General features: G+C 67.9%; 7 protein-coding genes and 1 non-coding gene across 12 annotated transcripts; 4 read left to right on the top strand and 4 right to left on the bottom strand.

The window, feature by feature from the left end:
- Positions 1–2651: 2651 nt before the first annotated feature.
- On the bottom strand, positions 2652–6188 carry ZNF511 (zinc finger protein 511). Its single transcript, XM_028512667.2, has 6 exons — positions 5999–6188; positions 5736–5809; positions 5249–5450; positions 4974–5098; positions 3676–3825; positions 2652–2993 (listed from the first exon to the last, which is right to left on the bottom strand). Exons 1-6 carry the CDS (start codon positions 6149–6151, stop codon positions 2915–2917), a joined length of 783 nt encoding a protein of 260 aa, XP_028368468.1. The 5' UTR covers positions 6152–6188; the 3' UTR covers positions 2652–2914.
- A 24-nt stretch (positions 6189–6212) lies between these two features.
- TUBGCP2 (tubulin gamma complex associated protein 2) lies at positions 6213–23717 on the top strand. Of its 4 annotated transcripts, none has more exons than XM_028512980.2 (18): positions 6213–6302; positions 8217–8399; positions 9422–9550; positions 10248–10424; positions 11430–11589; positions 12840–13047; positions 13263–13462; positions 13753–13942; positions 14099–14244; positions 15515–15695; positions 16085–16265; positions 19623–19795; positions 20023–20151; positions 20535–20655; positions 21259–21402; positions 21892–21999; positions 22635–22798; positions 23311–23717. In XM_028512980.2, exons 2-18 carry the CDS (start codon positions 8250–8252, stop codon positions 23444–23446), a joined length of 2697 nt encoding a protein of 898 aa, XP_028368781.1. In that variant the 5' UTR covers positions 6213–6302; positions 8217–8249; the 3' UTR covers positions 23447–23717. The 4 variants fall into 4 exon arrangements, with proteins under 4 accessions (XP_028368781.1, XP_035883363.1, XP_035883364.1 ...); XM_036027470.1 differs by having other exon boundaries at positions 8214–8399; XM_036027472.1 differs by having other exon boundaries at positions 6222–6302; positions 8197–8399.
- Positions 6882–7044, top strand: LOC114498340. The gene has a single exon (XR_003684764.1). It is a non-coding gene; the product is annotated as a U1 spliceosomal RNA (small nuclear RNA).
- A 2098-nt stretch (positions 23718–25815) lies between the features above and the next one.
- On the top strand, positions 25816–36765 carry ADAM8 (ADAM metallopeptidase domain 8). 2 transcript variants are annotated; one of them, XM_028513465.2, is made up of 24 exons: positions 25816–25977; positions 26719–26822; positions 27768–27844; positions 27958–28036; positions 28123–28199; positions 28495–28678; positions 28953–29015; positions 29099–29167; positions 29423–29592; positions 29716–29797; positions 30049–30197; positions 30314–30491; positions 30727–30816; positions 30963–31152; positions 31237–31318; positions 31562–31712; positions 32081–32158; positions 32626–32710; positions 33023–33137; positions 33593–33785; positions 34188–34253; positions 34442–34492; positions 35627–35704; positions 36064–36765. In XM_028513465.2, the coding sequence occupies exons 1-24, from the start codon at positions 25893–25895 to the stop codon at positions 36112–36114; spliced, it is 2547 nt and encodes an 848-aa protein (XP_028369266.2). In that variant the 5' UTR covers positions 25816–25892; the 3' UTR covers positions 36115–36765. The 2 variants fall into 2 exon arrangements, with proteins under 2 accessions (XP_028369266.2, XP_035883362.1); XM_036027469.1 differs by having other exon boundaries at positions 33590–33785.
- Positions 36429–39985, top strand: LOC114497011. Its single transcript, XM_036027538.1, is given in 8 exon segments — positions 36429–36500; positions 36829–37116; positions 37118–37164; positions 37166–37230; positions 37629–37751; positions 38709–38860; positions 39499–39607; positions 39711–39985. Coding segments are annotated over 8 exon segments (1131 nt in total).
- A 19733-nt stretch (positions 39986–59718) lies between these two features.
- Positions 59719–60848, bottom strand: UTF1 (undifferentiated embryonic cell transcription factor 1). The gene is made up of 2 exons (XM_028512669.1): positions 60302–60848; positions 59719–60197 (listed from the first exon to the last, which is right to left on the bottom strand). The coding sequence occupies exons 1-2, from the start codon at positions 60846–60848 to the stop codon at positions 59719–59721; spliced, it is 1026 nt and encodes a 341-aa protein (XP_028368470.1).
- Positions 60849–65865: 5017 nt separating this feature from the next.
- On the bottom strand, positions 65866–108583 carry KNDC1 (kinase non-catalytic C-lobe domain containing 1). The gene is made up of 31 exons (XM_036027537.1): positions 108132–108583; positions 102809–103007; positions 102415–102473; positions 98353–98493; positions 97859–97976; positions 96233–96876; positions 95327–95441; positions 94501–94572; positions 94344–94405; positions 88898–89056; positions 87770–87847; positions 87172–87265; positions 86513–86561; positions 85831–86441; positions 85432–85576; positions 84487–84587; positions 83691–84082; positions 77898–77927; positions 75315–75408; positions 75127–75224; positions 74697–74917; positions 73553–73666; positions 73208–73355; positions 72953–73132; positions 72121–72333; positions 71596–71678; positions 71263–71413; positions 68715–68837; positions 68569–68628; positions 67735–67892; positions 65866–66309 (listed from the first exon to the last, which is right to left on the bottom strand). The coding sequence occupies exons 1-31, from the start codon at positions 108231–108233 to the stop codon at positions 66078–66080; spliced, it is 5046 nt and encodes a 1681-aa protein (XP_035883430.1). The 5' UTR covers positions 108234–108583; the 3' UTR covers positions 65866–66077.
- A 5793-nt stretch (positions 108584–114376) lies between these two features.
- On the bottom strand, positions 114377–130035 carry ADGRA1 (adhesion G protein-coupled receptor A1). The gene is made up of 7 exons (XM_036027468.1): positions 129556–130035; positions 128724–128921; positions 123312–123439; positions 122089–122212; positions 119397–119542; positions 117103–117201; positions 114377–116058 (listed from the first exon to the last, which is right to left on the bottom strand). The coding sequence occupies exons 2-7, from the start codon at positions 128724–128726 to the stop codon at positions 114834–114836; spliced, it is 1725 nt and encodes a 574-aa protein (XP_035883361.1). The 5' UTR covers positions 128727–128921; positions 129556–130035; the 3' UTR covers positions 114377–114833.
- Between the last annotated feature and the right edge of the window lie 2248 nt (positions 130036–132283).

Raw genomic sequence — 132283 nt, 5'->3', positions numbered from 1 at the left:
TCAGAGGCTGGTCCTTGCTTGTGCCCTGGCCGGGGTCCGACCCGCAACCTGTGCACATCAGGATGCTCTGACCAGCGGAGCCACCTGGCCGGGGCCTGAAGCATGTTTTTAAAAACCACAGCAAAATGCTACACCCTTCCCTTAAACACTCAAGGGGCGATTTTCCCCCAGGCTGCACTTTGAAATCTCTCGTCCTGCCCCCCCGTGAGCCCGGTTTTCCCGCCTGGGTGGAGAGTGTGCAGCCCGAGGCCAGGGCTGGGCTGGCGCTGGGAGGCCCGCTGAGGCTGCTCTGTGGGGTCTGTTAAGCAGAGCTGAACCAGAGCACAGCACACAGCCCCTTGCCTGAGGCTGGTCTGGCTGGGCCGGCGGGGCATGGATGACACGCCCGAATCAGCCGGGAGGGACGTCGGGGGGCTGAGAAGTGGGTCTGAGGAGCTCATCTCGAGCGTGGCACAGCGGAGGAGGACGGGGAAGACACCAGGGCCATCAAGAAACACGGAGGACAGAGTGACGGCTGTCGCACACACTCGGTTGGAAGCTGGGGAGGAGAAGGGACCGGAGGGGGCAGGGGCAACGTTCGAAGAGAGAAAACCCTGGGTTCGAACAAACCCAGCACAGAGCGGCCGGACAGACGGGCGTCTCCACGCTCACACGCGCGCCGGGCGCCGAGGATGGAGACGGCGGCAGCCGGGCCGACACCTGCAATCTCGGCAGCGAGGGCGCGCGCCAGCCGTGGGGCGCGTCCACGTGCTGCGGGGAAACCGCCGGGCCCTGCGTGCCCGGCAGCAGCGTCCCCAGGAACAGGCACGTCGGAGCTTTCCCAGGCAGATGCCACTGAGAACCTCGTTACCACTGCTGTCGCTCAAGGAAGTTCCGACGACAGGTGTTGGGCAGAGGTGAGAGCTCCCGCGTGGGGGTCCGAGCAGCGGTGACCGTGGGGGCTCACACACACACACACGGACCACCAGACCCACAGCCCCGACGCCGCGCGGGTCGGACAGGCCAGAGGGCCGCGGACGACCCCGGCAGCGTGCAGGGCGGCGGAGGGGGGCGCCCGGCGTCCACAGTCCTTGCCCTGCTGGGGGGAGGGGAAAGACAGAGGTTAGCCTTAGACCTGAACGAGGGAAGTAACGTTTTAATGTTAGTGACGCTAACATTTTTGGGGAAAACTCCTCAAGTAATAACCAGAGTGTCTAGCTTCCCCAAGAAACAGCGAGAAAAGCTCATCTCACGGAACAAGGCATGAAAAGGGAGGGAAGGGAAGAGGCGGGACGAGGGCAGGGCGTCCGCCCACGGCCCTGCAGGGGGGGGCACCCAGACCTGCTGCCGGAGCCGCACCGTATGCCGGCGCCCACCGGCGTGACCTCACACGGCAGGTAGGGAGTGCAGCCGCCCAGACGTGAGACGCTGGGTGTTTCAGGTAAAACCGAGCATGGCTGCCACGCTTCCCACCAGGAGCAGCTCCTCAGAACCCGTCACGCTGGCGGCTCTCCCATTCGTCAGCAACACCCGCACACGGAGTTTCACGTTCCGTGTAAAACTGAGACTAGAACAAGCTGCCTTCTAGGCAGGGTGCCGCTGGGGTGAGCACGTAGGACCGACAGCCCCCAGAGACCGTCACACACAGGCCTTGTGGTGGCGCACAGGGACGTGAGGGTTGGCAGGACGCGCTGCTGCAGGAAGGCCGGCGTGCTGGCCTAGCCGCAGACCCCAGGGCTGGGGGCAGGGTGGGGCAGGGTCTGTTAGCCCCTTCTCTAGGGTGGGACCCTCACGAAGGCAGCCACCGTCCATCAGGAAAAGCATTTGTGGGCTCTCTCCCACCACTAGCAGCTGCACTTGAGGCTTCGCCCTTTCTCTCAGCACCTGGCAGCCCGGCAGGGGTTTCCAGTGTGTGGTGTCGCCCTGTGACGCGACACTGTCCGAGACCCCCCCCCCCCCCCCGTCAGGTGTCCCAGGGCTTCGGGGGTGGCTGTCAGAGCTGGGCAGCTGCCCGTGGCTGAACCCAGAGCCAGGACGAGAGTGAGTGGAGGTGAGCGGGGAGGGGGCACCCTCTGCTGCTGGCCCAGCCCGAGTCCGGGGGCACAGCCAGCATGGAAGCACCCCAGGTGCATACCTGCTGGGGACGAGGCATCTGGGGGAGGCCCTGCCGGAGCCCCACCCTGCCAGGCCAAGCCGACAGTCCGTATGTGATCGAAACAGCGCTGACCATTGTCTCTGTCCACACGCTGGAGTCCACATGGGGGCCTGGGCTCCGCGGCTGCCTCCTTGGCTGCCCGCTGACCATCGGCAAGGGGACTGCAGCCTCTGGGCTCCGCTCCTGCCAGGAAGATGCTGGCCGCTGACTCCCACCTGGCGCTGCCCCTCCTCGGGGAGGTCGCCCCGGCTGGCGCTCCTCCTGCAGCACGGGCCACCCGCCCCAGGCCGCCCCAGAGCGGGGTCCGCTCACACTGCGGGGCAGGCTGACCGGGGACCTGCCGGGCAGCAGGTGCTGCACCTGCTCCGCCCACCAGAGATGCCAAGACTTCACGGTACGTCTTCGTGATGACCGAACGCGGGGAACCAAGTGCTCGCGTGTGATCGCTGCCCGTTCCCAGTCGAGTCCCACAGCACGGAAGGGACGGCTGGGGACCGTCCTGGGACACCGCGTGCTTCAGAAGGGCCTCTGGGGGGTGGCCCCCAGAGGGAGGTGGGCTGGAGCACAGGTCAGGGCCAGCCCCGGAACTGCGGTCTCTCACTGCTGACGCTGGCTGCTGCTGCCACCTGGCCACTCACTCAGGGGCCAAGACACGGAGGTGGCAGAGGTCTGGTGCTCGGGTGGCCACACGAGTAGGCGAGAGACAAAGCTCCCTGCTGACTCCAGGTCCATTGGGGGTGCCAGTCCCGCCCCCCGCCAGTGCCCCCTCGGCCTCGGTCGTCACTGGTGCTTGTTTCTTTTCTTGCTGCTTTTAAACCCACGTGATGCGCCATGACCAAAACAGATGGTAGGAGGTATTCTGAAAGGGAAAAACAATCTCCATGCCAGAGTCGCACCCTCTGCCCACAAACGGCCCCGTCCCTAAGAGCAGCCATGCATGCATGTTCTTGCTCCAGAATGCTCTCTCCCTCTCGTTCTCCTCACGGATCCTGCTCCGGGGCCCCGGGGCAGCTCCCTCTGCCTCTGGCCAGCCTCTGCCCTGCTTCCTGTGGGCGCTGGCTCCCGCCCAACGCCCCGGGCGACTCCTGTTGCCCGCCCCGTGCTGAAACCCCATCTGCCCACTGGCATCTGGACTCACTGGCTGGCCAGAGCAGGAGCAGCTGCGTGAAGGGAGCTGAGGAATACGTGTCCTTCTTTCTGTCACTTTGGATTCATTGGCGAGTTTTTCATTTGTCCAACATTTTCCCCAAGATTCGATCTGAACTCGAGTTTAACCCAATAAAAGCCACTAATACTAGAAACAGACTCACACAATTGCAACTTCAGCAATTGCAACCAAGTGGCTCTCTGTCCAGAAGGGGCAGTGCTCTGCATTCCTGCACCGCAGGGCTTCCGGAAGCCCAGTGAGCGAGAGGCACTGAGCTGTTCTCAGGAACTGCTAAGAGCCGGCTTCCAACTCCCACTGAAGCCCACACTAGCTTCTCCCAGGGCCAAACCCACCATTCTCCACGTCCAGAATCTCAGAGCTGTCAGCTACTGACCTGCGGCTGCAGGCCCGCCTCTCACCCGTGGGCTCCGTGGGGGGCAGCGTGTGTTCGGAGCAGACTTCCATGGCGTCCCCTTCCGACTGCTTCCCGTTGTCCCCGGGGGCTCCCGCCGACACTTGCAGGGAGGCTGTGGGTGTGGCTGGGCTGCGGGAGGCAGGGGGCTGAGCGGGGCCCCACAGTGGTGGGCGCAGCCCCATCCGCCCCAGAAGTGAACTGGCCAGGAAGAGACTGTTTCTGCAAAGGCGTTTTATGACAACTTTGGCATCACGTAACGGTCAGGCTACCCGGATAAGGAGGAGGATTCCTACAAGCTCGAATGTGCACGTGGACACGATAAACACGACGTCTTATAACTTAGGTACAACACTTACACTTTGCCTTCACAAGTGTGTTTTTATGGTGCCGTGTGATAAATACCAATGAACAGCGACGGAAGTCTTTTTACACCAGTGAGAAATTCTCTACAGTTAACTATATGATATTGAGAGTCTCTTCCCTAACACTGATGTCTCCACCCGACATACAGGGTTTTTGTCCTAAAATGATCTCTCGCTAAGAAGGGAGTTCCCTCACACTCAAGGACTTAAAAAACCTCCCATACTACAGTGGGTTCTTGCAGTTATTTTAAACAGCAAAATCCTGTTTGCAAGAAAAAATACGTCTGAAGAGACAACTTTCAATATGACCTTCAGATGGACACGAAGGTCTACCTGAAAGAATCAGTTTCAAAAAAGACAAAGAAACATCGTGCAAACTTCAGAACCATTCGCAGGGGCGTCTCCCCACAGGGCACCCTAAACAGCCGTGTGTAATACGGGATGTGGTCAAGTTCGTCAACACACCGGCAGGACAAATGAAAAGCCAGGGGGCCCCACGTGGGGCTCACGGGGCTGGGACGATTCCCAGAGGCCCACGGGGCAGGTGACGTGCGAGCGGAGCTGCTGTGCCGGGCGCAGGTCAGCTACAACCTCACGAGACGTGAGTGCAGACAGACACAGTGACGTCCTAAGCGCCCCAAGGGAGACGCCGCGACGGCACTCCAGTGATTCCCTGCGGAGCCGGGAAGCCAGACTATCTGTCCCTTTCAGCCCTCCCTCCAGCAGGGTGGCTGCACACAGGACAGGCCCCTGCCTGCTTAACACCTATGGTCAGTAGCTCCAACCTGTCAGGGTTTCTGTTAACCGCAGCCAAACGTGACAGTATGGGACACGGTATCTCCGAACCCAAAGGCTTCCCTGACGGCAAGGGGTGGCCGCATCCTGCAGCGTGAGCGTGCACACCACCACACGTACCCTCTGCCTTCCTTCGGTCTGTCAAACCGGAAGTCCGCAGGGTAGAGGTGACGTCGCACCAGGTGATCCTTCCTGTCTTTGCTGGTCTTGAACTTCTCCGTGCAGCCTTCCACCAAGCACTGATACTGAAACAGAAATGGAGTTCCCTCCATCCATAGGGCTGGGGCCAGGGGTGGGGAGGTGCCCCCTGGTCTTGCCTGGACCCCAGAGCTGGGAGCCCTGCTCCGTAGGCAGACGGCTCCAGTCCAAGGCCCCCAGGGTGCTGCGTCACCCACCATGTCCTGCCTCTGGGACAGGATCTGGAAGAGGGAGTCGTGCCACTCCAGGATGTGGATGTCCAGCAGGTGTCCCGAGGGGAAGGCCCGCTTGCAAAAGGAGCACGTGTTTCTGTGCTGGGTGTGGTAGTGGTGCTCGTAGTCCTCCAGGGTGTCAAAGACCTGGCAGCAGCCCGCCACCTGACAGGCGAACTCGGGCACCCTGGCAGAGGAAACCGCTGCTAAGAACGTTAGGTTGTCGACAACTTCCCTTTAAGTGGCCTGATAAAGCTTCGGATGTTTTTCTGCAATTCGAAATAACGCTTTTTTTAAGAGTGAAGTTTTTTACAAGCCACCCAGATGAAGGCGAGGCCAACAAAGCGGGGCTTGGAGGGTGATCCAGGCGGAGGGCGCGCGACGGGTCACCAGGGAGGGGCAGGCCTGGGGACCCGGGAAGGGGGCGAGGTGGGGAGCGACCAGGGGTGGCGCGGGGCGCAGAGCAGCTCACCTGGGCCTCTCCGGCGCCTCGGCCACCTGTGTGAGCACGTCCTGGAGGTACAGGTGCCGCTGCACGTCCCCATCCTGCAAGACGCACGCAGTGGGCGCAAAACTAGAGGTTCCACCCACCCGGGCTGCAGCCCGCTCCCGCCTTAGCCCCGCCCCAGCATTCAACGGCCCCGGCAGGGAGCCGGAGGCCCCGCCCATGCCCCGCTCCGCCCCGCGGCCCTGGGGCCGGCCTTTCAACTGCTACCCTTTCCCTCGACTCCGTACCTCGAAGAACTCGTGCTCCCGCGGGAAGCGCACCAAGCGCGCCGCGAAGCGGAAGGGTGCGGCCCCGGCGGCAGGGTCCCGCTCCACGGGCAGCGGCTCCGCGCTCCCGGGGCCCGCCACCAGGCGGGCGTGCAGCGCGGGCGGCAGCTGCATGGTCCTGCGATAAATGGCCTGTCACGCCCGTCGGCCACCGTCCCCGAGCGGGCCGGGGCGGGGCCGGACGTGACGTCGGGAACCACTTCCGCTTCCGGCGCGGGCTGCGCGACGGGTTTCGGCGGGCTCCAGAGGTGGCGCGGCGCCGGCGGTGAGTGCGGCCCGTGCAGCAGGAGCGGCGGGGGCATTTCCCAAGCCCCGTGGTGCGGAGTCTCGCGCCCGTCCCCCGGGCCGCTCCCGGCCCTCGGAAAGCGGGGGTTTTATCGGGAGCCTCTGCTTAAAGCCCTTCGGTGGCCCCCCATTCCCTGAGTTCTGGGCCCGCGTCCCGGCGGTCGGTCCCTGCGCTCCGCCTGCCTTCCCGTCTCCTCCGGCCGCTCAGCGCCCGAGCCGCTCAGGGCGCCGTGCCCGGTGCCCATGGCGCAAGAATCGGGTGCGGTCAAGCATTTCCCAGGCTGAAATGTGATAGGCGACACGTGCGGGCCCCCGGGGCGCTCGAGACTTAATGTGGCGGGTGGGCCCGGCGCTCCCAGGCGCCCGCGGCTGCGGGTTCCTGCCTGCGCCTCCCGGTTGCAGCCGCCGCTGTGCTGGCGACCTGGGCACCAGCCTGTGCCTCCTCTGCCCTCCCGCTGGGGACCAGTGTTGGATGTGTGTGCCCCGTGAACATCAGTTGCATCCAGAGAACTTGTTTCCCATCCCCGGGATCACAGTTACGATTACGATTCGGGGTGAGATACTTACTGGCAGGGGAGACACCGTGATCTCCAAGGTGGTTTTCCCGGGGCGAGGCTTATCCGTTGCACTCCGGATGTGCTGACCCCTGCGATTTCCCCAAATGTGGGCAACTCGACTGCACAATTTGTGGTGGTGGCGGAGTGCGTTCGCGCTCTCCCCTAAAAAAAAAAAAAGATTCCTGAGTGATTGATTAGCTGTGGCTCCTGTGCCAGTGGTCTCTGCCGCTGGCAGCAGGGCGGTCCCGAACCTCTTTTGGGTCTCAGAGCCTTTGAGCATCTGTTGAAAGACCATCTCGGGAAGTTCACGGACAGGAATGACTCTGCCCTGATCCCAGCAGGTGTTCTGTTGTTCGTGGACCTGAGTTGGGAACCTGTGTAGGTAGATCGACACATGTATGGGGAGGGTGTGAAGTTTGTTCCTCTGTTTTTCCAGCCTGCAGCCGACTGCCCGTGAGTGTCTGTTCACACCCTCCCATCAGCACTGCTGATGGCGACGGCCAACAGGGCCTGTCATCAGTGGGAGCAGAGCCTGGTGCAGGCCACTGCCGGTCCCTTGGGCACGTCTCAGTTTCAGCCTTGAGGCCGGGGGTTCTGTATCTAATGGGGAGACCCCGGGACATCTGGTCGGCAGGGCCAACTGAGCAGAAGTGGAACCCCAGCCACCTCAGATGCACAGGGAACGGGCAGCACTTTTAGGAAGAGCACCTGCACGTGTAGCCAAGCTTGGGCGAGAGAGGGGAAGGTCCCGGGTATCAGAGTGCAGAGAGGATGCACACCTGAGCAGCACAGGGTTCGGGAACCAGGCGTGGGCCTCGTGGGCTGGAGCTGGGGTTTGTGCTGGGACAAGGGTCAGTGGCTCCGGCCTGTGCAGAGCTCCCTGCACAGACCCAGGCCCCCCACCAGGGCCACTGAGTCTGCCCGCCACTGGCCCAGGGCCTGGTGTTGTGGCCGCCTGGGGTGAAGGCGGGCCCAGCCTGAGGGTTCACAGCCTGTGCCCACAGGCTCCCGAGCTGAGGCGTGGGCCTGGAAGCTGGCTGGGAGGGTGGATCCCCAGAGGCTGCGTGCACACTGGAGACAGTGCCCAGGGAGAAATGACAAAGACCAGCCACAGCAGGGGCGCCACCCGCAGGAAGGGGAGGACTCACCGCACAAACAAGCCCTAGCAGGTCCACGGTCCACAGGGGGTGGCTGTGGTGATGGCCCAGCGGGGCATCGTGTGGCACACAGATGATGTGGTTTCTCAAAGGCGTGACGTGGGCCAGGTTTGACTGCTTTAAAATATTTAGGTCAATAGGGTTTTGTTTTTATAAATAGCTTTCCTCTCACTTCAGGAGAACACTCTGGGATGCTGTCTTGGAGCCAGAGCTATGAGTGAATTTCGGATACACCACGATGTCAACGAGCTGCTCAGCCTGCTGCGTGTGCACGGGGGGGAGGGGGCCGAGGTGTACATCGACCTGCTGCAGAAGAACCGGACCCCGTACGTGACGACCACCGTGTCGGCGCACAGCGCCAAGGTGAGTGCCCGCCCCGCACCGCGCAGAGTTCACCTTCCCCACCGGGCGCCCTGGCGGTTCCGGCAATGGGGCTGGAGAACCTTGGCCAGTTTTCCCGTGGACCCCACAGCGGTTCTGCCCCTCAGCCCAGACAGAAGGGTGGATGGAAGCTCAGGGAGCCCAGGCCCTTCACCATGCACCCCCCCATGACGGGGGCACGCAGCCGTGTCTCCAGTGTGTGGCCACATTGTGGCACAGACGTTTCCCCGACGGAAAGGGGAGCTCCTGGGAGTGACCACCTGGAAATCCCTTTCAAGTGAAGTACTTTTACTTGTTCAAAAAATATGCAATTCTCTCTTCTTGGTAGCACGGTTGTGAGAGTGTCTTCCTAATATGCCAAGGTTATGGGTTTGATCCCTGGGCAGGGCACATACAGGAATGGAAGTGTCAGCAAGTGGAAAACAGATGAGTGTTTCTGTCTCTCTCCCTCCCCCGCCGCCTTCTCTTCCACTGAAATCAATAACTAGCTCCGACTAGTGTGGCTCAGTGGACTGAGTGCCATCCTGCAAACCAAAGGGTCGCCAGTTCACTTCCCAGTCAGGGCACAGGCCTGGGTTGCGGGTCGGGAGTCCTGGCTGGGGACGTGTGAGAGGCAGCCACACGTGGACGTTTCCCTCGCACCTCAGTGTGCCTGCCCCCCTCTCCCCCCAGCCCTTCTCCTCTCCCTGGAGAGGAGCACAGTCAGTGAGGAAGTAGAGCCCCTGAGCCTGTGCGTGGCGAGCGTCTCGGGGAGCCTAGTGGAGGGAGCTCCCAGGGGAGAGGCCGTGGCTGCCTGGGGGGTTGGGGGTGGCGCGAGAGAACGCCTGGAGGAGGACGCGGTTTCACGGAACGCGTGATGCGTCGTCTCGGTTTGCTCTCAGTGACAGGTGGTCGTTTAGCCTGACTGACTTCACTGTACCTGGGTGGCTGTGTTCAGCTTCCTGGAAGATGTTTTCACGGTTCTCCGTTACTGTCGCTAACTCACTCGTGTTTGTGCTTTCGAGGTTAAAATAGCGGAATTCTCTCGTACTCCAGAAGACTTCCTAAAGAAATACGATGAACTGAAATCTAAAAACACGCGGAACCTCGACCCCCTGGTGTACCTGTTGTCAAAGCTCACGGAGGACAAAGAGGTAGCTGCTGTCGTGCCGGGGGTCCGGCGTGTGTCCGGGGGGCGTGCGCTGTGGGTGGTGCCAGGGAGTGTTTTAAGCCCACGGGCTTGCGCAGTGGAAATGGCACCTTGTGAGTCCGCTGTCCCCGAGCTCCTCCCGCCACGCGGCCTGGCTGTGGCAGCAGAGTGGAAGGAGCTCCCGACGGCAGACCCGGGAGGTGCCGGGGGCTGCTACCTCCGGGGGCTGGGTTTTGGCGGCTGTCTCGTGCCTCTGTGTGTCGGCTTACGTCATGTGCGTGATGCGTGTGACACCACGGAGAACACGTGCGAGCACCCAGGGGCTTGTTGGGTCCTTCCTCCTGCTGCCCAGGGCCCGGGGCCTGTTTGGGGGTGGAGGCGCAGCCGGACACCTGGTGACCTCTAGTGCTGGGAGCGGGGTGGGGGGCACTTGAGTGTAGAGAAGGGGCAGTGCTCTGGGCACAGAGGTCGGGGACTGGCTGCTAGAGCCACTGCAGGGTGTTCTTCCGTGCGGGAGCGCACGCGGCACCGTGTGTCAGGAAGCTGTGAGAGGCCAGACACCAGGGCTCGAGGGCTGGCAGGAGGCCGGCTCTCGCCCTCCTTGGGGTCGCTGGGGCTGGGAAAGAAGGGGCTGGGGTGGCCGTGCCGGGCGGAGTGCACGCACGTGCGGCCCCGTCTCAGGCGGGGCTCCGTGTGTGCAGACGCTGCAGTACTTACAGCAGAATGCGAGGGAGAGAGCCGAGCTCGCTGCCGCGGCCGCAGCCAGCAGCAGCACCAGCCTCAGCGCCCCTGCCCCGGCCGCCAGGATCTCCCTGCAGGAGCTCGAGGAGCTGAGGAAGCAGCTTGGCAGCGTGGCTGCGGGCTCCACGTGGCAGCAGGTACTGCAGCCCCTGCCCCCGCCCTCCCGCAGGCCCACACTTGTTGCCGCAGGGCGGGGGTGCACGGCTCACTGCCGTCTGTGAGAGGCGGATCTGCATGTGGAGGCCGACCACGACCAGCCGTGTGTGGACGAGGGTCCTGGACAAACTGGGGCCGGGGGTGTCCCACCCGGGCAGTTGGCCGCCTGCCAACGCAAACTGCAGTTCCCCGTCTCCCGCTGCTAGTCTGGGACGGCTCGTCTGTTTACGTGATGCTCCGCAGACAGTTTTCTCTGCACGGTGCCCTCTCCCCTGGACTTACTGCTTCTCTCGGTTTTGAGTTTACGTCCTGCCCTGTTCTCTCGACGCACACCCGCCTGCTCACAGCGTTGCCTCTGGCCTGCGAGCCCCGCAGACCGGTGTCCCTGGGAGGGCCCGAGCTGAGCTTGTTGAGCGCAGCCGCTGTGACCGGGACGACGGCCAGCACGGGTGGGACGTGTCCCGTGTCCACCAGCTCGCAAAGCCCTCACGCCAGTGGCCCGTGTGACAGATGAGGAAACCGAGTTTGCACGTGCCCTTGCCACACCTCAGCCGGCGCTTCACAGAGCCAGGCCCCCCGGGGGGGCCACTGCCCTGTGCGAGTGCCTGCGGCCAGCCTCCCCTGGGCGGCGCTCCCGCCTGTCCCCTGTCCCCGAGGGGCTTGGGCACCTCGTCTCCACCGTCTGTCTCTGGGGCCACATCTTCGCCCAGCAGGTCGCATCCAGCCACCAGAGAAGGTGTAGGTCTCCCCGAGGGTCGGCCTGCCCTGGCGAGGTGCCCTCGCTGCCGGTGCTGCGGGCAGGTCTGTGGGCCCTGCCCCGACCGACACCGGGCGAGAGCCTGGGTCCCCGCCCCTTGCGTTGGTAGACACACATTCCGAACCTTCCCGTGCTCAGGACCCGGCTTTCTCGGTGCCGTTGGTGTCAGTTTGAACTGTTTGCCCTGAAAGTGTGTCTTTGTTTTTGTTTTTAAAAACGTTCCCACCAGTCTCTAGAACTTACAAGAAAGATGCTCCGAGACAAGCAGAACAAAAAAAATTCGGGCCAGCGCCTCCCTGTCTTCCCCGCGTGGGTGTATGAGAGGCCCACGCTGGTCGGGGACTTCCTGACCGGCTCAGGCTTGAGCACGGACACAGCTGTGCCAATAGGTGCGTGGAGCGTGTGCTTTCGGCAGTCTGCGTGGGGGGCCCGGGGGCGGGTGGCTGCTGTGCTCAGAGCCCACGCTGTGCCCCGGGCAGGTGACCAGGTGTGATGCTGTGCCGTCTGCTGGTGGGCCTCGGGCTCAGTTGCCCTGGGGCAGCCTGAGAGTGGGCAGCTGGGGCAGTTCTCAGAGACACCCTTCTCCTGGTGCTGCCTCCAGCCCCCCACGTGCGGCTATCAGTCCAGGTATAAGGGAGGATTCCGAGGGTTTTCTGGGGCTGGGAGCTTGGGGGCCAGGAGGCACTGGGTGTGGCAGTCCCACTCGGTTTCCTGGGACTGTCCTCAAGTCTGCCGGGCTGTCCTAAGGGAGCCACCTCACGCTGTGTGTTTATGGCGGGACTTGTCAGCACAGGAAGCCTCCCTGTGACCCGAGAGCAGCGTGTGGACGCTGTGCACACACACGGCTCCGCTGGAAACGCTTCCCAGGCCCCTGCCTGCTCCCGGGTGGGCACAGGCCTAGGGGAGGGGTTGCTTTTGCTGTTGCTTTTCTTTTTTCTTTTCTTCTTCTTTTTTTTTTAAGGTTTTACTGCTCTGGCTGGTGTAGCTCAGTGGATTGAATGTGGGCTGTGAACCAAAGGGTTGCCGGTTCAATTCCCAGTCGTGGCATGTACCTGGGTTGTGGACTAGGTCCCCAGTAGGGGGTGCAAGGGGCAGCCACACATTGGTGTTCCTCTTTTTCCATCTGTTCCCCTTTCTCTAAAAGTAAATAAATAAATTTTTTTTTTTTTCGAAAGTGAAGGTTTTATTTATTTAGAGGAGAATGAAAGAAGAGAGAAACGGAGAAAAACAGTTCAGTTGCTTCTCTCAGGCCCCCAGCTGAGGACCTGGGCCACAACCCAAGCATGTGCCCTGACTGGGAATCGAACTGGCGATCTTTCAGTTCACAGCCGGCACTCAATCCACTGAGCCACGCCAGGCATGGCCTGAGTGTAGGGATTTCTACCTGCTTAGTGCTTTTAGGCTCTGATGGGCTGGCCCGGGCTCCCTGGCCTGCCTGGGCTAGCGACTTCCGTTCTGGTGGCTTTGAAATTGCAGCCTTTGGTGCCCCGGTGGGGTCAGTCAAAGCGAAATGAGCAGCTGCCTCTTACCTCTGTAGTTACTTGAGGAAAACGGGTGAGAGCATGACTTTTGGTGGGCAGGTTGCGGGAGCAGGGGCTCCGGCCATGCGCGCGGCCCCAGCAGTGTCTGTGGCCCACAGGCTCACTGCCCCTGGCCTCCCAGGAGGCGGCCGTCGTGGAAGACCTGCTCTACGTGCTGGCGGGTGTGGACGGCAGGTACATCACCGCCCAGCCGCTCACCGGGAGACAGAGCCGGACCTTCCTGGTGGACCCCAACCTGGACCTGTCCATCAGGGAGCTGGTGAACAGGATCCTCCCAGTGGCCTCCAGCTACTCCACCGTGACCAGGTAGGCGCGGGACACCGGCCTCCCCGGACACATCTGGCTGCGAGCACACGTCGCCCCAGCGTCACTCGTGGCCAGACATTGAGGGCTGAGGGCGGGTGCGGGGGGCCCCGTCTGCGCGTGAGAGTGGGGCGCTGGCGCCAGACGCAGAGTGCCCGGCCCCGCCTGGAAACGCAGCTGTAGCTTCTCAGAGGCGGCAGCACCTCCTCTCCCCCTAGGTTCATCGAGGAGAAGTCGTCCTTCGAGTACGGGCAGGTGAACCAGGCGCTGGCGGCCGCCATGCGGACCCTGGTGAAGGAGCACCTGATCCTGGTCTCGCAGCTGGAGCAGCTGCAGAGGCAGGGCCTGCTGTCGCTGCCGAAGCTCTGGTTCTACGTGCAGCCGGCCCTGCGCACCGTGGACATCCTGGCCTCCCTCGGTGCGGCTCCGGGGGGACGCGGGGCGGGGCGGGCCCTGCAGTGGTGCGGCCGCTGCTGGCATGAGGATGGGGTGGGTTTTGTCCTCAGGGCTGTGAGGCCAAAGCGGTGTTGCTTCGTGTGTGACTAATTCGTGGGAGAGAACTGGAGGCTTTGTGGGTAGACTGTGCAATCAGCTACGGCTTTGCAGTTTGGGTGCATCCCCTAAGGAGGCACCGGTCCCGTGGGGAGCTAGAGGCCGGGCTCCACACGGCTCCTGCTTCCTCGGCACCGAGCGCAGCCTCCCTCACAGCCACCTCCGTGGATAAAGGCGAGTGTGTCGGGGGGGCCACCCTGAGCCTGCTGCACGACCGGAGCTTCAACTACACGGGGGACAGCCAGGCGCAGGAGCTCTGCCTCTACCTGACCAAGGCCGCCAGCGTGCCCTACTTCGAGATCCTGGAGAAGTGGATCTACAGGGGCATCATCAACGACCCGTACAGGTGGGCCGGAGGGGGCTCTTCGACTCCTGCCTCTGTGGGGCGGGTGGACGGTGGTGCCGGGTCCGCTCAGAGGCCACAGCGGCAGCCTTGCCCCGGCTTTGGGCGAGGCTGGGCCCGGCCCCCGCGGTCGTGACCGGTACGCCTGCCTGCTTCCAGCGAGTTCATGGTGGAGGAGCACGAGCTGCGGAAGGAGAAGATCCAGGAGGACTACAACGACCGCTACTGGGACCAGCGGTACACCGTGGTGCAGCGGCAGATCCCCTCCTTCCTGCAGAAGATGGCGGGCAAGGTGCTCAGCACAGGTGCGGCCCGGGGGCCCCGCCCACCCGGACACCTGCACGTCCTCTGCGGCTGTGTCCCCGGGGCGGGCGCAGGTGCCGGGCTGCGAGGGCCGCGCTCTGGCTCTGGGCTCTGGGTGACCATCTTGTTCCCTGACCCCAGGAGGCTGTCCCAACAGGCGCCTCGCCTCCCTCCTCACCGAGAACTTTCTAGAGCTCTGTTGCTACTTAAGGGAAACCTTGCTTTTGCTCACGACTCCGACAGCACGTGTGTGGGTTTGCACACCAGCCCCCAGGCCCCCGGTTCTCTCGGGACACCGGCCGGTGTCCTGCAGTCCCACGTAGCCCCAATGCCGATGCCCAGACGCCCCCGCGGGCCCCACTTCACACGCCGGCTGTGAGTGTCGGGGTCCCTGGGCCACCGGCACTTCTGTCCGAGGCGATGACAAATCGGGGCTCCCCATGACCCCTCCCTGGATTTTGTTTCTTGGTAACTTGCCAGAGCAGCTCAAAGAACTCGGGGGCCCCCTGCTTCCCAGGTGACTGGTGGATCGTAAAGGGCACCAGGTGACCAGGTGGCTGAAGAGGTCAGGGAGGGTCCCCGAGCACAGACGCTTCTGTCCCCGTGGTTTTGGGGTGCACCACCCCCTGGCAGGTGGATGTGTTCACCAGTTACCCGGAAGCTCGTCACAGCCCTCTTCAGGGTTTTGTGGAGGCCCCGTCCTGTGGGCCCAGCAGGGCACGGTGGTGGCCTGGAGACCGCCTCTGTCTCGGCACCAGCCCCTCCCCCGACGCTGGGCGGGGCCGAGAGTTCCAGCCGCCTGGCCACCTCCCCTGGCCAGTTCCTCGGACTACCAGCCGCACCCTGAAGCTCTAGGGGGGCAGCCGGGAGCCCCCTCAGCAGCATAAGCTGTGGTGTGTGTCTCGTCTCTCCGTGTCACACGCCTTCTGGGGAAAGCCATCAAGGACACAGCCCACCGGCCAGCTGTGGTCCCGTCCCCTCACTGGGCCCAGAAGGCACGTGTGGGCGCTGCTTGGAGCCCGTCTGGCGGCCGTCTGGGGCAGGGCCTGGAGGCGGCTGCTGGAGCCCGTTTCCGTGGTGTGATCAGAGAGTCGGATGTGAGCAGTCCCCGAAAACCAGCGCGGTGACTGCTCCCCACTGCGGTTGGTGGCAGAGTCTCCACGGAGGCTAGAGCGGGTCGCCGGAGCCCCCGCCCGGTCCGCCCCGTGACCTGCCCTGCCCTCTGGCTGGTGCGTGTGACGGGGTGTTTAATCCGCCCCCGCCTCCTTGCAGGAAAGTACCTGAACGTGGTCAGGGAGTGTGGTCGCGATGTCACCTGCCCGGTGGCCAAAGAGGTCGTCTACACCTTGAAGGAGCGGGCGTACGTGGAGCAGATCGAGAAGGCCTTCGGCTACGCGAGCACGGTGCTGCTGGACTTCCTGATGGAGGAGCAGGAGCTCGTGGCCCACCTGAGGTGCGCCAGCCCCCCCCCAGCGCGGCGAGTGACCTGTGCAGGCGGGCCAAGACCCGGGGCTGCTGGCGGTCCGCCTGTTGTTCCGCAGACGGGCGGGCGCAGGCCGACTCGCGTCCAGCCTCCCTGCCGGGCGCCCGTGGACCCTCCTCCGCAGCCTCGCTCCCCGCCGGGCACCACCCTGGCCCTGTCTGGGCCCCCACAGCCGCACGCCCTGCAGGCCCGGGCCCGGCGGTCCTGCCCGAGAGAGCCGGCCACGGTCGCGGTCACGTGGCCTGTGGCGGCCGAGCTCTCTGCGCGCACGGCTGTTTCTCGGTCACTGGCAGCGTCGCTCCCGAGTGCGGCTGGTCTCGGGAGCAGCCGCCCTGAGGTCTGCCCCCGCCCCCGCCCAGGTCCATCAAGCGCTACTTCCTGATGGACCAGGGGGACTTCTTCGTGCACTTCATGGACCTGACGGAGGAGGAGCTGAAGAAGCCGGTGGACGACATCACGCCCACACGCCTGGAGGCGCTGCTGGAGCTGGCCCTGCGCATGAGCACCGCCAACACGGACCCCTTCAAGGACGACCTGAAGGTGCGCCGGCTCCTGCCCGGCCAGACGGTCGGCGGGCTCCCTCCCTCCCTGTGCGCCGAGTTGGCTCCCAGTGTTGGGCCGTCCTGGCGTCTCGGGAATGCGCCCCACTTGGCCGTGGGGGATGCTCCTTTCTCGTGTGGCTGCATGCGGCTCCCCGGTGGTGTTCAGGACTTTCGCGTCCCTGCTCTCCGGGGACACGGCCTGCACTGTCCCGTGTGTCTCCGGCGTGGTTGCCAGGAGCCCTGGCCGCCTACATGGAGCCGGGAAGTGTCAGGAGCGGGGGCTGGTTCTTTCCACGGAGTGGGGGGTTGCCTCGGTCCTCCTTCGGCCCCAGGTCTGCGCACACTCTTCCTGCCCGCGTCCGTTTTGGTTGCTGGTGTCCCCAGACGGGCAGCTGGGATTGACTCCCACGGCCCTGCTGGCTTCCGTGGGGTTGACTGCGATGCCCCTGCGTTCACATCTGGTCTCTCGTTAGCGTTTTCTTCCTGCCCCCCTCTAGCTACTGTGAGTTTGGCAAGTTTGTTGGCCTTTCTTTTTCTTTTTCTTTCTGTAAAGATTTTATTTATTTATATTCAGAGAGAAGGGAAGGAAGGAAGAAAGAAAGAGAAACATCAATGTGTGGCGGTCTCTTGTGCGCCCCCTACTGGGGACCTGGCCTGCAACCCAGGCATGTGCCCCGACTGGGAATCAAACCAGCAACCCTTTGGTTCACAGGCCAGTGCTCAATCCACTGAGGTACACTGGCCAAGGCCTTTTTTCTGCTGTTTTCTACGTGCTCTCATTTTTTTAAGCTTTTCCTCTCAAACTCTCTGTTTGCGTGTGTGAGAGGCAGGGTGACAGCACAGGTCAGCGACGAGACAAACGGCGAGATTGAGCACCGTCGTGTCAGGCCCGGGGACGGGGCCGGCACCACAATGAGCCGCCTCCTCCTTTCGGCCCTTACAGCCTGGCCACAGACACCATCAGACCATAGCACTTCCCGAGCTTTCTGGGGCTCTCCAGTGACCCCAGGGCCAGGGAGCTGGTGGCACGGGGCCTGCTGCTGAGTAAGTGCTGGAGAGCGAGCACCGCGCGCCCTGCTTCTGCGTGTGCAGTGTCACCCTGCGTGTCGTCACTGCGTCGCTCCTTCCCGCTGCTCCCGTCGGCTCCCCGCGGAGCACCGCCGGCCTGGCGGCAGAGTGGCACCAGGACTCAGGCGGCTGGGGGGTCAGGCCTGCCCTCTGTGCCGCAGCTTCGGCACTCGAGCCCTGGCCGAGAGACCTCGGAGCTGAGGTCCGAACAGGCTGAGAGACGCTTTGTTTGGAGAGGCGCGGGGGGGGGGGGGGGGGGGCTCAGGGAGCGAGTTCCGAGGCCCAGGAAGTGCCCTGGGGGGGCGGGGTTGTGTCTCTGCCCTCTGCCCTGCTCCCGGCCCTTCCCCTCTCTGCGGCCCTGGGTGCGGTTGGTTCTCTCCCTAGTCTCTTGGGTGTGAACCAGGTTGCCGACTCATGCCCTCATGTCTGTGGAGGTGCCCCCACCGCGGCCACCTCTGCGGGCGGCTCTCCACGCCCCGTGTGGGGCGGCTCACCGTGCTGTCTGATCTCTGCTGCGGTCTTCCCAACCCCTCGTGGTGGTGGTTCACCTTCACGTTTCTGCCTTTCTCGGTGTTCCCCCCATTCCCGCCGGCCCGCTCTCCGCTGGCGTGTCCAGGCAGACAGTGGGGAACCGGGTCTCCACCGCGGTCTCGCGGCTGTTTCTCCTTTCAGTCTTCAGCCTGCACTCTGGGTGTCCGGGGTCGCTGCTCACGTGCGAGACTGCGTGTGTGGGGCAGATTCCTGGAAGCGGACTTACCGGACTGAAACATATGCCCTCGCTCGCCCCCTGGCTGCTCCGGGGGCTGGGCGTCGTCCCGCAAAGTGGAAGGCCGCTGGCTCCATTCCTGGTCAGGGCGCACGCCCGGGTTGCGGGGTCAGTGCCCAGTCAGGGGCGTGGGAGAGGCAGCCGGTGGTTTCCCTCGCTCGAGAGGCACCTGTGCCGAGCTCCCCGCCCCCTCTCAGGCGAGGGCGCCCTCACGCTGTCCCGGCGGGCGGTCGGCACTCGATAAGCTTTTGAAGACACCGACGTCGGGCATGGCACCGCCTGGAAGGGCCGTTCTGCCTGCCCAGACCTGCCCTCTCTGGCCTGGGCCTGGGGCGCGTGGGAGGGGGTCCCTCGGGAGGGGTTCAGGTCTGCCGGGTGCACCCTGTGGACCCTCGTTCCCACACAGCCCCTCGTAGCTCTCTTTCTCACTTCAGTGGGAAGTGGTCGTGTCTCTGCAGTGTTTCTGGAGCGGCTGGGCCTCTGAGCCAGTCCCAGGTTGCTCTCCTGTCTGGTCAGCACAGGTGGGGCCGGGGTCGCAGCCTGATGCTTTTTCACGGTGAGTTGCACAAAAGTAAAACATGTTTTTAATGACAGCTGTCGTGCAGCATTCCACTACCTTCAGGTGAGAGCACGGGGACGAGACGTGTGCTGGGCTGGCCAGAAAGTTCATTTGCTTCTCCCGCAGGTCAGCCCCAGTAGCACTCGGCCGGCTCTGGCATCGTCGTTGGAAACAGTCTTGTTGGATTGTATCGTGACAGCTGTCATTTCAGCGTGCACTTTTTTTTTTAAGAGGCGTTGAAAGCTTCTTAGTTTTTTTGGTTTTTGTTTTTAATTTTTTTAAAGATTTTGTTTACTTATTTTTAGAGAGAAGGGAAGGGAGAGAGAGAGGCAGAGAAACATCAATTCATGGTGGCCTCTCACATGCCCCCTGCTGGAGAACTGGCCTGCAACCCAGGCATGCGCCCTGCCTGGAATCAAACCGGTGACCCTTTGGTTCGCAGGCCCAAGCTCAGTCCACTGAGCTACACTGGCCAGGTCTCAGTGTGTGTTTTTAAAAACTCACCGAAGTTGGTGAGTTTTTGTGCAACCATTTTAATATTAAAGACAGAAGGAACTACGCGTTTTTGGCATGTCATGCTTTGTTATCTCACGAGGTGAAAACACCTGAAAGGTGAAAAAGATGTGTGCGGTGCGTGGAGAAGGTGCTGTGACTGTCTGGGTGTCGGGAGTGGCTTTTGAAGCTCCACATCCGGTCTCTCGCTGGATGAGCTCCACGTCAGGTTGGCCAGCCGAAGGTGGCGTGGTCGAACGGAGACACCGGAGACACCGGTTGAGGACGCCGCACGATGCCAGGCAGGAGACGGTGACGCGCCCACAGCATCCACGTCGGTCACGTTGTCGGGGGGAAATGACAGACGCGTCCCTCATTTCGCAGAAAAGCACTTCGTGAAGCGGACCCTGAGACCGCCCACTGGAAACTGGGGAGGGCTCGCACCCGACGCTCCTGCTTCTCCCCCCCAGATCGACCTGATGCCCCACGACCTCATCACTCAGCTTCTGCGGGTGCTGGCCATCGAGACCAAGCAGGAGAAGGCGATGGTGCAGGCCGACCCCACGGAGCTCTCGCTGAGCGGCCTGGAGGCTTTCTCTTTCGACTACGTGGTGAAGTGGCCCCTGTCTCTGATCATCAACAGGTGAGCGGGGTCCCTCGGGCACCAGCGGCGGGGCAGTCTCCAGGCGAGGTCAGCGGGGGCAGGGGGAGGGGCCAGGCATGCCACCCCTCGGCTTGTTCTCCTCCGAGCGTGCTGGGCGGGGGATGTTCGCCCCGTTGGGGTGGCCGCACCGCCCGGCCGTGGTCCCCGCCGGAGCCCCGTCCCAGCCCGGGTGTCGGGGCCCTGCGCCCTCTCCCCTCCCTCGGCAGGAAGGCCCTGACGCGCTACCAGATGCTGTTCCGGCACATGTTCTACTGCAAGCACGTGGAGCGGCAGCTCTGCAGCGTCTGGGTCAGCAACAAGGCCGCCAAGCAGCACGCGCTGCACTCCGCCAAGTGGTGCGTGCTGCGTCCGCTCGGGGCGCCGACCCCAGGTGCACCCCCAGGGTGTTCGTGGCGGTTGCCGACCTCGAGCGGCACCGGCTCTGTGCCCCCCACCGCCTGCACGAACCGAAGGGCCAGCTGCTTCTCTGGGTGGGACCCCTGGGGACCTCAGTTCCTCTCGGGGCAGGAGCCTCGTGGTGGCGGCGCCCTGCCCGTTAGAGCCCGGGCACTCCGCCCGCCGGTCTGTGGCCCCTGTGTGGTCTGGGTCCCAGGCGGCTCGGCGTGTCCACGTGCCGCTGAGGGCAGGCGCACCCGCGTCCCCAGCCCGCGTGGGCCTGGGGTGGGCGGGGAGCAGGAGGCCCGGTGCAGGCGCCAGCTCCCGCGACCTCTGCCCCCAGGTTCGCCAGCGCCTTCACGCTGCGGCAGCGGATGCTGAACTTCGTCCAGAACATCCAATACTACATGATGTTCGAGGTCATGGAGCCGACCTGGCACGTCCTCGAGCGGAACCTGAAATCCGTGAGTCTGGACCGGACGGGCTGACGAGCTTCCATGGCCTGGGGCAGTCAGCAGCCCCGCCCCCACAGCGCATGGTCTGCAGCAGGGAGGGTGCTGGGTCGGGTCAGGGTGGCGGGTGCCGTCAGCGGGGCTGCACCCAGAGCCCCGTGAGGAGAAGCCGCACCTGTGCACATGCTGTCCTTCCTCGGACCCCATGAGTAGGGGGGGCGGGGGGGGGTGTCTGTTCCCCGGGCGGAGCCCCGGGGTCGAGCTGGTGGAGCAGCACGGGCGCCTGCCCTTGCGGGAGCCCTAGAGCCTCAAGTGGGGGTGGCCCACGCACCCCCTGCAGGTGCTGCGCCCTCTGGGGCTTCTCCACCAGAAGGCCCCTTGCCCTGCACCAAGTCCCGGAAGCAGGAGGTGGCCAGCAGCCGTGCCTGCCCCTTCCTGTCTTCAGGGATCAAAACCTTAGGCTTTGGGGCACGTTCAGTGTTACTTCCGTTCAGCGGTGTGAAGTTTCCCCCCAAAGACCACCGGCCCATTTAGAACGTGGAGACAGGGCAAGCGTGCGGTGCCCGTGCTGAAGCCGGGGCACACGTGTGGGCAGCGTGGGCGTGCTCCCCGCAGGCCTCCAACATCGACGACGTGCTGGGCCACCACACGAGCTTCCTGGACACCTGCCTGAAGGACTGCATGCTCACCAACCCCGAGCTGCTCAAGGTCTTCTCCAAGCTCATGTCCGTGTGCGTCATGTTCACCAACTGCATGCAGGTGCGGCCCCGCCCCGTCCTGCCCGTCCAGGGCCCGCGGTCCTCCCCGGGCCGCACCCAGGTGTCCTGAACACCCTGCCCCCTGTCAGAGCGCGGCTCTCCTGACGCGGTGTGGGGCAGGCACCCGTCACAAGCAGGGGGACAGAAAACGAGTGTTGGGGGTGGACGGGGTGACATGGGGTGCTGGCGGGCACAGGGGCGTCTGAGCTGGTGGGGCTGTGGGAGGGCGTGGAGGCGGTGGCCAGTGACAGCGGACAGGAGCACGGCGATCGGTTCTCATTTAGGAGCCCCGTGGGGTTGCAAACCGGAAAACAAGTGTTTTCCGAGAAATTGGTCCCTAGGCCCCTGACAGGCAGCCTGGGGTGGTGTGGGTTCCCCCGCAGCCTCCAGGGGGGACCCGCTGTCCCCGAGCCCGCCTGTGTCCCGGGCGCACGGGGCTCGTGCTGCCGCAGCACACTGGTTGTGACAAGCGGTTTCCCTGGCCCCCAAGAGGTTCGCGCAGAGCATGAGCCTGGACGACGAGCTGGGCCGCCGGGCCCTGGAGCACGTGCTGGGGCCGCCCTCGGAGGCCGAGCGGGCGGGGGAGCGCACCCGCAAGGTGGGTGGCCGCGCCGGTCGGTCCTCCTGAGGGAGCCGGCAGTGTCCGGGTCCCGCCCCCAGAGAGCCGAGCTGCTCCCAGCCTTTCGTTTCTGTCTTCCCCTTGATTGAGAGGCAGCCGTCTACTTTTCTAAGAAATTTGATTGATTGATTGATTGATTTTTAGAGAGAGGGGAAAGGAGGGAGAAAGAGAAACGCCAGTGTGTGGTTGCCTCTCACACGCCCCCTTCTGGGGGCCTGGCCCACAACCGAGTACAAGCCACAGAAATCTCCACTGCCCGCTCCCCAAAACCCCCTCACCCCCAGCGTGGCTTGCTCCAGGCGAGGCCCTCAGAGTGGGGACAGTTCGGGCCGAGCTCGGTGCCCCGAGTGGCCTGGTGCACGGCAGCCCCCGGGAGAGCCTGTCCTCCACTGCCCCTCAGGCCGCTAGCCCCCGTGTTCCCGTGCCGTCCCCTCGGAGGGGTGGCCATGGCAAAACCCAGCGGGCGTTGCGGGCCAGACGGCCCGGAGCAACTCCGTTCCCTGTGCAGCTGCGCCCCAGCCAACCCTCGAGTCCCCGGAACACGCCCTGACACTCACCCTTCTGCTGGAAACGCGCGGAAGGAGGGGGAGGCAAGCCGGGCCCCTGTCTTCCAGCACCTGGCGGAGCACGCGGACGCGCCGCCGCTGGCCTCCAGCTTCGAGGCCACCGTCAGCAAGTTCGACAAGAACTTCTCGGCCCACCTGCTTGACCTGCTGGCCCGCCTGAGCCTCTACAGCACCAGCGACTGCGAGCACAGCATGGCCAGTGTCATCTCCAGGTGCGCATGGGGCCCTGGCTTCCCTCACTGGCCCCTGCCACCCTTGGGTCCCCAGAAGACATGAGGGTGTCAGCCCTTCGGCAGCTGCTGGTCCTGTGTCGCCCCCTGACGTGGCAGCGGTTACCTGTTCCCTGGGGCATGCATTCCCCAGGGTGTGCCGGGCCGTGCCCGCGGGCCAGCCCTGCTCACTGTTGTGCTCCCTGGGCCCTGGCCCGGGCCACTGGATGGGCCCCCCACAACCCCTGCCCTGCGTGTCCAGTGGCAGCGTCCCCCCCCCCCGCCAGCTCCCGATGAGCAGGGAGGAGGTGGCCAGGGGAGGGCGCTGTGTGGAAGCTGAGGCTGGTGTGCATGTGCACGTGTGACGTCCACTCGTGTGTGAGCATGCATGTCTGTGAGCGTGCCGGTGGCAGCCTTCACCCGTGGTGAGGAAAAGGGGTCTCACGCGGCCCCCGCAGGGTGGGACCCCGCCCGGGCATCTGCTGGGCCCACCCAAGCCCCGCCCTCACCCCCAGGCTGGACTTCAACGGCTTCTACACGGAGCGCCTGGAGCGCCTGTCTGCAGAGAGGAGCCAGAGGGCGGCGCCCCCGGTGCCCGTTCCACGGGGGCCCCCGGCCGCCGCGCCCAGAGTCGCCATCCCCGCGCAGTGAGGCCCTCAGTGCCTTGCACCCACCGCAGCCGGAGGGGGGAGGCGGCGGGCAGTGGGTGCTGCTGCGCGAGTGCGTGCCGGGTTCTGGTCGGAAGCCCCAGAGTGCGTGGGCCGCCGTGTTGTGGGGTGCGGTCTGGACGTCACCTGCGCCCGCCCAGCTCTCGGCGGGTGCGTACCTGTGAGCCCGCTGAGGTGGAGCAGGGGCACCTCGGGGGGGGGGGGGGGGTGTTTTGACTTCGAATAAAGACAAAGTGCATTTCAGCAACATCAAGGTAATTGCCAAGATGCCTTGTGGCGGTGGGAGGGGGCTGGGCTCCCCAGAGTCGCCCAACCCCTCCCGCCTTGGCCATCGTGTGCTCCCGACACCAGGGGGCAGCAGCCCCTCGTCCTGGGGTGAGTCAGGAGGCCCCCAAGGGCTCAGGCCGAGGCCTCTGTCCTCTTCGTCTGCAGTAGGTAGGCGTGTGGCCGCTCCGCTCCACAGACCCACGCCCCTCCCAGCCCTGCAGTGGGTGGCACCACGAGCACCTCTGGGTGCTCTGCTGGGTCTTGTGTAATTTTTTTTTTTTAAGATTTTATTTATTTATTTTTAGAGAAGGAAGGGAGGGAGAGAGAAAGAGAAACGTCAATGTGCGGTTGCTGGGGGCTGTGGCCTGCAACCCAGGTGCCCTGACTGGGAATCGAACCTGCAACGCTTTGGTTCACAGCCCGAGGTCAATCCACTGGGCTACGCCAGCCATGTCTTGTGTTATCTTTGAAATCCAGTTCAAACCACCTGCTGCAGGCAGCCTTCTTGGCAGAGGAGGACCAAGACCCCGAGGAGCCCCGGGGGCCTAGACAAGGGCCCCTTGGGGCGTGCGCATGTGTGGCTGTGCTCGGGCCTCTGCCTTGCAGGGCCGGGCAAGCCCGAGCTGCTTCCCCTTCTGCAGGTTGTGCAGGTGTGACCTGTGAGCACACAGGCTCACCTGCCAGCCCAGGTGGCCAGGGACAGGGTCGTAAAGCATGCAGACTGGGCGGAGGAGCCGCTGGCTCCATGTGGGCTGTCCCTGCCCGGGGCTGCAGCTCCAGTGACGCACCCAGCAGCACCTGCCACTGCTGGGAGGGAGCCAGTTGTGTGTGGCCTGGGGGCTGGGCAGGAGCCCCGGGCCCACGGGGGTCCTGGCTGCTGACGGGAAGCACCTGTGGGGAGCCGTGCGCAGGGTGGCTGGCTCGCTGGGGGGCCACGTCCCGCGATGCTGCACAGGACACGAGGCTGGGGAACAAGTGAAGTCGAGGGAGGACTTGGGGTTCACGTGGGAAGTGAGCTCGGGGGCCTGCCCTGGGGGCAACAGCAGCCTCCCTGGAGCCCCGCCCACGCTGCTGCCGCAGCCAGAGCCTGTCTCCCCTGCCTGAGACGCCCGAGTCTGCCAGCCCTCCCCCCTCTCCATGCCATTCCCTTTGGGGGAAGTAGTGGTCCGCTGAACTGTGACCTCTGGTCTGGGGACACCACAGCCTGTCACCTCAGCGTCCCGAGGAGCATGTCCGGAATGTGGAGCGAACCCACCGGGCTCCGCTGCAGGCCAGGTCTCCAGGGGAGGAACCCCTGGACCCCCCTCAATGGCAGGCCGGCATGGGTGGCCCCACCTGGCAGGACAGAGAGGGCAGGCTACCCCAGGTGCTGTGTGGGGATCCCCCGAGCCCAGCGGGGACCACCCCACTGGGAGGGGCCTCTCTGCAGAGTGGAGTCTGCAAAGGTGGTGTGGGCTGGATCCCCAGGTGCCCCCTCCCCAGGGAGGCCTCCCGGGCCCAGGAGAGCAGGGCCATGGCCTGGCTGGGCTCACAGGTGCTGCAGGAGCCTTCTGCCTGGAAAGCTGGGGTACCCCCACTTCTGACACCCCTTCCTCCAGACAGTCTTTCACGGTCACTTTCCCACCGAGGCCCAGCCTTGCCAGAACAGCCCAGTCACCGAACTCGGTCCACCTTTGTGAAGGCGCTCTGCGTGCTGGGCAGCGGACGCGGGGCTTGGGCCCCAGGGGACCCGAGGAGCCACGGGGCGGGAAGGACAGGAAGGGGGGCTGGGCTCCCTCCCGGAGGTGCCGAGGCCCCGCCCCTGGCGGTCTGTAGTGGGTGAGGGCTGGTGCTGGGGCAGGGCGGGGTGGGGCGGGGCTGGGAAGTGCCTAAAAGCCCGGGGCTGACACCGGTCGCCTCCGAGAGCAGAGCCTCACTCATCCAGAGCCGCACTCTTTGGCCCCTGGGCCCCTGGATCCCGTTCTCGCCACTTGGTCCCTGGGTTCCTGTCTGCGCCCTCGGACCCCGAGCCCTGAACCCCTGTCTCCCCATCCTCATTCCCCAGCCACTGGATCATCATCCGTGCTCCAGAACCCCAGACCCCACCCCTCCCTATCTCCAGATCCCCCTCCTGGGACCCCAAGCCCCCAGAACCCCAGACCCCAAGTCCCAGACCCCCATCCATGCCCCCCGTCCCCCGGGTCCCGGCTCTCACCCGGGCCATGTGCCGCCGCGGGCTGTGGCTGCTCGGAGCGCTGTGGCTGCAGGGTGAGTGTGGGGCCGGCCAGGTCGGGGGGTGAGGGAGCCCCTGTGCCAGGAGGGCCGGCCACCCGGCCTCGGCGGAGCTGTGCTCTGGGCCGGCCCTGGGTGGTCACTCAGCAGGGAACCTCTGGGAGGTGGACAGACTGACCTCCGAGAGGGAACTGGGGAGACCAGTGCCGGGGCCGGGACCGAACACGTCCTCCGTGGGTCTTGGGGTGGGTGCCCGCTGCTCCCGGGGCCCCAGTCCTGCCGGGAGGGGGACTGAGGAGGAGCCCTGGAGCTGAGGGGGGCTGTCTGGGTCCTGCCCCGGCCTGGGGCAGCTTCCAGAACCTCCTGGGCTGGGGTCCGGAGATGTCCCAGCCCCACGCCCCACGCCAGAGGCAGCCAGGAGAGCAGCTGGGGCCGCGGGGCTGGGCGCCCCCGGGGCCTCGCATTCCTGAGGCTGACGAGGTAGTGGCCCCAGAGACACGCCCGTCTGTGAGGAGGAAGGACAGGGTCTTCGGGCGGCTGCGGCCTGCCCTGCTGTCTGTTGGTGCCGGGGAGGTGGGCCGTTGGCCAGGTAACTGGGGCGGGGAGCGCAGGGCAGGCAGGCCTCCGGCCCAGGGGCTGTGCGCTCCTGCCGGGGCTGGCTAGGGGCAGGGTTCCCCGGACCTGGCCAGGGTGGGCGTCCTGCTGCCTTTGATGCCGGACCCCGTGCTGTCTCCTCTGGGAAGGGGCACCCCGCAGGCTGACCCCTTTCTCCCGCAGTGGTCGCCCCCAGCGCCCCGCTGCCCCACGTGGAGCAGTACGAGGTGGTGTGGCCCCAGCGCCTGCCGGGGTCCCGGACCCGCCGAGCACCGCCCTCCGGCTTGGTGAGTCTCGGCCGGAAAGTGGCCTGGAGTGGGGTGGGGGTTCCCTCCTGACCCCGCAGGCCCGACTGTTACAGGGTTGCGAGGGGCCACCCTTGAGCCTGAGAGCCAGGTGGGCTTCTGGGCTTTGGAGCAGACCTCTCTGGAGGGGGCTTCCCCCCCCCCCCCAGGCCTCCCCTTCCCAGCCCTGCCTCTCCCTGTGGGCTGCTCTGCCCAGCCCCTGCAGCACCGCCTCTCCCAGGAGCCCCGAGGCCCAGGCCACTCCCCCCCAGTCTCACCCGCTGTGATAAGCCAAGTTCCTCCTCAGGCTGGAGGGGCGGGTTGGGCCGCTCCCTGGGAGCCTGTGCACCAGGTGCCTGCGACACACCTTTCCTGGGGCCTTTGGGGCTGGGCTGGGATTCCCCAGGACTGGCCCAGGTGACTCCTGGAGCTGGGGGGTGGGGAGTGTGTGTGAGACAGGCTGTGCGTGCCCGAGGTGGGGGACAGCCCTGTCCTGACCTCGCTGTCTAGGAAGAGACCTGAGCCCCTGGACCCTCACCCCACTCTGAAGGCGAGGTGCACAGTGTCCCTGGTGAGGGGCAGGGAAAGGCAGGACCTCTTAGGGGAGGACGCCTGGGCCACAGGGGCTCCCCCCTCCCGCCCCATGCAACCTGTTGGGTTGCGTCCCCCATCCCCTCCCTTCCTGAGGAAGGGGCGTCATCGTCGTCCTTGTGCGGACAGGTGGGGAAACTGAGGCCTGCTCAGGACCCCTGCATGCATCCCGGCCCGGCCCAGCCCAGCATCCTTCACCACCCTGATGCTGAGTGACCCCCAGGGCCCCCGAAGGGCTTCCAGGCTGGGAGCCTGGGCCAGGCTGCAGTCCCATCTGCTGAGCCCCACCCTAGCCTTGAGGGGGCCCAGCCCGGGGCGGGGCCCTCACCCTGGACCCCTTCTGTTTTCCTGCCCCAGGGCCTGCACCCAGAGAGCGTGAGTTACGTCCTCAGGACCCGGGGGCGCAACGTCACCCTGCACCTGCAGAAGAACAGGTGAGCAGGGCTGGGCCTGCCCACAGCACCCTGTGTCCTGGGCCCCCAGCTCCCTGGAGGACCCCCCTTGGGGTGGCAGGCAGGGCCCGGGCCCCATGGTGGCTCTTTTCTAGGGACCTGGTGGCCTCGAGCTACACGGAGACCTACACAGCTGCCAATGGCTCCCAGGTGACCCAGCCGCTGCAGGGGCAGGTACGGCCCGGGCGGCCCTCCCGGGGTGGCCGACGGGGCTCGGGGGCGAGGCCAGCAGAGCCCTCACACTCGCCCACCCTCGGCAGGACCACTGCTTCTACCAGGGCCACGTGGAGGGGCAGCCACACTCCGCTGCCAGCCTCAGCACCTGTGACGGCCTCAGGTGAGAGCTGCCGGCCCGGGCACGGGCTCAGGAAGTCAGGGCCCCGGCACTGCCCCTGGCCGTCCAGGGCAGCAAACTGAGCCCAGGGAGAGGGGCCAGACTGAGGGACGCCTTTCTGTCCCTGGGCGTCCGGGCTTCTCTCACAAGTCACAGGCTCCTGGCGCTCGAGGCTCCCAAGGGCCCTGGACACTGTCCCAGCATGTCCCAGAGCAGAGCAGGGGCCTCCTGTCCCTCCCTGGGCAGTGTGCAGGGGGCGGGGCACTGACTTGGGGCCCCCTGCCCCCTCCGCCCACAGGGGCTTTTTCAGGGTGGGCTCAGACGTCCACCTGATCGAGCCGCTGCCGGGAGGCGGGGAGGAGGGGCAGCACGCACTCTACGAGCCCCAGCACCTGCGGCAGGAGGCCGGGACCTGTGGGGTCAGCAACACCAGCCTGGACAGCCTCCTGAGCCTGCGGACCTCCGCCGCCTTCAGGCCCCGGGTAAGGTCCCCGCCCAGCTGCCTCCCTGTCCAGGTGGCCGCGCCCGCCCCAGGCTCCCTGTGCACGCAGCGAAGGGAGCGTGCTGCCCACCCACTGCCCCCCGGCCCGCGGGCCTGGCTCTGCCCAGCAGCTGCAGAGAGGGCTGGTGCCTTGCAGACAGGCCCCCCACCCCGAGCGAGCGGGGGTCCTGAGAGATGGTCAGCGTGGAGGCTGGGCTGAGGTCAGGAGGGCTGTGGCTGGGGCCGCTGACCGGCTTCTCATTGCCACTTCACAGAACGGACCACGGTCCCAAGAAATCCGCTACGTGGAGCTGTATATGGTCACAGACAGCGCAGAGGTGCCCTGGGCGGGGGGGTGGGGGGGGGCGGGCGGCACCGGTGCCCCCTGTCGGCTGTCGGCTGAGGGTCCGCTGTCCTGCAGTTCCGGCGACTGGGGAGCACAGCGGCCGTGCGCAGGCGGGTGCTGGAGGTGGTGAACCACGTGGACAAGGTGGGGACTGGCTTTACCCTGAGGGTGCCCCAGGTGCTCCTCCACCGCAGGGGCTGCCAGGCTCCCAGCAACACAGACCTGTTCTGGGCCTGGAGTCACCCACCCTGACGGAGACCCTGGTGGTTGGGGGGCGGGGGGGCGGGTGGGGACAGGCAGCCAAACCGCCATGGCTCTGCCGCCCGGGCCCTGCCCCTCTCTCCAGCTGGGGGCCTGGCCTCGTCTGGGGGCCCGACCCACGTGCCCGTCTTCCCGCAGCTGTATCAGGGGCTTGGCTTCCGGGTGGTCCTGGTGGGCCTGGAGATGTGGACTGGCAAGGACGAGATCGAGGTCAGCTCCAACGCCGAAACCACGCTGGACAACTTCCTGGCCTGGCGGACGCAGCGCCTGGTGGGGCGGCACGCCCACGACAACGCTCAGCTCATCACGTGAGTGGCGTTGCGCGACCCACGGCTGGAAGGGCCGCCGCCAGGGAGGGCGGCGGAGTGCTGGGGCCTCAGGAGTGTGGCCACCCCGGGGTGTCCGCCTGCAGACACTGCTCTTGTTTCCAGCGGGATCGACTTCAACGGCAACACTGTGGGGCTGGCCAAGGTGTCCACCATGTGCTCCCGGCACTCAGGGGCTGTGAACCAGGTGCGGAGGGCCCGGCCCGTGTGGGGAGCCCCACTCGGAGCTGGAGGTGGGACGCATGCTGGGGAGACGCCACGGCTCCGGCCCGCCTGCTGGTCCCCAGGTTGTGCCCGCGCCCGGCCTCTTCGGGGGGGTGCTTCACTTTAAGAACCGTTGACGGGCGGGAAGGGGCACCAGCCTCGCTCGGGCGGCCGGGCCGGCAGCGGGGGGCCTGGGCCGAGCAGGAGGCACCGGTCAGCACCGTCTCCCGGCAGGACCACACCAAGGACCCCATCGGCGTGGCGTGCACCATGGCCCACGAGATGGGCCACAACCTGGGCATGAACCACGACGAGAAGGTCCCGGGCTGCTACTGCCCCTCGCCCCCCCGCGACGGCAAGTGCGTCATGGCGGCCAGCATCGGGTGAGGCCTGGCCCCTTCCTGCCGGAGGGCGGGAGGTGCCCACAGAGCGGGGGTCCTGGGGCACGGCCGGCCTGCCCGCCGCCCACCCTGCCCCTGAGAGACACCCCTCCCCCCAGGTTCCCGTACCCCAAGGTGTTCAGCCAGTGCAGCCGGGCCGACCTGCAGACGTTCATGGAAAACCTCCCGAAAACCTGCCTGGCCAACCAGCCCGACCTCGACCGCCTGGTGGGCGGGCCCGTGTGCGGGAACGGGTTCGTGGAGCGCGGGGAGCAGTGCGACTGCGGCCAGCCCCAGGTACGGCCGGCGCCGCCCCCACCTGCACCAGCCTGGGTCTCGGTCCCACAGGTTAGGACATCCGGGCCTGACCCGCTGGGCGCCTGGAGGGCCCACGGCCACCGTTGGAGCAGGCTCTGGCCCTCTGACGCCCACAGTGACCAGGAGGGGACCGTAGGAAGGCCCCGCCCCCCCGAGGGCGGGTCGTGGGGGGAGGCCCAGTGCTCAGCCCCTCAGCAGGGCCCCCGCCCCACAGGACTGTCAGAACCGCTGCTGCAACGCCACCACCTGCCGGCTGGTCCACGGGGCCGAGTGTGCCCACGGCGCCTGCTGCCACGAGTGCAAGGTGAGCCCCCACTCCCGCCCCCGGCCCAGCTGTGCCCCGCGGTCAGTGGGTGGGCAGGGGCCCCAGGGGCGGCGGGGACCGAGCAACAGGCGTGGGTCTGTCTGGGGCCTGCCGTTCCCTCCGTGAGCTCCGCTCTGCTGGGCCAGGTGAAGCCGGCCGGCGAGCTCTGCCGCCCCCGGAAGGACGCCTGTGACCTGGAGGAGCACTGTGACGGCCGCCAGCCGGCCTGCCCGGAGGACGCCTTCCAGGAGAACGGCACCGCCTGCGAGGGGGGCTACTGCTCCGGCGGGGTCTGCCCTACACGGCCCCAGCAGTGCCGGGACCTGTGGGGGCCAGGTGAGGCAGGCCGCCGGGGAGCCCGCTGTGGGCCCGGGGGGGCCGCGGGTCTGGAGCTGGAGCACTGACCCGCGGCCCCCACAGGCAGCCGGGCCGCGGTGGAGCAGTGCTACGCCTACAGCCTCCTGCCGGGCTGCCGGAGCGGCGGCCCCGTCGGCTCTGCCGGGTGAGCGTGCGGCCCAGCCGGGGTCCCCTGGCTCCAGGGGCATCCCCAGCAGGGGGGCTGCCCACAAAGTGCCCCCGTACAGAGGGGCAGGGGCCTGCCCATGCTGCCCTCGTGGGAGGGAGGGTGGGCCACTGTGTCTGGGGGTGTGGGCGCCCTGCCAGTGACCCCCACAGCCCCCGCAGGGCTCCTGGGCCTCAGGCCCCAGCAGCTCCCTGGCCCCATGGCAAGTGCCTCCGTCCACAGGGCCCCGTGCGGCATCCTGTTCTGTGAAGGTGGGCAGGTGCCCCGGGGGCGGAGCTCCTGCACCATCTCCAACACTTGCCAGGCCCTGAGCCTGGAGGGCAGCCCCGAGTACGAGCGTGTGCTCGACGGCACCAAGTGCGGCCACCAGAGGGTGAGTGACCGGACGCGGGGCAGCACGAGTCCCTGGGGGTCCCGGACGTGGCCCGGAGCAGGGCGCTGGCGGCTGGAGGGACGTGTGGGCGGGCCCCGTCCTCAGGAGAGACTCGGGGCCTGCAGAGGCACCAGGGAAGCCCAGTTAATGTGGTTCGAAGACCTTCCAGTCTGCAGGTCCCCCAGGGGACAGGGGCACCGGTCCTCTGTGGCCCTGGTGGCAGCAGTGGGCGGCAGACAAGGCCACCCTGGCTACAGTGGCCACGGCTGCCCCTCCCCGAAGCTCACCTGCAGGTTTCGGGTCTGCTTCGGCCGCTGGGGCAGTGGGGGGTGGGGGGGTCCTGCCTGACGAGGCCCTTCCGCCCCCAGGTCTGCTGGGGGGGGCTGTGCCAGGACCTGCACGTCTACAGAACCAGAAACTGCTCCGCCCAGTGCAGCGGCCGCGGGGTGCGTGGGCCTTGGGGTGAAGGAGACTCGGGGCTTAGGACGAGCCCCGGGGGACAGAGGGCAGGGGCCTGGAGCGGGCAGGGGTCTGTGGGCCACCATGGGGCCCGTGGACACTCGGGCTGCACTGCTCTGTTCTGAGAGGGGCGAGCGAGCGCGCTCGGCTCTCAGTGACACGTCTGTGAGGTGGGGAGCAGACGGGGGACCGCCGAGAGCTCGAGACAAGGGGCTGGAGCAGACCCCGAGCCTCCTGGGGAGGGCTGTCCACCCTTCCCCTGCCCAGAAAGCCCTCTGGGGTCTGGTCCCTGGGTGAGGGGCTGCTGCTGTCCGCCTAGGTGACAGCCCTGGGCCCCTGGACGCGGGGGCCTGTCCCTGTCAGCAGGGTCACAGCAGAGCCCCTCGCCGGCCGAGGCTGGGCCCGGGGCCTCTGTGGGTCCCGAGGGCCCCTCCTGACGCCTGGCTGCCCCCAGGTGTGCAACCACAAGGGGAAGTGCCACTGCAGGCCGGGCTGGGCCCCACCCCGCTGCGCGGAGCCAGTGGCAGAAGCTCGCACAGGTAGGGCCTCACTCCCCGGGGCCTCCGTGCCCTCACGGCCCGACGGGGTGGGTCCGATGGGGCCCCCCGGGGGGGAGAAGCGAGCCGAGTGATTCCCAAACCACTGGGAGTCGTCAGCCCAGAGACTCGGACTCGCAGGCCCAGGTGCTCCGAGCCCACAGGTCCAGGGTCAGGCCCAGGGGCCTGTGACCCTTTCTCTCACAGGAGGAGGGTCCTCAGGTGGACGCTCACTGGTGGGGGCGCGGGGCAGGAGGGCCCTGGCCGCCCTCCCCACCCCCTGCCCTGTTGACGCCTGGCCCCACGTGCCCGCAGCGCCCGAGAGCCTCCTGGTGCCCGTGCTGGTGCCCATGCTGCTCCTGCTGGCCCTGGGCCTCGCCCTGGCAGCTGTGGTTGCCTACCGCAAGGCCGGGAGCCGCATCCGACGGAGGTGAGGGCCCCTGGGTTGCACAACGCCCGTCTGCCACGAGCACGGCCCGTCCTCACCCTGTGGGGCAACGGCCCTGCTGCTTCTGGAGGGGGAAGAGAGCCCGTGGTGGGGTCTCGAGGGCCTCTCGCTGGGCTGGGGCAGGTGGCAGGTGACGCATGCGGGGGACAGGTTGGTGATGTGGTAAAGCACTAGGGGACATCACCTCTCTTGGGATGACCACACCACCCACTTGCCGGCTGCCCACCTGGAGGAACTTTGACCCTGTGCCAGCCACAGCATGAGACACATGAGGCTGTTCTTTCTGAGTCGCTGTGGTGGTGTACCATGTGTGGGGTGGCAGGCACTGCAGCTTGGGGTACCCTGGCCAGGCCAAGGGACGCCATGCTTAGGGGCCCCAAGCCCCTGGGTCAGACCCTGAGGCCAAGATGCATTGACTTGTCTAACCTTCTCAGCAGGAACATGGCGCCCAAGACCACCATGGGGCTCTCCAACCCCCTCTTCTACCAGGGGGCCAGCAGGCCAGCAAAGGGCACAGCTACGGCTGCCCCTGTAGGCCCCCCAGAGCTGGTCCCCACCACGCGCACCGCCCCCAGCCAGCCCTCCAGGCCCACAGCTTCTGCAGTGACCTCTAAGCGGCCACCCCCTGCTGTAAGCATCAGCCGGCTCCCTGGGCCGTGGACCCCTGAGCCGGGGCGCTCCCCCAGGGTCTCAGAGCCGCTGCCGCACGCACCCTGGTCAGAGGCAGGACGGAGGCTTTGGGGCGGGCGGTCTCTGGACCCACGTGCACTGGTGATGGAATTGGAAGTTGAACTTGAATCTGAGGCTCCAGGCCTCTGCAGGGACCAGGGACAGTTCTGAAGCCCTGGCAACACCACCTCAGACCGTCCACACGGCCAAGGGAAGGGGCTGTGCGGGTCTTGGTCAGGCTGGGCGGAGCTTTATCCTTCCCCTGGGAGGGGCAGAATGTCGGGTCCTGAGCTGGGGGGTCGGGGGAGAGCCCCAGGAGGCACTGCCCCTCGAGACCCAGGCTCCCCGCCCCGTTCCCTGCAGCCTCCCGCCACCATGTCCAGCCCGCCCTTCCCAGTCCCTGTGTACACCCAGCAATCCCCAGCACAGGTGAGCAGCGGCGTGGCCCGCAGCCAGGCCCTCTAGGTGGTGAAAGTTGGGTCCCGGGAGGCAGGAGGTCCCGGGGCTGGATTTGGTGGGCTGGGGACCCCAGGGTGCAGCCACCGCAGTTTCAGAAGGTTGGTCAGCGAGGACAGGGTTCCAGGGCCTGGGCTCCTGACTGCTCTTCCTCCTTCCAGCTCCGACCTGCTCCTCCCTCCAAGCCCCTCCCGGAGCTGAAGCCCAGACAGGTGAGAGGACCTGGCTACTTGGCCACACAGAAGACCCCCTTGGCAGTGCCTGTGCTCTGCCCCTCGGGCCAGACCCCTCGCTGCCCTGCACCCCAAACCCCACAGGACTGGGTGGGGCACTCCCCTGCTGGCCTGAGCACCTGTAGGGTCGCCGAGAGCCCCTTCTGCAGGTCCCAGGGTCCGGTCCTCGTGGGCTCCTCATTGCTGGGCCTGCTCCCCGCCCACCTCGGCCCTGGACCAAGGCTGCCTCCAACAAGCGGCTGCCTCCAGCAAGCGGCTTCTGGCACACAGGAGAGAAGGGAGGGCGGGGCTCCCCCAACCCGCTGCCCCTCCTGGAGCAGGCTCCGCCCCCAGGAACCCTGTGGGGGCTCCCGGTGTCCACCTGCCTGTCACTGGCGATGTCGACCCCTGCAGGTCTCTCCCTGTGACCTCAGGTCTCGGAGGTCCTTGGAGATGCGACTCCTACTACTTTTTGGACAATCCGCGTCCATCTCCCTGCAGCTCCCTTGGCTGTGGTCCTCACTTAATGGACATTCTCTGTTGCTTTCCTTAACTTTTACTCAGCACTAACTTTTGACTCACGGGAAAGTTGCAAAAAATGGCCTAAGGAGGGGTTTTGACAGGCCGGATGGGGACCGAGTGGGCAGAGAGCTTTGTGGCCCAGAAAGTGGGGGTGTCCAGGCAGAGGCTGTGAGGAGCCCAGCTCCTCAGTGGGGTCCTTGTGGGTCACTGAAAACTACAAATGCCAGGTGCCACCCCAGCATCCTGGGTGCCGGGGCGTGCCACCAGGCTGACCGCGGCTGCACCAGGCCTGGGCAGCCTTCTGCCCCCATCCAGAGTTTCAGTCGTTAATTTTTGGTTTGCAGCTTCCAAGACCCACATTCTGGCAGTTTAAACACTTTTCACTGGTGCAGGGGAGGTGCGGGGGCCTTGGGGAGAGGGTGACCGTCTCTGGCTGGTCTGGGTTTCATTCTGCAGGTGGTCACGGTGGAAGGAGGGTGTCGGGGGGGCTTTTCTGGAGAGAGCTCAGCAGGGCGGCCTGCGGTCCGGGGCAGAGCAGAGCGCTTGGCAGGACGAGCTCTGCTCCAGCCGGGGCAGGTGGCACCCACTGCCACTGTGTCTGCTTCCTCCCAGGCGGTCAGGCCGACCTGCACGCCCCCCGTGCCACCAGTCAAGCCCCAGGCCCAAAGGGCCAACCCTGGACCCACTGAGGTGAGCCCCTTCCCTCGGGCAGTGCCCACCTGCAGGGCCCCTGGGGGCAGGCTGCGCCGTGGGCTGGAAGGAGAAAGGCAGCTGCGGGTTTGCTCCACCCCGGGCTTTGCTCTGCCAGACGGTTTTGCAGGGATGGCTGCTTCTCCCGGCTGTTGATTTGCCTTCACCTACTGGTCCGAGTACCGAGTGGGTCCTCTGCAGTGTCAGCTGGGGGCCTGTGGAGTCACCGTCACCACTGCGTGCACAGGGCCAGCTCATTGCTGGGTGAACTGAGAATCTAAGTTTTAAGAAGTGTGAAAGGAAGTAACCTTCAGTTTTGTAGCAAGTGGTTTTTATCGTTTCATTCTTCCTCCTTCAAGGGAGCTGTTGGCCCAAAGGTCGCTCTGCAGCCCCCGGCCCAGAGGCGGTGATGGCTGAGCTCAGAGCCTTGCGGGCATCCTTAGCTGCATCTTGGGTGCACCCGCCGCCTGCATCCTGTTCCTGTTCAATGAGCCCTATGCCCTCCTCCACCGAGCCCGTCCCGCTTGGTTCACTGAGAAATCACAGCAGAAGAGCCACTTCCTCGGGCCCAAGGTCCCGCTTTAGCACCCCAGGGTCACAGCCCAGGGCCTCTGGGTCAGGACTCTGCCTCCGTTCCTGACCTTCCCCGCGTGCTGGTCACGCTTCGCTACGCCGACGGGGCAGGGTCAGCCGCGGTGGCCTGTGCGGGCGTCTCCCGACGGCCATGGCCTTCCCCAGCGTGCGGAGGAGGCTCCTGCACCCGCTCCCCGCCGCTCCGGGGCTCTCCAGGCGGAAGGCCCGTGCGTGTGCACTCGTCTGTGAGCCCACGCTTGTCGCAGGAAGACCCCGCCGCCGCGCCCAGGCTGCAAGCCCCTCCCTCTTCGGGGCCTGTTTCCCTGATTCCCTGATATTTAAGAAGGAAAAGCTAGTTTTTACTATTAAATTATTGATCAACTTCTAAAGGACCGGATGCATTTTATTGGATGGAAGCCCGACAAGGTGGAATTCAATTTGTAGGATTTAAGGGTCCAATGCTTGTTAAAATAAAACGTGCCCTGTACGAAGGCGGCGACGTTATGTTTTCCTTGCTCTCCGATTGTATCATAACCCCCTAACCTGAGCAGCCCGAGTGCCCCGCCGCGGGGACACGTCGGGGGGACCCCAGCCCCAGGCGGAACTCAATCAGCACCCGCAAAACGCCTGCCCTTCCGGCGTCCCGACCCCCGTCTCCCGGCAACGGCTCGGCAACCCGCCCCTTCCGGCGCCGTCTCCTGGCAACGGCCCGACAACAATCAGCCGTGAGCCCAGCTGGGCGCCTGGGCCTCCGCGCCCTCTGCGCCTGGCTGGACCGGCTCCCGCTCAGCCGTCCCAAGCGCCACCTGGCCCGGGACTTCAGCGACGGCGGTGAGGGCTAGCGCAGCCCCGAGGCGAAGAGGGACGTGGCCGGCCAGACGCTGTGGCCAGTGTCTCACGAAGGGTCCCAGCTCCCCGGGCTCCGGGCACAGAGCTGAAAACCGCAGAGCAGGGCGTGAGGGGCGCCCCGGGAGTGGGGGCGCGCAGGACGCGAGAAAGCGGGGGAGGCGATGTGGGGGCGCTGACGCCCGGAGGAGGAGGAGGAGGAGGCGGCGGCAGCGGAGAGGAGCCTCGCTGTGCATTTAGCACCGTCGCTCGGCAGCTCGCCTCCCCTGGCATCGCCTGGGACCGATGGTGCAGACTCCGGGTTCCCTCCAGCACCTCCGACCCCCGCCCGGCTCCCACAGCCCGGCCCCTGGGCACCCACACCCTGGTCCCAGTGGTCGCTCCCCCAGGACTCCACTCTCTGTCCTGATCCACCTCGGGGCCATGGAGACTGATGACGGAAAGAAACAAGGGGTCCTGCACCTGGTGGACCCGGCTCACCTGTAACCCCCAGCACCACCCTCAGTGCTGCTGCTGGGGGTCGTGAAGCATGTCCGCCCCCAGCTGGTGGACCTGCCCAGCCGTGTGCCCACCTGCAACACGGACCAGAAGCTGGGCAGCTGGAGAATTCTCAACGGGCAGGCTCTCCGCCTCTTTCCTTGGGGGGCCCCAGTCCTCACCCCAGGAGGGCCCTCCCTCTGAAGCTGGTCTGGTGGCCACCTGCCCCACCCTTCCTGGTCTCCTGGACAGCTCTCGGGTGGCGTCCTTGCCATGGGTTTCCCTGACGCCTCGTCAGTGTGCGTCCGTATTTCTGTCCTTCAGAATCTCACCATCAACCTGGGCTCCAGGGGGTTCCCCACCAAGAGGGCAGCACCGGTCAGCTTGAGGCCCACTCGCTAGGGTTTCAGCCCTGCCTTCTGACCGTGTGTCCAGCCCGCACGGACCACCCTCTCGCTCGCTCACTCAACCCTAACCCTGGGCCGGCCCTGCCTTCCTGGGGCTGAGAGCCTGGCGGGCAGACAGATGAAGGAGATGCATCAGGTGTGAAGGGTGCCGTGGAGGACAAGGCCAGGCACCCGGCAAGACAGAGAAGTGAGGCGACCCGCAGCTGGGGAGGGGGCCGCAGTGGGGAGCAGGGGGCGGCGTCTGCGTCCCTCTGGGGAACCGAGGGGTCAGAACGAGGCCCCTGGTGTCCCTGCAGACCACGCTGCGGACCCTGCTCCTGGCCTGGGGCCCGGGACACCGCCGGGGTGAGGGCTGTGAAGGGAAGTGGAGGCGGGGGAAGGAGGTGACTGCAGCCAGATGTCGCCGGGTGCGAAGTCGGATTCTGGGTGCTGGAGGTGAGGCTGCAGGACTCCCTCGGAGTGAAGTGACTCGGGCAGGAAGGTGACTTCTGCCACACAGTGTCCCCGAGACACGCAGCAGGGAGATGAGGGCCCAGGTTGGCAACACCAAGCTGACTGCACAGGGCACCCAGGATTCTTCGACCCTGGCGGGAGGGCCACCAGGCCTCCACAGGTGCAGGGCGAGAAGGGGCCCCATCCGAGGGTCCCAGCCAGGCCGCACTGCTCTGAGGGTTGCACCCCACCCCCGCTTGCTTCACAAGGAAGTCACAAGCTGGGTTTCTGTGTCTCACAGGCTGACGGCCGAGAGGTGGTGGCCAGCATGCCCCCGGCCATTGAGCCCATGCTGTGTGTGCTGAGGGAAAAGGGGGTGGCCAGCGCTGTCCGCGAGGACCCTCCCAGTGCAGCCACACATGTCCTCTAGGTACTGCCTTCAAAGCTGCTGGCTGTCACGTTGGGCCACGGTCTTGTGACCTGGCAACGAGAGGGCGAAACTAGGAATTAAGTGGCAAAACCAGGGAACTTTGAATGACCTCCCCCCGGTCCCCCAGCCTCTCTGAGGCCCCCTCCCCTCTGTGACTAGGAAAAGCAGGGAGCCCAGCTGGCCACGCAGTCAGGGGTCAGCCCTGCTGGGCTGAGTCTGAGGTCCCACTCTGAATTCTCTGCAGGATGCAGGCATCTCCAGTACTGACGCTGGGGGGCTGTGGGTCAGGGGGCTCACGCCCAACCCCCATGCTGCTGGCATCCAAACCCCTGGCCCTGGAAATGGCCTATAAGGGGTGTGAGGGTGGGCAGGCGTGCTCAGGTGACACAGGGCCCATGGGGCTGGGGGGCTTCCGGGAGAGCAGCTCCGAGGGGCTTGAGAGGGCAGCCCCAACACCCTCTCAGTTCCTGGGCCGCAGCCCCCCCAGTGGGAGCCCACAGCTTCTGTCCAGGGGCCACACAGGGTGGACACATGTGCAAACAGAAGCTTCTGGAGGCAGCACCGCAGGGTGGCATTAGGCCGTGCCGTGCCCGCGTGGCCCTGTCGCTGTGGCCCTGCCCCCACCCCAGGAGTGGCTGCTGGCCAGGCTCCCTTCTGAGGCAGAGCCCAGCACGGGTTCTGCGGTCTCGAAGGCCTGCTGCCGCCCCCCGGCGCCCTCCAGGGTGAAGACCCCCTGGAGTCAGAGGGCTGCGGAGAAGGCGGGACACCTTGTGTGCTGAGGGTGGGCCCTGTCTCTCGAACCCTTTGCTGCTGCTGTGCCCCAGCCACCCTTTCCCGCCAGCTGCCAGGCTGCCGGCTGGGCGTTTGCCTTCCCGTCGAGCCCCAGCTGCGGGCCCTGGGGTGCAGCAGCTGCTGGAGGGGAAGCAGCAGGCACTGGCCATTCTGCAGGAGACGGTCAAGGTGCTGTGTCCAGGGTGCCCCTCCATGTCCCTGCCCCGACCTTGGGAGGGAGAGTGGCCGGCTGTAGGCGGTACAGGGAGGCACGGCCTTCCCTTCTCCACAGCGTGGACCCAGTGTGGGGGGCATGGCGTTGGGTGGGACACGCAGAGCCCCTGACCGGGGAGAGCCCGTATTCAGTTCGATTATTCAGAAGACAACTCGACTAAACACGCCCGGCAGCACAGAGGAGAGTATTCGGCCTCCCCAGTTCCCAGGAGCCCAGGGCGAATGTTCCAGGGGCTGCAGACAGCCACGGGCTCACCACCCCGATGTGCTGGATGGACAGCAGGCCCAGGGCCAGGGGGCCACATCGGGGGGTCGAAGACAGTCCCCAAGGTGCATGCCTAGTTCTCGGGTGCCAGCCTGGTCCCATGGGCACACGAGCGGCCCTCTTCTGCGCACCTGGTTCTGAGGGCGTGCGCCGGGCCTCTGCTGCTTCACCGAGGCTCTGCAGCGGCCCTGGGCCAGGGGATGCCCGGGCCCCTCGCTGGCAGGGGAGGGCCGCCCTGTGGGAGCACAGGCTGCCGCTCTGGCGGAGACAGTGGGGGCGGCGCGCAGGGCACCCTGTCGGCTGGGTGTCCAAGGAGCGGGCAGGGACGGGGGTGACTGGGTGGTTCCCCGGTGAGCGCTGCGGTCTCCGGTGTCCGTGCGCTCTTTTCTTGAGAAAGCAGGAAGCTGATGTCACCCTGCGGTTGGCCTTTGCTGAGGAGCAGAGGGGAGGAAGTGCCACGGAGACACGCAGCCCCTGCCTGGCCAGGCCCGTCCTCACCCCTCGCGCCCAGGCCCCGGGCTCTGGTCCCTGTGCCAACAAAGGGGGTGGATCGTAACTGTTGATTTTGTGAAACCCGGAGGGGACGGCAGCTCAGCCTGTCCTTCAGAGATTGTCACTGGTGTGGCTGCTTCAGGGGGGATGACAGACGCCTGGGGGCTGTGGGGGCAGCAGCTGAGGGCCTGAGGGGTGGGCGGGGCTGGCAGGTGGCTTCTCAGTCGCCCTGGAGGAAACCCGCACCCCATCGTGGGCAGCCCTTCCAGACCCTTGCTGGAGGGTGGGCCCGGGGAGGGGCGTGGCCAGGATGGGTGGGGGTGACCGCCAGTCACTCCTCCAGGGTTGGGGGGAGGGGAGGGGGCTGTGCCTGGAGACATGGGCGCTGGCCGGCAGCAGTGTCCTCGCCGGGGCGTGGGCCGGCCGCTGCGGACCCCATTCTGGACCCGGCGTTGGGGGCAGAGAAGCCTCTCCAGCCCCCTCGGCGGTGGCTCCTCTTGCCTGCGGCCCGTGGCGGGCAAGGCCCGGGCTTCCGGGGGGCGGGGGGGGCTCACGTGCGGCCATCCCTGGGGGGTGGGGGGGCCGGGGCCGACCTCGTGCTTCAGGAAAACGTTCCATTTGATTTTCTTCCCTGAGAAAACGATTTGGTTTATCCTTTTAGATTTCATGTATTGATTTTAGAGAGAGGAGGGCGGGGCGGGGGGGGGGGGAGAAACACGGACTTGCCGCTCCACTCGCCTCCCGCATGACCACTCGTGCGGAGCCCGAACAGCCGCTTGGGCGCATCGGGATGACGCCCCACCCGACCCAGCGACCCGGCCGGCCGTCTCTGCTCTGGACCGACTTTAGTGGGCTACAGCGGTCCACAAAACTCTACAGGTTTTTTTAAAAAGATTTTATTTGTTTACTCTTAGAGAGAGGAAGAGAGGGAGAAAGAGAGGGAGAGAAGCATCAACATGTGGTTGCCTCTCACACGCCCCCACCTGGGGACCGGGCTGCAAACCGGGTGTGTGCCCCGACTGCGGAATCGAACCCGAGATTCCTTGGTTCGAAGGCCGGCGCTCAGTCCACTGAGCCACCCCAGCCAGGGCGAAATTCTCCAGGTGTCAAGTGTCCGGCCCGACCGCACACCACCTGCACACTGACGCTTCCTTGACTGTTAGCTCCCAGAGGTGACCCTGGGGCTGCCGTCCCACTGGGTCGGCCACAGAGTCAGCACACGCCCACTGGCCTGCTCCGCCCGGGGCTGCAGGGGGGCAGGTGGCCCTCCTGTGCCCTGCTCCCGCACAGCTGTCACCCCGCTCCCCGGGCCCACGTCCCACAGGGCCCTGCCTGTGGCAGCCGAGTCCACCTCCCTCTGGAGCAGCCTGCTCTACGGCCGTGTGGCCTTGCGGTAGGGCTGGCTGGACTGTCGGCCCTGGGACTGGAAACCGCCCACTCAGGGCGTCGGCTGTGCAGAGACGTGAGTTTTCTTGAAGGTGTGCGCACAAAGGTGGTCAGGCTGGGGCCCCAGGGGAGCTGAAGGACGGCAGGTCGTGGAGGTGACCAGGCGTGAGGACGAGCCCCAGGGAGCGAGAGGCCAGAGAGGACGGCTCCCGAGTCAACCGGACGCTGAATGTGAACCTGCTGGACGTCCCCAGGCTGGGGTTCTCCCGCATGCGGCCGCATGCTGTCTGGTGGGCTGAGGGACACCTCGTGCCCAGGCGGGGGGCACCAGTGGGCAGAAATGGGCGGCGTTGGGGCCAGGGGCTCAGAGCTGCCCAGGGTCCCCGACCCACGTGGAGGTGAAGATGCGGGCCCGGCTGCTATGAGCCTGGAGGGTCTCGTCCCCACCTTCCCTGGCAGCACCGTGTCCCCCGACCTGAAGTCCCATGGGGGAGAGTCTGCTCGTGGGGGGCTGTGTCCCCCGGGTGGTCCCCTCTGCCTGCGGGGCTGGGAGGATGGGGACGAGACGTCTTGGGCCCCGGTGCCTTGCGGCAGCCCCTTGAGATGGGCGGCTCACCCTGTTTTGCTTTGCGGTTTTGGGGGGTCAAGGTGGAGCTGGGCCTGCAGAGTGGGCCTCTTCCAGTCTACATGGGGTCCCTGGTCCCTGGGGAGGAGCTTGCCTTGGATCCTGCCCTGAGGGTGGGCAGGGCAGAGCCGAGCAAGCAGCCCCCGGCCCCCGGGGTGGGGGCTCCAGCAGGGGGGCGTGGGTGTGGCCGGGATGCTCCAGAGACTAAGGTTGGCCCAGGGCCAGGCAGGGGCTTCTCAGTCCGGTCCTGGCACCAGGCTCCCCTGCTGCTCCTACGCACAGTGGGGGGCTGGAGGCCGCCCCAGCCTTGGTTCTGTTCCCGGATTTCGCTGTCTCATCCCGGACCCCGCGCTTCCGTGCTGAGAGTCGCCCTGCCCCCCACCTGGCTCTGGGAAGCGCATCAGGATGAGAACCGCAGGCCTCCGTCAGGGTTTCAGCCTGAGTCACGCAGCCCACGTGCCCCCTGAGTCAGACGGGGTGTCACAGCCCGAGCAGCCCCCGCCCCCACAGCACGGGCCGGAGCTGCCGGCACCCGGGACAGGCCCCAGGCCCTCGCTGGGAGGCCTGGGTAAGAGGCCCCGGGGCAGGCGATCCGTCTGCCCGGCCTTGAGCCTCGAGGGTCCGGAAGCTCTCAGGCGCACTGGAAGGTGGGGGTGGGGGTGGATGCCTGCGTGCCCTCCGGGGGTGGCCTCGGCCGGGGTTCCGGAGCCCGCTGGCTGAGCCCTCCCAGGCAGGCAGCACCCGCCGGTCCATGTCAGCAGCGGGAAGACCCACCCCCACCCCGAGACTCGGGAGGGGGGCACTCACAGCTCACACTCTGTGGCGGCTGGGGGTGGGGCAGGAAATAGCTGGGCAGGGCCGGGCCCAGAGCCTGAGTCAGGGCAGGCCCTGCTGCCTGCCTGGGAGGGGTCCAGGAGCCAGGCCAGCGTGTACCCTCCCGGCAGCCTCCCCGGTACCTCCAGGGCCCAGAAACATGGACACACGTGCATACATGTGGAAGCAAGAGCATCCACACGGAGCCTGTGGCTGAGCGGAGGCTGCTGTGTGTGTGCACACGTGTACCTGAGTGCCCTCCGGGGTGGTCTCCGGGGCTGGGTTGAGGCGGGGCAGGGAGGGCCCGGGGCTGCAGGGAGGAGGTGGGGAGGCCACGAGCAGGGCAGCCCGAGGACTCACACTCCCCGCCTCCACCCTGCACCTGCCTGCCCCATCCCCTGAGGGCTCCTCTTGGGGTGGGGACAGAGCATGGAGTTTGGGGAATTGGCCTGGGGTGACGGTGTGGCCCTGGCAGGGACCTGGGAGCAGGTGCTGAGCACGAGGGGCCGCGGGTAATTATTGATAAAAGCTAAATATTAATAAAGAGGAGGGACAAAGGGAATCGGTCCTTGAGTTTAATAAACTAGGAAGCAGAAGTGTGTTTGATTCACCAGGGAGTTAGAGCTTCACGCCCAGGGGGCCTTCTTTCCCGCTCCGGGGCTGGGTTGTGGGGGGCGGGCGCGGGCGGAGGGGGAGGCGCCGGGCCACTGCGCCTGTCAATCTAACTGGCGAGTAAACCTATCAAAAGCCCGCGACAGTGTGGGAATTGACTGTTTTTTTTTGAAAAGGCATCAGATTGGTCCCAAACCCGAGCTAACGTAGTCCCGGGGGAACAAAGAAGCGCCCCCCCCCCCGCCGCGGTCACACCCACCCGGTGATGCACTTGCCCCTGCGCGCGCCACCCCGCCGAGAGGGGGCCCGCGACCACCGGGCCCGGCGGCAGACGGACGGAGAAGCGGAGGAGAGCAAGTGCGCTGCCCGTGCGGACAGCGGGTGGGGGAGGCGTTTCCTTAGAGGGGAGGAGGGTCCTTCTGCGCGCGTGAAATATCTCACAACGGGCAACTTTCGAAGGGGGCATCAGCGTGCACCCCGGTGTGGCCGCGAACAGCGATGAGAAACGCACCCCCCCCGCCCCGAGCAGAGCGCGCAGGCCAGCATTCCCACCCCCCCGCGCCCGCACCCCGCCTCCGAGCTGACCCAGCGTCTGGGCCGGGCCTGGGCTTCCGGAACCCACTTCCTCTTTTGAGAAAAGGGGAAGGAACGTGCTCACCGGGCGGCCGCGAGGGCCGGCTGGGGGGTGCCTGGCGGGGGTGGGCCGGGCGCCAGGCCTGCGGTCCGCGGAGCCCCGGCAGCTGGCCCGAGGGCGCCCCCACGTGGCCGTTGTGTGGACTGCGCCTTCTACAGAAATGGGCCCTGCCTGGCGCTTTGGGGACCCGCAGGCCGGAGGCGGGCCCGCCGCCGCCGAGAGCGCCCGCGCGGTGCCCGCCCAGAAGAGCACCGGTCCTGGCACAGCCCTGGGGGCCACCCCGCCGGGTGCCCGCTTGTGCAGACAGTCGGAGGAAAGACGCCGGGAAACGGGCGGACGGAAAACCAAATGGTTAACGGTGCCCTTGGGTGGCAAAATGGTCATTTCTCCCCTGTGCTGTTTGTGATTTCCACCATAGCAGCGCGTCGTTCTGCCGCTGGGGAGGTGGGCGCCGCGTCCCTCCCAGCCTGCGCGGGCGGGGCCCTGCGGCCTCCCCACGGACCTCGGGCGTTCCAGCGGCGCGCGCCTGCCTCTGGCGGGCCCGGAGCACACCCCCGGGGGGAGACAAGCTCCTCACTCAGAGCAGGAGGCCGAGGGTGGACCCACTGCCTCGGGTCCTCTTCACGCCCCAGAGCCCTGACCCAGGCCTCACCCCAGGGACTAGGGACCCCGGCCCAGACCCCCTACCCGCTCCACCATGTTCCCAGGGGTCTTTGTCTCCCCACCCCCGACAGTGTCACAGGTCACAGGGTGGGATAACGTCATACCTCTCCCAGTGACCCCCCCCACCCCGCCATCCCTCTGGGCAGCCACGTGGCTGCCCAGGCAGAGAGCGGGGCCAGAGGTCAAGGACGGTGGGCAGGGACTACAGGTCAGAGTGGGGCCTGCCAGGCGGGGGTGGGGCTGACGGGAGGCTGTGGGGTGGGCAGGGGCTGTGGCACCCACACGACCGCCAGTGGCAGTCACCTGGGCATGCTGGCCTCACTCCAGAGCCCCGGCCTTGGTGCCCCCCGCCCCTGCGTGCAGCCCATGCCAGGCACGTGGCCAGTGGGTGCGGGGCCCTCTCTGGGCTCCCCGAGGGAAGACCAGCCTCTCAGGGAGGGTCTGACCCTGCCGGCACCCGCCCCTCTGCCCCGTCCCCAGCCACAGCAGGCCGGGACAGGCCCTTTGTCTGCTCCCAGCCCCCTCTCCTGACCTGGCAAGTGTCGGCCCCCAGAAGGACCCCGTTTGCTGTGGGGAAGGGAGGGAGAAGCTTAGTCCTCGGGGCCCTGAGAGCCCTCTGCCAGCCTGCCCCCCTCAGGGCCCAGGCAAGTGCTCCTGCTGCACCCCAGGACCCCTCACATACAGGCATGCTTCCCGCTCATCCTCGATGCCCAAGGGCCCGCTGGGAGCATCCAGGCTGGACACGCTGTGGCCCCATGCTGTCCTCAGCCCTGGCCGCTGGGATGGGAGACCCAGCCTAGACGCTTCCTCAGCCCTTGGGTTCACCGAGCCTTCGAGCTGCCTCCCCACTTAGGGGCAGTGAGCGCACGTGGACACCCGGCTGGGGCCGATCCAGCAGCATCTCTGTCCACAGGGCAGTGGGGTGGGGTGTCCTTGGAGGGGCCTTGGGCCAGGAGGATTGCTGGTTCTGCCCCTGGCTGGCTCTTGTTCCTGGGAATCAAGGTCACCCTTCTGCCCGAGTGCTGGCTTCCCCTTCAGCAAAGCGGGGGAGTCAGGACAGGGACCCCAGGCCCGACAAGTGCTGTCGGACACAGGGGTCGGCTGGTCTCAGGCTGAGCCCCCTCCAGCATTCCCGGCCCCCGACCGACTCTCCGGGACTCTGCCCGGAACCTGGTGGGCCTGTGGCAGCAGTGGTGACTGTGGGCCGAGGGAGTCACCCGCTGTGGGTCAGCCAGACGAGGCCCCGAGGGGGCTGTGAGCCCGGCTGTGCCAGCGGCAGCCACTCCTGGGGGAGGCCTGAGGGTGACTCGTCCCTCCCCAAACCTGGGGGCCCAGCCCTTCCTCAGGCGGAAAGAGGCCCCTGAGCCTGGTGCCGAGAAATCCAGGGGGAGTGAGTAGGAGGGGGGCAGGCTGACCACCGAGTGTGCGCGTGTGAGTGTTCAAGTGTGTGCATGCCTGTGTGACAAACCAGGGGCCCAGGCCCTGGGCCAGGAGCTCAGAGAGGCCCCCGATGGCCAGGGCTGGGCTGCCCAGCCCACAGTCGGACAAAGTGGCCACAGTCCTTCTGTGGCATGGCGGTGAGGGGGGCCTGGGAAGGCCAAGGGGGCCCTGGGAAGGGCCGCCCACGCGGTGGCCTTGGAGGGCAGAGGAAAGTTCCCAGGGCCGGCCCGTGCTCCTGATACAGCGGAGAGAGAGAGAAAATATCAAGAAGCTGGATTATCTCCCCCAGGGAGTCACACTGGCCAGCCTTGAAGCCCTGACACGGAGGCGGGGCCTGCCGGGGCTCAGGGTTAACCCTTGTCCCCCTCCTCCAGCCCGACACCCTGAACCACCCTGTGTTCAGCACAGACCTGGGGGTTCCCACGGGTACCCCGGGCCACGGGAGCCTCTGATGCCGCCACGCTGCCTGTGCTGCTGCTGAGACAGCCCTGGCGCAGGCCCCTGCCCCCTGCTCCCGGGCGGCCCCAGGGGCTGCAGGCACCTCTGGCCGCCGCCCCCTTGCCCTCCCAGCCCGCAGGCTCCCTTCCACACGTGAGGCCTGAGGCCCAGACCTGGTGGCCTGTCCCTTCACCTCTGCGCACCCACGTCCTCTCCAGACTTAGCAAATGAAAACTCAGGACACCCAGTTAGGTTCCGCTTTTGGGGAAACAGCATTCGTCGGGACTCTGCTGTCCTCGTCACCGAGCCGTGCTCCACGGTGAGGCTGCCCGGCTGGCTGGACAGGCTGACAGCCACTCCTCCGAGAGTGGGCCTTGGGGAGGCCTCCGGTCTGAGGACACTCCTGGTGGCCCATCTGGGGCCAGTGCTTCTCCTCTGGGGGAGACTCCTGGGAGTGGGTCTGCCGGTCGCAGGGCAGACACACGTGTGACCTCACGGCTCCAGAGGGGTGGGCCGCGGCCAGAGCCTGCTCTGACAGGTGGGGAACCTGAGGCCAGGAGGGGAGGTCCCCACAGCACTGCCCTGGGCCAGGCCTCAGCGGCTGCTCTGCAGGAGGCTCATGACCCTGACCGGCTGGCCCCTGGGTGTGGAGAGCACCTGGGTGCAGGGCAGGGCCATGGGGTACGGGCGGCCTGGGAGCCAGTGCACAGGCCACAGGCCAGCGGGGACCCTCTGGGCACAGGCCCGGAGCAACCACCAAGGGTTAATGTCGGGCTACCGCCCCTTCTGTGTGTGCGTGGGGGTTGGGGGGAGCGCTGGCCTGAGCTAGCAGACAGCTGTGGGAAGCCCCAGCCCCGGAACTCGGCAAGGAGGGAGTGTGGAGCCTGAAGGCCGCCCTTATCGCCCGTCCACCGCAGCCCCGGGGCCCACAAGGGCGCTGTCTCCCAGGCACGGGGGTCTGGGCTGGGCGTGCCTGGTGACTGGGACCAGGACTCAGAGATCATCCAAGCCTCTTGGGGTGGGGTCTGTCTGGAGACCCTGGAGGGGGGGGCAGGGCCCCATGTAAGCTGGAGCCCGGCAGGGCCACACTTGTCCCTAGCCAGCCTTCCTGCCCCTTGCGGTCCCCTGGGGAGTCCTGCCTGGTCCGACGGATGAAGCCGGCTGTGCGCTCCGGGCTGGGTTTCTCGGACTGCACTGAGCTGGGGGGCAGGTGGGCGTGCAGGGGAGCAGTGTGGCAGAGAATGGCCCCAGCGTCCACCTGCAGGGGCCTCCTGGTCCCAGCGCTGTGGGGCTGGGGCTGTCCCAGATCCAGAGCAGGTATGTGAGGGGGCTCAGACCGTGAAGGGGAGGCTCCCTGGGGGCCACAGCCAGGTGGCTGACTGGGATTGGAGCCCCTCCCTCGGTGCCCCCAGCCACCGCTGCCCTCTGACCAGCTCCACATGCGGCCCGAGGGAGGGCCTGGACACAGTGTCACCATGTGTCACCATGGCCTGGCCTTCGGGAGCAACGGCAGTGGGTCCAGTCCCCCTCCCCCCAGCTGGTGGGGACCGGCCACCCCACACCCGGACAAGCCCTCTGACTCCTCAACCTCGAAGGGCAAGGGGGTGGCAGGGGACAGCGAGGGGACGCAAGAGGCAGTGACACCCCAGAGGGCCGGCTGGGGCCGGGCCGGTGCTGGTCGCCACGCCCCTCTGGTGTGCAAGTGCTTTGTTGCCGGCCGCACGGATTCCAGCCAGGAGGGGGTTTTAAGGGAGGAAAGTGAAGCTGGGCCTTCAGTGCCCGGTCAGGCGGGCGCAGGAGCCCGTCACTGGCGTCTCTCCCCTCCTTTTCCTGTTTCCGAGATCCGTTAGTCTATCCTCAGGCGAGGATTTAACAAAAACAGGGAAGCACCCAGGACAGCCGGGGCTTCTCTGCCCCCCGCCCCGTCGAACCCCCACCCCTTGGGGGGCTTCACCATCAGCCGGAGACCCAGGCGGTGGTTGCCCCTCCAGGGCCTCAGGGAGGGCGAGGAGTGTCTGTGAAGGTCAGGGAGTGTGCGAGTGTGCGAGCTCCTGGAGAGCCCCCCTCCACCAAGGCCCTGCCCCGCCCCACCCCCCACGGCTCAGTGGCCTGCAGTCCCAGCAGCGTTTGGGGGAGGCCGATCCTCCCCAGGGTTGAACCCCGCACACAAGCCTCCCCCGTCCCCCCCGGTGAGGACAGGCTGGTCGTCCCCCGTCCCCCTCAGCCGAGCAGGGGCCAGGCCGCCGTGGGGTCCCGGTCAGTAGAGCCTGGGTGTCCCTCGGGGATGTGGGTGCTAACACCCCAACTCCCTTCACCGGCCCCCCCGCCCTCAGGGGCCCACAGCTCCACTGAGGGCCACTGGGCACAGACATGCAGACAGGTGGGCCCCATACAGCAGGAGCTGAGCTGCCCGCCTGGAGCCGGGGGCACCTGCCTGGGAGGGGGCAGGTGTCTGCAGGGCGTCTCCCTGGGGGGCAGCCTCGGGTCTCGAATCAGCTGTCCCCGGGGTGCTGTCTCCCCAGCCTGTCCACTCTCAACCCCAAGATTGCAGCACTGCTGCCCCTCTCCTGACACCCCCAGGGGCCTGTGGTGCCCCCCGCCCCAACCCCGAGCAGATCCTCTGGGGAAACTGGGGGAGGAGTGGCCCAGGGCCCAGACCGGGGGGGGGGCCCGCAGTCCCCGAGCTGTGAGCGGGAGGGGAGACTCCCCCGTGTGTTTTTCGGCTCTGACACACGAGATAAGCACCGGAGCTGGGGGCTGGCTCCGTCCCAGGGCCGGGTCTCCTGCCGGTCGCGCACAACTCAGGGGTGGGCTCAGAGCAGGGCTTTGTGCCCCGGCCTCGCAGATGCGGGGGTGGCTAGGTCCTTGGCCGGCACGGCCTGCAACCACGTGTGACCGCCACCGCCGTGTGCCCAGCGGCCAAGGCCGTCCCTGCTCATAAATGGGGCTCGCGCCAGCTGCTGCAGAGCTCCGAGGTCCGCAGACAGCTCCCCGAGCCCTCGGACGGTTTGCCAGGGGCCCAGGACCTGGGCCGCACCAGGTAAGGCGCAGCTCACGCCCAGCGGACTCGCAGGACTCCTGGGGCTCCTCCAGCTGGCCCCGCAGGGCCCCGCCGGCCGCCGGCCCTCTCGTGGTTCCTTTTTCCTATGCATACACTTCTTCGAAGGTCTGGCTTGAAGAGGTGCAGAGCATGGGAAAATGGGGTGACGAGGTTCTCCCGTGCCGCCGCTGCAGCCTGACGTGGCTCCACCGTCCCCACCCCACCCCACGCCGGGGGGTGGGCACAGCCTCCGAGCTGGCGGGTCCGCTGCGCCAGGGTGGGGGTCAGGCGAGGGCCCTGGCTGGTGGGGCTCCGCGGGCTGAACGCTGGCCTTGGAGGCAAGGGTTGGCGGTCGGTTCCCGGTTCGGACGCAAGCCTGGGGCGTGGGCGGGTGCCCAGCAGGGGGCGTTCAAGAGGCAGCCACACACTGACGCTTCTCTCCCTCGCTTCCGTCTAAATAAAATCTTAAAAAAAAAAAAAATCAGGAAATGCCTGACCTCTGTCCTCAGGACCCCGGGCCTGGGCCTCCTGCGGAGGTGAGGGTGTGGCGTGGCTGTCACCGGGTTGTGGGACATTTCTGCTTCTGATTCCCTCGTTGTACTTTCGCAGTCACCTGGGCAGACGTTCCGACGGCAAGTGTCAACAAAGCCAGTTCCACGGGGGGTCAGTGTGGTGCCGCTGGGTCAGGGTCTCAGTGAAGCTGTGCTGGCTCCTCTCCTCGGTGCTGGGTGGAGGGCTGGGGGGTCCGACGGGGAGAATGGCCTCGTGAAGGAGTAATACACAGTCACTCTCTCACACACACACGGCGGAGGTGGAGTCACCCGAGGCGGGACGCCCCTAGAGCGCACTGGGCGGCGACAGGCGGGCCGGGAGTGCGGGGCCACCTGGGGGCACGCAGCAGCCCCCGCCCCTGTGCCTGAACTCCCTGGGGAGGAGCTCTGTGAAGCGAATGGGACCAGCTGCAGCATCTCCCGGTATCCGCCCAGCGACTGGAGTGATTGGCTTTTATCAGCCAGCGACCTGCCCAGGTGGCTTCTCCCCTAATCTCTCAGACAGGAACTGGCTCCTCCCTCAAAGGACCACAGCCTTTTGGGGGGGGGGAGGGGCCAGCACACTAGGGACCGGGAGCAGCAGCCCCTCCCACTCCACCCCTCCTCCACCAGGGCTGGGGACTGGCCCTGCTCCTGAGCCACAGGGGGCTGTAGTGGGGTCCTGGGTAAGGAGGGCGGGGGCATCACCCCATCCCACTGCACCAGCTGCGTGGTCCAGACGCCCACGGTCCCTGTGGTGGGGGCAGCAGCTGGGGGAGGAAGGCAGTACAGCTCCCGGGCCAGGGAAAGCCAGCACTCTCCCCCGAGGGTCATGTGCTGCACTGTGGGGGCGGGGAGCAAACCCCCGGGGTCCCAACCGGGTGGGACGAGCAGTCTGTTATCCTGGAGAGTCCCAATTATTTAAAGAATTTACTGTAAAAGGAGGCGTCACCCCACGTGCTGTAAGGGACTGTTCAGCAAGCTCACCATGTCCACTTCCTCACGGGGTTTGTGGGGGGCCCTGAGGGGCAGATACCGCCTGTGCAGCTTTCCCTGCCCACCCTCAAGATCAGCGTGTGTGTGCAAGCACAGAAGGGGGGGGGCTGTGGGGGAGGGAGCCGGGTGCCTGGCCCCCGGGAGAGAAAGGTCCACCTTCATTTCCCCCAACACCTTGGGTTGACTACATCACCTTTTATCAGACGAAGAGCCCAGCCCAGAACCCACTCCCCTGTGGCTTCCGGCAGCTCTCAGTGAAGGGGGCGGCTGTACCTCGTCTTCCACCGCAAACCCTCCGGCTCGGACGGCGGGTCAGGGTCCCCGGTCCCCCCCACCATGCCTCAGCACAAGACCCGCACAATGTGGGAGCCAGCGTGACACAAGCAGACACGGGGCGTCTCTGCAGGCAGATGCCAGGCCCGCTGAGCACTCGCCCCGTGTGTGGAGGAGGGTTCTCCGTGTGACACGCCCCCGCCGGGGCCTTCCGGGCGGCCGTGCTCCCTCCAAAGGTATCCCCGGTCTCCGCCAGAACACCCAGGCCCCAGGTTCTGCTGCACAAGTACGGGCCCCGCGTGTGCGCCGGGCCCCCAGGGGCCGAGAGGCAGCACATCAGAGGCTGGCTGCGGCTCGGGGCCCGCCCCGAGGCCAGGGGCGCTTGTCCCACTGGGCAGGGGCCCCAGAGGGAGCTGTGGGGCCGCGCCAGAGCCGAGGGCCCAGGCAGGGATGCTCAAGGGTGAAGAGGCCAGAGGCAGCTGCCTGGGGCCTCGGGCGGTGGGCAGAAAACCAGGGGTGTGCAGGCAGCTCCAGAGAACGGGGCGCTCAGCTGTGGGTCCCACAGCTGCCGTTTGTGCTTCCCTCGGTGACTCTGGAGCCAGGTTTTAATCTGTGGGGGGGGGGGGAGATGAGAACGGGAGAACAGGCCGCTCCCCAGCCACACTTGGCCCAGGGGCCCCCCCTGCACCTCCGACAGCCCCATCTTCTGGGCCAGCCGCCTGCTCCCCGGGGACCCAGGCAGCGCTGGGGCTGGAAGCAGCTCTCCAAGGTGCTGACCTGCTCGACCGTGAAGGCCGTGCGGGCTCGAGGCTGCCGCCTGCTGTCTGCCACCTCGCTCAGCGCTGGGGGAGGACAGACGGGCCAGGAACCCCTTTGGCCACAAGGGACAAAGGCTCAGAAATGACACACTCCCTGTCGCTCTGCGGTGCCACAAGCTCTGTGGCTGAAGAAGGGCGGACCACCCTCCCTCGCCTCCATTTTCGTTACTGGCCCTCCGGAGTTCTGGGCCAGCACCTCTGCCCAGCGGAGCGAGCAGAGGGACCCGAGAGGGTGGCTCCAAGCAGCCCTTGGCCCCCACCCCAGGGCACCCGGTTCCTTCCTTCCGGAAGGCAGTTTCTTTTGCCAGCAGACAAGGATCCCCTGTTCACCGGGTGCGAGGGGCAGGTGGCGCCCACTCTAGGCAAGGCTGTCCCGCCCGCTGTGCCCAGTCTGTCTCTTAGTTTCTGGATTCGGGGAGGAGGGGTCCGCTCAGCCAGCGTGGACACGGCCTTCTCCGAACACCAGTCTGACCCACGTGCCCCTCGGCCGTTCTGGGGGGAGCAGGTTGTGCACAGTGAGTTTCCACACTTGCCTGAAGTGCCCAGCGGGAGCACAGGCTCACTCTGGGGGACAGTGGCAGGTGGACGGTGTGCCCGGCCAGCAGGAAGGGTTCTGATGCAGGGTGATGGGCTGGGGTTTTCTTTTTTTAAGGGGGTGCTAGTAGTCACAGAGAATAAACTTAAAATTTCACCTCATCTAAGCGTCAACTTACTCATAAAGGAGACTTCCACTTTCTAAGGAAGAAAACTTCCAGACAGCAGCCCCCACTTCCAGCCACACGGGACTCTGAGCCTGAGGTGACGGCTGAGTCGTATCAGTAACACCCCAACAGAGGGGGTGTCCCCGGCCAACCGGGAAGTGGCCACGGAGGCCTCCCGGAGCCCACCCGCAGGCGCAGGGAGAAAAGCCCCGAGGGGGTGGGGGCCCGGGGCCGCTGTGGTAGTCTAGATGCCAAACTAGGCCTGGGCAGGTGCCAAAGCTTCCAGACGATGTCACCTGAGACCCCGTGTCCGGACGACGACTAGGAACCCCTGTTCACAAAGGTGCCACCGCCGGCGCGACCGCGCACAGGGAGGACCCGCCCGGCACAGCCGGGCCTGAGCGACGGGGCAGCGTTCACTCGCCAGAGGGGTCAGGGGACACCCCAGCCCCCGGCTCTTGCAAGAATGTGCCTCCTCCCACCAAGCACACAGGAGGTGTCGGGTGAGCCCTGCCCCCCCATCCCCGGCGCAGACACCGCTGCGGACCTCACCTCCTCCGAGCCCGAGGTCTGAGGGGGTCCCCACCGTTGGACACCCCGGCTGGGGCGGAGAGGCTCCCGCAGACTTCAGCATCTCCTCTGGAGGCGCGTGACGGCCCCACGCAGCTGCTCTGGGAGAGCCGGTCCACAGAGCCAAAGCTGGAGGCCGGCTCTGGCCACTGGGCAGGTCACAGGAGGACGAGGCATGCCTGAGCCTTGGGGGCAGCTCAGGCCCCCTGGACAGGCGGTGGGGCTGGCCGGCTGGCGGGGAGCACGGGGTCTGCCTCGGGTGTAGTGGGGCTGGGCGGCACTTACAGCTCAGGAGGAGGAGGGGTGGGAACCAGATCTGCACGAACGACTCAAGTCCCCCCAGATTAGCGGCATCTAATTGCTTTCGATTCAGAGGCACAAAAGCGGCCATTCACACCTCTCCCGGCTCCACCACGTCTGGGGGAGGGACTGGTCACATCCCTTCACCCCCCACCCCCACTCGGCGGCGGAGGCGGGAAGGTGAGGTCCGCCCGCTCCAACCTCGGCACGCAGGCTGGGGGCTTGTCCCGTGGGGGCTGGGCCAGCTCCTCTCCCCTGGCATGTTCTCCCACCTGCCCGTGGGGCGTCAGCCAGTGTCGGACCTGTTCATCCAGGCTATCCAAGGAGGGACGTTAGTGCCTGGGCCTTCGTCTCCACCTCCCCAGCCCCTCGCCTCACTGGGGTCCATGACGGGGCCCCGGACTCCCGGGAACGAGGAAGAGGGGATCACAGTGCCACGCCCCTGCCCCCCGACTCGTGATTCGGCAGCTGCCCTTTTTGAGCCTGAGCCTGGGGGGGGGGGGTGCCCCGCGCGGTGGTCGCCCGTCTGACCATGCGCCCAACCCCGAGGCGGCGCCTCACCTGGGCCTCTCCCCGGACCTTGGCCAGACTACCGGCGTCCAGGACGCCACCCGGCGGACGCATGCATGTTGCGTCCAAGGCGAAAACCCACCACGTGGCCCCGCGCCCCCTCGACCACCCGCGCGGGCGCTGGGCCGGCCGCGAAGCAGCGGCGGGGCTTCCTTGTTGACCGTGAGGTCCGAGGCCAGGGCTCCTGGGGCACGGACAGCCAGTTCGCCGGTGGAATCCAAGGGCTCGCGGGCCTCGCCCGGGGATTAACACCCAGCTCCGCCTGCGCAGCCCCTCCAGCAGCGGAGGGCCTGCGGTGTGGGAGCCTGACGCCCGCAGGCACAGCGGGAGCTGACTCGGGTCTTCCTCTGGTCCCTGAGAGCCCCCGGGGTGAGGCCGGGCATCTGAGCCCCTCGAAGGCGGGGCCGCGCAGAGCTCGTCCAGGAAGAGGGGGGCGGCCGAGGGCAGCGCCCGCCCCCCAAATGCTCCGCGCGCAGAGAGAGGCCTGGGCGGAGGGTCTGCCACTCCTGCTGGGACGCAGCGCTGGAACCCAAACCGGCCGCGGCAGACGGGCGCCCCGATTTCCAAAGCCGCTATTGGCTCCCCGTCATTTCCGGCCCCTCAGAGCCTCCCGATCGCACAGCCGCACCTTCCTCGGTACCCCCGCCTCTGCTGGGCCCCAAGCCCGACCTTCCGAGGCGCCCGCCCCCGCCTACACCCTCCGCTCCACGTGACCCGCCCCAGGCCCCCACCCCCGCCCCGCCGCCCTTCTCCGCAGCCAGACCCCTGGCCTGGTCCCCACACCCCACCGGCTCCCAGCCGCTGGGGCCTCTCCACGCCTCTCGCTAACCTGGATGCTCCAGCCCCGAAAGCCGGGGTGCCCAGCACCCTCGGAGACACGTGGGCGATGGGCGTGGCCTTTAAGTTGGGGCGACGTCCCGCCCCCTACCCGGCGCCTGCGGTCGCGGCGTCAATTCCCACGTGTCCCCGCCTGGCTCCCAAGTTTATGCAAAGGACCAGGAAGTGGGTGTGCGGGCGAGACCCCCATCCCAGCTGGGTGGGAATCTAGGGAGACAGCGCCTGGCGGGGCCTGGAGTGGGGTGGGGTCCGCGAGGCTCAAACCCAAAACTTGGGGAGCAGCTAGTGGTCTGTGCGAGACTGGTTAAATACACAATAAAGGAACGCGGGATTCTTTTTTAAGCTTTTTATTTTTGGAGAAGCATCAATGTGTGGCTACCTCTTGTGTGCCCCCTACTGGGGACCTGGCCCATAACCCAGATACGTGCCCTGACGGGGAATTGAAGGAGAGACCTTTTGGTTCTCAGGCAGGCGCTGGGCCTACGGAGCCACACCAGCCGGGGCAGAATGTGGGATTTTAAAAAGGGTGAGGAAACAGAGGAAAATCCTGGTGTCCTGTACAGCCCACGGGGGAACCCCAGCTGGAAGGCCTCTGGCTCCAGGCTTTGACTTCGGTGAAAGGAAGGGGGGTTTGAAGGGCAATTGAATTAAACGTAAACGTAAAGCAATGTTCTGAAGACATGACCTTAAACCAAGGAGAGGATTTTATGTAGGCTGAGTGTGCAATCTGAGGCATATGTGGGGCTTTAACTTAATTTATACTTAACGATTCAGTGTCTCTCACGGGCTGCGTTTTGAGGGCTCGGTGGCTGTTGGGATGGATGGTGCAGTTCCGGAACATTCCTGCCCGAGACTCCTGCCACGGGGTGCTGCTCTGGGGACACAGGAGGCAGCCGCGACTCGGGCGGCTCCGACCTCGGGAGCGGCCTGCTGCCTCTTGACAGGAAGATGAGGACAGTGACCCCGGGTCTTCAGGAAGGGACCCCCTTCATGGGAGATTCTGGTGGCACAGCTGGTGCAGACCGCAACCGCCGTGGGGAGAGGTCGGTGGGGTGGGGACACGGGCATTGCCGTGTCAGCGAGGACAGGGCTGAGTCACGCCACGGCCAGGAGCAGCCCAGGAGGAGGGAGCGCCTCCAGAGCGGGGCGGCCCCGGCCCTGGGAGGCAGGGCTGCCCGCACCCGGGGCTGGCACGTCCCGTTCCAGGGAGGAGCCAAGCCCGCAGCCCACGGTGTGGGAGCTGGTTCCCGTCCCCTGGCTGCCCACCCAGAGGCAAACGGGGTCTGGAGAGCACACTGCTGCCATAGCCCCGCACGAGGGGGCAAACGATGACGAGGGTCCTGGCACTGAGTGGACGTGGGGAAAAGCAAAGCCCTGTCCCTGAAGCTGCTGGCCCCCACGGCCACTGCAGGTCACCGTGCTGGCGAGGGGCTCGGGCGACGCCGCACTTGAGGGGCCTCCGCACCGAGGAGGGGGAGACGCAGGTCAGTTGCCGGGAACGACAGCTGAATGGGCCCACTGGGCAACTGGACAGCGGTACCCAGCCGTCAAATGTGGCGCTGTGGTCACTGCACGTGCGGTCAGTGTCTGAGGGGACGGCCACCGTCAGCAAGGCAAGGCAGGCTGGCGAGGACGTGGACAGGTGAGAACCCTGGGAGCTGCTGGTGGGAGGCGGCGGGGGTCCCTGCAAACATCACTCGCACAGCGACTCGGCGGCCCCACCTCCGCGCATCTGCCCAGAGGCGAAAGTCGGGGTGTTGAGGAGGTAGTCGCACACCCGTGTGCACAGCGGCATCACTCACAACCGCCAGAAGGTAGGAGGAGACCAGGTGCCCCTCGGGGAGAACCCGCACGCCGGCTGCCCGCAGGAAGGACGAGTGCTCGGCCCGAAAACGGAAGGAGACTGCGACTCGGGCCACGGCACGGAGGGCTGGAGGACACTGACCAGCCCGCCACACAAGGCCAAACGCAGCGTGACCCCCCCCTTAGGCGAGGCCCTAGGGGCGTCACCAGTGTCTCAGGGGGACACAGTCTCAGTGTGGGGAGACCCCGAGTTCGGGGTGGTGGACGCGCCCGTTGCCACCGGACCGCAGGCTGAAAACGGGCAGCGGGGTGAGCGGTGTGTGTCTGACCACAACAGGCGGAGGGGACCAGGAAGCCCCGCAGTGAGGCCAAGGGGCACCAGTGAAGATCGGCCCAGGAGGCCTGGAGGTCGGGCCCAGGGGGAGAGACGTGCGGACAGGCCAGGGACGCCGGTCGCAGCAGGTGCGTTCGCCTGGCAGGCCCCGCCGAAACCGGGGCGCGCTGGGAGGGCACTCTGCAGCACCGAACTCGGCTTACCTCAGGGCCCGAGAGAGCCGCAGGCGAAGGGAGTCACGGGCAGAGCCAGGGGGAGGAGACCTGGGCGGGGAGCTGGGGCGGGCCTCGGAGGGCCAGCCGCCAGCATCCCTCCCGGCTGCAGGGTCTCGCTGCAGGCCGACCCACAGTGCAGGTCATGCCCTGGAAGGGCGTCCGGGAGGAAGCCCGGGGGTGGCCCCCAGTCCAGGTGGCAGGAAGGCCCACGGGTTTCCCGGCGTCCTGAAATGGCTCAAACGAGAAATTCCGCTGGTGTTTTCAGTCTTAAGACAGCTCTTCCCCAGGCCTGAGGGGCGCACCGGCCCAGCCTGGTTGCTGGGACGCGGCCCCCGGAGTGGGGGTGGGGAGTGTTTGCAACCCGACTCCCTGCACAACAGGCTTCCTTCCAGCAGCAGCTTGGGGTCTCGAGCGCTGCCGCAGGGACGCCCTGGGTCTGAGGCAGCGAGTCTTGCACGAGGTGACCCCTGGAGGCTGTCCCGTGGGCTTGGTTTCTCCCAGAGGCCTCAACACAGCCCAGCTGAGTGCATCAGGGATCCTGCGGGTCCCCTGTGGACTCTCCTGGGCCTCCAGAAAAAGCCTGGGGGAGGGGCTGCAACCCCGCCAGTCGGAGCGGCCAGCCCTCACGTGGCTTTGCGGCCCCAGGCGACTCCTGCCGTCTGAATGAGCCCCTAGTTGGCCAGACGCCCCCCACCCCACACTCTCCCCCGGCGCGCATTGTTATGCTGGCGCAGCGCCTCAGGGCACTTCCTATCTCCGCCGCTCAGGCCCCATTCCGGCCCCACCCAGTCTTCCCCTCCCGGCCAGACCCACCCGTCCAGGGTGGGGCTCAATCACTGCTCGGAAAACACTCCCAGCGATTTGACAAAAATCCTCTTCGAGTTGCAGAGACCCAGAGCCTCACTAATGTCTGAAGCCTCAGACCTTAGCCCCTGCACCTGGGCCCACCCGGGCCAGCCCCCTTCCCTCCCTGGGAACACTACCGCCCCTCCCCTGGCCGGTGTCCCAGCCCCGTTTCCAGGCCGACCTGGGGTCTGGGAGGCTGCGGTGGGGGGCGTAGGCCGCTCACCATCCCCCACAGGTTCAGGCACGACTGAGCGGCGTTGCCCTCGGTCCCCCTGGGCAGGGTCCAGCCTTGTAGCTCTGCTCAGCAGGGCTCCCCGGGAGGGCGCACGCGCTGCTCGCCCCCCACAGCGAGTCTGCGCCGGCCGTAAGTCCTGCAGGGCAGTCTGAGGACCCCTCCCCCCACAAACACCTGGGCACTGGCCTCTCCGGGTCTTCCTGCCCTTCCCTGGAATCCCAAAGCCATCTTAGCCTCGCCCTCCCTGCAAGGGACCGTTCCTACCTAGGAGGCACCTACACACACTCAGACGGTTTAGTCGAAAAAGTAACCTTTTATTGAACGTACCTAGGAGTGGGGGGAGGGCAACAGGATGGGATCAGGGCAGAGGGCGTCGTGGCGACGGAAGGGGCGGGCGCAGGCTCGGCCTCACGGGCGCGGGTCCCCCAGGACGCCCCGCTCGGCGGCAGCGCTGCCCAGGATGAAGCCCACAGCCAGGGACACGGTCTGGTCGAAAGAGCCCCGCAGCTGCTCCACGTGCTGGTTCAGGGTCAGAAGCTGGTCGCGCAGTGGGCCCAGCACGGCCACGATGTCGCCCAGGTGGCCCAGGGTCTGCAGGAGGGCGGCGTTCAGCGACGGGGGCGCGGGCTGCGGCGGCGAAGGGTTCTCGGGGCGGCCGGGAGGCGATTCGGGCTCTTCCCAGGCGGGGTCGAGAGGCGGCGGGGAGTCGGGGGCGTGGACGGACGCGTGATCTTCCGGGCGGCCGGGCCCGGGAGTTAAGGTGGGGAGTGCCGTCGGGGAGCTGGCGGGGCGAGGGACCTCGGAGGGCTTGGGTGGAGAAGAATTGAATCGGAGCGCCCAGGCAGGGTCCAAGTCGGTGTCTCGGGAGCCGGACAAGGACGGTGCGTCTGCAATGCGGGGCGCGTTCGGGGTTGGGTGCCCGGACCATCGCGGCTCCCTGCCCACACGCTTCTTCCGCCCGGCGCTCCCACCCCATCCCCACCCCACTTACCCTGTTCGGAGGGCGCGCCAGGGGCGGGGCGGCGGCCGCGAGGGGGTCGTCCGGGACCGGGAGAACGGCGACGGCCGCGCCTGCGCCCGGTGTCGCCCAGCAAGCCCATGAGCTCGCGGATCTGCGCGTCAAAGGGTCCGGGCGGCTGGTCTTGCGCGTCTCGGAGTTTGTCCTTGAGGAACTTGTAGCGGCGGCGGCACTGCGCGGGCGTCCGCCTTACCTGCTGGCGGGCCAGCTCGGCGGACACGCGCCGGTAGGTAGGCAGCGCCCGGCGACGGTCCAGCAGGAGCGCACGCCACACGGCCGGCTGCAGCAGCGTGCCCAGTAGCAACTCCGTCTCGTGGGCGCTCCAGGGCGTGCGCTGCGCTGAGCCTGGGGACACTGGGGATCCGAAAAACTCGGGGGCCCCCGATGCGCCTGGCGAGGCGGGCCGTCCAGGCGGAGTCCCCGGGACCTCCCCAGCCGCCCGTGGCTCGAGGTCTGAGCCGTCGTGCGCCAGCGATGCTGCGGGTGCGGGCGGGGGTGGCCGCCGGGGCCGGAGCAACATCTTGGGGTCGGGGAGGGGGAAGGGGGGCACGTGCTAGGGTCCGGGCGGCAGCCCGCACGGCCGCCCACACGCGCTCTGCGGGGTCTGCGCGCTTCCGCCCTCCGACGAGCCGGAGCCGGGTCTACGCGGCCCTCCCCCCGCCCCGCCCAGCCCCGCCCCCTCCGAGCCAAGTTTAACTCTGTTCCTGCGCCTCGGTTTCCCGACAAGCTTTCCGGGCCCCTAGGCCGCAGGTGCGGAGAGCGAGGCTCCGCCCCCACCCGACGGTGGGGGGAACCTGGCACGCTACTGAGGTTGGACTCTCCTAATGGTTAGATTGTGGTGCAAACTAACCCGGTGACGCGTGTTAGGCGCAAAGTTCAGCCTGTGTTCACGCATGTGCCAGGCCCTCTCGCCACTGCGCAGAGCGGCTCTGGAACCTTCCAGCCGGAAGGCTCCCGCGGGGCCCCTCTCTGCTGCCTGGCTGGGCCCGGGTGTCGTTTGTGGAAGCGTCTTCCTCTGCTCCTCAATGTCTCCTTTGGTTCGGGATGTGCACAGGTGGCTGTGCGTCGCCGTCTCCGCGTGGAGGTGGCTTCGGGTTTCATTTATTAACGGGCCGTGACCAGAGGTCAGAATTAGGGTCATAATTCACAGAGTCCCCAGAAAGAAATTTAGGGCGAACATTACGGTCAGTGCAGAGAGTGGAACATGGATTACTCTCCGTGATGAGCAGTGAAACCAGGAGGCCCAGCATCGCGGTCTGTGTTCTGCGCTGTGGGAGACGGTCTAGCCAGAGCAATAAGACAGGAAAAGCGAACGGGTGGATACAGATCGGGGAGGACCAAGTACAACGGGCTTGCCTTGCAGATGGTCTGATTGTATACACGGGGAATACAAAGTAGCCGACCACCGCGTCACTGGGATTAGCCAGGGGACGGGCGTCAGGTCCTGCAGTGAATGATAAACTAGTTGGCCGTCTCGCTGTACACCAGCGGCAATGGGTTTCACAGCTTCTTAGTTTGGGAAAATCGTAGATTGGGAACTGGGCTGCAGACAGCCCGCAGCCCCTGTGCTCCCCCACCCCTGTCCCCCGAGAACGCGGCTCCAACCCTGGTGCGTTGGTCAGAGCTAAGGAGTTAATGTCGGTACCGCCCTACGGACCGAACTGCAGACGAGATCAGGGACAGGTTTTCTGCCCACGTCCCTTCTCTGTCCCGGGGCCCCGTCCGGGGGCCTGCACTCAGTGGCCGGGTCCCCTCCGTCTCGGCTGGCTGCGGCCACCCTCCGCCTCGTTTCCGCGTCCCTGCCGGTGTGAGGCCTCGGACTCTGGCCCGGTGTTGTGTGGACTGCCCCTCCGCTTGTGTTTGGTGTCCTTCCGCGGTTTCGGGGAAGAGACCGCGGAGGCTCCGTGCTCGGCCTGAGCGCCAGTCACGTCGGGTGCGTGGCCGCGGTGGGGCTGCGGGGCCGCCTGAGCTCCCTGAGGCTGGGGCCTTCCTCCATCCGCTGTCGGGGCGCCGTGTCCCCGTCTCCGGCCGGCAGCTCGGCGGTCACCGAGCCCACCCGCACTCGGGAGGAACCAGGGGGCATCTGCTTGTGTTGGCGGGGTCTCCCGTGCCGCTCCCCGCCTGCGCCCCGTGCCCTGGTCAGGCTGCGTCAGTGTGTGGGCCCGCGCATGCTCCTCCCCCCACAGGCTGCGGTCTGGCACGGGACCTGGGAGCCCAGGTCTGGGCACAGGGGTTGTCGCTGCTTCCAAGCCATTGGTTCTGGGGGGTATTCTCCCCCAGGGGGTGTTTGGCCGTGTGTGGAGGCCCTGCGGGTTGTCACACTTGGGGGGAGGGGCTGACGTGCAGTGGGTAGGGACCAGAGATGCTGCGAATCCTCCGGCAGGGCCCGGGGGCCCAGGGAGCCACCCAGCCATTGTCCGTAGCCGGTGACGGAGAGGCCCCCCAGCGGCCCAGCCGTGTGCGCCGGCCCGTGTCCCTGCCTCCACGGACTACTTCTGCACCCCCTCCTCCCCACTCACATGGCGGGGCTCGCCCTCACGTCCCCCCGGGTTTTCCTGCGGCCTCTTCCTCTGCCAGTCAGAGGCCTGGGCCCTCGTCCACAGCGGGTCACGGGCCGGCCCCCCTGTGCTTGGGGAGCAGCCCCAGGATCTCAGAGTCCAGCCCCAGTGCGCGGCCGCCCTCGGGCCGGGCGGTCTTCACGGGCAGCTCCTGCGGCTTCGGCCTGACCACATCCCTTGAAAATGCCGTTCCTGGGCTTGGCCCCTGGGGGTGAGAGAGGCAGATGGGGCCGGGGTTGGGGACGGTGGCAGCTCTCGCCCGTGTCCCGTGTCCCACAAGGATTTCCGCTGTCTGTGCAGCCGGCCTCAGACGGCCACAGCCGCAATGGGACGCGGCCGGGGACACCCCGGTCTGGGGGGGAGATGGCTTGCCAGCGGCCGGGGCCCTGCCTTCCCAGCGGAACCACTGCTCTGGGTGCTGGTGGGCCTCCCCGAACTCGAACTTCGGGCACTTCCTGGGTGCAGCAGACCACCCCACGCAGCGGGGAGGGCCACCCTGGGTGACTGTGCTGGTGACTCTGTGGCCAGAGCCGGGGTGCGCACCAGGCGGGCCCTGGCTCGATTCCTCGAGACTGGGCAGGCGGGTGGCCTCTGCCCCAGGGCTGGGCACTGCTTCCTGGGCTGTGGCCTGGCTGTCGGCGGTCCCACGGGTCTGCCCCACGGGGCCTGTGCTGGGGTCCCCGTGGCTGCTGGGCGGGCTGGCTGGCTGGGCATCTGGGCAGCTTCACGCAGCCCACCCTGGGCTGTTCCCTGACTGCTGGCCCCTCTCCCGGCCCTCCGGCCGCCTGTGCGATGGGGACTTCTCCCCGAAGTGCCTCGAGCCGGGCTCCTCGCAGGGTGGAGGGGACCATCCGGGTGGCCGGGGACTGTGGCTCAACGGGGGACCCGCGTGGCAGGGGGATGTCAGCTTTCAGTTCCCGGGGATCCGGTTAGATGGGTGCGGCGAAGGGGGCCTGCCTCCGTGGCACCTTGCTTGGGCCTCAGGCCGGGAGAGGTGCCCGGTTTAGCGACTTTGAGGTAGGTGGGGGCCCAAACCGCCCACCCCCGTGACTGGGGCCCTGGGGCTGCCCGGCCACGTGGCCTCGTGGCCGCAGCTGTGGGACTTCCCTGCTCCCAGACTGGCCAGCGGGCGGAGCTCATTGCCATCACACGGGAGCCTCGGGCCGACCGCCGGCTCCTTGAAGGCCAGGCCCACGCCTCGTGCCGCGGGCGCCGTGAGCCCTTGGCCGTCCGCCTGGCCCGTGTGGTGCCCGCCGACCTGGGCCCCTTCTGTGCGGGCCCTGCCCAGCCAGGCCCTGGCGAGGCGTGCCCTGAGAGCGGCCCACCGCTGCCCTGCCCACAGGCTGCCCGGAGGTCTGGGTGCCCGTGCGCCCACGGGACTCGCCCGGCGGGAGCGGCTGGGCCGTCGGTGGCAGAGCAGCCTTGGGGGGGGCGGGTTGTGGTGGGGGGCCTCGGGGACTCAGCTACGAGATTCTGGGTGGTCTGCAGTCGTCCCCTCCAGAGGGAGTGTGTCCTGCGGAACCAGTGTGCTGACGGCCGGGCTGCACGTCTGGGCGGGGCTGCAAGGGGACGGGGTCGGTGGCCCTGCCCTTGCCTGAGCCCCCGAGGACGTGGCTGTGGCCTGGACACCCCTCGACCCGAGCACATTCACGGCACCGACTGTGTCCATCCGGTCATTTGGGGCCCCCGCTGCAGCCGCACGGGAGGACCGGGACGGCCCCGGGGAGGCCGCCTTGGTAGAAACGACTTTATTTAGAAACCTGTGGGACAGGACAGGACGGCGCCATGCAGACCTCGCGCTCAAGCTGGAAGCCCCGCCCGTCCCCCCAGTGCACTGCTGCGGCTGGAACGTGTGTGCTGGGCACTGTGTGGCCTCGGGCTCTGCGGCCCGGTCTCCTTAAGTTCACAACCCGAGAGCGGAAGAGTTGATTGGCAGAACACAATCCTAGAAGAGCCCGAAAAACCCCCACAAACCACCCTTGCAGGGCCAGGCGTGCCGGCCCCCGATTCCGCCGACGCAGGACCCGGGGCCTGTGGGGAGGGGCGGCGTCTGGTCTCAGGCACGGCCCTCCCGGAGGTGCCGCTGGCTGCTGGCTCTGAAGAATCAGTAATCCCAAAACTCAGAGGAGCAGCCGTGGTCTTGCGGTGATTTGCAACACAGGAACCGGGGTCCGGCCTCCCGCAGTGGGGGAGAGGCCCTGGGGGGCGGTGGCGGACCCACGGGGCAGCCTCGGCACCAGCCCTGGGGGTGAGCTCCGCCAGCGAGGCGGTCGGCTCTGGCAACGCGCCAGCGGCGGCAAGCTGGGGGGCCCAGGCGTGGGTGTGTGCGTGCCATGCATGGCTGCTGAGGTCGCTGGGCAGTGGCCCCAGCCCAGGGGCTGCCAGGCCACCAGACTGGTGGGGACCTCGTGGCCCCCGAGGCTGCCTCCGCTTCGGAGCTGCTGTGATCTGTGTGCTCTGCTGGGGAGCGGAGCTGTGGCTGGGGCGCAGCTGCCCCACCAGGAGCTGCTCTTCCTGGTGGGGAGTGGGTGGCAGGCTCGTGGGGCCCCGGGGCACTGGGGGAGCCGTGAGGGTGGGGCTGCGAGGCGCCTGCCAGCAGCAGGAGGCCCGGTGGGACCCTCACTCGGCGAGGCCCAGGTTAGCCAGGGGTAGTGGGGCTGGGGGCTCTGGGGGTGGGAGTGTGAGCCAGGTTGGGGCTCAGGCCACTGGGAAGCTTCAGGGCCCCAAAGGAAGGGTTCAGAACCCCTTGGGACCTGAGGATAGCGTGGGGGTCAGAGGTCAGTCTCAGTCCTTTGTTGCTGGGCCCTGGGAGGCCAGGCCCACAGAAACGGGGTTAAACCTGCATGTGGGCGGGCGGGCAGGCGGGCTTGGGGCTGGGGTGGGTTGGACCACGGAGAACGGGGAGAGCCCTTTCTCTGGCCCCAGGGCGTTTACTTTGTTTTCACTTAAAGTTTTTAGATTGCACTGTTAAATTTCCTGGCAGAAACACCTGGACCTTTCCGGGGTGCGGCCTGAGCCCTGCGCTGCCCCGTCCGGGTGCCCAGAGGCCCTGGCTGGGCCCGTGCTGGGGGGACCCTAGTCTAAGGTGGTGGGCGCTGCATCTGCAGTGCCGGGGGCCGGGGGCCCGGGGCTCTGTTCCCCCAGCGCCATCCTCGGCGGCGTGGAACCTCATGGCCAGCCCCGCCGTCCCGTCACTGGAGTGTGGCTTTCATTCGCCGCAGCTTGTCCTGAATCTTCCGGGAGTGCTTCTCGCTGGGGACCTGGTGGCAGGTGGCCCTGCTGTCCGCGGCCAGGAGGGACACGTCGGCCCCGCTGAACCGCGCGATCCTCTGCCTGAGGCAGGACTGCAGCTTGGGGTCGGGGGCGAAGGTGTAGGGGTTCTCCTGGAAGGCGTGCACCTGGCTGGCCACCTTGGCGATGTTCCTGTGTCGGGCGGAGAGGTCAGGCGTGAGCCCAAGGCGCGGCAGCTCCCGGCGCCCCCGCCAGTGGGGGCCCCGGCTCGTCGGAGGGTGAGCCCCGGGTTGTCTCTCTGCACCAGGCCGGGCCTCACTCCTCACCCAGGCCTGTTGTCCGTCCCTCCATCCACCCGTCCGTCCGTCCACCCGCTCGCCTTGCATTTCACAGACAGTCTCTGGGAATCTGCGTCGCCCCGACCGGTGCTAAGGATCCCAACGTGAACAGCACCCCCAGTCGGGGGCTGGGGACTCGGAGGGGTGGGTGCTGTGGACAGGGGTGTGCAGGGGGCGTCGGGCCGGCGTGTCTCCCCAGCACGGGGTCGGGGGTCGGGGAAGGTGGGACGGCAGCTGGAGCCGCCGCCCTGAGAGTCTGTCACCCCCGGGAAGTGGCAGCGCTGGGAACCGGGGCTGGCCCCCGGGGAGCTGCGGGGGAGCAGTGGGCGGCAGCCCCAGCGTGTCACCGAGAAAACGGGGCGGTGGGGGGGGGGGGGGCTCCAGGAGACACTCCCGCCCTCAGTCTGGAGGCAGCGGCGGCGGCGAGTCCCGACGAAGGACCGCGGTCTCGGGAACGAGAGGACGCACGGCCAGGTGCCAGCGTGCACGCGTGGCCCGGCCCCGGGGACTGGCCTCGGCCCTCGCACTGCTCTGTGGCGCTGCTGCCGAGGGTCGGGTGACCTCACACGCTGAGTGTGCACTGCGGGGTCTCCCAAACGCCACCCTGAGGCCGGCGACTGCGGGGGAGGGGGGTTGCAGGGAGCGGGTTGGAACCTCTGGTCACAGGCCCTGGGCCCTGAGGTTGTGGGGCTGAGCTGAGTCTGAGCACCCCCACTTGCCCGCCTGTGTGGGCGGGGAGAGGACGGGTGCGCTGCTGCAGGTCGTGGGGTGAGGGCCCCCCTGGAGCAGCGAGGGACGGGGGCCCGGGGCTCTGAGGACAGGCAGGGCAGCGGGTGCAGCTCGTGAGGCCCCTGTCACTGCAGAACGGAGCAGTGTCCTGTCCGGCTGGGGCCACAGTGGTGGTTTTCTACAACCAGCCCCTGTGCCGTGCCCGCAGTGAGCTCGAGGGAGGGGGACCGAGGGGGACAGTGGGGACAAGGAGGGGGGGGAATGGGATGCCTGGGGGTCAGGGAGGACAGGCTCAGGCCAGCTGAGGTGAGGCTCACGGTGAGCCTGGATCTCCCGACAGGAAGGTCACGCGACCTGGGGGCAACACTTGGAGACCAGGGGTGCCCGGAGTGTGGGACCCTCTGGCCCTGTTTGTGGGGAGGGAGGAGGCTGCAGGTCAAGGGGTGGGGAGGGGGGGAGGGTTGAGTGAGGGTCCGAGGACCAGGCCTCAGAGGAGTCGGAGGGATGGGGGAGGCCCTCACCTGCGCCCGCTGCACCTGAGGGCCCTTACCTGAGCTTGCTCCACCTGTGGGCCCCGTTGGTCATGGTGAAGCCCCCGGTCTCCAGCTGCTGGATGTGCATGGCCAGGAGGCGGGCCGAGGGCAGCGTGGGCTGGGCCCGGAAGCGCCGCCCCTCCATCAGACACAGGCTGTCGCTCTTCAGGAACACCTGGTGGCCCAGCCCGGGGCGTGGGCGTGGGCGGGGGAGACGGGCCGGAGGTCAGCCCTGGGCACCCAGCCAGGGCTGGCACGGTGCGGCCCGGCCGGCACCCGTGTTCCCGCAGAATGGGGCCACAGCCTTGGACTTCAGCCCGTCCAGGCGCACCTTGGATTATCGGTTTGGGGGTCGAAGTCCAGCTGTCCGAGGGGCACCTTGATGCCCCTCCGCCAGCTGCTCGCCTCCCACTGCTCAAACGGCAAATGCCTCCCCTCACCCACCCTCCCACGGGGTCCCCACAAGACTATGACCGGGGCTGGCCGCCGGCGGGCGGGGCCCTAGGCTGGGGGGCTGCCCTGCAGCCTCGGGTGGGGGAGATGCCCCATCGCTGCAAACGCCGCTGCCTCCCGCAGGGCCTCACGGGGCTGTCTCTCCCGGCCGCAGGCCGCAAGGAGGCCGGCCAGCCAGCTCAGGTCCTCGGGGCACCTGCTCCCTGTGCCACTGGCCCGGCAGGTGGCTTCCGGGGCCCCTGAGCTCCTGGCCGCCTTGGCCCGGGCCAGGCGGCTCCTCGCAGGACGCTGAGGAGGCCGGTGCTCAGTCGGGCCCCACCCCCGGCAACGCAGGTCGGGTCATTACGGGGGGACCCTGGGGGGACGCGGCTGCCCGAAGCGCACACAGAGCAGGGTACCTCCACGGCTTTCAGCTCCTCCATGACCTCCGCTATCTTTGCGGGTAAGATCCTCCAGGCCTGGAAGGGGAGCACAGGTGAGCCCGGCCCCCCGGTAGACCAGCGCCCCCGGCCCCCCGCCGTCCCCCGCCCCCCCGGGGACGCACCGGGGACTGCCGCACGGCGAGGTGCTCCAGGCCGTCCAGGATCTGCATGGCCGTCGCGAAGTTCCTCTGCTCGTAGCACAGCTTCGCCACCAGCAGGAACTTGGAGAGCAGGTTCACCTGCAACTGCACGGGGCGGCGTGCTCAGCGTCTGCGGCCACGGCCACGGCCACGGCGTGGCCCCGGCCCTCGCGGCCCCGTGAGAGGAGGCGGCACCGGCCCCGTGAGGCAGGGACTGGCGGGGGCCCGAGTCTGAGAGGTGGGAGGGGAGCGAGCAAGGTGGCGTTTCTGGAGGACACACAGGCCAGTGCCCGGTGAGCAGGAAGACGGGGGACAGGGCTGACCTCAGGCCCCGAGGGAGCCGTGGCTCCCGGGACGACCTGGGCAAGGGGAGGGGACACACGGGGCGGAACACTTGGGAGACCCGGCCCCCACGGCTACGAACGGGAGCCTCTCCTGTCGCCCACTGGTCAGTGTCCGCCGCAGGCTGTGTCTCAGCGCCTGCCCGGGGGCTGCCCCCTGCAGCCCCCCCGACCTCCTGCAGTTGGGGTCAAGGTCACGGGCTTGGCTGGAAGACCCCTGGGCAGGCCCAAAGAGAGGTCCGAGGCCGCTGGGTTTCACAGCGGACCCGAGAGGCCAAGGTCACAGACCCACGGACGGCGCTTGGCTTTCACAGCCCAGAGACGTCCAGAAGGTTCTGCAGAAACCATCTCGGGGCCCCCGTGCAGGGCTGCGTCTCCCTGCGCACCGTCCCCACGGCCAGGGCCCTTCTTCAGGTGGACACGGCTCCTGTAGGTACCGACCGGACTCCCTTGCATTAGGCTCGACCCTCGTCTGCCAGGGTTTTGAGGCACAGAGGTCGGAGGTCACATGGATGGTCCCTGGAGGTCATTCACCATCGTGACCCCCCAGCTGCCTGGCTGGAGCACTTCACCGGCTGGCCGGACTCAGAAGACGCCTGCAGGCCGGGCGGGTGGGCCGGGCGGGTGGGCCTCTTCCCCTCGGCATTCATTCCAGAGCTGCAGCTTATCTCACGAGATAAGAGCCCTGTCTGGCTTTCAGACTCCCCAGTTCCCCTCTAGAGACCACCACACGCTTCCCTCTAGGGCGAGGGACTGGACACGGCTCCTTTTTCTTGACCGAGCCCGTGTCCCCCCAGGCTGTCCTCTGAGCGGGGGTGGGAGGGGTGGGGGGGGGACGCGTGGTCCCCGAGGGCTTCCCCAGCCACCCCAGGGCGTCCTGCAGCTCAGAGCTTGGCCGCTGCCCGGCCCTGTGACCCAGCTCTCAGAGGTGAACTCTCAGAGGACTGCTCTGAGGTGACGGCTGGTCCCGGGGAAGGGACAGGCGCTGTGGCTGAAGGCCCACGTCTGTCTGGTTTGTCAGAAACGCGTCCCCTGCCCAGATGCCGTGGGCTCTCCCTGCGTCCTGGTGAGTGCCGCTCACCGGAACCTTCCGCCGACAGGGACGCGGGAGCCCGTTCCCACTGCGCCCACTGTGCTGCGGGCCGGGGGTGAGCCTGGCTGCGGCACCACTGACCGGGAGGGCCAGAACCCGCCTGGGGGGGCCCTGCGCCAACCTGTCGGGGGGCACCCGTGGACTCAGGACGGGAGTCCCCCCTCTGCCTTCTCGGGGGCCCGGGTTCAGGAAAGCTCCCGGGAGGCCGAGGTCCGTAGCGGGACTGCCCTGGTTCACGTCCCCGTGGGGGTCCCGGGCCAGGACCCTGGTTGCGGGGGTGCGGGGGGGGGGGGGGCTGCGGGCAGTGTCACGATGTTTGTGTCGTCCTGGGTTGGGCCGGGCCGGCCAGCCAGGCCCCCGCCCCCTCGACCTGGCGGAAGTGAGGGCGGGCCCATCCGTCCATGCCTAGATCCCTGAGCTCGACGGTTCTCCCCAAGGGGAAAAGACAGAAAACTGCCGTCACGAGTGGGACTTGGGGGTGCCCCGAGGGGTTCCAGGAGAGGGGCCGGGCGTCGGGAGGAAAAGGACCTGCAGAGGCTGTTAACCCAGGAGCCGAGGTTTTCTTGGCTCCGCCACCTGGTGGGGAGGCGCGGTGGCCTCTGGGGCCTCCAGCTCCCGGGGCCCCGACGCAGGTGACTGTCCCTCTTGGCCCACCTTGTGCCCTGCCTGACGCAGGCGGTCAGTTGAGGCGGAGATGCTTCGGTCCGGCTGAGCCCCAGGGACCAGAGGCGGCCGGGCTGGCCCCCAGGGAGTGAGCGGTTGACCTTGACTGGACCACTGACCTGAGTTTGTTTTATTGCACCCCCCGGCTGAGGGCACGGGAGGTGCTGCCCACAAGGACCTGGCAGCGCCCCGGGCGTCCCCACCCTCGGAGAGATCAGGTTCCTGCGACCGTAGGGAGCTCCAGCTCACAGCGGGAGGGGGGGGGGGGTGGAGAGGGCGGGGGGACCTCCTCTGAGTGTGTGTGTGTGTGTGTGTGTGTGACAGACGGACTGCGTGTGGACTGTGTGTGTGGGACCGCGCACGTGCATGTGTGTGGCGGGGCGACACGCGTGCAGTTCCGTGGCCCCGAGCGTGCAGCTGCGCGGGCGCCCACCTTGGCCGTGTGGCTGGTGACGATCTCGGCGGCCACCCAGGTGCTGACGTCGTCAGCGCTCCGCAGGAGCTGCAGCAGGTACTTGTCCTGGGTGTAATCGGGCAGGAAGAGGCTGCAGGTCTTGGCCGACAGAGACTCGGAGGAGCTGGCTCTGTGAGGGCACGGGCGGGCGTCGCTGGGGTCCGGCTCGCGGCCCGGAGGGTCCGGCTCCGAGGCGGCTCCTGACCCCAGCACCGCCCTTCAGCCCAGAGTGTCCGTGAGACGCTGCGGTGAAGCCCCCCAGCTCCCCCCGCCAGCCCCTCCCCCGGGGACCCCCCGAAGGTGGACGCTCACTTCGGGATGGCCACGCTCCTGTCCATGACGCCCAGGGCCCGCGAGTTCAGGAAGTGGACGGGATGGCACCTTTGAAACAGGTCCTGCGGAGACAGGGACCCAGATAGACGGTCAGGCCCCGTCCCCAGGAACCTGTGCTCGAGGCTGGGGGGGGTGCCCCACGCACACTGGTGCACCCCTTTCCTGTGCTGCTGGGTGGAGCTGGGGGCACGCAGTCCGCCCTGCTGTGACCCCGCTGGGTGGCTGCCACTGCAGCCACCTGTCGAGTGACAAGGATGGGGGGGGGTGCCGGGAAGGGGATGCTTAGAGGCTGGGCCCAGGGTGGGAGCAAAGGGGCCCGGGATGCTGGAGCAGCTCTGGGAGGGGAGGTGGTTCCATGGCGTCCGAAGGGCACCCTCCGGTGCTTGGGAGGTGACGTGTCGGGGACGAAGTAGGGTGGGCAGCGTTGCCCCCGGGCTCAGCGTGTGTCCCCCCAGCAAACGTCTGTGGGCCCCCGCCCCCCCCCCCCGGCGGCCGGCCCCTCGCCTGCTGCAGCAGCGTGAGCTGGGTGAAGAGCTGGTGGGTGCTGTACTCGGTCAGGAAGTACGGCCCCTTCTCGCTGGCCTTGGCGTGGGGGCCGCCCAGGTCCTCCAGGAAGCAGGGCTTGGGCAGGGCGGACGCGATGGTGTACTGGCGCTGCTTGTGGTGCGGCAGCGGCAGCGCCAGCCCGTTGCCCCGGGGCAGCCTCCAGGGGAAGCTCTGCAGAGGGGGACGGGGTGGGGGGGAGGACCGGGCCCAGGGCCCCTCAGCCCAGCGCAGCCAGAGCCAGGCAGCAAGTCCCTCCCGCCGCAGCCCTGTGGGCCCAAGGACACCCGCCCTGGCCCCTCCAGCAGCCCCCCCCCCAGACAGAGCCACCGAGCTTTGGGGCTCCCCCAGGGCTGCAGGACGGCTCTCTCGGCCCCCCGCCTGGGTCTCGGCCCCAGGGTCAGGAAGGAAGGGCTGCCGTAGGTCCGGCCCTCTGCTGTCCTTGCCTGGGTGGGGGGACAGGAAGTGCCATCCTTCGGGGCTGACCTCAGGACTGGCAGCACGGAGCATGTGTGCACCTGTGCCTGTATGTGAGCCTGCATGTGTGTGCACGTGTGTACTTGCTCACTCAAATGTGTAGGTGTCTGCACACATGTGATCATCCTTGTCCACACATGTGCCAGGGCCTGCGTGTGTGTGCACATGTGTGCTGGGCACGCTGCTCCCGTGCCTGCACCAGCACATGCATGTGTGTGCCTGGGTGCACGTCTGCGTGTGCCCACGCATGCACACTGGCCCTCAGGGTCTGGGGCAGCACCGTCCCGGGAGGCCCTCCCCGGGGAGAGGCCCCCACCTTGCGGGCGATGCCGTCTTCTGAGAGCCTCTTACAGAGGGCGTTGAGGGGCCTGGCATCCTCCTCCGCCTCCTTGGGGTCCTCCAGGTCTGGGCCGCGCGGGCCGCCCTCAGCCCGCCGGTCAGTGCCCACCTCCAGGAGGCCCAGCAGGTGCTCCGCGGAGCCGTCCAGGGGCAGGATCTGGACAGGATTGGGGGGTCATGGCTGCGCCCTGGGCGGGGTGGCCACCCCACCCCAGTGCTGCCCCGGGGCCACCTTGGAGGAGACGAAGTCGGCGAGCCTGGCCAGCAGCCCGGCGTTGCGGGTGAAGTCCACCGAGTAGCAGTCCTCCACCCAGGCCTGCAGCAGGCACAGGCTGCGCCTGTAGATCTTGGTGAAGGTCGAGCTGGGGTCCTGGTGGGCCCTGGGGGCAGACGGCCAGGCTGGGGGGTGCGCGTGAGGTCCGGAGGCAGCTCTGCCTTCGTGGGGGCCCTCAGCGCTTGCCCCGCTCCCGGGGACAGGAGGGAGGCAGAGCCACCGCACCGCAGGGCCCTGGGGCTCCACCGCGGGGCAGGACCGGGCCCGGGCCCCGGGCCCCGGGCACCCGGACGCCGGGCGTACCTGCACAGGGTGCTGCTGATGCGGTCGAGCAGGAAGTGCAGGAAGTCCTGGGGCGTGCAGAAGTAGCGGAAGGTGTACAGGAACTGCTGCACGTAGCCCTCCAGGAAGGCGTCGCTGCGCAGAGGGCCCGTCAGCCGCAGCCGCCCCGCCCCCGCCCCGCCCCCACGGCCCTGCCGGCGGCCCTTGTGGAGTGGGAGTGTGAGGGTGGTGCGTGTGCACGTGTGAGTTCTGCGCGGGGAGTGGGGAGTGGGGAGTCCCTTGTGGGCAGTAGAAATGTGTGTGAGTTCCGTGTGAGCCTGAGTTTCATGTGGGAGTGTGAGTGTGTGAGTTGTGTGTGAACACGTGAGTTCCGCGTGAGTGTGAACGTGAGTTTCATGTGGGAGCGTCAAGTGTGGGTTCCGCATGGGCGTGTGGACGTGTGTGTTGTGTGTGTGAATGTGAGTTCTGTGTGCATGCGTGTGTGTTCCACGTGAGTGTGAACGTGAGTTCTGCGTGGGGGGGCACGTTGCTCTTCACGCCCCATGGGTCTCCGAGAGCCCGTGGCGGTGCACAGCTGTGCTCGCAGCCCCCAGCCCCGGGCGGAAGCCGCTGTGTCGGGAAAGACCCCCAAAGGGTCCCCAAAGCTCTGCGCTGATGGGCTGTCGCACCCACGCGTGGCGGCCGCACACACGCCCCAGTGAGTGTGCTGAACCCCACAGCGCGGCCCCGCGGGCCGGATGATTGACTGTGGGCGCTGCGACTCGGGGGGGGGGCGGGACCTGGGCCTGCCTGGGGGGGCTCTGTGTGCCTGTGTGTGTGCACTCGTGTGTGTGCGTGTGCGCACGTGTGTGTGGTCTGAGAAGCCTGCTGGGCAGTTCTTCACCCACTTTCCTCCAAGCCCCCCACTGGGGCACCTGAGACCGGGGCGTGTGGGGCCTCAGACCTGCCCCCGGTGGGGCAGGAGCCCAGCCAAGGGGGCGAGGCGGCCTCCCCAGTCTTCTCTAAATCACACCCGGCTCCAGGCGGGAGCGAGACTGCCTGCCCCTCCCCTCCTCAGGGCCTGCTTCTTTTCCTGTCTCCCTTTCCCTTTCGGAGGCCTAGGGGTGACCGGGGCGCCCCCAGGCTCCGCCCCCCACCCCGCCCCCGCCCCGGGCGCGGTGTGCACCTGGAGTACAGGTAGGCCATGAGCCCCAGCGGCGTGCCCGCCTGCAGGACGCGGGCCTTGCGCTGCCGGCCGCCGCGCGGGTGCTTGCTGACGTTGTAGAAGATGAGGGAGGAGGACTCGTCCAGGGGGCTGAAGTCGGGCGCGCCGCAGTGGGCCGCGGCCACGTTCACGAGCAGGGGCAGGGCGCCGGGCTCCAGGCCCCACTGCTCCGCGTACAGGACCTGCGGGCGGCGGGGTGGGCGCTTCTGGCGGACCTGCTGCCGCCTAGGCGGAGAGTGCCAGACACGCCCCGGCCGCCCGGTCCCGCCCCTGGGCGGGGGCGCGGCGTGCGGACCCGCAGAAGTCGGTGGAGGGGGGGGCGGTGGCAGGATGGATCCCCAAGGCTGCAGCCGTGGGAGACCCGCGGGGGCGGGGAGGCAGGGCGACTCGCCTGCAGGTACTTCTTGACCAGTCCGAGGAACTGCACCTTGGACTTCATTTCTTCCAGCTGCCCCCTCAGTTTGGAGAGCATTGTCTTCACCTCGGAGCCTGGGGGCGGGGCACTGTCAGCACCCCGGGGCCCTGGGCCACGGGTCCCCCCCCCCACCCCCCGGGGCCGCCCTGAGCTCTTGGCCCTACCTTTACTCCGCTTCTCCTTCTGTAAGAGCTTCTGGTAGAACTTGAGGGTCTTCCGGTAGGTTCTCTGCTCCATCATGAGCTGCTGCTCCAGCTCCTGGAGAGGACAGACCAGTGGGCAGGGCCCGCCGCGCGGCCGCAGCTCCCCTGGGGCGCCCCTCTCTCTGCGGCCCCGGAATGCCCACGTCGGCGGGACCCCACCAAACGGAAGCGCGGAGACCACGCCGCAGGCGGGCACGCGGCGCTCCCGGCGAAGCCCGTGAGGGCGCTCGTGAGGCGAGACCCGTGTGTGGAACGGGGGTCGGAGCCCCGCTGGGACCCCGGAGACGCGGAGCCGAGGCACTCGGTGATGAGGGACCGTTTTCCAGAACCGGCCTTTGGGCGGAAGTGGGTTCCACTGACCCAGGAGGGGGTCGCTGGCGGGCTGCTGCCCTCTGTTAACTGTGCCCCCGGAACTCCAGGCCCCACGGGCCCCCAGGACGAGTGCGCGGGTGGGGTCAGCTTCCAGTGCTCGGAACTGTCCCTGCCTCCTGGCCTCCGTCCTGTGCCCCGTGCACCCTGCCCCCCCCCGCCCCGAGAGTTCTGCACACATAGTGAGGAGGTTGGGCCCGCTGGGACCGTGCCTCCTTGAGGCCTCCCTGGCCCTGGGGTCGGCCGCAGGGCAGGGGATCACCTGGCAACTGGCAGCGTCCTCACCCAGGCAGGTGCTGTCCAGCCAGGCCCCACCACGGGCAGGCCCACGGAGGCCCCACCCCACACTCGGGACCCCTGCTCCCTGGCAAACCCACCCTCGTGGAATGAGGTCCCCTCTTCCCAGCCCTGCCAGGCTGGCCGAGCAATCCCTCAAACCGCCCTGCTGAGCGCTGTAGCCTCCAGAGGGCACGACCTCCTCAGGGGCAAACTGGGCGTCTTGGGAGACCCTGCTTTCCGAATGAGGCTTGAACACACCCAGCCGTGCGGCCCTGTGGCCCGTGCCATTGCCCAGGGAGCGGGGGGGGGGGGGGGGGGGGGGGGGGGAGGTGGATCGGGGGCTGCCATCACACTCCCCGTGGCAGTCGGCCCGGCTTCTTCCTGGGGAGTTTTCACCTTCGGGAAGCAGGTGCCGTCCTCCCAGGAGGAGCCACGGGCTTGTCTGGCGGGGCAGCCCCTACCACGGCCTCCGCTGTCCCGTGGACACAGCCCGGGCGCCCCGCACACAGAGGAGGGGCAGGGCACCGAACGTCAGAAGTGCCCAGAGTCCAGACACGGCCCCTCCCCTCAAGTGGGGGCACAGCCTGCCTCCCCCACCTGACAGCTGGCGACCCAGGGCGGCCGCACCCAGGGCTTCGAGTGCCAGGTCCGGGCACCGACACAGCGGCCACTGGCCACGGGCGGGGTCTCGTGTTGAACAGAAGAAAAGGTCAGTGCCTCTGCTGTGGGGCCACCCGTGGGCTGGGCAGGCCTGGAACCTTCCGTCGGGTAGCCCCTCCCAGTGGTTCCAGCCTCCTGAGGACAGTGGTGGCGACTCCCCCAGCTGGTGCTCCCCCAACCCGAGGGCAGGGTGGCGGGAGCCGTGCGTTCCAGGACGAGCCTCCTTCCTGGGCGGCTCAGGAGGTCACTCTGCAAGTCCGCGTCCAGCCCACCACCCCCTGGTGCTCTGTCCAGGCGCTGAGGGTGACCCCCCCCTTCCCCACAGGGAGCAGGGAGCGGGGGGTGGGTCTGCAGGTATGTCCTCGGCGTCTCAGGACCCGCAGTGTGTAAAGTCAGGCGTGAGGTCTGTCGGCAGCACCTGGCCTGTCGCTGAACCGCAGGCTGAGCCCTGAGAAGGGCTGTTTTCTCGGGTGTTAGTGACAAACCCACATGGGTTAAACCCACACGACACCTGGGACGACGGAGGAAGACCCTCGAGCCGGCGGTGGCCCCGGCGGCCACGCGGCAGCAGAAGCACGAGAACCTTGACCCCAGAGACGCCGTCCGCCAGGGCCCCAGTGTGACGCCCCCGAGTCCAGGCCTTTCCGGGCCTGGCCCACCAGAACTTTTTACTACAAGTCGGAGGGCACCTCTTTAGAGAAGTGTGCGCGGGGAAGGTCTGAGGCACAGTTTGTGCACCGCCGCCCCTGGCGTCGCGGGGACCGGGAGGCGGCTGGGAGTCGGGGGCGAGGAAACCGGGCGGAAGGCAGTCGGCCGAACCGGGAGGAGGAGGCAGAGGAGAGAGGGACGGGCCCAGGTCGGGCCCACACCCCCGGGGACTGGAAGCGGCACAGCCCGGCAGCCGGCACAGGAGGCCAGGCGTCCAGACCACCACTGGGCACAAGGGGGCCTGGCCCGGGGCCGCGGCAGCTGCGCCGTCAGCTTGCGCTGGGTGGACAGCACACGCGTGCCCTCGGCGCCGCCCCCCCGCACCTGGCACCTGGGCCTGTTTCACACCTGCTCTGTGTTTGGTGACAAATGTGACGTGTGTCCACTTGTGGTTTAATGCCCTTCATGTTTCTCCGAGGCCCCTGCTGGGAAGCCCGCAGAGCAGGCTCTCGAGGAGAAACGTGGAGCCGTGGCCCCAGCCGGGGTCTCCCCCAGCCCACCCACGAGGTGGGGGCCCAGGACACTCACCTGCCTGCACTCAGGCTCTAGGAGAGACGCCTTCCCAGGGGAGCAGGAAAGAGGGGAGAATGAGGTCACTGCGGGTCATCTGCCCCCAAGCCCCCCGCCTCCTGTCCCGTCCCCACGGGGACCTCCCACAGAGCGATGGTGGGGCCCAGGGCAGCCCCCCGGGGGGGGCGTTTCAGAGACCGGAGGCCAGGGGTCCCGGCCAGAGGCTCACGCCCAGTGGGACTGGACGCTGCCCCAGCCGAGTCTTTGACCTGAGCCGGCCTCAGTCCAGGTTCAAGAACAACCCAGGTGACCGGCAGGGGGGCCAGGCTCACCGGTGGGTGTGTCTCCCTGCAGGGGGGCTGCCACCCGAGGAGGACAAGGGCCCCATCGGCCCGGACCAGGCACCTGGCAGGGACCCCACAGGCACCACCCTGCTCGCCTGCCCATCGCTGTCCCTACGGGTGTGACTGCCCCCAGCGAGGGTGACCTGTGACACAGGGGGCGTCCCTGTCCCCCACTCTTGGCCCCAGGTCAACAGGGCTCCTGCCTCCTGTGGCCGCTGAGGTCCATAGGCCAGCGCTGGGGGGACGCTGGCCACCGCGCTGGGAGCTGTGGGGAAACCCCGGGGCGACCTGGAGGTCCGCCTCCGTACTCGGACTCCACCGGCAGCCCGCCGCCTGCCAGCCTCGTTCCCACCCTCCAGCCGCCCCCTGGTGTTGTCCCTCCCCTCACTCAATTTAAAACAAGATTTTTTTTACTTTCAAGTTTTTGTACGGGGACGAAATATGTGGAGCATGACAGTTACCGCCTTAACCGTTTGCCATCTCGCAGTCCAGTGGCGTGAGGCACACGTGATACTGGGCAGCTGCCGCCCCCCGAACTCCCTTGCCCCCCCAGAATGACACTCGCCCCCCCCCCACTCTCTCCCTGTGCCCCCCACGCCGGCACCACATCCACTTCTCTCCCTGTGCCCTCTGCCTCCCCAGGGGCCTCGTGGGAGTGGATGCACCCAGCCCGAGTCCTTCTGTGTCAGCTCAGCTTCCCGGGCCCACGCCCTCCCGGCCCCCCCGGGGGCAGCAGGGGGCAGGGTGTCCTTCCGTTTCGTCCGAAGGCTATTCCACTGTGGGTGGGGGGCCACACCCTGCTCCTCTGTGCATCCCTCAGGGGCACCCGGGCCGCTTCCACCTCCGGGCGACAGTGGCCGGGGCTGCTGTGAGCAGGCGTGCGTGTCCCTGGGGCCCGTCCTGGGGGCTCCGCCCAGAGGTGGCCTCGCTGTCTTCCGAGGCCGCTGCCGTGGTCTGCCTTCCCACCCACTGTGCGCAGGACCCTCCGCGTCCTCACCGACACTGACCGTCTTCTTTTCTTGAAACATGTTCTATTGATTATGCTGTTACAGTTGTCCCATTTCCTCCCCCCTTTGTCCCCCTCTGCCCTGCACACCCCCCGCCCCCCTGCGTTCCCCCTCTTAGTTCATGTCCACAGGTCATACTTACTAGTTCTTTGGCTTCTACATTTCCTGTACTATTCTTACCCTCCCCCTGTCCATTTTCTACCCACCATCTATGCTTCTTATTCTCTGTACCTTTTCCCCCCTCTCTCCACCCCTTCCCCACTGGTAACCCTGCACGTGATCTCCATTTCTGTGATTCTGTTCCTGTTCCAGTTGTTTGCTTAGTCTGTTTTTGTTTTACATTCGGTTGTTAATAGCTGTGAGTTTGTTGTCATTCTACTGTTCATAGTTTTGATCTTTCTTTTATATAAGGCCCTTTAACATTTCATATAGTAAGGGCTTGGTGATGATGAGCTCCTTCAACTTGACCTTATCTGGGAAGCACTTTATCTGTCCTTCCATTCTAAATGAAAGCCTTGCTGAATAGAGTAAACTTGGAGGTAGGTCCTTCTTGCTTTTCATGACTTGGAATACTTCTTTCCAGCTCCTTCTTGCCTGCAAGGTCTCTTTTGAGAAATCAGCTGATAGTCTTATGGGAACTCCTTTGTAGGTTACTGTCCCCTTATCTCTTGCTACTTCTAGAATTCTCTCCTTCATTTTTACCTTGGCTAATGTAATTATGATGTGCCTTGGTGTGTTCCTTCTTGTGTCCAACTTCTTTGGGACTCTCTGAACTTTCTGGACTTTCCAGAAGTCTATTTCCCTTGCCAGATTGGGGAAGTTCTCCTTCATTATTTTTTCAAATAAGTTTTCAATTTCATTCTCTTCTCCTTCTAGCACCACGATTTGGATGTTGGAACATTTAAAGTTGTCCTGGAGGTTCCTAAGCCTCTCCTCATTTTTTAAAATTCTTATTTCTTCATTCTGTTTTGGTTGAATGTTTCTTTCTTCCTTCTGGTCCACTCTATTGATTTGAGTCCCAGTTTCCTTCCCTTCACTATTGGTTCCCTGTACATTTTCCCTTATTTCACTTAGCATAGCCTTCACCTTTTCCTCTAGTTTGCGACCACACTCAACCATTTCTGTGAGCATCCTGATGACCGGTGTTGTGAACTCTGCATCTGATAGGTTGGCTGTCTCTTCGTTGCTTAGTTGAACTTTTTCTGGAGCTTTGATCTGTTCTTTTATTTGGGCCCCTTTTTTTGTTTTGTTGCACCTATTATGTAGTAAGGGGCGGAGCCTCGGGTGTTCAGCAGGGCGGGGCAACCCACATGGCTGCGTTGTGGTGCTGTGTGTGGGGGAGGGGCCCGAGAGGGAACAGTGCCATTTGCTCTGCTCTCGGCCAGTTTTCAGTCACTTCCCCCTCTACCCACAAGCAAAGTGGGCCCTTCTGGTGCTGGTTCCCCTGAGGGTGGGCTTGTGTGCGTTCTAGGACCCTGTGGGTCTCTCCAACGGACTCCTGTGAGGCTGGGAGTTTCTCCCACCGCCTCAACCCCCACAGGTGTTTTCAGCCAGAGGTTTGAGAATTTATTTCCCCGAGCTGGGGCCCTGGGCTGTGGGTCTGTCTCGCTCCCTAGTTGTTTCTCTGGGTTCATCCACATACGAATGTGAGACTGACCAGTTCGCAATCTGCCGCCTCGCTGGGTCCGCCGGCCACAGCCTTGCTGCGAGTCCTCTCCTCCCGGCTGCCCGTCCCCGCCCCTCCTGCTGGTCTGGGTGAGTGTTTCTTCTTTACTCCTTGGCTGTCGGACTTCCATACAGCTCGATTTCCTGGCAGTTCTGGTTGTTTTTTCATTTTTAAATTTGTTGTTGTCCTTCTTTTGGTTGTGCGAGGAGGCACAGTGTGTCTGCCTACGCCTCAGAGGGGGTACGAAACGGTATCTCGTGGTGCTGATTTGCCTTTCCCTGACCGTGGACGACGCCGACCACGTTCTCACGTGCTCTCCGGCCGTTTTCACGTTCCCTTCGGAGAGCGCCTGCGGAAGCCCCGTCCTCGGGTGTGTGGCCGCGAGCAGGCTGTCGGGTCGCTGACCTCGGGGTGGACCCCACGTCCAGCGAGGACCCCATTCACGACCTGTGGGCGCTTCCGCCCCCGCCTGCCCCTGGACGCACGGACGCCCGGCGTGTCGGCGGTTCCGTGCTCGCTCTCACTGTGGCCGCCTGTGTGTCTGTGGTCCCACGCAGGAGCAGCGCCAGCCCGGTGTGGGGGCTCCCCCCCTCCCTGTTTTCTTCCTGGAGTTTAAAGTCTGCCCCCCCAGCCCCCACCCCAGTGCAGGTGTTTGAGGTTTTGGTTGGTTTCTGAGCGCGGTGGCGGCGGGCGGGCGGCAGCGGGCGGGCGGGCGGCTTCATTCTTCTGCGTGGGGGCGTCCACCGTTCGTGGCTGTACCTGCTGGGGGCACTGTCCCCCCCGCACTGGTGGTCTCGGCCCCCCGTCCGACTGCAGCCGTGCGGGCTTGTTCCCGGGCTCTCTGTTCTGTGCCTCGGCTGTGTCTGCCCCGGGCCAGCACCGCGCTGGCCTGGTTGAGGCGGCACCGAGGTGAGCCCTGAGGTCAGGAGCCGGTGCTTCCCCGCTCGGTGCTTCCCCACGGCTGCCTGGGTCACTCGGGGCTCCCTGAGACTCACGTGAGTTCTGGGAGGGGTTTTTGCCTTTTTTTACAAAAAGATTTTAGGTATGCATTAATTTTTTTAGAGAAAGGGAGAGGGAGAAAGAGGAAGAAAAACATTGACTTGTGGTTGCCTCTCTCGTGCGCCCCCTACTGGGGACCTGGCCCGCAACACAGGCATGTGCAGTGGCTGGGAATTGAACTGTCCACTCTTCGGTTCCTGGGCTGGCGCTCAGTCCACTGAGCCCCACCAGCCAGGGCTCATCTTTCCGTGGAAACGTCACCGGGCGTCCGTCCTTCACCTCGACTGTGTGTCCATGTGGACGTCCGCACACCTGCTTCGTCCTCTGGGCCCCACGCCAATGCCGTGTCCCTTGTGTCCCTCTGGCCTTGACCACCGGGGGCTCCTCGGTGGCCCCTGCGACCTCTCGCATGCCCATCACCGCGCTCTTCACGCGCCGGCTCATCTTATGTTTCCCCCACGGCAGGCCCAGACCACCGCTCCGCAGGGAGCCTGGTCCCTTCGACGGGAGGGCTGTGGGCCGACCGGACCAGGACCTGTGGCTGTGGGGCCAGGCAAACTGCTTGGCCCCTACCTCCTTTCGCCACCCCTTGGCGGCAAACCCCTGCTGTCCGTGAGCTCTCGTGATCCTCCAATGTCAGGACAGCCCCGCTGGGGGAGGGCCTGACCCACCTCGGTCACCAGGCCTGCTCGCCCTAGGCTGTTGAGAGTGGCCACTGTCCCCGGTGCCCACTCTGCCCCTTACCCTCCTGAGCCTCGGCTACCCCGGCGGTAGGAGGACGCAGGGTGCTGGCCCTGCTGGCCACCACTGCTCAGAGCCGGCTGTTTTTCACTCCTGGGAAAGGCCACAGCTCCCTGGGAAAGGGACATGCAGCAGCTCTGAGCGGGCCTCACTGGGCGCCTGCAGAGTGAGGGCAGGAGGCGGAGGGAAGCAGACCGCCTCTGGGCTGGGGGCCGCCCTCCCCGGGCTGAGCCCCAGGCTCCGGCGCAGTGACATTGGGCTTCCTGGTGGCCTCAGCAGCTCTGCTGGCCCCCCCGGGGTGCCAGGCACAGAGGCCGGGCCACCTTCCTCCCCAGGCCCCCCCCGGGAGGTCCTGGCCCTCCCCGGCGCACACTGCCTGGCCCGGTGGTCAGGGTGCCCGAGGATGCGGCCTGGAGCCCTGTCCCCAGGACGGCGCAGGGGCGGGGTCCCTGTCTGGCTGGGACTGAGTGGTAACTTGATGCCCAGCCGGCGGTGGGAGGTGCACAGGAGAGACACCGAGGACGTTCGGACGGTGCCGAGGGCCGTGGGACGCACGCGTGTGGCTCGTGGCTCGGAGGCCAGACTGCTAATGGATCCTCTCCCATCTGTCACTTGGGGACCACAGAAGCCGGACCAGGCGGACTTGGGCCTGGGCCGAACTGACCGCCACCACAGATGTTCCTCAAGGGCGTGTGGCCCAGGGGCGGGAACCCGGAGGGACACCCAGGCCGAGGGAGCCACATCCGCCAGAGCCAGGGCCACAGCCCGGGTGGGACCGAGCTCTCCGGGACGGGATGGCTTCCTGCCAGCCGTCCCCTGGGGGCCACGCACTCCACTGGCAGGAACAGAAGGGCCATCTCCTCCCCAGAGGGTGGAGGGCACGTGCTGACCAGCACGGGGAGGGTGCCTTGGACGGCGCGGGGGCCCCTGGACAAGTGGGCGCTGGAAGTGGGGGACCCAGGGAGGGGCCCCTGTGCCCGGTCCCCTGTGAGACCAGAGCCCTGCTTGGACAGGGGCCTCCCGCCCCGGCCGTGGACGGAGGCCCAGCACTCACCTGGCCCGAGGGGTCGGGGGCCCCGCCGGCCTTCCGCGCCCCCAGCCCCCGCACGTAGCTGTGGACGTCGGCCCCGAAGCAGTCGGCCTCGTAGAAGGCGCTGCTCCAGCCGGGGCTGCAGCTCCGGAAGGCGGCCGGGCCTGGGCTCGGGGCCGGGCCACCCTTCTGAGGCCGGGCCGGCCGCACGACTGCCTCCAAGTCCGAGGCCTCTCCGGCCGGCCCCGGGCCCCCCGCCTGCCGCCGGTCCTCCGTGGCCTCAGGCAGCGGCTCCCTCCTCTGGGGCCGGAACCCCACCTCCAAGTTGCCCCGGGACAGCTCCTCTGAATCCACGTCGGACAGCGAGGGGGGCAGGCCCGGGGCTCTGCCGCCGTGAGCGGCCGGCGTGTCCTTCCCTGGACAGAGGACAGAAGGTGGGGGCAGCAGCTCCAGGTCACGCGGGGGCCCGCCGTGACCTGTTCACAGAGGCTGCGTGCACCCTGCTGGGGACACGAGGCCCTCTGGGACGGCCAGGCGGCCCCACCTCTGCTCTTGGGGTGTGGGGTGGGGTCCCAAAAAGCCAGCTGTCCCGGGGCAGGGGGCAAAGGTGACCATGGAGGTTTGAGGGAGCCCCGGCCTGCGTGCAGACAGATGGACACAATAAAGTCTGTCTGTCCGTCTGTCTGTGGAGGGAAGGTCAGAGCAGGTGAAGGGGGGTGAGGGCCCCTCACAGTGCCGGTGCCCGGGGAGGAGGACAGGAGAGCCACATGGAGGGGGCTGGAGGCGTCTGCCATGGACAGGCCCTGGCCCCTGCCCTTACCTGCTCCGCGCAGCAAGGGCCTCTTGCCGGCAGGGGAACCGCTGCTGGGTGAGCCGGCCCGGCCGCTGCCCTCGGGCTGTGACCCCGCCTCCTCCGGAGCGCTGCCACCAGAGTGGAGGACATGCAGGCTCCGGGGGCGTCCCCACGCCCCCCAGCTCCCCTCTGCTCCACCCTCTGAGGGAACCCCCTCGAACCAGAGACCCCCGACCACACAGTGACCGAGCATGGTGAGCCCTGGGGGCCATGCTCGCCCACGTAACAGGGCTCCGTGGTGGGCAGCCCCATCTGACCGACCCTCGTGGGCGCCCCCGTCCCAGGGCACAGAGTGGCACAGGCTCCTTGTGCGGCCATGTTGGGTCCCGGACGCCTGTCCCAGGGCTGGGACAGCATGGGGTCTGCCACTCTCAGTGGGGCTCACGGGCGGGTGCACCTCACTGTGGTGCCTGTGACCCTGGGGGGGGTGGCTGTGATGACCGCTGTGTGGCCTGCTGTGTGGTCGCCCGGCAGGCAGGGCTGTCGGGGGGCACAGGGCTGCCCTGGGGTCCGGTGTTGGGCTGCTCCAGGCTGCTCCCCTGCAGCCCGGGGGGTGGTGGGCCGGGCCCTGTGCCCTGGAGCACCGGGGGGCAGTCTGTGAAGGGGGGTGGGGCAGGGGCAGACGCAGTTCCCTGAGGGGACCTCCCTCTGGGGGTCCTGGCCTTCTGCCTCCCCCAGCCAGTCCCTGAGCAGGGAGATGCCCCTCCTGGTCCCCGGTGCCCCGGAGGCTGCTTCTCCACCCTAAGGAGCAGGTGCTGACATGGAAAACGGGGGGCAGGTGGGCTTCAGGCCACGGGAGGGGCCCTTGGTGGGCGGCCCCTGCTGGGGGCCTGAGCTGAGGCCGGGCAGGGAGAGAGCGAGGCCCGTGCACCTGGGGGTCTGCTGCCTGGGGGGCCCGGCAGGGGCACTCACCCCGCGAGGGGTGACGTCCGGCCGTTCACCACGCGGAAGAGGTTCTGCAGCAGCTTCTCCCCCCAGTAGAGGTCGCAGAACTTCTCGGCGATGGCCCCGCAGAAGGTGGCGTAGGTGAGGTCTTTCAAGGCGTAAATGTACTCCCCTGGCGGTGTGAGGGGAGAGGGGCAAGCTACAACGTGGGAGAGCTGTGGGGGGGGGGGTCCCCCCCTTTCCTCAGGAGCGAGGCTGATCTCGGGCCGGGGCGGGCGGGCAGCTGGGCTCTGCCGCCCTCTTTGCTGCCAGACGACCCCTGGGGGCCCCGGCTCTGCCCCTGCTGCAGGGGAGTGGGACCCCCCTGTGGCGACCGAAGCCCCTCACGCCGCCCCGCCCCCGCGCACGGCGCCAGTGGCCCCGCACCCATGATCAGCGCCTCCAGCCCGTGGTCCAGGTAGCCGTCGAAGGCGAACTCCTCCCGGATGAGGCGCGTGGCCTCCTGCAGCGACGGGCAGGCCGGGCTCCGGGGGGCCGGCGAGGCGTCCGTGCCGGGCGGACACGGCTTGCGGTCTGCCGGCCGGGGTCTCTCGGGGTGGCCGACTGCGGCACCCCTGGGGCTGTCCGGACTCCCCTTGGCCAGGGAGGGGCTGAGGGGCGCTGACGGGGGGCTCCGGGGCTCCCGGCCGGGGCCCTTGGGGGCCTTGCTCCTGGGCGGCTTGGCCGGGTGGTGCGGGCCCTGGGGGCCTGCGGGGGGCCCTGGGGCACGGGGCCTGAGGCCGCCAGAGGAGTCTCCAGAGGGCGCCAGCTCCTGTGCCTTCGGGGGCAACGCCAATGGGGTGGGAGCCGGGGGGCAGGGGTCGCCCTGGGCTGCCCCACTGGGCACCAGCTCTCTGGGGGATCCAGGCGACTCCGGGCTGTCGGCCGTGGCCTGGCCCTCAGGATCCTTCTTCCCGTCCCCGTCCCCGTCCCCATCCAGCCTGCGGTTCCTCTCCTCCAGCTCCTCCGCCGTCCCCACGGCCCCGGCAGGGGGGTCCCTGTGAGTCGAGAAAGGGCTCAGGAGGGTGCTCCCGGGAGCAGCCGGCTCCCGGCCACACCTGCCACTCACCTGGCCACACCCGCTCCCGCTGCGAGGACTGTGGGCTTGAAGTGCGCGGCTGCGGAGGAGAAAGCGGGGGGCAGCTGTGAGGCCCCCACGGAGCGGGGGGGGGGGTTGAGCAGGCACCGGCCCCTGCCATGGCCACCAGCCTGGAGTTGCTGCCAACCTTTGTGAAGCCTGGGACAAACTTGGGGTGCGTGTGGGCGGGGGTGCCAGGCCGAGGTGGTTCCTCCGGCCACGAGAGGGTGCTGTGACCCTGTCCACACACCCCCAAACGCACTGGACTCCCCAGCCCCCTGAGGAAAGATGACCTCATGGAGGGAGGCCCAGCCCGGGGCAGCAGGCACTGGGAGGGGGCGGGGCGATGGAAACCCCCACAAACAGGATGGGGCAGGTGCCACGGAGACAGGACACAGTGGGCTCTGGGGAGGGGCCACGGGGTGGGGCCAGCACTGGGGGGTCGGCGATGAGGCCCTGCGAGGGAGACGGTTGGAGCCGCTGCGTGGTGGCTGGTGACCTGGGAGAGAACTGGGGGCGGGTGTTTAGAAGAGGCTGGGGCAGAGAGGGGACCAGGCTGGTGGGCGGTCACGCGGGGTGTGGGTGGGACGCCTCACTCTGGTGGGCGGCAGGGCTGTGGGGCAGGGTGGGCCGGCCCCGGGGGGACCCACCTGAGCCGGGCCTGGGGTCGGGCTCTGTGCCGGGGGTCAGCTCGAGCGCCGAGAATGCATTCTGGAGGCTGATGGTCTCTTCCTCCTGGTGGACCTGCAGTGGTGGCGGACACAGCCCAGTGGCCGTGACGCCACGGCCCCAGGGCGCTCGGTGCCCGCCGCGCTCCAGCTACGGCCGACTCACGGAGCCGGCCCGCCTCTCTCTGGGGCGGGAGCCTCGGTGGCACACGCGTCCCGATCCAGCAGGGTGTCCTGGGGCTCTGGGGCCCGGGACTGTGTGCCGTCCGAGGCTCTGGGGGTGCAGCGTGACCGTCTGCTGCCCGAGGGACCCGGACGTGGCCGCCCTGGGCAGCTGCCGGGGAAGCCGACAGGAAGGTGTGTAGACAGCGCGGCTGCCCGAGGGTCTGTGGGCAGGACACCTGGGTGTGCCCTGCCCCACCGGGGTCAGCAGGACCAGGGTGCGGGGCGGCCGCTCACGACGGTGGGAAGGCTGGGAAGGGTGTCGAGTCAGAGCCCCCTTCCCCACACTCTACCATCAATGGGGGAGACGAGACCCTCACCTCTCGGGGCCCCCTGAGCCTTGGAAGTGGCCCCGTACCTTGCAGGTAGACGCCCTCAGGTGGGCTAAAATCTCCCTGCTGTCCATGCCTCGCTGGAGGAGGTAGCTGTCACAGATCTGGAAGCAAGGACACAGGCCCCACGTCCGACACGCGGAGACGCGGGCGGCTCGGCCACCAGCCCCGCATCCCGCCGGACTGGACGGGAGCCTCAGTGCGCGCCGTGGGGCCCCTGGTGCCCCTCTACGGGAAGACCGGGGCGGCCAGGCCACCTGCCCGTGAGGAGCAAGGGTGCCCGCACTCCGAGTGCTCCCTCCCGGCACACCCTCGGCGGGGACGAAAACTGGACAGAAGTGGCCACCGCCTCTCCCCACCCCGCCCCGCCGGCAGCCACTGGCATGCCGGGGTGGCCACCGGGGGCCCAGGGCTGAGACGGAGGCCGGAGGACGCACGACCTTCCCGGCCATCCCTCTGGGAACTGCGAGGAAGGGTGAGGTCTCAGGACCACGGCCAGGGGGGGCAGAAGCTGCCAGCCCGCACCTCGGCCCAGAGCAGAGCAGTTCCCCGCCCACTACAGGGAAGGGAGCGGACCCACGGACCCAGGCGACCCCGAGTCCGTGTGCCCAGGACAAGGCGGAGGCCCTTGCAGACGGAGAGAGGCAGACGTGGCCCCCGAGGCCCCCGGGCACCGAGCGGGTGTCCGTCCCTCGTCCCGAGCCTCTGCAGGAAGAAGCGTGTCCCCTCTCGGCGAGGCCACATGCCCCTCGAGCCCCAACACGCTCGTTTCCGGGGGGCAGACAGGCCCCCCCACCCAGGCTGCAGCCCCAAACCATCTCCTCTCCCCGACAGCGGCTCCTTCTGACGGTCCCGTGGCCCCAGGTCAGGGAAACAGCGGCCGGCTTCCCCTGCTCTTGTCACTGGGAGGAGGGCCCCTCGCCCCTGGCCTGCACAGGCGAGGAGGCGGGTGACCCGGAGGAGGGTGGGGACGTCAGGTGGGGGGACTCGGCTCCCCCCCTCCCCCCGGGCAGGGCCCAAGGGCAGGGTCCGGGCCGGCCTGCTGCTGTGGGGTCAGTGCTGGGGGGGTGGGCCCAGCACCGGCCGTTCCTGGAAGCCAGGTCCAGCTCCCCTTCCCTGTGGACGCCACCCAGGCCACCGGGCCTGGCCGCTACCTTGCTGGCCTCGGCCACCGACGGCCGCTCCTGGGCACTACGCCTGGCCATCTCCAGCAGAAGGGTCTTGAGCCTGCGTGGCAGGGCCAGCTTGTGGTCCCGGGGGACGCCGAACTTGGCTGCCGTCCACAGCACCGCGGCCACACAGTACACCGAGGCCTGGGGAGGGGAGAGGCCGGCCGCGCTCAGCAGACGGGTCCGGGTCCCGACAGAGCTGCCCCCGCTGGGACCCCACGGGTGCCTCCTCGGAGCCCGGAGCCCCCCGCCCCCAGGTGTGTGTTTAACGCGTGTGCACACACGAGGGCCCACGGGCCCCAAGCACTCCGGGGCGAGCCGGCAACTCGGCGTCTGAGGCCTCGCGTCCCCTGAACCAGGCTGTGCTGCTGAGCGGCCAACAGCAGGCTCTCGAAGGAAAACGCGGGCACGTGAGAGTTTGTGCTGATGTGAAGTGTGTGCGGCACGCAGTGTGTTCGCAAGGATACGCGCACGCCCGTGTTCAGTGCGGCATCGCCCACGGCGGCAGACGGGGAGGCACCGGTGGGGGGGGGGGGGCCTCGATGCAGGGCTGGACGAAGACAACACGGTGCGGGCGCACCCTCACGGGACACGGCTCGGCCGTGAGGGGGCCAGGTGCTGCCCTCTGCTACCACGTGGGTAGGCCGAGAGGGTCTGGTACTACGTGAAGTTAAGTCGGCAGAGAAAAGCCGAGAACCATGTGAGTCCACTCATCTGCGGGGCATGAGAGGGAAACCCAGACACACACACACAGAGGACAGTGTGGTGGTGACCGGAGGTGGGGCGGGTGGTGACTGACGGGGGGGGGGGGTCTGACTGTGGGTGGGGGCGCGGTCCGCAGCACCAGACGGTGCAGCACAGGCCCGTGCGCCTGAAACCCTCGCGGTCTGGTGTACCCACACCACCCGACGCAGGCAAACAGGAAGGGTGTGGACAGGGTCTAAAACCAACGAAAGGCGCTGCTCTCTCTCTTTTTTCTAAGTCCCACGGAGCGATTGATCCTCCCCGAGTCCCGGTGGGTCTCCACCCAGCTCTGGGAGCACACCCACGGGTGTTTCTGTCCGGCCCCATGAGGAAGACGGCCGTGAGGCAGGCGCCTGAGGGGCAGCTCCGTACTCGGGCAGCTGGTGAACTGGAACAGGCCTCGGGCCTCAGGCTGGTGACCTGGGCTCCCTCTTGGGTTTGAGCGTGTCGACGTCCTCGGTCACTGCGTCCGTCCGGGCGTGGACGAGACGCTCGGTCAGGCCCTGAGGGGAGCGGCCTGGGCGCCCGGATACAGGGCCGCCGCCTCCCGCGGCTCAGCTCGGCGCACAGGGAAACAGGGAGCGACTCGCCAGGTGTTTGTTTATTTATTAGTCTCTCCCGCCCCCGCGGTCAGGCCTTGGCAACGCCCCACGGCACCGCAGCCAGGTCGCCGTTGCCGTCGCTGACTCGGCCCAGAGGCAGGACGTTCCTCCCGCCCCGTCCCCACCTCGGTCCCCACCTCAATCCCTGGCCGCTGCTCCCCTGTGGCCGTTCCCGGGCTGCTGTCGTTCCGTGCAGGACACCACAGGTCACACGGCACAGCGTGCCGCCTTCGGGGACTGACCTCTCCTGGCACCGTCCAGGCTGCCACTCCCCCTCTGCTGCTCCTGCCGCCGAGTTCGCTGCGGCAGACCGCTCGCCCACGGGTGGTTTCCGGGCCGGGGCCGTCCCAGATGGCGCTGCCGGGGGCGTTCACGGGCAGGACGCTGTGCGAACGCTTCTCCAGCACAGGGGCCGGGGAGCGGATTTCTGGCTTGGGCGGTCATGGCCTCCGTGGCTTCGTGAGAGACCACCCACTGTGTTCAGCGGCCAGGGGGCGGGGGGGGGGGGCGGGGGATCAGGCTTGTTCCCAGCAGCGGGGAGCGGGAGGGTCCGGCGTCTGGCGCCTCGAGGGTCTGGGTTTCAGTCGTGCTGACGGCGGGGCCGTGACCCCTCCCCGTGGCGGCAGGCGCAGTGGGCATCTCCGCTGGCTGGTCTGCCCGTAGCTGCTTCCTGGGCACGGCGTCTGCCCAGAGCTCTTGCTCCCTCTCAACTGGGTCGTTTCTTTCCTTATCGTTGACTTCTAAGGGTCCTCGGCAGGTTGGGGCAGGAGCGCTTCGTCACAGGGGTGCTTGGGAATCCTTCTCCCCGTCTGGGGCTGGGCGTCTCGGCGCCGACAGCCCCTCCCGCCGCCACAGGGCCCGCGAAGGCGACGCCGCTTCCCCTCCCGGGGACCGTGCTCCGGCGCTGGGGGGCCACGCTCACCGCCTGGATTGCCCCCTGCGTCATCCCGTAGGAGTGCTGCGGTTTTGCATTTTCCGTGTGGGACTGTGACCAGTTTTGAGCTGGTCTCTGTGGAAGTGTCAGGCCTGGGCAGGCACGGTGGTTGTGTCTGTGCACGGACGCCCGGCGGTCCCAGCGTCCCTGGTCTCAGAGACGGTTCTGTCCACCGTGTTGTCGTTGCTCCTTGTCCAAGACCGCAGGTGGCTGTTCCCGGGGCTGACTTCCGGACTCCGGTTCGCTCCTCAGACCCATCTGTCTGCTCCGGGGACCACGCCGTCCGGTCACTGCGGCTCCACGGCGAGTCTCGGAGCCGGGCAGCCCCTGACCTCTGACCTCCGACCCGGCCCTTCTCCCTCGACCCCGAGTCGGCCGTTGTGGGTCCGTCGACTCTTCCCCACACAAACCTCAGGATCAGCCCGTCGGTAGCACCCACGGGTGCCTGCAGGGGTGTCGGTGAGACGGCACGGGGCCCGCAGACCAAGTCGGGGAGCCTGCCCTCCCGACCGCGGTGCGTCCTCCTGTGCGTGAGCAGGGAGCACGTCCCCATTTGCTCAGATCTTGGCTGTTTCTTTCTAAATCAGAATGTGCAGTTCTCCTCACACAGACCTTGTAGGTGTTTTGTTAGGTTTCCACGTAGTGATTTCGGGGGCGTCAGTGCAAATGGGGCTGTGTTTTAACTTCAGGTCCCGCTGCCGGTTGCGGGTGTGGGGAGGTGGCTGACTCTTGCACGCTCCCCGAGTGCCGTGGGACTCCGCAGCCGTTGCACATGAGTTTCGGGCTTGTTGTTGATTGTTCGGGGTTTTCTAGAGACAACCATGTCCCCTGTGGACCAAGACCGCTCATTCCTCCTCCCCAACCTGCACACCCTTGGGCCCTTTCCCCGACCCTCCCCCTCAGGCAGGACACCCAGCAGGACGCGGAGCCGTGGGAGGGGACCCCCGGCCGTCTCCGACCTTCAGGGAGACACCTGGTTTCCCGCCACGCAGCGACTCCTGGAGGTTTTCCTGGATGTTCTTCATCAAGTTGTGGGCATTCTCCCCGCCTCCTGGTTTGCTGAGAGTGTTGCTCAGGAGCAGGTCACGGGTTTTGTGGGACTGTGGGCATCTATCGACCTAAACATACAACTGTCCTTGGGGCCGCCGATGAGGTGCCTTCCGTGACCAGACTGTCATCTGCTGAGCCGGCCCACGTGCTCAGCCTCAGACTCGTGTGAAGGTCGGATCATCTGCTTCGCTTTCTGTGGGCGAGGTTACGGGTTGTGGGTCTGGCGTCACGTCCGAGTCCTCTCCGCCCGGCCCCGAAGATTTTCTGTGGTTTCTCTCCCCGGCATCTTGTGTTGCCTCCACAAACCCCTGGACCTACATTGTTGGGCTCACACCCGCGTGTGTCATCCTTTGGGGTGACACTAAGTGTGACATATGTCCAGTGTCGGTGTCCACACGTTCATGGCCAATGTACGGAAACACAACACACTTCTGAACGTTCACCTTGTATCTCGTGGCCTTTCAGAGCTCACTGCTGAGTTCTCTGAGTTTTTGGCACATTCTCTGGGACGCCTTGGAGTTTTCCTGCCTGCGTAGAAGACGGTCCTAGGCCAACGGCACCATCCCTTCCCCCTGGCCCCGGTGCCCTTCTGCCCGTCTCCCACGTGACTGCTGGGTGGCACCAGGCAATCGGCGGCCTGGCGGTGGCCCGTTCCCCAGCCCGGGGGATACTCAGCCCCTCACTGAGCATGAAGCAGGAGCGTAGCCATCGGGTATTTTTCAGGTGCTCCTTCATTGCGGAAGTTTCTTCTATTTCTACTTCTCTGTGTTTTTCAAAACCAGGAACGGGGGCCGAGTTTTGCAGGTGCTTCTCTGCACCCACGAACTTGGTCGTGGGTTCTCCTCTCACTGGGCGGACGACAGCCGACACAGCCCGGGGGCAACCGCCGGCCGGGCCTGGCACCCAGCAGCCCTGCCTGGGGACGGCACGGGGCCGGTGCTGCCTGCGGCTGAGCTCTGCGTGCGTGGGTTCTCTGAGGGGCAGCTGCCTTGGGGTTCAGGGGGGACGTGGCCTGTGTGAAGGACTCTGTCCCGCTCTCGTCCGGTCTGGTGTCGGGGGGACATCAGCCTCAGACGACGGAAGGGGCTGTGTCCTCTCGTTCTCCGGAATGGAGTGAGCAGCGCGGGGACGGACTCACCAGTCCAACAGTCCGGGCTGAGGGACTGTTTTCCGAGAGTTTTACAACAAAAAGCTCATTTTCCTTAGTGGTTGTGGGGCTACTCCACGGTGGGTGAGTCACAGTGGCTTGTTTTCCGAAGAATCGGTCCTTCCGTCGGAGGGACGCAGGTCCCGCGTGCGTCTCCGCGGTGAGGGGGAGGGGACCCGGGGCGCTCCCTCCCCAGCAGGCGCTGCGCTCCACCCGCCCCCCATCGTCTCCTCCTGGTTTTAGGGATCCCCTGGGGGCTCCAGGGGTGCTGTGGAGGGGGCAGCAGGGGAGTGGTGTCTCCACCATCCCGGAAGTGGGAGTTCTGCCTTGGTTTTGAATGTAGTTCATCTGATTGTAGGTTGTACCATTTAACAAGTGCAGCCCTGGCTGGTGTGGCTCAGTGGACTGAGTGCCGGCCTGCAAACTGAAGGGTCGCCGGTTCGGTTCCCAGTCGGGGCACAGGCCTGGGTTGTGGGCCAGGCCCCTAGTAGGAGGCGTGTGAGAGGCAACTACACATTGATGTTTCTCTCCCTTCCTTTCTCCCTCCCTTCCCCTCTCTCTAAAAGTAAATTAAATCTTAAAAACAAAAACAGGAAAAAAACCCAAGTGCAGCTGTCCCTGAGATTTCAGCGGTGGGTTCTGACAGGCCAGCGCTCACTGCCCAGAGCAGTCCCTGTCCCTGCCGAGGTCTCCTGTGGGGATGAAACGGCCAGGGCCAGGCTGGGCCAGGGAGGTGCCTGCTGGCGGGGGATGGGGGGGCTGCCCAGGCCAGGCAGAGCTGGGGTGTGGACGCATGTGCTGCACTGGGGCCCCCAGGGCCCCTCGGAGCCCGAGGCTGTGCCACCCCCCACCAGGGCTCTCTGGATGGCGGGGGGGGGGGCATCACCAAGGGGGGGACGGGTGAGGCAGGGAGGGACGTGGAGGAGGCCACCAGAAGGGACGGGGCTCAGGCACCTTTTCAGTCACCGGCTTCTGCTCTGCTACCTCGGGGGCCAGGAAGAAGGAGTCGGGAGCACCTGCAAGAGAGAACCCCGAACCCCACTGAGCCCCCTTTGCACTCGGCGGCTGACGGGGGGCACAGTCCAGGGTGGGCCCACGCCCCCAGACCCACCGTCGGCGGGAGGTGGCCCGAACAGCACGGCCCCGTCCTCGGCCACCAGCACGGAGTCCGGACACAGGCAGGCTGCAGCAGAAGGCGCGGTCAGGGCGGCGGGCTCGCTGTGGGGACCTGCTCCCCAGAGGCCTGCAGGGATGCGGCCGGCGGGGGGGGTGGCCCCGTGCCACCCCAAGGGCCCCGGGGTCATCCCAGGGGACGCAAGGACACTGGGCTCCTTGCTGGATACAGCAAGGGGCGCTGGCTCGGCCTCCCCCACTCCCCAGAGGCACCTGGCAGGCGGCCAGAGGGACGGGACCCAGGGACCCTGAGCCACCCACTCCCACCCGGCCCAGAGCTGCTACTGGGGCACAAGGAGCAGGAAATGAGACGCGTCTGAGGGAAGTGGCGGGGGATGGGGGACAGGTCCCACAGGCTGCGCCCCCAGGGAGGGGTCCGCTGGGAGGCTGGGCCCAGTCTGACTGGACCCCAAAGGCCTGGGACCGTCGTGGGACTCAAACACGGCCGGAGGGCACGTGTGTGCTGTCCCCACGACCCGCTGGCACCGCAGACAGGCCGTGGACCTGGCACGGCGTTCCCCAGGCCGAACTTGGGGGCCTCAGAGCAGTGGGACATGCGACCCCCCCCCCCCCCACCAGGCCACGTCCCCTGCTGGGGACAGCGTCCCTCCGTTCAGAAGGTGTGGCCCCTGCGGCCCCGACCCCCTTGGTCCCGAGTCCAGAGCAGACACCCCGCAGGGCCCCCCACCCCCCACCAGCCACGGTGCGGACGCTGCACCCACGCGGCCCGCAGGGCGGGACGAGGGCCGCACGGCGCGTGTCACCTGGGTGCCGGCGGTGGGTGGGCAGCGCGCCGAGGCAGGCGTGGGCCAGGGCCCACAGCTCGTAGTCCCTGAAGGGCCGGCCCAGCTGCGTCAGCAGGTCCTGCAGGGGGACGCCCTGGGGGGGACAGGCAAGAACCGCTTCAGACACGGGGGGGTGCCTCCCACGCGACCCCCCACCCCGGCAAACCTGCTGGGAACCGACGCCCCACGTCAGGTCAGCAGGTGCTGGGAGGCACGGAGACGGGGCCCTGGGCCCAGAGGGGGCGCGTGAAAAACAGCTGCCCCGGGACCCGCAGCCCTCCTCCGGGCGGCGGCGGCCGCCACGGGCAGGGGGTGGCCGTAGCAGCAGCGCCCGGGGACAGCTGACGGCCAGGGAAAACGTGTCGGAGGGCGCTGGGCTCAGGGGGCAGCTGAGACGGGAGGCGCACCCAGCGTGGGGCCGCCAGGGTGGACTTCGTTTTAGGGTCACCACGCCTTCCACACGAGCCACCCTCGGGTGCGTGTCTGGTGTGAGTGGAAATGGAAACCACAGGCTTCGCCCCCTGGCCCTTGGGTCAGCAAAGCCCAGTGGGAATGAGGGTTTCACGCCACCCGTGGAGCCGGGCCCGGTGCCGTCCCCGGGCCACTGGCCCCTGGGAGGCTGTGTCCCAGCAGCTCGGGGGGACACGGAGCTTCAGGGAGCGACTTGTCCGGAGCCGGGCAGGAGAGCGAGTTCAGCCGGGCTCTGTCCGGTGTCCTCGGCCACAGAGGGCCACTCCGAGTGCCCGCGGGGACTCTACGCACACCCCCAACTCCCGGAACGAGCCCCTAACAGAGCCCCCTGTCCCTCCCTGTCGACGAGGGGGCAGCACCGAGCCTGGGGGACCCTCCCCGGCCACAGGCCCCTCGGGACACGCCGTCACCCACCTGCTCCGTGGTTGCATCTCCCGGCTGCCCGGCTCCCTCGGGGGCCTGCTCATCGGCCCCCAGTGCCCCTGGGTCTCGGCCGGCATCCTCGGGGTCCTCAGCGTGGGGGAGGCGGCCTTCCTCCTTGGGGCCCCCACCGTGACCCACCCCTCGAGCCCCCTCCCACTGGTGTTCAGGCTCCTGCTCCGGCCACAGCCCGGGCTTGGGCTGGGCCTTGAGGCTGGAGAGGCCGTTTTTCCCCTCAGGGAAGGCTTTCTGGGCCTCCGGCAGGAAGAACTGTGACGTCGGCGGCTGGCTTTTCAGGCCGGTCAGCGGCGGGCAGAGGGCGCTGGCCTCGGGGCCCTCGGGCAGGAGCCGGGGGACGGTCTGCACTTTCCGGAGGCGACCCCTCTCTGCGGGGCGCTGGGCGTCCAGGAGGAGGCTGGCCAGCGCCCCCTGGCTGTGGCTCTCTCCGTTTTTCACGGGGGGCGACAGTGGAGGCTTGGAGGGCATGGCCCCGGGGTCGGGGTCGCACTCGGGGGCCTGAGACCGGCCCTGAGGGGCGCCGAGGGGGGCCTCCGGGCCAGGGCTGTGGTCCCCAGGCTGCCTCTTGGGCCCCACGCTTCTCGGAGCTGGTCTCCCCCTCCAGGTGCTCTCGCTGACGTCTGGACAGAAGCAGGACCAGTCATGACCTCCAGCCAGGGGTGCAGCCCAGGACAGCCACCGCCCCCCCACCCCCCTGCCACCAGCTGCCTCCTCCCCACCACGGCCACCTCTGAAGGGGCTCCTGCAAGACCCGCACCCCCACGGGTCACACACTGGCCCAGAGACATCTCGCTGCCTGGTTAATCACATAATCCCGGCTAATTAATAGGCAGCCCGGTCCCCGGGGCCAGGCCAGCTCCCTGCGGGGGCCGCTGAGCCGGGTCTAATTATCTCGTCCAACAAGCACATCGAGTTTTATTTCGAGGACTCCAGCGAGGCTCCCCACAGGAAGCACGAACTGCCGCCTCGGCCCCACCGGCCCTGGCGGCAGCCTCCACGCTCGCTGTCTCCCTGCGGATTGGTAGACACGCGGCCCCGCCCCCCACCCGCGGGGACCCGCCCCCTGCTCTGCGGGAGCCGCACAGCGCAGCCAGCGCTGCCGCATCCAAACAGCCGTCCGGGGCGGACCCGAGCGTCCCTCCCCCGCAGGCACCGGCAGAGCAGGCGCTGGCGTTTGTTCAGAACGCGATCTGAGCCGAGTCCCACGAGAGCCGTGGAAACCCAGACACCATAGCGACAGCCTGTGCGGCGGGGAAGTGTGTGCCACCTGACACGGCGGGACGGTCCCGCCCAGTCCCCGGGCCGAGATGCGCAGGGGACCGAGCCGGGCAAGCAGCCCCATGCCTGGCCGGCCGCTTCTCCACACGACCTGGGTTCTCGCCTCTGCGGGCAGCGTCTGCAGGGCGCGAGTCTCCTGCATGCGCGCCCATCGTGTGTGGTGCGGGCGCGGTGCTTGTGGATGGGGGTGCAGTGCGAACAGGTGTGTGCAGCTTGCACACACGTGTGACCCAGGTTAATGTCAGTGCACACTTATGTGCACATGCGAGTGGGTGTGTGGCGCACACCCGGGAGCGCGTGTGGGCACGTGTGCGGCGTGCTCACCTTGGAACGCTCCGAAGGACTCGATGGAGAGCACTCGCCTCCCGACGGCCGAGAGGCTGCGGCACAGGCGGCAGGAGGACGCGAGCTGCATCTTCTCCTCGCACAGCGCGATGACGCTCTGCACACACGGGCGCGTCACTCGGGGGCCCGCCCGCCCGCCCCCACGCCCTTTCTCCGAAATGCAAAGCAGCGCGTCTGGGACGACAGAAAGTCGGGGGGCTGTTGAGCCCGTGAGAGTTACCAGCCAGACCGCTTCTCCATAAAACGTGTAAAAAAAACAAGTTGTCATTTAAACGAGATGCGGTGCCACCAAATCCCAGGGCGGAGCCCGAGTGACGTGGGGCGGGGCAGAGGAGGGCCCAGTGCGTGCGCAGCGTGCGCGGCTGAGCACGTGCGCCGGTGAGCGCGTGCACGCGGCTCCGAGGCCTCGGGCCGCAAGGAGGGCGTCGGGGCTCAGCCTGTGGGCTGAGACGAGGGGACTGCCGGCGAGTTACCTCAAGGTCGGGCCGGTCCCGGGGGTCCTCCGCCTGCATCTGGTCCAGCAGCGCCTCTAGGTCGCGGCTCAGCCTGGGCTCCGGCTCCGCCACGTACTCGAGAGCGGCCTTCAGCGTGGCCCCCAGGGAGTAGATGTGTGCCTGCGGCACGGGAGAGCCGGTGAGTCCACGGGCGTGTGCTCCTGCCCCCACGGCCGCTGTCCCCAGGCCGGGCGCACGCGTTTGGGGATCACGCCTGCTCCTTACGGCCGCCTGCCCCCTGCGGCAACTGTCCTGGCGCTGAGCCACGCCCCGGGGGTCCGCTGCGCCAGCTCGCAGCCCCGACCCTCCTGGGCACAGGCCCCTGGGCCCCCTGCCCTGATGGTGCTGCGTCTCGGAAGGCAGCGACTTTGCATGACTTTCTGTGCTCTGGTCTTTAAAACCAGAAATAAACCAGAGGAAAGATGGGGTCTCTCAGTTTGAAAGCTGGGGTGCACGCGAGTGTGGACTCTTCGGGCTGTGCAGGCCGGAACAGACTGTGCGGGGGAGGGGCGCTGCCTCACAACATGCGAACGTTGCCCCGCCCCCCCCATCGCCTTCCCACTTTATCAACAGGAGGCTGAGCCCAGAGAGGTTCAGAGACCTGCCCCCGGCCACACGGCCGGGCTGCAAGGAGCCAGCAAGGGCCCTGGGCCGCGTGGCTGCGAAGGGCCGGTCACACCACACCCAGCGGAGGCCTGGCCCCTGACCGAGGGCTGGGCTGCCCGCCGCCCTGCCCGGTGCTCCCTTCCCTGGCTCAGTCTGCCATTCCCGCCTCTCGGCGCCCACTCTGGCCTGCGGCTGCATGCCTTCTGGGGCCAGGCCCAGCGTGACTGTGTGGTGAGGTCCCGGCGGCCAGCGCTCGCCCTGGGCGGCCTTGTCTGAGGACCATCTGGGCTCACCTCTCCACCTGCCGTCCAGCCGAGGACGACCAGCCCTCCGCAGGACCGTCCTGTTGGCGCTGGCCCCCTGCCGAGACCCCCTCTCCAGACTTGTCCCTACTCTGTCTCAGCAGCGGGCCATCGGGGTCCACACCCTGCGGGCTGGTGCTCCCCGCTCAGGGCATCCCCACAACGTGTGCCGTTGTGACCGGTGTGCCGGGGCCCTGCCGGAGTCCGTGTGCATCGTGTCACGATGCCGGGGGTCACGTCGCCGGGGGCCCCGTCCCAGCAGCGCGTTGCCGGGTCTGGGTCCACCCATGGTGGCCCGGATGACGCTGATGAGCTCCTCCAGCCCGACCCGCGGGCGCAGACCTGCCGCCAGGTGCATGCGCCTGGTGGCCTCCAGCTGCTGGAGGCCGCCAGGTGCATGCGCCTGGTGGCCTCCAGCTGCTGGCGTGCGTGTCGTCACCGGCGGGACTGCCGCCTGCTCTCCTCTGCTCTGCTCGCCCTCTCGACCCCTTTATGTCCACCTGCGGGCTTGGCCGGTTCGCCGGCTCTGGGCGCAGCGGGGGCTGGCCCCCGGTCCCTCCGCTTGTCTCCTGTCTTGTAGCTCTGTTTGGGGGTCTTTGGACACTCAGAAATTTCAGTGTTGAACTTGGGAAATCAGATAATTTTCTTCAGTATCATCTTAGAATGCCCTTCCCCACCCCACGACGATAAAATCAGCTTCTTTCTGCTTCTGATATTTTCAAAGTTTGTGAGCGTCTGAGGCTCGAATCCACTGGAAATCTGTGTGCATGCTGGACACTGTGGCATCTGGAAGGGGACCCCACCCCCGTGCCCTGAACCCCACCCTGCTCTCGGCCCTGCCCCCGGCCCCGCCCCCTGCCGCACTGGTCCCCAGTCTCCCCCTCTGTCCAGACTCGGCTGCTGCGGTGACCTCAGAGAACGGTGGGAGGACGAGTCAGCCTTCAGCTGTTTATTCCCAAACAGTTTATTTTCATATTTGTCAGATTTTTAAAAAAATCCTAAATACAGCTCCCCCCCTTCCCACCCAAACAGCAAACCAAAAACGGCCGCAGTTCTGTCCTGACTGCACCAGCGCTGGAGAATGTTGGGGAGTCGACATCTTACAAAGCAAAGGAAATACTCAGGGCGTCACAGGACAGGCGTCACCGGGGAGCAGCCCCGGGGCCACAGGGTGGCGTCTGCCTCGGACAGAGCGCCACGGTGGCGGCTGAGGGACCCAGCACTACACACGGGGGACCTGGCGGCGGCGACGCCCACCTGGGCGGCAGGTGGGAGGCGGACAGACCTGGGTCCTGGCTGCGGACCCTTTGTCCGGACTGACGTGGAAAAACAGCACAGATAAAATCAGAAGCGAAAGAAGAAACGTCACAACTCATTCCGCAGAAATACAGAGGATCGTAGGAGACACCGTGAACACAGGCACACGGGCAACCTGGACGACCCAGAAAAACAGATAAATTCCTAGAAACACGCAGCCCGGCGAGACCGGATCCCGAGGGTAAGCCGACGGACCACCCCTCGGCCGCGGCCTGAGTCGCCGACCAAACGCCTGCCCACGCAGGGCGGCCCAGGGCCAGATGGCTTCCCTGGCGAGTTCTGCCAGCTACTCAGAGAAGACTCAACGCCAGTCCTTCTCAGATTCTTCCGGAAACCTGGCGAGGGAGGAGCCCTCCCTCCCTCACTTTACAAGGCTGGCGTTACCCGCCCCCCCTCACCCACCAAAGCCAGACCGGGCCGCCACAACCCAGAAAAGACTGATATCCCCGGTGGCTGTGAGTGTGTAAATTCTCAACAAGAAGGTGTGAGCGAACCAGAGTCGCGCGTGCGTTAGAAAGCTCCTGCGGGTCAAGGGGGCTCGTGCCGGGACACGGGGCCGGGCCACACCGCAGGTCCAGCAGCGTGGCGCACGCCGCGTGGGGAGCGTGCAGGTCGTGCGTCATCTCGGTGGATGCGGGAAAGCACCAGAGAGTGTCCGGCACCCTGTCGTGATGACGCGTCCCCCCAGACGGGCACCGGAAGGATGGAGCCCACATCACTCGGAGCACAGATGACAGGGGAGGCCGGCGGCCTCTCCTCCGGGACCAGCCGGAGCTGGCACCCTGCCCCCGCTCACCACCCACCATGGGAAGTCCCCACCGGAGAAGCCAGGGGAGAAGGAGCAAGTCCCCGTGAGGCAGGAAGAGGTGAAACCGTCTCTGTGTTTGCAGGCGACCGGCCACACCCACAGAGCATCCCAAATGCCTGCCACCCCAGCCCGCTAGGACTGGTCAGCGAACTCAGTGAAACTCCAGAACGCAACGTCGGCCGACAGTGAAGTGCCTGGAGGAGAAGTACAAGAAACAGCCCCGTCCACAGTGGCATCAGAAACAGCACCGAGCACCGGGAGGAGAACCGGCAACGAGAGGAGAACCGTGTCCCACCAGCGGCTGCAGAGAAAGACCGGGACGGAAGCGCAGCCTCTGGAGCGGAAGACAGCGCTCTCGGGCCGGGATCTCCCGGGCGGTGGAGGTCCAGAGGCTGCAGGGACCGCGCACAGCTCACCCGAGATACAACCCTGATCAAAACACGGGCAGCGGCACCAAACACACGTCTTTCCAAAACCCCCGCAGCCGGCCAACAGGCGCGTGAGAAGGTGCCCAGCGTCGCCCGTCGCCAGGGAGATGCCGACCAGCCCCCAACGAGGTGTCCCTTGAGCGAGGGTCCAGGGTCCCCTCAGCCGAGCAGTGGCCTCCGGGGGCCGCAGCCCGGGTGTGTGACCTCCAGGGCGCGTTGGGGTGGCCGCCCGTCACTCGTGGACCAGTGTCTGCAGGCTGCCGCCCACCTGCTAGTCCTCGGAGACAGGGCAGTGCCCGCCAGCCACCACTGCTAATTCCAGGCACTTGTAACGGGTTGAGTAGAGAAAACTCACACTTAGAAAACACACACACACGCACACACACACACACACACACAGACTGTGAAGACAGACACGCCTCCGCACGCCAGGCCGTCACGGGAGCCAGAGCCGCCTGCCCGAGGGAGTGACAGGGTGGGGCGCCCACGGGCAGCCGTCCAGGGACACCCCCACCACAGCCCTTGCCGGTCCCCTGGACACTGGCCACCCGCCCGCCACAGCTCGCCCACCGCCGCTTACCTCAAAGGTGTTCCCAGTCACGTCGAACTCCGGGGGCACGAAGGCCCCCTCGGGGTCGTCTGGGGAGGGAAAGGGGAGACGCTGAGATCAGGTGCCCACGATGCCTGTGGGGAGGAGGCGGTGGTGCCGGGGGAGGAGGGGGGCAGACCCCAGCCCCGAGCTCTCCAGGACTCGGCTCTGCCTCCTGCCCCTTCTCCGCCCTGGGCCCTGAGCAGAAGCCACCTCCCGCCCGGCAGGTGTGGGGAGGGGGGTCCAGAGAGGAAGAATGGGGCCGTCTTCCCCAAGGAGGGAGCCGAAGGCCTCAGAGCCCTCCTGGGCGGGGGGCAGCCCCGGACCCACTCGCTGCAGGCCCCACCCCCGCCCCGTCCTTCGAGGGGCCGGCGCCCGGCCTCACCGCTGAGCTGCTCCATGAAGCACACGTTGCCGCTGGTGTTGAAGGCCAGGGTGTCGGGCGTGATGCAGAGTGTCCGGAAGATGGCGGCGCGGGCCACGCTGCGCATGGACAGGCTGCACTCCAGGCACACGGCCCAGGCCTCCTGCTCGCTGAGGCCGCTGTCCCGCAGGGAGAGGATGTCGGCCAGGGTCACGTTCTCCTGCCGACACAGGCCTGGCTGACCCCGTGCGGGGACCACCCCCGCCCCAGGGAGCCCTGGCCCCCGGCGTCCAGGCCCACCCTGCGTCAGGGCCGGGCTCTGGCGAGCCTTTACGAGGAGAAACGACAGGGGAAAGCCCCCCACGGTGTCCGGATGCCGGCAGCCCCAGGGTGTTTAGCGAGAGGAGGTGCAACTGGGCACAGGTGTTCACACCTGCGCTGGGACCTGGGCCTCCGCCCCTCGGCCCCTGGAGGGGCCACCACTTGCTGTGACATCACTGATCACACAGGGCCGGCACGTGGGGCACCCCCTCCCCGGGCCGTGAGCCAAGGAGCGAGACATCAGACGGGGATGGAGTCGCGCCAGGAAGGCACAGCTGTGCCCAGGGAGCCGGTAACAGGCTGACACCTGTGTGGTCTCACCGTACAACCGCGGGACACGTGGCGACACACGTGTGGCCTGCTGGCTGCAGAGCAGCTGGAGTTCCCTCCGGGCAGTTCACGTGGGGGACACAACCGGACCCCGGGCCTCCCTCCCCTGTGCAGGTCACCCCCCAGATCGGGGCCCTGCCCCTGGAAAAGCCCAGCTGTGACCGTGTCACCGACAGGCATGTGCACGCCACGCCCCCCCGCACCCGCAGACACATACCAACAGGCACGCACACATTCCAGCACGAGTGTGCCCACGTGCACGCAGACACAATGTCTCACACGCACCAGGCACCTTGGACCCCGGCCCTGCCCTGCTCGTCCATGTGTCCCTGCGCCTGGTCCCCAGAAGGGAGGGTGGACGAGGGGGCCGGCTGGGAGCCGGGCTGGAGGAACTGTGCAGGGGGGCCTGAGGGAGCCGGGCACTTGGCCTGTGAGGGGGATGGAGAGGGGGATGGGCGGGGGGTCGTGCAGAAGTGGGGCCGAGCCCCCCGCAGACCCGGTGCTCCCCCCGCGCCCCAGAGCTCCCAGGGCGACTCTCCCAGCAGACAGGCTGTCGGGTCCTAACCAGCTCCTCCCGCCCATCCAGGAATGTCCCCCCGGCATGGCAGGGACCCCACTCCAGGGACAGGGGACAAGGGGCTTAACCCCAGGAAGGCAGAGAGAATGTGACTGGTGTGCCCGCTGGCTAAGCCTCCGGGGTCGGCCAAGGGGGTGGTGGGAGTGGGGACCAGGGCCAGGCTCTGGGCTCAGCGAAGCCCTTCCCCCGGCCCTTCCAGCTCCGTGCGTGGGGGTGGGGGCGGGAGGGCAGGGCGGCTGGTGGGAGCTGGTTCAAGGCGTGGCCACAGGGACCCGCAGCCCCGGAGCCACAAGGTGCCCCGGCCTGCGAACCCTCCAGGGCCCCTGGTCGGGTCCCAGAGACGGGTCCCTGTGAGGAAGCACGCACACCTGAACGTGTGGTGTTCACACATGACACCACCCACGAAACACGCCGGCACACCACACAAACCTGTGCACTGCACACATGACACCGCATGCTGCACACACGTGGCACACGCTAATGCACAGTGCACAGGCCACACGGGTTGTGCTTCTGGAGGACGAAGCTGGCCCACGGCTCGAGTCTGGGTCGGCCCCCCGTGGCCGTCAGCCCACCGCGCACACAGCAGCCCACGGGCACCCGGCCGGGAGGGGCGTGCAGGCTGCCACCGCCCACGGGGACGACTCCCGGCCCACCGCTCACTTCCTGCTCAGGCCCAGGCCCTGCCCGCCCTGCAGCCCCTGTTCACGGCGGGGGCAGCTAATCAGGGGCTTCTCTGCGTGACTTTATGGGGCGACATCCTGGGGTCACGAGTCACTGCTTCTGAGACCCAGTAATGGCCACAACAGGAGGGCGGAGTTCAGCTGCCGCACAAGCCCCAACAGAGCCCAGGGTGCTGCCGGCTCCCCGAGAGCAGCGCTCCCAATCCCTGGGCCCCCCGGGGCCTCGCACCCCACTCCTTGCTGTCCTTCATTGAGGCAGTGCCTGGGTGGGCTGTAGGGTAGACGCCAAGGTGGGACCCCCCAAGTCCTGTTCCTTGCAGGGTGGGGAAGGGTGGTCTCCACCCTGCAGCCGTGCAGACAGTCGGCCCACCTGGGTGGGAGGCAGGCACAGGGGGCTGCTCCCCAGGGCTGCCCCCTGCTGGCCAGTCCCTGGGGCCCTGGGCAGGGCCGGCTCCCCACCCGGGGCTGGTCTGGCTGCAGCAAGGATGGACTCTGTGCCAGGGCTCCGTGGGACCCAGGGGCTGGGCATGGGGCCCGCCAGCCAAAACCCAGTCGCTGCTGAGGCCTGTCAACAGCCCCCAGGCCTGCGGGGAGGTCTCCCCAGCTGCCAGACCCCCCAGGCTTGGGGAGTGCCGCAGCCTGGCTGGGTGTCTGCCTGCTTGCCCCGAAGAGCCCCCAACTCGTAACGATGATCCTCCCCCCCCCATGGAGCGCTCTCCCGGACTCTCCAGCTGCCGGCTGCTCTGAGCTCATTTCCGGGCGTCACGCAAACCCTCCAGGGCCCAGTGGGGGTGCCCCCGCCTCCTCTCCGGGCTCCCAGCTGTGCGCTCCTCCGGGGGGTGACAAGGTCCCCGTCTGCCGTGGGCTCCCCGAGCCCAGCCCGCTGCTCAGCCGCCCATAGTGCTGGGGGGGTCTCGCTCAGCTGGGGAAGGATCCGAAAGCCTCTCACCCCTCAGGGGAGGCTGGGGGCCAGGAGGCGCCCTGCCCCGTCTGCCCGGCCTGAACCGGGGTGCCGCCTTCCCGCCCCAGCCTGCTGCCCCGGCCCCTCCACGGCTGGAGCCTGCCTCGCCTGCAGCCACTGTCCCGCCTGACCGGCTGCTCTGCCTGACCCTGGCGCCCCCTCCTTTGCTGCCTGCAGGTGACCGGGGACCAGCCCGGCTGCCAGCCCCTCACCACGTGCCCCGGGGGCCCCCAGCAGAGCCCTTGTGCACGTCAGCACCCACAGGACACACAGCAGCGTGGCGGTGCTGGACGCAGGCCGTGGCACCTCCACTTTGCGTGGGAGGAACGCCCAGCTGCTGTCCACAGACCGCCCCCCCTCGGGCCCCCCACCGGGAGGGTCTCGCCGACCTGGCGCCGTGGAGAGGCATCCGCAGCGGCGTGCTTTCCGCGCCCCGTCCCAGTGAAGTCCGACATGTTTTCGCGCGCTCACGGACCACCGGGGTTTTCTCAGGGGCGGCTGGGGGTCCGCAGGGTGCTGCTTCCGGACCTCCCTGCACAGCCCGTTGTCGTAAGTGGCGGGCTCCTGTGTCCCCTGAGCTTGTGCGCGTCCTGGGTCTGGTGCCCGCCGTCCCTCCCTGGGGCTGCCGCGTCCGCCGTCCCGGCTCCCGGGGCGCCGTCAGCAAGGCTGCCCAGGTGGCAGGCGGCCGGCTCCTCCCTCACCTTGCACAGGGCGGCGTCCTGGATGCCGCCGGACCGCGTGCTGCTGGAGCAGGCGCTCACGTGGCCCTGACGCAGACTGAAAGCCGTCACGCCGACCCAGACGAGTGTGGGGGTGCGGGGGACCCGGTGGGCTCTCAGGAGCGGGCCGGGCCCGGCCTCCTGTGCTGGGAGAGCAGCGCCTGTCTCTCTGGAGGGGGGTTGGGGGGAGGCAGAGGCCCCTTGGACCTTCCTGCTGCAAGCTCAGCAGTGGGACCACAGGGACGTCCCACGTCACCTGGGGGCCCCGGCCACAGGACAGTGGGCACCCTAGGCCCCGTGCACTGTGCACAGGGGGCGCCACAGACTCCCCACGGGAAGAGCTGGGGTGCGGGGGGAGGGCAGGCTGTGGCCGGGCGGCGGCTCCTGCCCTGGTCCCGGCTCCTGCCCCGTGTCCTTGGCCCCGGTCCTGCTCAGCGCGCCAGGCACGGAGGAGGCGGCCAGTGTGGGCGGCCGGCCCTGCGTCTGCTGTGCCGGTTCGGGATGCGACTCATCTCACAGATGCCCTGGGAGGCGTCCTCGGGGGGCCGTGCAGGCCCATCAAAGCCACGGAGATGGACGAGGGTTTATTTATTCCCTCGCCTCTCTTTTCTGCAGCTTCCCTCGTCAAATCCAGGTCACCGTGGGGAAAGGGGGGGCCGCTCCAGCGCCCCCTCCCGGGCACCGGCCCTGCAGGCCCTCCAGCCAGCAGGGGTCCCCGAGACGGACTCTGCTGCCCAGAAGGAAGGGCTGAGCTTCCGTGGCCTGAGCTGCAGAGGGGCCGGCTGGGGGGCAGCCGGGGAGCCGGAAGCCCTGGGCACCGACCGCAGCCTTGCTGGCCACGAGCCCCTTCTCCACCCAGGAGGCCCAGCCAGCCTGGCTCCCTCAGACGGCACGTGGAGGGTCTCCACCAGCGCCAGCTGGGCGGAGGGCAGGTGTCCAAACAGCCACACGGCACTGGCCCTCAACAGTGAGCAGGGAAGCCCGGGGCCCCAGGCACCTGCCTGCCAGAGGCTTGGAGGGTCGTCTGCCCGGGACTGGCAGCCTCAGGACACGAGAGAGCCTCCCCTCCCAGGAGGGGCTGCAGCCCCGGGGGTCACCTCCCGCGCACAGGGGCCCGGTTTGCTCACAGCCCTGGAGTTCATTCCTCTGACCCGGGGCCTGGGGGCACCCCAGGGAAGCCAGAGTGAGGGGGGCCCACCCAGACCGAGGGGGGGGGGCTGGCTCGTCCCCCGGGGCTCGCAAGCGTCTGACTAGAGTGACGCCCAGAAACCCCATGTGAGACCCCTGTGCGTCCTGCAGGGAGGAGGGGCTCACTCGGACTCTGCGTGAGGGCCCCGCCCTGAGCAGGACGCAGCCCCTGTCCCCCCAGCTCCCCCACAGCCCAGCAGGACCCACGGGGCTCGGCGGGCACCTCTCCCTGCACAGAGGAAACAGGGCTCATGCCCCCAGGCGCGCCCCACACGCGGCCGCCCAGCAGCGATGGGAGGCGCCCCCTCCTCGCAGCGCTTCAACTTCAGCGACGGCGCCCCCACGGCCGTCCCAGGAGGCATCCCGGAGCCCTGCCCCCCCCCAGGAGAAAACGTTTAAGGCCGGCAGGGGTGGGCGGTGCGGTGAGACCAGTTGGGGGTCCTCCTACCGCCAAGACCTGGTCCCAGGGCAGGAGCCTGGGGTCGGGAGGCACCCTCTCCGGGGACTCTCCGCGTAACCTTCCTCCAAGGAAGGTGGGGGGCCCACCGTGGGGCCCGGGACTCACCTCGTCCTCGGGTAGAGTGGGGAGCGGCTCGAAGTCGTAGAAGTCCAGGTCTTTGCCGTCCTCCTCGTAAAAATCCGCTGCGGTCGGCTCCATGGCCTGCATCCTGCGAGCGCGCCGGCCGCGCCCGGCCTAGGCCCGCTCTGTCTGCGCGCTCCGCGCCCCGCAGGCGCCCCTGCCCGGCTCGCCGGGCCCTCCCGCGGCCTCTGCGTTTGGGTCTGCCAGGCTGGCTCCGCTCGGGTCTGGCTACGCGCGCCCCGGCGCCATGGCAACGCGCCCTGCACCGCCCCCCGCTGCCCCCGCCCGCTGCGCCCTCGGTGCGCCCCGCCTGCGAGTCTGCCGCAGTGTCGCCCGAGCTGGGAGCGGGCACTCCTGGGGCCGCACTGGGAGGCCTGACGCTCGCCAGGCCGCGCCCACTCTTGCGGGCGCTAGATTCCTTTGGGGACCTTGGCCGCTTTCTGGGGGGATGCGCGGCGGAGGGGCGGCCCGTGGGGGCGGGGCCAGGCGTGTGGCCTGGGTGCTGTTCCCAGAGGCGCCGCCGGGGGCCGCGCTCAGTCAGGCGCGCAGGGGGCCGAGGCCCGTGGCGTACCCCAAAGGCAGCGATGTGCGGGGCCTGGACCCTCAGCCAGGTCTCTGCCCGCCTCGCCCTAGCGGCCCGGGGCCGAGCTGCCACAGTGCCTGGGAGGGCAGAGGCAGCCGAGGTGCCCGGGGCCGGCAGGGAGAGGTGAGGTGGGCAGGGACCTGGTAGAGCAGCTGGAGGTTGGCCAACCCGCTCGCCAGAGCCAGGGTCCAGCGGACACTATGTGGGGACAAACAGTTACAGCTTTAGCGGCAGCTGGTCAGCCAGCCGCTGGGTGTGGGACGGACGACCAGACCCCCGCCCCTCTGAGAGCAGAGCTGTGGGTGAGGTTTCCCTGGAGGTGGCCAGCCCTGTCCCCCCAGCCCCGCCCCGCCAGGCCTGCAGCCGGCGCTCCGTGAATGAATGCTCCTTGCCTGACCGAGGCAGGGCTGAGGCTGGCCTGGAGGGGAGGAGGTTGGCGGGCATTGGGCAGGGACACTAATCCTTCAGGTTCTGTCTTGGGTCAGGCTGCTGTGGCCCCGGGCCCTGGGGTGTGACATCTGAGGATGTGAGGGGCCCCACGTCGCCGGAGAAGCAGATGAGCGGTGGGGGCTGGGCAGCTTTTTCTTGTGTGCAGCGCTGACCCTGGGCCCCGGCTCAACCGAAGCAGAAGTTGGGGGCGGCCTCGCCGCAGTGTGGGGCACTTGGAGGCTGGGAGCAGCACCCAGGGTGGACGGGGTGGGGCAGGGGCGCTGACCCGGGGAAGAGGCACCTCGCAGACGTGTTTCTCGGGCCGCTGGACCCTGAGCTCTCTGTGGGCGGCACGCAGGGTCTCAGGAGGCAGCTGACAGCCCCAGCGGGCCTGCCCCCCGACTCTGGGGCTCCAGCTGCACCCCGTCCTCAGGCCCTGGGTCCACAGTGCTGGGCACCCCGGCCGCAGGGCTGGGGAGGGGCTCTGGGCACCAGCGGCGTGCTTGCTGCAGGGCCTCACAGGGAAGGGCCTGGGGCATTGTCGTCTGGTTCTCGGGTCACCGTGCAGGCCCCTGGCTTAGGGCGAGGATTGACTGGGACAAGGCAAGGGTCACGTCATGCCTGAGGGAGGCGTGACATTGCGTGTGCCCCTGGGCAGGATGATGCAGCGCCTCTGCCAGGAGAGGGAGCGTCCAGTTTGGGTGAAGTGCAGAGCTGGATGGGCCGCCGCCATCTGCCGAGTCAGCCGCGGCCGCGGCAGACTGGATGCCGGGTCGGGACTGCCACTCAGGGACGGGGGCGGGGCGCCCTGCAGCTCCTCTCACCCGCCTGCTTGGGGCAGAGTTGGCGGTCGGGGCCTTCCTGTTGGCGGAGTGACGTGAGACTTTCCGAGCGCCCCTGCACCGGCCTGCTGCACTCCAAGGAGCGGGTGGCCTTGCCCTCCAGCGCAGCAGGTGCCGATTACAGCCGTTGGCTGGGGGCCTGGCTCCCGAGGTCAGGGCCCCGCGGGCCGGGCACTGCACACCAGAGCGGACAGGGCAGCGAGAGGTGTGCGCGGCTCCGGCGTCCACTGGGCAGGAATTCCAAGCTCACCTCCAGACAGCGCTGAATCCTCCCTGGCTCGGCCCCGGGCCGGCTTCCGCCTGCCTCCGCACGGTCCCTGCGTGCCCAGGTCATGCCTGTGGCACCCTTCCTTCCCGAGGCCTCCCTCAGGTGCTGTCTGAATCCTGCAGGGGTCCCAGGGGCCCTGGCAGGGGGTCTTCTCACTGGTCTCGCGGGCCAGCCTCACTTACGCTCCGCCCCGCCCCCTCCCTGCAGAGCCCCCGCCCCGGCCCCGCCCCTCTCCTCCTCCGCAGGACAGGGCACTGTGGTTCGGGCCTGACCCGTCCACTGACCTCTCTCCAGGCGGGGGCCCCGGACAGGAGCACCCCACGGGCAGGGCCTCCTGCCAAGCCTGCTCCGTGCTGGTCTCGGGCCCTTGTCACAGTCGGTCACTGCCAGGACCTGGTCTCTCTTCAGGGGCCCCCCTCAGCTTGGCCAGGCTGACCCTAGGCCCGTGGGGCCTGGGCACTCACTTTCCCTAAAACGACTTGAAGAGCCACCAAACCCTTGGCACATTTTGAAGCCGACATCCAAATTAAAAAAAACCCCAGCACAAAACATAAATAATTTCATCAAACGTCACACCTGGTGTGGCGGAAGCATGGACACTCGGAGATGAAGCTGTTGGTCCCTCTGGTGACTAAACTCAGGAGCCGCACGCCAGCGCGGTTCTGGTGCCCACCGCCGGCCACTCACCGAGGCCCAGAAACACGGTGTTCTGTGCCCGTCAGGGACCCTGCCCCGGACACTGCTCATGCCCCTCCTGGCGGCCGTCCGGCCTCCCCCCGAATCTGGCCCTGCTCCGACGCGCCCATGCCGGGAAGCCTCTGCACACCCCCGATCGCACCTTCTGGCCGCAGGCACGCACGCGTGTCAGCTTTAGTAACTGGGACACTGACTGAGTCACCGACTCAAACGTGTCCCAGTGAGGACTGGGAGACCCCTGTGACGCCGCCTTCGAGCTCCCGGGGTAAAGCGAGGGGTGCTGCTGCTCGTGGAGACCGGGGCGGAGCCCGGACGGAGGACCCCTGGCCGCCCGCCGCGGGGGAGCCTCGGTGGGTGTCCCCGTTTCTGCACCCAGGCCGTCCTGTCCTGCCCGCCGTCTCAGTGGGGGGAGGAGCCCCTCCCAGAGTCAGCCTCGTCGCCCCCCCTCAGGGACAGGGCACCCGTGGGGCCAGCCCCCCCCCCAGGGGTCTGGGCCCCCAGTCCTAACAGCCCCGTGCCTCTTCTGTGGTCCCCAGGGCCTCACGCTGTCCACCTGCACCCTCCCGTGAGCCCGTGGCATTGGAGCGCCCAGGCCTCCGGCACAGCTGTCCTTTCTGTGGGAGTCACCATGTGGCCCCCGCTTTCCCGCTGGCCCGGACCAGGCTGCTCTGCTCACTTCGGGGCTCGGACCTGCTGCCTGCCTGCCGTTGGGATCACCCCAACGTGCCCCCGAGCCGCACTCCCGGGGGGGGGGGGGGACACGCAGGGCCCAGGGGCTTGCGCCTCATCCCACACGGGCCCGAGCCCCCTCGCACGGCCCCCGCTGCCCTCCTGGGCACCCTCGGTGCTCCTTCACAGGGCTTGGGGAATGAAGGGGTCCCCAGGCCAGCTGCCCCGCTCCGTAACACACCTGAAGGGGCAACACTCAAAGACCCCAGATGTGACCTCCCACTGCTGGGGAGCGTGAGAGAGACTGGGGCCCCCACCCCACAAGAATCTGTCTGAGAGGGGCGGCCTGGGCAGGGCCGGAGAGGGGACGGCCGACCCCATGGCCCTGACCTGAGCGCACCACTGAGCCCAGCTGGGGACAGGTGGGGAGGCTCCTTGGCATCGTTCTGGTGCCAGGACTGGGGACCACAGGTGGCTCCTCTGGGAGCCAGACTGGCCCTCAAAGGCGCATGTGGGTGTGGCCAGAGCTGTGGGTGTGGCCAGAGCTGTGGGTGCGGAGGAACCTGGCACCTGAGAGAGAGGGGGCCTTGACATGGTGCAGCTGGAGACGAGTGACCTTCCAGTATCCCTCGGGGTGGGACCTGCCCTGGGCAGGGTCGGGGACACGGCAGCATCCGGCCATGCCCGGGGACACCCCGGGAGGACACCGCAGGGCTGACACTTGTGGTGACACTTGGCAGGCATGAAGGCGGCAGGGAGGAGGAGGGGCACTGTGGGTGCTCTTACCCAGAGGGGCCCTGGAGAGGCCCCCCCAGTGCACCCTCCTGGTCCGCTGCCCTGCCCGGGCATGGGGGCTTCTGGCCCTTGGACTGACGTGGTCTCCTCTGTGGTGTCAGGTCATTGGGTCCACAGCCTGGAGGGGCTGCTGCCTGGCACCCTGGGAGGACTGTCCCTCGGGTGGCCTGTCTCTGTCACACATGTCTGCCTGTCCCAGCTCCATCCAGCACCCCTCCCTCTGGCCCACAGCAGCCGGCACCGTGGAGCTTAGGGTGGGGGCTCATCCCATTGCCTCCCACCCCCAGCCCGTCGCCGAGAGATGAATGTGGCGGCCGTGCATCACGTCTGAGGGACACGCCTCTCACTCTCGCCCCCTCCTGCTCTGCCCGCCCCCGAGTGGCCAGAGCTCTCAGCTTTGACTGTCCAGCCCTCTGAAGAGCACACACAGACACACTCGTGTACACACGCAAACACATACAAAGTGTGCACATGGGTGACACATGAACGCACGCATGGCTTGTGTAAACATGTGCATGCCCGCACAGGTGAAACACATGCACATGAACGTGCACACCCCACTCACACCCTAACACACACGTGTGCACGGGCTCCAATATACACAGCTGTGCGGCCCCACACAGGCACACACACGTGCTCTTTGTGTCCTCGCTCTTGTTGCACACTCGTGCACTCGCACGACTCGCACACCACCCCACCCGCACCTGTGCACGTGGGCAGACGAGGGCAGAGAGCAGGGCTCCGTCCTCGCCCCTCCCTTCCGGAAGCGCCTTCCCCGGGAGCGCCTGCGGGCGGCCGCGCTGAGGCCTTTGTGCGCGGGAAGCCTCACAGGCCCGGGGGGCACGTCACAGGGCGGCTCCCCCAGGCCCTGGAGGCTGAGCCCGGGCCGACACTCCCAAGGTCACTTTCTCGGGGCCCAGTGGCTCTGGCTGGAGTAACGAGGGGCACCCTTGGTTCTGCCAGGACCGCTGAGGGTGGCGGGGTGCTTTGGGGGGGGGTGGGAAGCAGTGCCCCCGCCCCAGCACCAGGGCCCAGGGCAGGCCTCGCCCGGGGGTGGCCGCCCCGGGGCTCAGAGACTCACACGGGGGCCATTGACCAGCCGCACGCGGGCGAACCACGCAAACACTGTATTTCGCCTGACGGCCCTGCGTCTGCAGCGTGGACGCGGCACAGCATCGGGTCTCGGGCGCGGTGGCTGGCGGTGGGGCTGGGCGGTGATGCGGCAGGAGCCGCCCGGCGGTCGCCCGTGGGGCTGACCCATGAGGACACTCGGGGTGCGGGGCAGGCACCGACGCTGCGCTGGGTCACAGCTCCACTGGGGGGTGTGCGGGGGGGTCCCGGGAAGTGAGGCTCCTTGTGCTCCGAGCCCGAGTGTGGGAGCCGGGCGCCCGACACGCTTGCTCTGTGCCCCCCACCCCCACCCCCCGTGTGTGTGAAGGGAGGTGCCTCCCCTGTGACGTCAGCCACCTGGACCCAGAGCAGGGCCGCGAGTCGCTGCCGCGGTGGCCGTGCCGAGCACGGGACACTGGGCCGCTCTGCTTGTGCGTGAGGTACCGTGTGCACATGTGGTGGTGATGTGTGCAGGGGAGGGGTGGTCACGTGTGCACACGTGTGGCACCTGTACAGGTGTGTTGTGTGTGTCTGCATGTGTCGGTTCCAGGAGGAGGAGGGAGGGCGGCCATCTGGATGTCCAGGCTGCTGCCCGGTGTGACCCGCAGCCCCTTCCGTCCTCTGAGCCAGGCCTTGTGCCCACATGTTCGGGGGAAAGCCAGCCCCTCCTGCTTCGGGGGCAGGGGACCTCGTTTTTCCCAAATGCCCCTGTTGGAGCGGGGCCCAGTCCTGACCGGGGCTGACTTTGCAAGTCCGTTTTTGTTAAGGGTTTTGGGGCATTTGCAGGGCCTGGACCCTGACCCCTCTGAGGGTGACCTGCCCCCGGAGCCCAGCGGGTCCCGGGCCTGCGGGGTGGGGGCTGCACCTAGGAGGGGGGCTGCGGGTGGGTGTGGCGCTGGCACAGGCTCGGACAGGGGTCCCCAGGCCTGGAGCCCACCAGACTGACCAGCAGGCTGCCCACCCCCACACCTGGGACAAAATTCAACGCACGCGCTGAACACTGGAACACACCCGTGGTGCCTGCTGCCGTGGCCGCGTGGCCGGGAGGCCGGGGGCTGTGGCTGGAAAGCTGTGGCTGTGGGCGTGGACGGCTTGTCCGGCCTCAGGGTTGGGGAGGCGGCACCCACCCCCCAAAGTGTGTTCCCACTGGAGTCCTTCACAGCGAGGGGTCAGCGGGGGCTGCCAGCCGCTCCTGAGAGGCTCGGTCACGTGGGGACCCCCAACCCCGGCCCCCAGGAGGCAGAGGGTCCCCACTCTGCCCCGACACCCGCCAAGGGGGGGGCCGGCCCCCCGAGCTACACAGTCGTCTCGTTCCTCCAGGGCCCCGTCCGGATGTTGCCGGTGCTGTCGGCGCCGTAGGGCCCTGCCTCGCCCAGGCTGCCCTTGAGCACCCCGTTCGGGCCGGGGCCCCCGAAGGGCAGGGACTGTGTCCGCCGGAGCATCTCGAAGTGGGCGGGGCCTCGGGCCCCCTCCCTGCCGGGCCGCGGGCCGCAGCCGTAGAGGGTGGGGCTGGCGCGGCCGCCCTCGGGCTGGCTGACCAAGGGGAAGGGGTCGCCCTGGGCGCAGCAGGCCAGGCCGTGCGTCCCCGCGGGGCCCTCGAGCGAGCTGGGGGGGCTGTCCTCCGTGCCCGAGCTGCGGGGGCTGCCGTCCAGGCTGGACGGGATGTGGTAGGCGTACTCCTGCTCGGCCTCGGCCGCGTGGTGCCGGCCGAAGTGGTGCGGCCTCGTCCTGCCCCGGAGGCACCCGTGCAGGCGGGGGTCGTGGCCGCAGGGGTCGTGGCCGCAGGGGTCGTGGCCGCAGGGGTCGTGGCCGCAGGGGTCCTCCCCGTGCGCGTGGACCGCGTCCTCCAGCAGCTGCTCGCAGTGCATCTGGGCGCAGCAGGGCGTGGCCGGCGACAGGCAGCTGACGTGGCTCTGGGCGGCCTGCAGGTTGGTCATCTTGCAGTGGCCGGCCGCGGGGTGGCCGAAGCCCCGCGGCCGGCCGGGGCAGGGCAGGTCCTGCAGGCAGGCGGCGCGCCCCAGGGCGTCCCCGTTGGCGTCCAGGGCGGGGCGGGCGCCCCGGCGGGCGGGGCGGCAGGACCACCAGCAGTGCCACACGTCGTCCCGCTTGGCGCAGTGGTGGATGAGCACGAACAGCCCCAGCGTCACGCAGAAGGCGCCGTAGAGGCAGCTGAAGACCAGGTCCAGGAAGGGGCCCTGGGACACGGCCAGCGCCCCGAAGGCCCAGGTGGCCGCGAACAGGAGCAGCGTGAAGGCCGCGGCCCGCAGCTGGGCCTCCAGGGAGTGCTCGTTCTGCAGCAGCGAGGCGGGCGGCCGCCCGGGGGGCGCCCGGGGGCTGGGGGCGGCCTCCGGCCCGGGCAGCCGGTGCTGCTCCTCCGCCCGCCCCCTGAGCTCGTGCCGGCGCTCCGGGTGGCGCCGCAGCTGCACGTGGGCGCCCAGGAAGTGCACGCAGGCGACGAGCGCGATGAAGGCCGCCGGCCCGTAGAACGCGCCCAGGCTGGGCTCCCAGGCCATCCAGCAGCTGCGGGGGGAGAGCTGGTCAGCGCGGGGGCCACGCCGCGGAGGGCGCCCGGTGGGGATGGGGGCCTGACCCTGAGCTCGGGGGCGGAGGACGCCCCGCACAGCGAGTGCAGGTGTGAGGAGGACCAACAGCGAGGCCCTGCAGCGGTGACTCCGGCGCCGAGGCACCGGGTCACCGGGTCAGAGCAAGCAGGGGCCTGGGGTGTGGGCGCGCAGGGGCACCGCCGTGTCCTGTGCCGGCCACTCTCTGAGCCGCTGCTTTTCTCGTGTCCCTTTGCCCCTCCCCCGCTGGGCCCCGGGAGCGGGCGCGAGCCTCGGAGGGAACAGCTGTGGGTCCTGGGGGCAGGCTGAGGGCGGAGAAGGAGCCAGTGATGGGGGGGGGGCCCAGCTCAGGGGCCCCGAGGGCCTGGGGACGGTACTGCTGTGAGTGTGGGGGCGAGACTGGCCTTCGCAGGGGCAGGCGGCCGGCTCTGGGGAGGGCGCCTGGTGCTGACTGTGCCGCCTGCACCCCGAGGTGCCCGTGGAAGTCACTGTGTGGTGTGGACAACCAACATGCGGCCTCATGGTCAGGAGACGAGCAAGGGGCCTGCCCACCAGGGCCGTTGGTGCCCCTTGGCCCAAGGGCCGGCGGGTGCTGGGAAGTGTCCGGGGCCGTGCAGCTGGGGGCGGGCGTCCTGGGGGGTCTGACTCAGCTTCTGCTGGCCTGGGCCCTCCTGCCCCGTGCCACTGGTCCCCGGGCCCCCACCCCCACAGAACCAGCCCCCGGTGCCCAGGGAAGGAGGCGGGGGAACGGAGTCCGTCAGGGAGGGGGACAGCTTTGGACACCCAGACCGCACACTGTGAGCAGAGGGACGCCCGGGGACAGTCACCAGGTGGCCCCGGACCCTCCCTGCGCGGCGTCATTTCTGGGCTGTTTCAGTCTGTCGTCCCCGAGTGGCCGTGAGTGGTGGGCACCCCGCGGTCTGGGCGACTGGACTGGGGAGGCGCTCCAGGGGTCCCCCGCCCCCTCCTGGGGCCCCCCTCCCCCTCCAGCTCTTGTACTCACTACGCTGCGTCCTCGTCCTCCGGGCCGTAATTCTTGATGTTGGTGGCGGCCGTGACCCCGCAGATGACGAAGGGAACGCCGCCGCTGATGAGGTAGAGCCTGCGGAGAGCAGGAGGCCGCTCACTGTCCCCCGAACCCAGCGGGGTCCCCGAGCACAGCTCCGCCTCCGGGACGAAGGTGGGGGGCCGTGCCCCGGGGCCCAGGCCAAGCAGCACCCGCCACCGAGCCGGCTGAGCTGGCAAGGATGCCTCTGGCTTGTCCCTGCCCCCACTGCCCCCCCCCCGTCAGACACCCCTGTGTGGCTTTCCTGCCGGAGGGCGGGGCAGGCCCTGTGTGGACGCCCCGAGGCAAAGGTGCCCCGGGGGGTCCACGGACCCCTGCCGCCCCTCCCGCAGAGACCCCGAGGCAGGCCTGGCCTCTGGCCTCGCCCTCCTTCCCGCTGCCCAGTTTGCTTCCCAACGCCCGGCCACGTTCCCTGGCGCCAGCGGCCCAGAGGCACCCTGCGTGGCACCCGGGGACCCCCTCCCTGTGAGTATCGTAACCCCCAATCTCAGTGTATCCTGGGGCCGCCAGGCTCTGCTCTGTGTCATGGCCCCAGGCCCCTCCCTGGCAGAGGGAGCGGGCCCAGGTCGGATCCTTCTGGGCCCAGTCCCGGGACCCCCCCACGGCGGCAGCCAGGTCTGCCGGTCACCTGCACTCAGAACACAGGGTCCAGTCTGACACTCCGCCCACGCCCCGCTCAGGTCGGGCGCAGGAGACGCCCACTCCCGGACACTTTAAATGCATGTGTGGCCCCAGCTGCTGTGGCGCAGTGGACTGAGCACGGGCTGCCAACCAAAGGGTCGCCGGTTCGATTCCCAGTCAGGGCACACACCTGGGTTGCAGGCCAGGTCCCCACTAGGGGGCGTGTGAGAGGCAACCACACACTGATGTTTCTCTTCCTCTCTTTCTCCCTCCTTTCTTCTCTCTCTAAAAATAAATAAATCTTTAAAGAAAAAAAAGCATGTACCATGCAGATGGGGGCGGGGGGCTGCTGCAACAGGTGGTGGGAGGAGCCGTCCCTGAATAGGGACGCCTCTGGGTTGAGCAGCAGGAGCAGCTGCTGGGCCGGGAGGGCCTGGGAGGGAAGTCCCTGGCCCCTGTCCGCCAGCCTCTGGTCTCCTGGGGGAAACCCCAGGCCCAGCACATTGGCCTCTGGCCCCAGGCCGGGCAGAGAGCAGTGGAGGGGCAGCCTCGGTGCAGGCCTGAGCCAATGCCCCTGCCCCACCCCCGGGGGTCAGGCCCTCCAGGACACAGGGGTGGTGATGGCAGTGACCTCCGGGTGGCCCCGGAGCCGCTGTAAGGCCCAACAGCTGACTCAGAGGTCCGCAGGCCCAGGAGCCCCGGCGCGTGGCTGGCTGGGGGCTGGTGAAGCTGTGGCAGAGGACAGCACCCTGGTGCCCCCCGGCCTCCGTCTCATTCATCGAAAGCCAGGTGACCCTTTGGTCACTGGCTGCAGACCAGGACGGGCACTGAGATGCCGCCGTTTACACCCAGGGGCCTGGGGCCTCCGAGGGGAGACAAGGCAACGCATCCCGGCCTCCTGCCTCCCGCACACGCACCGTGGCCCCAGGGGCCGCGCGGCTGAAAGCCAGATGAGGTGAGGGTCCCCCTGGTGGGCGTCACCTCAGTGCTGCAGGCAGCACAGGGCCCTGTGTTGTCTGCCTCCAACGGGGCCTGCCGGGCCCCTGGGGGTGTGGGCGGAGAGCCCTCCAAGGTCAGGGCCAGACGGAGCCCAGCCCTAGGGGAGAGGTGCCCACGTCCCCCACCTTCACCATGGCAGCGGCTTCCCCTCACGGGACCACCTGGGCACCCCAGGGCCACCCGGCCTGAGAATGTAACCGGGCGCCTGCCTGGAGCCGGGCCCCTGTCCAAAGCTGCCGTGAGCCCCAGAGGAAGGGCCAGGGCCCGTCTCCTTGAAACAGCAACTCGAGCCACTACGCTGCCTCGGTTTCCCCGGCTAACAAGCAGGAGTCCTAACTCAGAGACCCGTGCATCACCCAGGCCACTGAAGACCCTCCCCGCCCTGTCCCACTCCCCGGAGCAGTCTGTGCCACGGGCCCCCCACGGCACGGAGCTCAGCAGCCCTGGACAGACACGCTGGCCCCGAGACCCCCTGGAATCCCCCAGCCCCCGGCTACCTCGTCCTCGGGCTCCGAGTTCTCGAGAGCCACTCGGCCGACACCCCCACCACGGGTGCAGGGCTGGACCCCCAGAGCCTGGGGGACCGGGGGGGCCCGCGTGTGCCTGGGTACCTGAGCAGGGGCTGCCGGGAGTACGGCGGCCGGTCTGCGCCCGGGCACGGCGGCGCCTTCTTGGTCACCTGCTGGTAGATGCTCCGGGCTGTCGCGGCGATCCACAGCATGGCGCAGAGCGTGCAGTAATGCAGCGCGATGCCCACCTGCGGGGGGGACCGGTCAGCCGCTGCCCGCCAGTGCACGGGCCTCCGACGGCAGGCCCAGCCGTCCAGCCCCCCGTCCCCCATCCCCGGAGTCCTCAGCGGGCAGCTCCGCAGTGGCGGGGGCGCTGGGCCCTTGGCTCTAGCACACGCTGCACTTCCCGGGGGCCTCTCCGGCTGCAGGGCAGCCTCAGCCCAGCAGACGAGGGCTCTGGCGGAGCTGCCTGTGTGCACAGCCCTCCGGGCGGGGTCCACGTCGGGCCGGCGACGTGGGGGACCCTGAGGGGTGTGCACACACCCTGCACGTGGGGCCCGGTGCACGTGGCCCTGCCAGCCCAGGGAGCAGGTGCCCGCCGCCCCCCTCCACCGCCCATGGAGCCGGTGCCACGTGCGGTGGCAGTCCCCCGGGTGCCGGCGTTTTGTGCCGGTGCTGCCAGAGAGACCGGCATCTTCCGGATCGAGGGGCAGGTCGCTCCCTGCAAACCAGAGGTGCCCGTTACTATGGGAACAGCGCCGGTGCGCCCCGGCGCCGCACCTGCTGCATTAGCTAATCACGCCCCCCGCGCTCCGTCTGGTGCGGCTCCAGAGAGCGGGGTGACCTCTGAAGAGGGACCTGGCATGGCTCGGTGACGGGCGGAAGGCGGCTGTAACCGGAAGGACGTCGGTGTTCAAGGGACACAGGCTCCCTGAGAAGGCCAGCTCTGCCCATCACGATGATTTATCAGTTCGGTGTCAGCTCCTGAGAAAACTCCACAGTGATTGATGAGCCCCTGGGGGGGGGAGCCCTGAATTGTTTTTAGGGTTTTGGACAGGCTCCCTCCCATGGGCGAGTCCGGCCTTTTCCTCGGCCCCGAGCTCTTCCCACGCACACGGCCTCACCCTGGGGCCGGCGGGGGTGGTGCTGGAGTCAGGGACTCGCGGCACTGGGAGAAGCAGCGGCGGGGGCGGGGCCCGTTGCCTGGCTCTCAGCTGAGGGCCAGCCCGACTCTCCTTCCAGGGGACAGCAGCGCGGCTGTCCTCGTGGGCAAGTGCAGTCAGGGACGCGGCGGGGCAGACGAGGAGGGCAGGGGGTGTGCAGGGCCGATGGGGCGGGCGCGGGGGGCGCGGGGCTGAGCTGCGCCCCGGCCGCACGTGTGGGGGGCTCGAGGGCTGGTGAGTGGTAGAGCCCGGCCTCCGGCCCCCGGACTCAGGCAGGACACTCGGCGGGGCCGCAGGGGCCCGCCCTGGCTGCCGGGCAGTGCTCCACGCTGCCCCACGCTCCCAGCCCAGGGCGGCGAGGACGCTCGCGTGTGCTGTGGAGACGAAGCTGCCGCCCGTCTGTGTCTGTGATGTCACTTCGCGCTTTAATGAGGCACACGGTCATTTTTGTTGCCATAACAACCGCCTGTTCTCTCCGCCATCCGGAGCTTGGACCACTTCTCGTGCATCACTCACGGTCGCCCTGGGCGGCACCGGACGGGGAAGGCGGCCAGGGTCCGGTGCCCGGCGCCCGGGCCATGCGTGGTGTCCTGGTCGAGGTGGGGCCGGCCCGCGGTCAGCACGCTGGAGGAGGCCCCGGAGACTGACGGTGGATCCGTCGTGTCTGTGTCCAAAGGCCGGAGACGGGCTTCTTTCCCACTCAGGATCCCCTCCTGTTCGGGCCCAGCAGGCTGGACGGGGCCACCACACTGGGGGGGGGTCCATCAGTTCACTCACCCCCAACACCACCCTGTACACGCCCAGAGGCACGGTCGACCTGTCTGGGTGCCCGGTGACCCGTCAGAGGGACACATGAGGTGGCCGCTGCCCCGTCCTCTGCCCCCGGCCCTCTCCGCAATGGTGGGCCTGCGCCCGGAGGGTTCTGTGCGGCTGGGGTGCCGACAGGTCGCTGCTGCCTGCGTGCCCCTCCGCAGGGGGCCGGAGGGCTTGCCCTCGGCTGCACCCCCAGCACCCGCAGGTCCCCTGTGCATTTCTGAGGATGGACGAGAAGGTCGCGGGGAGGTCAGGGCCGGCTGCTCCGCAGGGTCCAGAGGGCACCCCTGCGAGGGTGCCCCGGTCGTCTCCCTCACAGCAGCGTGACAGGAGCAGAAGGGCAGTTTACGTTTCTCCCAGTCACCCGAGGGGGGCTGGCGGGGCCCCTCTGTGGCCTCCGCACACATCGCCGTGGCCTGGACTCTGTGGCAGCCGCTCGTGATGGGCGTCTCGGCATCGGCCACCTGGAGTCCTACCTGGACGGGGAGCAGGTGGCCCCCCAGGCCCCGCAGGTGCGAGCTGATTCCTGGACGAGCACCGTTTGTGGGGAGCGACGTCTGGCCAGCCTTGCCCCCCCCCCAGGCCGGGCACAGGCCGGACCACGCGGGAAACCAACCGTTGACGTGATCGGACGCTGAGTGAAGTCGCCTGACTCACCGGCCCTGTACCAGGGACACGCCGGGCGCCTCGCCGTCCCTCCCCAAGAAACACCTGGGCAGGCGCCCGCCGCGCCCCCACAGACAGGACAGCCGCCGCGCGGCCGCCCGAGGAGGCGGGAGAGGCGGCAGCAGAGGCGGGCGCGGGCGGGCAGCACTCACCGCCTGGCACAGCACGGGGTGGGCGGTGCGGTTGATGCCCCCGGCGAACACGGCACAGGTCAGGGCCGCGTGCAGGCAGAAGTTCAGGAGCGTGTGCCGGCCCTTGCGGCTGATGCGGATGGCGCTGCGGAGATGGGGGCATGGAGTCAGGACCCCGCCCCCCCCCCCCCCCGGCAGAGCTCCCCCCGGCAGAGCCCCCTCCCCCACCCGGCAGGGCCCCCCCGCCCCGCAGCAGAGCTCCCCGGCCCCCTGGCAGAGCCCCCGGCCCCTCCCCGCTCAGGCTGCTCCCGTGGGAGCCGGGCAGAGAGACCCGCCCCGAGGACTGCGTGGAGGGGAAGACGGTGGACCGTGTGGCGGAGTCTACCCCTCAGGTGCGGCTGGTGGGGTTCGGCGTTAAACCCCCCCGGAACACGAGGACCGGGAGGGTTCGGGGAGACCTCGCCGCACCATCTGGCCATCGACGGGTGAGGACGCCTGTCTGGTCACGAAGCCGGCGGCGGGGGTGGGTGCGGCAGGCACCCCTGGTCTCCCGGTCCCTCTCGGAGCAGAAGTCTGGTCCCTCGAGAGGAGGCCGTGACAGGGGTGACTGCACGCTGGCCCCGGCCGCACGCCTGCACCTGGGTGCCAGTGCTGCCCCTGCTGCGGCCACGCCGGAGACCGCCGCCAGGCTGGAGCTCACAGCCGAGCCGGCGGCCACAGCCTCTTCCCGTGGCCGTGGCTGTGTGGTTGTGCCACCGCCCGGGCTTTGCCCACAACTCGAGTTGTGGGCTAGACCCTGACATGGCGGAGACCCCTCCTCCCACTCCCCAGGGCGCTGTGGAGTGACAGGGACGCGGCCGGTCACCTCCCTGCTCCGAGGCAGAGGTGGCCAGGACACCCGCCCAGCGGAGACCCGGCCGGTCTCCCCGTGTTCTAGAAGAACAGGCACCGTGCCGACGGGCCTCGGGGTCTGCCGGCCGCTGCAGCTCCCAGGAGCTGAGCAGAGGCTGGGCTGCGGGAGGACGAACTCACGGCCCCGGGTGCAACGGGCATGTGGACGCCCAGAGTGGACGGGTGTGGCTGTCCCTGACGCTCGGCCACCCTCGCCGCCCGCAGGGCCCCCTGGGCCGGGCAGGCTCAGGTTGGCCGGCAACCTGTGACGAGCCTTGCAGGGACGGCTGGCTCTGCGAGGGGTGCAGGTCTCACTTTGGGGTTTGCCTCCAGGGGGCGCCGTGGGGCCTCACCTGCGGTGCACGAGGTAGGTGATGCCGGAGGTGAGCAGGCAGAGCAGCATGACGGCCGTGCAGGCGTACACCACGGGGTGCAGGAACTCCCCTGGGTGCTGGGGCAGGGAGAGCACAGTCTTCAGATCCTGGAAGGAGCACAGCGCAGGCCCCCGTGAGCGGCGTGGCTGGGAAGCCACATGCGTGGCCCAGCCACGGGGTTCTCCCTGAGGCCCCACCCGACCCCACCCTGCACGTCACCTGAGGCATTTTCTGAACCGGGGGGCCTTGGCTGGGTCTCCGCAGAGGCGGCCACCCCGCCAGGGCCGGGCAAGACCCTGCTCAGGGGGGTGCTCGTGGGGGTGGGGTGGGGGGCCATGGCCTCGTGGGCCTGTGTGTGGCATTGCCCTCAGGGTCGGCTCCGTGGCCATCTCCACGGGGCTCCGCGGGGGTTTCCCTGGGGACTGAGTGCCGTCGGCTGCCCCCAGGACAGTGGAGAGACCTCCCGTAGGCGCCTGATGCCCAGGGGCTTCCGCAGGGTCCGACGACCGAGGGGCCTGGTCCACACTGAGGCCAGAAACAGCGTCCTGGCCCCGGCGCAGCGACGACCGGACGTGGTCAGGGGAGGGTGCTGGGACGCTCCGCAGAGCGCGGGCCGGACGCCGTGGCGGCGCCGTGCTCCGTCCGGACTGTCCGCCGGCGAGGACATGCGCAGGGCCGGTGCACACAGAGCAGCACTGGCCCCATCAGGGCGGCACGGGGCTGGAGCCGACGCTCGCAGACCGCCAGCCCGGGCCCCCACCGAGTCACGAGCCCGGACGAGAGGCGGCCAAGGGAAGCCGGCCCCAAGGGCACAGGCGCCCAGCAGCAGCAGCAGCCAGCTGGGAGCACCATCCACGCTGGGCCCCGAGGAGGGTCTGCGACCACATGGCCACAGGCCTGGCCCCGGCCACCTGGCCTCTTGCCCGCCGGGCCTGCCACCCTGCCCTGGGGGCCCTGTGCCTGCGTGAGGACCACTTCTGTGCCAGGGAGAGCTGCCTGTTGGTGACGAGGAGCAGCTCACAGGCTAAGGGAGCCTCGGGGTGGGGGAGGGGAGGCGCTGTTGGACAGCAGGGTCCCGGGGCCTGTGGGGCCCACAGCTCCCGCTCAGCACCTGGTCATTCACGCCTCCCGTGTTCCTCACGGCTCAGCAGCGGCCGCCCACTCATCGCCGAAGCCTGCCGTCCGGCCACAGCTGGACGTTACCCTTCCCTCGCTGCTTCCTCCCGGCAGGCCGAGGAGTCGGGTCTGGCTGGGTGCGTGGATGTCTCCGGGTGGGGGGTGACTCCTGAGCCGTCCTCCTCCTCCTCCCTCGTGGGAGTCCTCGGCTCCTCCTGCCCCCAAGAGCCCCCTCCCCGGCCCGTCCGTCCGCTCTCCCCCGCCCGGAGCACCGCGTCCACGTCCTCCAGCTGGATGGCCGGCCCCTCCCCGGGGCTCACACCCCCTTGAGGCCTTTCTCAGGGCACCGCCCCGGGAGATGATGCTGGGGGAGCCGCACGGCTCCCTGAACACCTGCGGCTTCGTGTTGGCACCAGACTCGGGGGCCGGGCCCGGCGCCAGGTGGCAGTGGGGAGGGCCCCACACGGCCCGCCCGCCCGCCCGCCCGCCCTTCAGCCAGACGAGGAGCCGGGAGGAGGCTTCCTGTGCTGGGCGAGCACTCAGGGCCTCGGTCCCAGATGCAGGGGCGTTTTGGGGGGTGCGCCCAGGCCGGCGCCGCAGGCCAGGCAGTCACCCGGCAGCAGGCGCCGCGGCCTCCTCCTCCTCCTCCTCGGGCCCAGGGCTGAGCTGCCCGGTGCTGGGGCAGCAGGAGGCACCCCCCCCCCCCCCCCCCCCGCCTGGAGCAGCTGCACCCACGGCGGGCAGGACACCGTCAGCTCCCTCTGGCCCGGCTTTCCTCCTTCTCCGGCGCGGTGCGCCTCTCTCCACTTTTAGAGGTGACATTTAAAATGCAAAACAGAGACATATTTCATATTTCCCAGCTCACACATGTGCGAGTTCCTCTTGGAAGCGTCTACGCTGCAAGCGTCCCACGAGCCGGTCCTCACGATTGCCGTGTGTGGTCGGCGGCGGCGCTGGGCTGCCGGGCGTCTCGGGCGCGTCCCCGAGGCCGCGGCCCCAGCGGGGCCCTCAGAGCAGCGAGCCTGTCTCGGTGGGTGGAGCCCGGACCTCACCGCTGGAGGGCTGGGAGCCCCCAGGTGCAGCGGGGGCGGGGCCCACCTGGGCCACACGGAGGGCCTGGCGGGCTGTTTGTCTGCATTCCCGTGTCTCGTGTTGGCGTGACTTCCTTTTACATAACATCATTTTACTCGCACGTGTGTTTCTGTGTGTTCTGCAAATCACATCGGCCAGGACGCTGAGAACGGCCGGAAGGGGGCGGTCGGCCAGGCTGTGTGTCACTCGTCCGAGCAGAACCTCACCCTCTGCTGAGAGTGATGGTGACACGGGGGGCGAAGGGGCCCCGGCCGTCGGGGGACGCAGGCCACGGGCGCACGGACGTCCTTCCTCGCGGCCCGAGTGGCCGAGGCCGATTCCATCGGAGCCTGATGTCCCTGGGCGCCTTTCAAATGATAATTGCGTCTTATTGATCTGTCAACCTTTCGTCAAAGTGCTCCCCGGGGAGAGGAAGAGGAAGAAGATCAGTAATTTATTCATTCGGAGCGCCGATCTCCCTGATTGGACGCCGCACTTACGTGCTTGCTGTGGTTCCTTCTGGGGGCGTGCGGGCCGGCCGGCTGCTGAGAGCTGGGGCCAGCCCCTGAGCAGTCCCCCCCACCGGGACCTCCCTGCTGGGCCCGGTGTCACCTGCCTAACACTGGTCGCATTAAGGGGGCGCTTATGACTCGGGGGACAGTCCCCAGCTGTGAGACGGGGGTGGTTCTGGGAGCATCCGGAACAGCAGGAACTGGGCGGGACTAAAGGCAGCCGACAGGAAGCCCTCACGGGTTCTCTCGAGTCCACAGCCGGCGGCACGGCCTTTCAGGCGAGGCTGGAGGCGCTGGCCGGCGGGTGGTGGGTCCCTGGGCTCAGCCTGGCGGGCGGGTGGGGGTGGACACACAGGCGGGCGGACGGCGGCCGACTCAGGGCTGGAGCCGACTCAGGGCTGGAGCGTCCCGGGCGGCCCGGGCGGCTTGGAAGACCTGCAGTCCCCTGGGCTGGCCTCACAGACGCCCTTCCTGGCTTCGACCCCGCTGTCTTTGGGGGTCTTAGGTCCCTCTTCGAAGGGGGGCACTTATGTGGGGAAAAGGATGCCGGAAGCCCGCTGTGTGTCTCCATGCCAAGCCTGGCTGGGCAGCAGCTGGCCTCTACCCCGTCCTGGCTTGGGGGCCCTGACCCCGAGCCCAGCCCCAAAGTCCCAGCACGCGGGGGCTCTGCGGGGGTCCGAACGGGAGCCCAGCCCTGCTGCTGTGGTGCCTGCTAAGCCAGGTCCACCCCGGGTGGACCGAGTGGCCTTTGTGCCGTTGGAGCCGGCGGGGCGGGGACGGGAGCTCGCCCACAGCGCACCCTGAGGTGGCCGTGCCAGGAGGTGAGAGCAGGTGGCCGTACCGTCCACGCCAGGCCTCTCCCTGCAGCCCCCTTCCCGGCCCACGGCGTGGGAGCTGGGCCCCGACGCAGCCCAGGAAGGGGGCAGAGGAAGTGCGAGGGCCCAGGCGGTCTTCCGTCGGAGGAGGGGTGGGCGGTCCCCGAGGGCCACGGAGGATCGCGTGCCTGGAGCCGGCCGGCAGTCCACCCCCGCCCGCGGCAGCCGGGGCGGGCCGGCCATGGCCGCTCCGTTTCCTAGCTGTTGGGACGAAGGTGGGGCAGCCGTGGCCTCAGGTGGCAGACACAGAACTCCCCGGGGCAGCCCTGGGCGACCAGACCTCGCCCGAGCGCCAGGCAGAGGGCAGCGCGTCCCGGAAGGAGGCCCGGGCCCGGGGGGCCTGCCCGGGGCGCGTGGCGGTCAGCGCAGCTGGCCTGCAGTGGGTGCCTGTGGGGACGCAGGGCCCCGGAGGCCGCGTGCCGACCGCAGGGGCCAGCAGGGCGGCGGCCTGGGGCAGGCAGGGGCGGGCCACCCGCCGGCTGGGCCCTCGGGCTCCCCCCTCACACCCCTCGGACTCAGACACCCACAGGGAAGGTCCCGTGCCCGACTGTCCCGCATGGGGGGCCGCCGGGCGTTCTCCGTTTTGCCCAGGACCTGTCTCTGGGCGGTTGCTGTCCGTCAACACGACGCCCAGCCAAGTGCTGCTGTGGTCCCAGCTCTGGGGGCATGGCTGGGCGTGCAGACCCGTCAGGGACACGGAGACCAGCGTGGGGGAGGGCCGCTGGGCAGCGCCCCTGCCAGGCCACCTCTCCTCCACCCGCCGCGGCTCCGCCCTGCCCAGGGGACCCACCTCTGAGGAGGGACAGCTTGGGACTCTGCTGTGGGGAGGCCATGGCCACCCCCCCGCCCGTCTCTCTCGGGCAACAAGTGCTCGCAGGGCGGGGGGCGGGGGGGCCTGGGCAGCTGCCGGCCTCCGCGCGGAGCGGCCTGTGCCCGGAACACGCAGCCTCCCCGCCGTCAGAACGGCGAGGCCCTGGCGTCCTTCCAGCCCCTGAGGCGTGGGGCGGCCTGGGCGCGACGCCGGGCTCTGGGAGCAAGCGTCACCCTCGCTCGGACATTTCTAGTCGAGAGGAGACAGACGGGTGACTCGGGGCGACCCCTCCCCGCGGAGCGGACCGCCGGGTCTGGCTGGCCCTCCCTGTCGGGGTCCGTGGCCGCTGCCGGCCGCGCTGTCCTCCGGCCATCAGCATTCCCCGCACGCGCTCCGCCGGCTGCCCCTCGCACACACAATGCATCATTCACTCGGCCCTCGCCGACCTTCCGGAGTCCCAGCCCCGGCAGCCCCACGGCCGGCCGCACCCGGGCGGTGGGACGAGCCCTCACAGGCCCCCGCCGCTCACGGCAGCCGGCCCCCCTTTGCCGGTGAGAAGAGCACCCCCGTGTTTGCCGTACGTGCGGCTGAAGCCCACCCACACCCGCCTGGGGTCCTGCCAACTTTCTGCAGCGAAGGGGTGGGCGGGGCTGCAGCAGCGGGAGGCCCGGGCCCGGGGCCAGGAAGGGGCTCCCAGGCCTTGGATCCGGAGGGGACGGGGGCGTGGGACGGACCTCTCCTCCGCCCCACGCTGACGACGTGATTCAACACTGCGGCACGCCATCCGCTAATTAGTGTGGTCCTCGCCAGGCAGCCGGGCGGGCGGGCGGGGGGAGACAAGTGGCCGCCCCGCCCCCCAGGACCCCCGGGGACGGGACCGGCCTGGGCCCCGCTGCCCGCTGGCTGACCACCCGACCACTCGCTGGCCCTGCCCCGGCCCCCATGCGCAGGGTGCCGCCCTCGGCGTGGCCCCGGCCTGGCCCGGCCCCTGCGAGGGTGGACTCACCATGAGCACGCGGAGTTGCTGAGGGGCGGGCGCCGTGGAGGCAGGTGGCGTTGCCGCCGGCCGACTATGTTGCGCCTCTCTCCCTGCCAGCCTCCATGGCCGTCCAGAAGGTCAAGGTCCCAAGCAGCGGCCACGGGGGTGAGCCCCGGGCCACGGGCCTCAGGGCGACTCCGGTGGGGTGGGTGAGAGTGGGCCCACCTGCAAAGACAGGGCCTGGTCAGGGCAGGGGAGGGTCTCCCTGCTGCCCCTGCCCCACGGCAGGGCCCCGCACCTCCCAGAGTTGCCCCGTCTCGGCCGCTCTCAGCCCAGCCGGCCTTGGACCCTCTCCTCTGACTTGGGGCTCCATCTGTGAGGGGCTCTCGGAGGCCGCGGGGGCGCCCCGGGCAGGGGAGCCTCGGGGGCCACGGCCCAGCGCCCGGCGCCGGACTGCCCCCCAGGGAGCGCGTCCTTCCCCACGTTTAAAAACCAGCCTCTGCCCGGCGCCCAGCCCAGGACCCTGCCCTCGCAGAGCTGGGCGGCTGCCTGCCCGCTCGCGTCCAGAGAATCCATAAACCTTGAATTAATCTGCCGAAGAACAGCCGGCCCCGGGCAGAGGACACAGCCGGGCTCGGGGCTGGCGGCCCCCGCCCCCACAGACCCAGGTTCCGGCTGTGGCTCGCGCCCTCGGCTTTGCCCAAAGTTACTCGGAACCTGCATTTCCAGGAGCAGGAACCGCCTCACCGGGTCGGCGCGGATGCGGGAGCCAGAACCTCGCCTCCCCCCACCTCCTGCTGCTTCCCGGCCCGGGCCCACCCGCCGCTCAGACCCCGAGACAGGAAGCCCGACTTCTCACCTATTTTGGCAAAAACAGCCGGAGCGGCAGCGGCGCTGCGCCTGTTGCCGGGGAGCCGCGGCGAGCTCGCCGTGCTGGGGCGCGGGTCTCCATTCCCAGGGCCCGTGCGCCGGGCTCGCGGGCGATCAACAGATTGCAGGGCTGCGGCCGGGAGACGTGAGTCAGAGCCAGCGCGGGCAGACCTGCAGCGCGGCGCTCAGCACGCAGCTCCCGGGACGCGGGCGAGGAGCGCCAGCCGCTTGCGCCGGCTTCCGCGGGCGGCAGCCGCGGACGAGGGCCGGCGGGAAGCGGGAGCCGTAACCATGGGGATGGGGGAGGCGGATGGCGGCGCGGCGGCCGGCTCCCTGCCGCAGGCTGGGAGTGGTTCTTCCCGCGCCCATCACCGGCCGCAGAGCCGATTTAAAGAGACAACCGGCCAGGCTCGGCCTCGCTCCCGGCGCCGCACGGCTCACGTGAAAGGGCCCCCTGCAAGGAGGCAGGAGGGCCGGCGGGCGTGCCTTCCGAGCGAGCGCGGCGCTGCGCGCGTGTGTGCGGGGCCCCCAGACGAGCCGCGAGCGGGGAGCCGCTCGGAGAGGGGTTTTCACGTCCTTGTGTTCAAGCAGCACGAACCCAGACATGTGCAGGCACAGGCGAGCCCCCAGGAGCCCGTGCCTGCGTGAGTCAGCAGGGTGGCCCTGCTGCAGGCGCCCGGCGCTGGGCGGGAGAGGCCGCGGCCCCCGCCCCAGCCAGGCCCCAGACCCCGGCAGGCCAGAGGGGGAGGGGAGGGCCGGCAGGCAGCCGCCACGGGGAGGTCGGCCCGGCTGCGCTCCCCTCCTGGGGGTCTGGGCTCGGCCGGTGGGAACCTGGTGGGGGGAGCCCGTCCCTCCTCCTTGTAGTCTCCTGGGCTGTGACTCTGCCCAGCAGACCCCAGGGCCCTGCGGCCCCGGGTTTGGAGGGGCCCTGTTTTAAGGGTGTCATTAAGGGAAAAGTGATGAGAGGCCCCAGGGCTCCTTGGCAGGCTCTGCCTGGAGGGCGAGGGGTGGGGACACGGGGGGGAAGTGGCCTCCAGGTGCCAGGCAGTGGGGGTCAGAGTGGGGATCAGAGACCCACCTGCCTCTTGGGCTTGCTTGCCAGGCCTGTGGGTTGTGGTGGGCTCCCAGGGGCACCCGAGGGGCAGGGAGGGGGGCGGGAGATTCACCCTGAACTTGGGATTCTGCCCAGATTCCCCCAGGCTGGATAAAGCCCCATGGTGCTTGTGCCCCGGCGCCCTGCACCCTGCAGCCCCTCCATCAGACTGACGGGGCACGGGGTCATGGGGTCCGGGGGTCGAGACGGAGTCAGTCGGTTCAGCCCCTCGCTGCCCGCAGGTCTCCTGGCCCAGAGATGCAGGAAGACCGGGTAAAGAGCCCCCCAGGGGCCCGGCCCCCCAGATAGTGGCAGGGGCTGGGGGAGGGGAGCTATGTGGGGCCACTGCCGTCACCCGCTGTCCCCTTTGCCTGGTGCGGGGCCTCTCCCAGGAGTCGGTGACGTGTCCTGCCTCGGAGCTGGGGGCCGAAACCACACCCAGGTGTCCTGGGGTCCGTTCTGCCCGATGCGCCCAAATGCAAAGGCTGAGCTCCGGATCTCTCAGGCCCTGGTGGGGGGCACAGGGGGCCCTGGGGGGCTTGGAGAACCTTCTGGGGTCTGATGGGACACGGGGACTGCCTCTGGGGGCCCCACAGGCAGACAGGCCTGGCTGGCTGCTCACACCCTGACCCTGCGTGGGCTGGACCCAGGGGAGGCCGGCACCCTGAATCCCAGGGGCACCCTGGGTAGAAGTGGGGGTGTCCCTTGTGAAGAGCCGGCTGTGCTGTGGCCTGTGGGGGAACCTCCATCTGAGGAACAGTGAGGCTCTGTGAGGGGCTGGTGTACCTACCGGCCAGCAGCCCTGCCACTGGCAGCTGCCCCACCACCCCTCCTGACCCTTGGCCCCTCGGGCCCCCAGGCCTGGGAGCTGCCACGGAGGGGTGCCTGCCCCAGTCCCGGTCTCTGGGGCTGGGGGGCACCAGGCGCTGCTTCTTCTTCTTCTTCTTCTTCTTTTTTTTTTTAAAAGAAGACTGAGTCCTCCCTGAAGTGAGAGATTCTTCTTCTTCTTCTTTTTTAAGATTTTATTTATTTATTTTCAGAGAGGGAAGGGAGGGAGAAAGAGAGAGAGAAACAACAATGTGCAGTTGCTGGGGGTCATGGCCTGCAACCCAGGCATGTGCCCTGACTGGGAATCGAACCTGCGACACTTTGGTTCGCAGCCCGTGCTCAACCCACTGAGCTACGCCAGCCAGGGCTTGCGCTGCATCTTCTTGCACAGCCTCAGGGAGCAGGTGGGGCTCTGTACTCAGCAGAGGGCAGTGCCCTGTGGTGTGGGGAAACTGAGGCACAGAGCTGTGGGCCATCCTGCTGGCTGCCTGGTTAGAGAGTCACCCTTGGACAGGCCACCTTGCCCTTTGCTGCTGCTCCGTGAGGCCCTCCTGGTCCTGTCGGTGCGTCCTGTGTGGGGACAGCAGGTCCAGGGCACCGGGGGCCTCAGGTCTTCATCCAGCTCAGAGAACTCACAGGGACCCCATTTGGTGTGACAAGCCTGGGAAGTCACGGGTGCTGTGCGTTGTGACGGGAACAGGGAACACCCCCCTGGCCAGGCGACCCGGCCCCGCTGCCACTGTGGATGTCGGGGTCGAGGGAGCCGGGCCCCTGAGCCCACACTTGGCGCCCTGTA

Source organism: Phyllostomus discolor, chromosome 5 (genome assembly GCF_004126475.2).
Source record: "Phyllostomus discolor isolate MPI-MPIP mPhyDis1 chromosome 5, mPhyDis1.pri.v3, whole genome shotgun sequence".
In the NCBI taxonomy this organism is placed as follows: Eukaryota; Metazoa; Chordata; class Mammalia; order Chiroptera; family Phyllostomidae; genus Phyllostomus; species Phyllostomus discolor.
The sequence above is the reverse complement of the archived record's forward strand: the minus strand, read 5'-3'. Positions and strand labels throughout refer to the sequence as shown.

Coding starts and splice junctions, on each gene's coding strand:
- ZNF511 (XM_028512667.2), bottom strand. CDS start 6,151: ATGCAGCTGCCGCCCGCGCTGCACGCCCGCCTGGTGGCGGGCCCCGGG. Junction 5,451..5,735: donor GAGGCGCCGGAGAGGCCCAG/GTGAGCTGCTCT, acceptor TTCCTCTGCCAG/GGTGCCCGAGTTCGCCTGTC. Junction 3,826..4,973: donor AGACCGAAGGAAGGCAGAGG/GTACGTGTGGTG, acceptor TGCCTCCCGCAG/CCCAGCCACACCCACAGCCT.
- TUBGCP2 (XM_028512980.2), top strand. CDS start 8,250: ATGAGTGAATTTCGGATACACCACGATGTCAACGAGCTGCTCAGCCTG. Junction 15,696..16,084: donor GAGCTCGTGGCCCACCTGAG/GTGCGCCAGCCC, acceptor GCCCCCGCCCAG/GTCCATCAAGCGCTACTTCC. Junction 22,799..23,310: donor ATGGCCAGTGTCATCTCCAG/GTGCGCATGGGG, acceptor CCTCACCCCCAG/GCTGGACTTCAACGGCTTCT.
- ADAM8 (XM_036027469.1), top strand. CDS start 25,893: ATGCCCCCCGTCCCCCGGGTCCCGGCTCTCACCCGGGCCATGTGCCGC. Junction 26,823..27,767: donor GAGCACCGCCCTCCGGCTTG/GTGAGTCTCGGC, acceptor TTCCTGCCCCAG/GGCCTGCACCCAGAGAGCGT. Junction 35,705..36,063: donor CCAACCCTGGACCCACTGAG/GTGAGCCCCTTC, acceptor TCCTCCTTCAAG/GGAGCTGTTGGCCCAAAGGT.
- UTF1 (XM_028512669.1), bottom strand. CDS start 60,848: ATGTTGCTCCGGCCCCGGCGGCCACCCCCGCCCGCACCCGCAGCATCG. Junction 60,198..60,301: donor TGGCGCGCCCTCCGAACAGG/GTAAGTGGGGTG, acceptor CCCGCATTGCAG/ACGCACCGTCCTTGTCCGGC.
- KNDC1 (XM_036027537.1), bottom strand. CDS start 108,233: ATGCAGGCCATGGAGCCGACCGCAGCGGATTTTTACGAGGAGGACGGC. Junction 89,057..94,343: donor AGAAGCCGGTGACTGAAAAG/GTGCCTGAGCCC, acceptor TCCCCTCCCCAG/GCCTCGGTGTACTGTGTGGC. Junction 87,848..88,897: donor CGGTGGCCGAGGCCAGCAAG/GTAGCGGCCAGG, acceptor CCTTGCTTCCAG/ATCTGTGACAGCTACCTCCT.
- ADGRA1 (XM_036027468.1), bottom strand. Junction 119,543..122,088: donor ACCCCGTGCTGTGCCAGGCG/GTGAGTGCTGCC, acceptor TCCCCCCCGCAG/GTGGGCATCGCGCTGCATTA. Junction 116,059..117,102: donor GAGGACGAGGACGCAGCGTA/GTGAGTACAAGA, acceptor CTCCCCCCGCAG/CTGCTGGATGGCCTGGGAGC.